This window comes from Sturnus vulgaris, chromosome 1 (genome assembly GCF_052056855.1).
Source record: "Sturnus vulgaris isolate bStuVul1 chromosome 1, bStuVul1.hap1, whole genome shotgun sequence".
Taxonomy (NCBI): domain Eukaryota; kingdom Metazoa; phylum Chordata; class Aves; order Passeriformes; family Sturnidae; genus Sturnus; species Sturnus vulgaris.
The window spans coordinates 16,181,937-16,309,231 of NC_142243.1; the positions used below are offsets into that span (position 1 = coordinate 16,181,937).

At 40.5% G+C, this 127,295-nt stretch overlaps 4 protein-coding genes across 5 annotated transcripts; 2 read left to right on the forward strand and 2 right to left on the reverse strand.

Annotated features, from left to right (window-relative positions):
* The first annotated feature begins 43,149 nt into the window (after positions 1-43,149).
* Positions 43,150-49,925, forward strand: LOC148225089 (patched domain-containing protein 3-like). The gene is made up of 4 exons (XM_088160186.1): positions 43,150-44,043; positions 44,271-44,392; positions 44,795-44,940; positions 46,932-49,925. Exons 1-4 carry the CDS (start codon positions 43,312-43,314, stop codon positions 48,509-48,511), a joined length of 2,580 nt encoding a protein of 859 aa, XP_088016312.1. The 5' UTR covers positions 43,150-43,311; the 3' UTR covers positions 48,512-49,925.
* Positions 49,926-51,902: 1,977 nt separating this feature from the next.
* On the reverse strand, positions 51,903-70,136 carry YME1L1 (YME1 like 1 ATPase). The gene is made up of 19 exons (XM_014882213.2): positions 69,947-70,136; positions 68,319-68,453; positions 67,335-67,500; positions 66,348-66,446; positions 64,825-64,934; positions 63,691-63,841; positions 63,494-63,601; positions 62,608-62,690; positions 61,687-61,777; positions 60,758-60,910; positions 59,289-59,421; positions 58,749-58,811; positions 58,154-58,266; positions 57,652-57,807; positions 56,773-56,924; positions 55,730-55,856; positions 55,552-55,625; positions 54,841-54,927; positions 51,903-53,698 (listed from the first exon to the last, which is right to left on the reverse strand). Exons 1-19 carry the CDS (start codon positions 69,974-69,976, stop codon positions 53,555-53,557), a joined length of 2,175 nt encoding a protein of 724 aa, XP_014737699.1. The 5' UTR covers positions 69,977-70,136; the 3' UTR covers positions 51,903-53,554.
* A 2,729-nt stretch (positions 70,137-72,865) lies between these two features.
* On the forward strand, positions 72,866-90,496 carry MASTL (microtubule associated serine/threonine kinase like). The gene is made up of 12 exons (XM_088160189.1): positions 72,866-73,060; positions 73,742-73,879; positions 75,413-75,552; positions 76,292-76,380; positions 77,696-77,802; positions 78,119-78,254; positions 78,844-79,016; positions 80,163-81,389; positions 82,190-82,328; positions 85,609-85,722; positions 85,813-85,914; positions 87,367-90,496. The coding sequence occupies exons 1-12, from the start codon at positions 72,866-72,868 to the stop codon at positions 87,522-87,524; spliced, it is 2,718 nt and encodes a 905-aa protein (XP_088016315.1). The 3' UTR covers positions 87,525-90,496.
* Positions 90,497-91,484: 988 nt separating this feature from the next.
* Positions 91,485-121,523, reverse strand: ACBD5 (acyl-CoA binding domain containing 5). 2 transcript variants are annotated; one of them, XM_088160198.1, is made up of 13 exons: positions 121,350-121,518; positions 120,095-120,215; positions 118,568-118,640; positions 114,784-114,895; positions 114,623-114,655; positions 104,211-104,348; positions 103,276-103,476; positions 102,450-102,556; positions 100,168-100,444; positions 98,782-98,981; positions 97,220-97,270; positions 96,830-96,939; positions 91,485-93,462 (listed from the first exon to the last, which is right to left on the reverse strand). In XM_088160198.1, exons 1-13 carry the CDS (start codon positions 121,423-121,425, stop codon positions 93,450-93,452), a joined length of 1,512 nt encoding a protein of 503 aa, XP_088016324.1. In that variant the 5' UTR covers positions 121,426-121,518; the 3' UTR covers positions 91,485-93,449. The 2 variants fall into 2 exon arrangements, with proteins under 2 accessions (XP_088016324.1, XP_014737691.1); XM_014882205.2 differs by lacking the exon at positions 114,623-114,655 and having other exon boundaries at positions 121,350-121,523.
* Positions 121,524-127,295: the final 5,772 nt, after the last annotated feature.

Sequence of the window (127,295 nt, forward strand, 5' to 3'; positions counted from 1 at the left end):
TGTTTTGGATTTGTGCTGGAAACTGTTGATAAGTGAGGGATGTTTTAGCTATGGCTGAGCAGTGCTTACACAGTGTCAAGGCCTTTTCTGCTCCTCACCCCACCAGGGAGGAGGCTGGGGGTGCACAAGGAGTTGGGAGGGGACACAGCCAGGACAACCAACCATAGCCAGCCCATGGAATATCATATGGTGTCATACATAGCTAGGGGAGGAAGAAGCAAAGAAGGAAAGGGTGATGGGGTTTGCCTTCCCAAGTCACCCTTACACGTCATAGAGCCCTGTTGTCCTGGAGATGGCTGAACACCTACCTGCAATGGGAAGCAGTGAATTAATTCCTTATTTTGCTTTGCTTGTGCATGCAGCTTATGCCTTTGCCTGTTAAACTGTCTTTATCTCAACACACAAGTTTCCTGACTTTCACCCTTTCAATTCACTCCCTCATCCCCTGGAGAGTGAGTGAGTGGCTGTGTGTGGCTTAGTTGTCAGCTGGGATTAAACCATGACAGATGTTCTGCACTCGACCTTTTTCTTTATTTGACAAATGTAGTAATGGAATTTAAGTTCAGAAAAAATGCCAGGTTTATTCAGTTTTTGTATTTTTGCCCCTGTGTCCTCTGAGTAGTCCAGACCTGGCAATCAAAGAGCCTTTGACAGTTCCAGGTTCAGAACTTCTCAGCAGCAGAAATATCCAGATAGGCCATGGATTTCATCTGATCGAATGGGTACCATGGAATGGGCACTGGGACACTCAGAGAAATGATTCAAATAAGAGCAAATGAGGCACAGAGGGGCTGCCAGTCTGTCATACATCCCAGATCAAGGTTTGTGATATCCAACGTTAGTATGCCAAGTGTCTGCATATCAGTTAACCTCTCTTTGAGGACATGTTTCTACAAACACTTGGGGTTTTATCCTATTTCTGTGCTACTGCTTGCCTAAAAACAAGGCAGCACCAAAGTTTTTTGTGCATTGCTCAGTGGTCTCCTCTGAAGAAGCAGTAATCCCAGAGAGTATTGAGTCCACTTCTGTTGGTTTAAATTCAATACTACTTTTTCCTTGGTTTCTAGTAGGATATTCAAGCTGTGAAGCACAACTGGGACATCTAAAAGATAAGAAAAAATATTTTTTCTTTTGCATGCTTGTTCTGGTTTCAGCCGAGATAGTTCATTTTCTTCCTGCTAGCTAGTACAGTGCTGTGTTTTGGATGTAGTATGAGAATAAAGTTGATAACAATCTGATGGTTTCTTTGTTGCTTCTAGTTCTTACTCTAAATCAAGGACTTTTCAATTTTCCATGCTCTGCCAGCGAGCAGGTGCACAAGAATCTGGGAGGGAGCATGGCCAGAAGAGCTGATATGAAATAATCAAAGGGTTGTTCCATAGCCTAGAACATCATGCTCCATATATAAAATGGGGGGATTGGTCTGGAGCCACCAATAGGTGCTTGGGGCTGGGATGGGTCAGTGGGTGGGGAAGAATTGTATTTATTAAGTGTGGCTGGTTTTGCTTGGGTTTTATTCTTTTCTCTCTCTCCCATTTTCATTACTATTACTATTACTATTACATTACTATTAAGTATATTGTACTACTACTATTATTATTATTATTACTACTACTACTATACTTTATTTCAATCACTAAACTGTTCTTATCTCTACCCACAAAGTTTACTTTTTTCTGCTTCTTATCCTTATCCCACCGGGGAAGGAGGGGGAGGGATTTAGAGAGTGGCTACCTGGTAGTTTGTGGCCAGCTGGAGTTAAAGCATGACAGTGCTAAAACCAAGTGTTTCTGAAAAGCACCAGCAAACCTGACATTTCTATGGGCAGGTAACCTGGCAAGTCCAGAGAGAGCAATTGATTTCTCGCTTTCAGCTGCTCATACTATGAGCTGTAAGTAGAAATCTTTTCACTTCAGCAGGTCTATATCAGTTTAATAAAAGGCCTTATATTTGCTGTAATGCAACTTCAGACAGCAAACTTTAAACAGATTTTTGTCTAAATAACATTTAAGGCAATTTGAGTCCTTATTTATTAAAATTATTTGGAATAAGAATTTTTAGCAAAAGAATATTTCACATACACATAAATCCTATCTTGAAAACTCTTTTCTCAAACAGATCTCCCTGAAAGCCATGCTAGCACAGCAACTGTGGTGCTCCTTAGAGGGTGGTTGCTTGATTTGTTAAAATATTGCAGCATCAGCAAGTAAGATACATGTGGATTTAAGCAGTTTCCAAAGAAGCAGATACATTCTGCTGAGTTTGCACAGTGCCATCCTGGCCATCCTGGCCACAAACTAGATTCCACATTATCCCCACAGGCACATCTAGGCACAGCAGACATCCCAGGAGGTGAAGTTACAAGCAACGTTGCCCTGTGCCCATCTGCCCTTGTAGCAAAAGGTTTTATCAAATAACAGCTGAGAGGTGAAGAGCTGTTAATCCAGAAATTGTAGTAAAAATACATGAGGAAACATGCCAACTGGCCAGGTAATTAAATGGGAGATAAAATCCAGTCATCACCACTGTTTCCCATGGTACTTCCAGGATGTAAAGCCAAGACTTACAAGACAAAACAAAGGTTACATTCCTGGAAGTCTAAGGAATGATTGTCTGTATGGTCTGTATGCTCACTGGGGCAGGCCTCCACAGCTCATGAAAAACAATGTTATTTACTTCATGGAGAACAGTATTAGAGTCTCCATGCTAAACATCTGATTTGAAGTTTCAGATGGCAGTAACGTACCTACTCAACAGGAAGACAGCTCACACCATTCATAACACAATGTTATTAAATCTTTCCAAGAGTTTTTCCATCATATTAGTTGTCTGTTCCCAGAAATTATCAGTTCCATCACCTAGTTTATTTTTAAATAAATATTATTTAAAATATTTATTACTTAAAAAGCAGAATAACCAACTTCTTTTCTCTTCAGTTCACCTATGGAAGTAAAGAGACATTATGTCAATGTGAAACATTGCATTCTCTGAATTTCTTAATGGTTTGGCAATAAATGGTATCATGACAAGAAATTGCATTTCTACCCAGAAGCCTGTTATTCCTGTTCTGAGTATTGGAAAGAAACCCATCATCTGAATGAAATCTTCCATTACTCTTACATGAAAGATGTGTGTCTTTCTGAGCCAGTGCTGTGCCTCGAGCGGTTCCATCAGCTGTCATCTGTGTCACAAGCATGGACAAGGCTACTCCTCTGCTGGGGGCTGATACTTTTAGCCTGGAATAACATCATACTGAATTTTGTCTGACATTTTCCATACTCAACCCCCTGTCCAGTTGCACAGACTTCTACCAAACACAGGCCAGAAGTCTACAGATTTTACATCCGTGCTTATGAAGGTTGAATTTCTGTGAATATTCAACAAAATCAGTTTGGCTATCTCCAAGAGAGCACTATGTGAGCCAGCTGCCCTGGGTTCCTCCTGCTGCCCGTGCTTAAGCAGGTATGTTAGAGAGGGGAGTCATTAGGCCTCATTCAAATCTATTGAATGATTTTATCTTGGAAAAGATTTCTTTTGTGTGTGTGTTTATGTGCATGGAGTGTCTGTGACTAACCTTGCATTGCAGATGTCACTCTGCTAAATCCATCCATGGAAATAACAGAAGGATGGGTTCAGCTTCCTTCTTGCAGGGTCACAGGCTGTTGTCCGAGTAGTCTAAACTAACACTGCAGCTGAAATAAGCAGCCTGTCTGCTCTGTGAGGTGTGTCAGCTATTCTCAAAGTTTGTTCTCACCCTTGACTAATCTAGAATGATTTAGTCTGACCTGAAGAGACTAACTGAAGAGGGTCTTTGCATGAAACAATAGATAAGACTGTCATCTCTTGAATTTCAGGTAGCATCTGAAGTCACAGATAATGACAGCATGCATGGAAATTGTATTCTGTGTTGTACTGATGCATGGCATTTGCTTTTAAGTTTGCAATAGAAAATGCTTTATTGAAAGTACAAAGATTATGTCTTAGATGTCAAACTGAATATGATGGTCTGATTTTTACAAAAATACTTTTAAAAATACTCTGAAATTTGTGGAATTGTCTTACTAATACATAAATATCATTAAATTCGTCTCTCTGGGCACTTCTTTCAAAAGTGGGGGGTTGTTCTTCCCTTAGAGCATGAAGCGTGGTCCAAAGGGATACAAAGGGGGAAGAGGGAGAACAGTCACAGGCTGCAGAATTATTTGGGGTTTTTTTTCCACAAGGCTCTATTTAATGTGGTAGTGTCACACATTACCCAAGATCTGATGGAGATGATCAAATCCATCTGACAACGGATTTCAGAGAATCATAGCAGCTTGGGAGAGATCTCCAGAAGCCATCTGGACTAACTCCCTGCTCAAACCAGAACACATAAAACCTGTTTCCAGGACCGTGTCTAAAGGGCTTTTGAATACCTTCAAGGATGGCGACTCCATAACCTCCCCAGGTAACCTGTGCCAGTGCTTGCTATTCCTCACAATAAAAAGGCATTTTCTAGTGTTCAGAGGGAACCTCTCATGTTTCAGTCTGTGCCTGCTACCTCTGGTTTTGTCACTGGGCACCAGTGGAACCTAGCTCTACCCCCTTTGCACCCTCCCCTCATGTATTTATATACACTAATAAGATCTCCCTGAGCTGCCTTCTCTCCTGAGCAATCCCACCTGCCTCAGCTTTCCTCATATGTGAGGTGATCCAGTCCCTTCATCATCCAAACAGCCTCACGTGTCTGAGTAATTTTGCTGTAGCTTTCCAAGGATCCTGCAAAATATATGTCTGTTTTGTTAATAATGTCACCATTTCTTATAACTGGCTCTGAGATCACAGGCGGAAACACTAAATAGCAGAGTCAGTGCTGTGGTGTGTTTAGGTTAAATGGTTCGGTCTTTAACCTCCCTGTGTTGTTGCTTCATCCCTGGTTTGTATCCTCCTATTCTCTTGCCAATCTTACCTTGAATTCATCCCTTGTTCTTGAATGTTCTCTGTCATTTACCCAGCTGTCAATCTGCCCTTATGCCAGCCTCTTGCCTGGATCACCTCTTTGGAAATCCCCTAATCTTTGATGCCCCCTTGGCCCATCTGACCTGTTCTCCTATTTCTCCCCATTGGATTGTGAAATGTTAACCCTGCCTTTCACTCTTGCCCTACCCTCTCCTGGTTAGTTAAAAATTGGTACCCACACCTTGGACCTCACTAGCTTAAAAGCCAGTGCACAGCTCTCTTCTGTGTCTTCAGTGCCTGGGCCCTTCAGAGAATAAACCTTTCCCTGGAACCTAAACTGAAGATCTCCCTCTCTTCCTTCACCTGTACCATGCACCTTGCAGTCACCTAGTGCCATAGAGCTTTAGCTCTAGCTGATCCTTGGGTCATCCTGCTCCCAAGGGCCGTCCCACTCCTGGCGTGGTGCCATGGAAGAGCTGATAGCATAGAGTTAAAATGTTTCTAAAATCATGGGAATTGCATACAATAGATTCAGGGGATAGAAAGAAAGGTTGGGTCTTGTAGGCCTGGGAAAGGGATCTAGGCCCTGGGAATGAATATTGAGCTTTGTCTTTTCTAGATCATGTGAAGCTACACTTACATAATCATCATATGATAAATGATATGATTGTTAAATGTAACGATTGTTTGGTAATTGAATATGATTGTTGTTTAATTGTAATAAGAATCATGAGAAACGATGGAATCGTAACAAGAATCGTGAGAAAGGATATCTGGGGGGCCTAATGAAAATTACAAGAATTCATACTTGGATAAAATCAATGTATACAATAGAACAATATGGGTTTAATAATTAATATATAGTTATATAACGAAAAGAGTATAAAAACATGTTCATCTTGGGTCCATGTTGGAGTCAGATTTGGGTCTGCACTCCTGATTCCCAGAACTCTTCAATAAAAGCACCTGCACATAGTCATTCTGTGATTATGTGTTTCAATGCTAACAGAGCTAGCTGGCTCCAGCACCACATCAAGTCAGGATTACATTCCACCAGCACCATAGGAACAGCCTGTTGAGTAAGACATGTCTTAATCTGTTGACTGCATTAACTAAAACATTTACATGGGTCCATTTAGGATACAGCATTTTACTTTACAGTGATAATCAATGCTTGATGCTCTTGTAAGGTATGGCTGAAAGAAACCATAATCAGTAACATTCCCACTATCAATGAATGCCTACTTCTCTGGAGTGTTATCTGAAGAAGAAAACACATGTTGGCTCATGAGATCCTGGAGTTTGGCTGCCTGGGCCTGCCAAGGAAGTTCAGCTAGGACCATGGGGAAGAGGCTCCCAGAGGCACAGTGGGGAGGTCATGGCCACAGCCAGCCCTGGTCTTGGGCCCTGGCAGAGCTTTGGCCACTGCTGTGTCATAGTCCTGCCTCAGGCTGGTTGTGGCCCCTGATCCAGGTGCAGAACACGCCTCTGGGCCAGCATGGATGCTATCAGGTGTTTTATGATCCAGGCAAAACCAGAAACAGACACTGGTGTACTTGCAGGATAATGCATTTATTAGTTCAGCCTGAAAGGTCCTGTTATGGAGGATGTTTTGATGAAGTGCCTAAGCAAAATGTCTGTCCACGAGCACATTTGCCAAAGAAACATTAGGGCTTTGTGCCATTAATTCTGTATTTATGTTGCTTCTGTTTAGAACATATCTGACTAATTGTATTTATGGTTGTACTCGGAGAAGGGGAGTCAGGTGTTTTAGCAGTTTGTCCAAATGTTGTATCACTTCAGGCTCTGCCTGAAAAAATTAATACTTTTTCAATTATCATCCCAGAGTCACATTTATCTGATTACTGAATATGTATCCTGTTAATGGGATCCTTCCTCTGATAATAGTATTGAGAGTTCAGAGACTGAGGGCACAGAATGATTAAAAATACCCCTGTGTCGTTAACGGTCTGAGATTAATTGCAAACACCAAAGAACATTGTTGCTAAAAGCCTTCTGTTAAAGACAGATACTTTTTTTTTGTTTCCACAAGTAATTTATCTAAGTACAATTTAGGTTTTGAGAAGAACATCAGTTTTTCGGGAGGAAGTGGCAGTACAGGTCTCTGCAATCATGTTTGACAGCAGCTGATGAAGGAAAAAAACCTTTTAAACCTATTTAAACTAAACTGGCTGAACTCCAGATCCCAGAGGGTGATAATCAGTGGCACAGGCCTGTCACTAGTGGGGTCCCCCAGGGTTCAATACCAGGCCCAGTATTGTTTAGTTCATTCACCAACGCCTTGGATGAAGGGGCAGAGGCTCCTCAGCAAGGTCACTGTCAACACAAAGCTGGGAGGAGTGGCTGATACCCCAGAGGGCTGTGCAGCCCTTCAGAGGGACCCTGACAGGCTGGAGAGATGGACAGAGAGGAGCTGACTGAAATTCAACAAGGGCAAGTGCAGGGTCCTGCACCAGGGGAGGAAAAACCCCCTGCACCAGGACAAGTTGGGGGTCAACCTGCTGCAAAGCAGCTCTGTGGAGAAGGACCTGGGGGTCCTGGAGGACAACAAGTTGTCCATGAGCCAGCAGTGTGCCCTGGGGTCCAAGAAGGCTGATGGGATCCTTGGCTGTATTAGGAAAAGCATTGCCAACTGCAAAGGCCTGTTTATCTGTTCCATTTATGATTTTTGGTAGGACAGAACAGGACTCAGTACCTTCTCCCTGCTCTTACAGTACTGAAGGTTGTTTCTATGTTTTTGCAGTCCATTCAGTTTCTTGTAAATATCTTTGCTTTCTCCTCCTACTGGTTGCTGTCTTCAGGACATCAAACATATTTCTGAGCTATTGTGTCATCTGTGTGAATTTTCCAGGCTGTTTTTCTGGTTATATGTTCTATGTATTTCTCAGACACAAATGAAAGAGTAGTCAGTGCTCTGCCATTGCTGCCTTACCCTGTGTTATAAACTGCTAATTCTAATTGCCCTGGCTGCAGCTGAAAATCCCTTTGCCAGACTTTGTTTTTTGAGATTAGTTTCTCACTGTATTTCTGGAGGCTGCAATGATGTTGTTTCAAATATTCTGACCTTTGGGACATTTATGGCAGATTCACAGAAGCAGTCAAAAGCAGAACACATAGAAGAGATAAGAGAGAGATTTCACAGTACTGACAGAGCAGTGATTGCTTTGGTGAGAGAAAACCAAAGAGCTGCAGCCAGCCAAAGTTGGTTCTTCAGTCTTTCAGAATCAGAGTTGTCTGTATAAAGGCTGAAATCAATAGGTTCAGTCACAACTGTGCAACGTGGAGATCTGTGAGAGATTGTCCTGCACCTAACATCTGTCTAACATACCTTTATCTACTCCTGCTGTGCAAAGTTGCCCTGTTAGATTACTGCTTTGACCTTGACATCAGTGCTGCAAGGCTCTTGTGTTTGTGCACAGGGAACAGCACAGACAACTAGTACAACAAATGTGTGTTTCTCTGCTTTGTAATTTGCCTAGCTTTTGATCAGGTTATGCTACACCAGAACCACTCTGGATTTGAAATCCTCCCTGTTCCTTTCCTTGTATATGTGTATGTATACAGTTAACTGTTCCTTACTTCATTACCATATTTCCCTCCAAAATATTTGGGCAAGGTCACAAGGATCTCTGCCCGCACAGAACCATAAGCTCAGAATGACTCAGGTAATAAGGGACATGAACAAAGAAGTGGTTAGGAACAATCATCGAGGATTTTCCACAGATATATGGTGGATGACTAGCCTGATTACCTTGAAGAATGAAAACACTGAGGAGAGAGAGTTTTATGCACCTTGATTCCATAAAGACTTTCAGCAGTGTCCCAATGCATCCTTGTGGCCAAACTGATGCTATATAGATTGAAAAAGATGAATAAGGTGCGTGGAGTATTCATTGGACTGCCAGGCTAAAGGATGATGTCAGCTGTTCCAAGTCCATGTGAGTCAGTAGCAGCACTCTGCAGGCTCTTTATTAACAGCCTAGCCAACATCAACTTAGGTGAGAGCATGTGGGACATGGAAAGGAAGGGCAATAGATCTGCAAGGGACAAGTCATCATAATTGGGAAGAAAAGGGAAAAATAAGAGATAAAACAATAAATAAAATAATTTATAGAGTATATTTAGATTTTAGATGTGTATATTTAGAGTTTAGAGGAGCAAATATACAATATTCATCAAACCTTGAATACAGTTAAAAAAATGCAATGTGCAACAAAATGTATAGGAATTTACCTACTTATTTCCAGTAAAAACCATTGGAAATTAAGGTAAAAGACATTGAAAGTAAAAAGTCAAACAACTGACTGAAATAAAAACAGTTAGCAGAATAATGTCTGAAGAACCTGGTGAAGAGTTTTCTGGGTCAATGCAGAAGAGTACATTCAGAATCACCAGATATTCTACCCTGTCTGCAATGACAGACATATGAAAAGATGTTAGATGCTGGAAAGGGTTTGAATATTGTCAAAGTTTCACAATTCCTGAATGAGAAAACTCCTCTAGCAAGGTATCATTTTCTGCACTTTCAACCACAGCATTCTTCTTTTCAACTGTTCCATTTGCATTGCTTGTTTCTTCTAAAACTACCACTAAACTTGACAGAGTTGTGTGAGGATCAAGCAGTTTCACAAGGGGTATGTCCACCTTTCTCTCCTTAAAGGCACGGTTCTGAATTGTCATAGCTAACATGGAGTCGATGCCCAAAGACGAGAGTGGTGTGTTCATGGTTAGTTCATCTGTGTCCACGCCTGTGAGGTCACTCACCAGTGAGGTGATGTAGTCTTCAGATTTGAGAAAGGCAGTCTCTGAGACTTCTGTTTCCTCAGACATTTCAATCTTGTTCTTAAAATCTTCTAAAATAATTGATACGAAACGATTTTTGAGAGAAATAATCTGTTTAAAAACATGATGATACAAAGTTTGAAAGTTCAATTTGACAACAGCTTGCTGCGGGTTGTTTATAAGTAAGGTCTTCCTGAGATAGTCATGAATTTCATGCACTTGCAGAATATCTATGCCCTTGGATCCCAGAATGCTCTGAATGTGGTCTTGATTGAGCAGAATGCCAAGGTTCAGAGCACCCCAATTAATGGCCTGGCCTGAAAGCCCACAGTTCCTCCTGTAGAGGCAGAAGAAATCCAAGAAAGAGTTTGCAGCTGCATAGTTTGTCTGGGTGGCATTGCCCAGAAAGGAAGTAACAGAGGAGTAGCACACAAAGTAGTCAAGCTCCTGGCCTCTGGTAGCCCGGTGAAGATTTAGGGTCCCTGCTACTTTTGGGCTCAGCACTTTGTGAAAGTCAGCCAGCTTCAGGACTTCAAGGTGGCCATCGTGTAAAGCAACAGCACTTTGGAATATCCCTTTGATTGGACTCCCCACAAAGGTGTTGGCAATGGACTGGAAAGCTTTCTCAACATCACTGGTCGAAACCACATCACACTGCACAGACATGACTTTGCTCCATTTGTACTGCTGCTGCAAAACCCTCATCTCTTCCTGCTTCTCCCTGCTGGGAATTCTCCTGGAGAGTATTGCAATGCACCCTCCTCCATTCTTAGCTATGAATTTCACCGTTTCAAAGCCAAGTCCAGTGAGCCCCCCAACTACTACATAAACAGCGTTCTGCTTAAACAGCTGCTTCTGGGGCTCGTACAAGGGGATGTCTGAAAGCACACCCACATCCTTCTGCCTTCTCAGAACAGCAAGGGGGACAGAAGTGCAGGTGAAATAGGACGTCACAGAGTTTAGCCCTTCAAAGTTCTCAGGCTGCTGAAAGACAGAACCTGAGAGATTTCTAAACTGTTTCATATCCATGGAACTGATCCAGGCATGCACGGTCTTCTGCAATTCCTTTAGAGGGGCTTTCCGGAAAAGGCTGGCAACAGAGAGGATATGAAAGCTGATGTTTTCATGATCAATTTCACTGACATTCTGGATACATTCAGACTGTTGATTGCTACACACAATTACCACATCTTTAAGAAAGTGCATGTGGGCCAGATCCTCCTGAGACAGTCTGTTGACTGGAGGAAGAATAACAAGGGCATTGCACAGGTTGATATACTGCAAAACATTAGGAGTGGGCTTTGCAAGGACTGTTCTCCAACCCATCTCTTCTGCTGCTGCAGAAAGAACGTGGCACAAAACTGATGATGGCTCTGTAGTAATAATACCCAATGTTCTGCCATGTTTCCCCTTGGGTAACCTCTGAGTGAAGATTTCCCATGCAATGATGAAGTATGACACACAAGGGACATTCTGGAGGAATGGGAATTTCCTTGCATTGAAACAAGCTGTTCCTGGAATCTGAACTCTGGATGATGCAGCAGTGGGGTAACATGAAACCACATGATCTCCCACTTTCACTTTTTTCACATCAATGCCTGTTGCAGTGACTGTGCCACTGAAATCAAGACCTAGAAGCCTGTGTTTGTCTCCTGCCTGTGAGTTCCAATACAGTGTATTCCCAAAGTTGCAGCTAGAAACACTAATGGGAAAATAATCTTCCGAGTGCAGACAGATTTTATCCACTTGAATTTCAACACTCTGTTTGTCAAGTTGAGTAGCAGCACTGGTGCATAAATCCCCAGACAAGTCTTTGGCTGCATATGGATCAGAAGTGTACAAAGTGAATGACTGTGATTTCTGGAGAGATCGTACAGGTTGGATGTATTCTGCATCTACATAAGGTGTGCGTCTGATTTCAGACACAAAAATTCTTCCCTGGCTGATGCAAACTTCTGGATAGTCCCCACCTTTGTATTTGACAAGAACATCTGCTAACAATGAGATGTCCAGGGAAGTGGAGGAACTGACATCAATCAACTGAAATGTGATTTCTGGAACCTCAACAATACAAGTTCTGGTCATGCCATACAATGCAAACCCACAGTTAATGTGGTCCACATATCTCTCTGTTGTTCTGTAGGTGATCACTTTGATGGAGCAGTGGGACGTCTTCTCTCTTAGTGCCACCACTACCTGGCGATAGGCTTCACAGCACTTTGCCAACTGATCTACTGCTTTCCCTGGGAGATCTTCATTTAACTTTTGGATTCCCCACAGGAAGAGGATTTCATCATAATCCTCAACCTCTGCTCTCATTTTATTCTGTGCATCACCTTCCATGAGGCTTTCCCAGCTTTCATACGTAACATATCTTGAAGCAGGATGCAAGTGTTTTTTGAGCTGCTCAGCTATCCCAAATTTGTCTGCAAACACAAGGACTCTAGGCTTAAACCCCAGATGTCCAATTGTCTGTGAAAGAGAGACTTCTTTCCATCTGTTTTCAAACAGGAACTCATTGTCTCTGGAAGACGATTCCTTCATGAAAGTGATGGCAACACGCTTGAGCTCCGCCAAAACAGAGCCGTGTTTGTCCACAAAGCATCCACAGACCTCAAGGCAGTTCCCAGTGGATTTGCTCATTCTCATGTATATCATCATGTCTTCCTCCAGTGGGCGGAGCACCACCAGGCTGCCTATCCCTGAAGGAAAGCCTGCTCTGGACTGCAGTGTCCTTGAGCTCAAGACAGCCGTCATCTGCAGAAAACAGTCGAGCAGCACTGGATGGATGCAGTGGCTGTGCATGTCTCTGATGGTCTCCTCATTCACCTTTATGCTTGTTATAGCTTCCTTTAGCTCCTGGCAATAATGAACATCACCAAGCTGCCTGAATATGGAGCCATACTGAAAGCCCACATGAGACAGTGCTTCATAAACCTCCTCTCTGCTAATCACTGACTTGCATCTTTGATAGATGGCTTGGAAGGAGATGCTGCTTTCTTCCACCACACCTTCAAGCCCCTTTGCCACCTGGCCAGCAGCATAAACTGCATTGGAGGAAGAGACAACCTCAAAGGTTGTCATGGCTTTTTCCGGACTCAGCTTGATATTCAGCACTTGGGAATTGTGTGTGAGAACGCACGGCGCAGAAAAGCTGATACTCAGCTGGCAAGTGCTCAGAGGCACTTTAGGTCTTGAGCTGCTCATCACACAGGCCAGACCAAGCTCCACATAGAAAGCACCAGGGACTAAGGCCACCCCATTGTTCTTGTGCTCATATAAGTACGGTGTCGTGTCCTGGGACACCAGGCAGCCAAACTCCACATTGTCACTGTTTATGCCATAAATCAAAGGATGACTGGCACTGACACCTCTTTGGTTTGCTTGTTGATGGATATCCAGACAGGCCATGAGTTTTTGGCGATCAAATTGATATAGTGGAATGGTCACAGGAACACTTTGGTACCCGTTATAAAAGTGCTGCCAGTTGGGATTAAATCCCAGTTCAAACAGATTTCCTACGAGGTTGAAGAGTGTCTGATATTCTGCATCTGTCTGCAAAGAGGACAACACCTTTGTGCCTTTTCCTAGTGTTTCTTTTATGCTTCGCTGCAATGCTCGGTGAGGACTTATTTCCACAAACACCACGTTTTCCCTGCCTCTGGCTGCAGTTTGGATGGCTTGTGTGAAAGCAACGGGCTCACGAGTATGCTGCGCCCAGAATTTGCCCTGAGCAAAGTCATTTTCAGATGCAGCCACCCCAGTCAGTGTTGAAATCACTTCCACTTCCCCTTTCTGCTTTTCTAAAGGCTCTATCTGATCCTCCAACTCCCCGAGTATCACGTCCATGCTGGGGCTGTGGTACGCAAGTGGAACATTTAAAACATGAAGAAAGATATTTCTCTGTCTGAAAGCTTCAGCTAACTCTCTCTGGGCAGCTTCCACAGCGTCTACACTCCCAGACAAGGTGCAGGAAACGGGGCTGTTGAAAGCAGCAATGCACACCTTTCCTGAGTAGCCATGCAGGCGTTCAGCAATCTCTTCAACAGGGATGTTTCCAACCACCAGCATTCTGCCGCTGGCAGTCTTTGCCTGCAGCCTGCTCCGGTGATAAATCACTTTGACCGCATCTGCCAGGGAAAGGTACCCAGCAATATGTGCAGCAGCAACTTCCCCCAATGAGTGGCCAACAACAGCAACGGGCTTAATACCCCAGTGCTTCAGGAGGGAAGCTACAGCAACCTGCAGGGCAAACAGCAAGGGCTGGGAAAGCTCTGGATTCAACAAGTCCTTTGGGCTATGATTTCTTGCTGGCAGGAGGCTGATGGCAGCGTGCTGCTGGAAAAGGTCTTCTATTTCCTTACACTTGTCTCTGAACACCGGCTCTGAGCTCAGCAGTGCCTCGCTGAACTCCTTCAGTGTCACGCCGTTGCCGCAGAACACAAACACCAGCTGTGGTTCCACTTTGGACATGGCAGGTTCCGTGCTCGCCGCTGACTTAAGCTCTTGCTGCAAGTGTCGGAGGGAATTTGTGACAAACGCTTTTCGGTACCTGTAGTTGGCATGGCTTCTTCTGCAGGCAGATGTGTAGGCCAGGCTTGGGAGAGTTACAGAGTTCCTTGTGCTCAGCTGCTCAGCTGTATCAGCCAGTGTCATCTGAAGGGACTTAGGGGATGCTGCTGACAGCACAACTAATTCCAGGGGCTTCTTAAAGGCAGGAAGAGGCTCTGGCTGCTTCACCTGCCTGACTACAACATGAGCATTGGTTCCTCCAAATCCAAAGCAGTTGATGCCAGCTACTCTCCCATACTCACTGGATTCTTCCCAGGGCTCTACAGCTGTGGCAACAGCAAGGTTTAATTTTTCTGTATCGATGCTGCTCGTCTCCTTCGAGTAATGCAAGGATGGAACAATCTTTCCATGATGCATCATCAGGAGCACTTTGATTAACCCAGCTGCTCCAGCAGCTGATTCAGTGTGTCCAATATTTCCTTTCACTGAACCGATTTTCAGAATGGAACCTCGAGATGACCTGTTTTTGCTAATGGCACTACCCAGGCTCTCAGCTTCAATAGGATCTCCAGCAGGAGTTCCTGTGCCATGGGCTTCAATGTACTGCACAACTGAGGGATCCACACGACTTCCATAAATGCTGCGCAGTAACTTCTCTTGCTCTATTTGAGATGGTCTGGTGATTGGAGTTGTGGACCTTCCGTTCTGATTGACTGCACTGACGTTTATCACACCCCAGATTTTGCTGTAGTCTTCCCTTGCCTGTTCCATGAAAAGTTAAATTCTCTTTAATAAACTCATGCTTTCTCCGCAAAGAAGACAACAGAATACCACAGCATGGCCAAGACCAACAAGAATATGATGTTAACTTTTACATGTGGGATCCTTTCATATGCAAGGGAAAGTGCATAAATTCTTAATAAATGCTTCATTAATCTTAAACATGAATTGGAAAAACTTTGCTGGAAAAGTCATTATTAGTGCTGAAGATAAAAAAAGCTCAGGCAAGCAACCAGTCTTATTTCAGGCTGCTTCACAAGCAATCTTACCTTTTTCAGTGGTTTGAGGAAAACAACACCACAGCCTTCTCCCCTTCCATAGCCATCTGCATTTTTGGAGAAGGGTTTGCTTATGCCCTCCGGTGAGATCATTTTGGCTTTACTGAGAGATACAAAGGTGCGGGGATCAATGATGCAGTTCACCCCACCACAGATTGCTGCCTCACAGTCTCCTGGAGTCAAACAAAAACATACTCATGTTGAGATGGCCCAGGTGATAGACAGAAACAGGAGCAATCCTGATGTCATTGTCCAGCATCTCTTCAGTCCCATTACCTGATTTAATGGCTCGCAAGGCATAGTGCAGAGCAAAAAGGAACGATGAACATGCAGTATCAACAGTCAGAGATGGTCCAGTCAGATTAAATGTGAAAGAGACCCGGTTGGCAGCAATGCTCATTGCTGTTCCAGTACCATCATAATGATTTATTTCACTCACTGCTCTGCTGGTTATGATTTCATAGTCTCGATTCATGAGACCTGGAAAACATCAGATATGTGTCAAGTTAAGCCAAGCCAACAATAGGCACATAAAGCTCAAAACCTGATGGTGTGGTTTGGTTTTCAGTGTTAAGACAAAACCATGTGGCATCAGGGCTTCTGTCATGAAGCTTTGCTCCAACAAGTCAAAGGCAAAGTCACAGCAATTTCCCCCAGACCCAACTCACACAAACATACCAAATATTTGAAAATCCTACCTGCCCAGGAAATAACAGGAAATTCTGACCTGCCCAGGAAATGGCCTTTCCTGATAGCTTAGCTCACCGTATGATGCAGCTAAGATCTCTGTAGTCTGCTTAGATCCCTGTATCTCAGTTTGAGACTGAGATACGGTTTGGAGACTCAGGCTGTTTTAGTTTAGCTGAGAATATTTCACCAACAAGGTACAAGGAGGGTAGTTCAGACACAAACGTCCAAGACATTAGCTTCAGTTCCTCAGATGTACCAAGTTAAAGGTCACAGCACAAACTACATCCAATACTTTGTATTTGTCATCAACTTGCACACTTGCAACCAGAAAGAAATAGTAAAGAAGAACAGGGCCTGTGAGAGCACTTGTGTCCTCTTTCTGGGAATACTACGCTTGAAATACCGTGGATTCCCAAGTCCATGAGCACATATGGAAAATGCAGTAGCTCTATTCAGGGAGCAAGGAATAGTGCCCTCAGTGAAAGAAGAGCATCTCTCAGACTAAAAGGTAATCTAAACCATTGCCCCTATAGGTACATCAGCCAAACTCCTCCAGAAAACTCCTTTTTAAAGGGACACAGATTACACCAGCAATAATGTGTTGTTATTCTAGTATTGTCCTTTAAATATCTTTCAATTGGTATCATCTCCTCCATAACTTTTCTGGCACTGACAAAGGCAGTTAGACAAGTGCACTGTGGTACCATTCTAATGTCCACAGGAGGATTTCTGCTGCTTTAAAAGGATATTAACCCCCAGAACACCTTAACCAACTTATATTGGAAAACAATATACTGGGGAAAAAGTGTAGGCCTGTGTAGAAGCCCAGAAGATGAGGGGCTAATGTGTACATGTCAAACACCAATTGTCAGACAGCCGTGGAGCCAACCAAGGATTTCAGTAATAAGCAAGAATTGTTGGGAGAACAAGAGGAGGAGGGGTCCATGAAGAGGTACAGTAGCACTCACTATTGGCCACACCAACACTGGAACCAGGACTGATCTCTTCTTCTCTCTTTCTTTCATTCTTTCTCTCTACCTTCTTTAAGTAGTCACTTCCTTTCTCTCTTTTCTTCCACCCTGCCTCTTTATGCACAACCCACTGCCATGTGCTGATGCAGCAGGTCAGAGACTAACATTCCAATTTCTATGCCAAGTGTGTAATTTCCTTTTAAAACTTCGTGATTTTTTTTGCAGAGCCAAGCTATTACGCATTTTGGGCGTTCCCTTCCCATTAAGGCTGGAACGTCACAGCCTTGCTTGGAAGTGTCTTTCCTAAGAAGGGCTGGGCTGGGGAGGCAGTTTTAACTGTTTTCTGATTCACTTCAGTGCCTGAACACAGGAAGAAGAGCACCAAAAAGAGATACAGGAATTGTACCATGAACTTCTAGAGTAGCCTGGTAATGCTTACCAAAAGTAATCAGTAGTGCCATAGCACGGTAGCCCTACATTTCCAGTCTAGATCCAGCATAGATCCAGTGCTAGATAACATATTGAAAGGTTATGAAGGATTGCTCCAACCTTTATGAGCTTCAAACACACTTTCTTTGCCGTGAAATTCTCATCTTACCAATAAAAACACCTGTTCTGGTGCCACTGACAGATTCTACAGGAACTCCTGCATCCTCCAGGGCTTTGTATGTGCACTCTATCAGCAATTTCTGTTGTGGATCCATGCGTTCTGCTTCAATATTATTAATCCCAAACAGGTGGTTGTCAAATGTATTAAATCTGAAATACACAGACCAGACTAGTATATGACATATGTATATAAGATGCATTTCCTTCTAGACTCACAGTAAACATTCTTTGCAATTTCATGGAAAGCAGAGCAGTAACTGGTGTTTAGACCACAGTTCCCATTATGAAATTCAGAAGAAAATATTTATGAGCCAAAGATGTTTCATGTCCCACCACAAACTATGTCATTTTATCAATGATTCTGCATTTCAGAGGTAAGAGCATACTCCTACTCAGTTTTATTCTCATGGTTATTGCACTATTACCATCTGGATTCCTCAAAATATGAAATGTGCAAAATGAGACTCCCTCTGCTGTTATATGGTCACAGACAACAAGTTACAAACAAATATTGATTTCTACATGATCTTTAGCCAATGCATACCAATACTTAACAATCTATAACCAAAAGGATCAGCTCAGGTGTTTTCAGCGGATACCCATGCATACAATAGGACATTCATAAATATTCTCTGTTTGTTTCTGTGTGTATTTATCTTTAAAAACATCTTCAAAATAGGCCCACGCTTACAAAAGACCAAGTCCAAGTTTAATCTGTGTTCCAACATCAGATTTATATGCCCTTCTATCATTTCTTGATTCCAGAGCAAGATTCAATATCTAACATGGCACTAAGCACTAGATTAATTCTGGGTCCTATGGTTCAACCCTGCCAGGTATAAATTTCAGGAGACAATGAGATTTCTTCTGTGCAGGTCAATTTCTCCTTGGAATGAAGCTCTACAGTCTGAGGGTTCTAAGTGAATGTGGAATTGTAAACAGAAAACACTCAGGTTGACACTACTGTAATTTGCTATTCTTCACACTATCACAGCCCCTGAGCAGCACTACCCATAGTCTAAGCACTACAAAAATCAGTGGTGCAGCAGGGTAACAGACTCACTCATCAAGAAGAGCAGCTCGTGTTGTGCACATTTTTCCTGGCTTGTTATCATCTGCATCATACCACTCCTTGGCATTGAATCTCTCAGGGGGGATTTCTATGGTGCAGTTTTTGCCTTCCTCCAGGACTTTCCAGAAACTGTCAATTCCATCTCCTGTTGTACAAAGTTTTCAAAACAGATTAAAGGATGCGCTCCCCTCCCCATGCAGACTCAGAAATGCACAATCACCTACAAGGACCTCCCACATGGAAATCTAGGCTCTTTAAATAGACTTGACACAGAAAGATGTGATCCTTCTTTGGTGAGAGAAAAAAGGAAAAAGCATGACTGATCCCCTCACTGCTTGTGTAAAAGCAAAGGAACCCCATAAAATCCTTAACCACCTTCTCTCCCCATTTCCTTACTATCTCACTCCATCTACTCTAAGTGCTGTAATAAATCAAACAAATTGTCTGTCTGCAAAATTCAAGCCAAGTAGTTTCCAGCACCGCACTACATTTCAGAAAGATCCCACAAGCAGCAAAGCAACAAATTTTAATAAGGGACAAACATGTTGCTTTCTTCCATTTCAACATTAATAAAAGACTCTGCTTTTCAATGTTCACTCACAGCTTGCTTTGCTTTTACCCCAAACTTACCTCCAGGAAAGTTGCATCCTATTCCAACAATAGCAACTTCATCTGCACTCTCGATCTCCATCTCTCGGGCTGCACAAGACAGGAGTGGTGTCAGCCCAGTCCAGTCCAACAACTATGCTTTTACCATTGAATAAATATTAGGTTAAAAGGTGAACTTCTCACAAAGACCCAAACTTGTTCAGAAGTTAGTTAATTTGAAATTATCTACTGTTAATTGTGATGACAAATGACACTGCCCACAAGTGACCAGAGCTGTTCTATATTTTTCTTCTTGTCTCTACTTTTGGAGGAAATTCCACACTTAATTCCCCAAACCCTCTCATGCACCAACACTTCCTTTTTACTGTTTAAACTCTGCTAATAAAAGGAGAATCTTTTCAACAAATTAGATGGCAAAGACAAGAATTCCCTTTGGGGTCAAATTAAATAGCCCACCACAGAGTTGACAGATGATTTGTTTTTCCTTGATACTCAGGAACTTGTCAGATGAAAATCAGTCCAACAGAACTAATAAGAATTCACTAGGATGCCCAACTCTAAGCTCTTCCTCAGTCCTCCTGGTTTTCTTTGAATCCACAAAGAGGAGAGGATTCCTCTAGAAAGGTTTTGTGGGGAATTCTTGGCAGTGGGGAGAGTTTCCCATCCCAGGGATAGCACAGCAGGTCCCAAAGAGCCTTTCTCTGTCACTGACTGGCAGTAGGGAGGCACAGATGAGGCTGTTTCACAGCCCCACACATCACTCAGAGTTATCATTTCTTGCAGGTTTGCTTTGAAAGGTGAAATTAGGAACAACTGCTCAGATTCACACTTTGTACAACTTACTTCTATGTTCCATTAAGAACAGAAAAAGACAGAAAATGTTAAAAGGCCACCGAGCAAAAATATGGAGAGCAGAATCTGATTTTCTAGGAGTAAATTCTGTTTTACCAATAATGTAAATTCAATATTGAGACAAGAATTGTTTCCTTTCAATTCTTTCAGAATTGTCTATGATTCCTGTGATTTTATGATTTCTTACTTTAATGTAACTTCTAAACTAAAGCTGCAAAGCCCAACAAAATACTTACATCACAAACATTTTCCATAAGTTAGCACTTAAATAGCAAATAATAGAAAATTAAGGACCTTCCAATCATAGCATAAAACATATCTTTGGCATCTCTAGCGCTATCCAGTGAGCTATGTAACTCTTACCTTATATCATCCAAATGAAGGAGTGTAATAGGCTGAATGTGTGGAAGTCCTTTATATAGGATTCTCTGTGGTTTTTTTTTTCAAATGGGGATGCTATATTGTTAACGCCTCTCAAAGGAAAATGAAAATGAGTCATGTGATTAGTCAGTAAACCTGACTAAAGTTCAAAACTAATTCCCTGAAGCAGTAAATTCTTGATGTCATAAGTTTTCACACCAAAACAGTAGTAAAACCTCTCTTATCTAACTTTTTACAGTTAGCAAAACAGATAATTTATCTTGCCATGAAATAGCCCATAAAATCTTTATGATCCTTAGGCTATAATTTAAAATACTGTCTTTAAAATAACAACTCAATTTGATTTGCTCTTAATATCAATAAATATGAACTAGTGTCAAAGCCCTATCTATTTGTTGGAGGCATCATTTGTGAAAATGAAGAACAAATTCTCTATAAACTTAAAACCCAAGTCTCATGTTTGATTCCACAGCTGCTTCCTTTTACCAAGCATGACCATTTAAATGTACAAGCACAAAAACCTTCTCAAAAGACAAAAGGTCCCAAAATATTTCTGAGTTTATCACAATATTAAAGGCAATATTGAGCTTTCTTTCTAAAAACTGCCATCTGCTTAAAAGCCAAATAGCAGTGGAATATCCAGAAGGAAATTCTGAAGGGATCAATTTCAGTAGTCACTGCTCAATGCCTTTTTCAGTCTCCCTCATCTGATTTCACCCCAACCACCCAAACTAATTTTCTCCTCTTCTGACTTTGTAATGGAAACACAAGGTTACATTCACTTGTGGTTAAAGTTTTCCTTGATGGTGGGACCCAACTCTTTCTACAAAGGCAGCAAAAAAGCATTGTGCTGAGAATAAACAGTTTATTCTGTGACCAAGTAGCTTCATAACCTGCTCTGAAAAGTGTTAAATTTTGCTGTCCATTTCATAGATCACTCACTTTTCTGAATTCTGAGGCTGTTGGGAGTTATTTAATTATTTTTTAACTTAATTAACCCACTCTCCTGATATCATTATGAGGCTTATTAACAACATGGCTAGTCTGAAAGTGACTTGAGAATCTCCACAGTTTACACATCTCTAAAGAGCACTCTTGTAAGTGCTGGTAACATTAACATTCCCTGGCAGAATAGAATGTGGATTCATCAAGTGAACTAGGAATGCAGTATGGAACCTCTGTTAGAGTATCACAATCAGCACATGAAGGCAATGGTTTTTAAGCCATATTTTGAGGTATTGGTTAGGTATTGGTAGAATATAAAAATGAATCCTGCACATGTGTGGCCATTAATTTCAATGCAAGTTAAACCAATGTGAGCCCCAGTGATCCAAACACAATATGAACAATGTGAACACTAGGGCAGGACTAAGAAAGAGCTGTTCATATCATTGGTTCTGAACATTTTTGTTTACAGTTTAGTTGTGTGTTTGTTGCCTGAGTGCTGATGACTTGCACTAGTCTTATCATAGTTGGAAAATATTAATAAACCCAAGTGCTTGCCCAATACTTTTGAGCAATGACAGAACCAGAAATAGGAACTAAGTATGGAAGTACATGTAGCAATAATAGATTGAGTCTGTTACTAACATAGGCAGTCTATTTATAATTGAATTACATGTTGGTCTGTCATCAAGCTACATGATGTTTTGTCATCCATTTCATCTAAATTTAAAAGTAAAAAGTTGAAAAGGAATATAAAGACCTTTCATATGGGAGGCACTGCATTTGTTTTGTCTCCCATGCCATGGTTTCGGTTCACCGAAACCTTTGCTTTCTTCTATCCAGACCTATGTCTGCGGCTTTTTCTGGCCCTTAATGGGGTCCTCACCCTTTCCTCCAGTCTAGCTCAGCTGTCAGGGTGAAGCCTCCCGGGCCCTTGCCACATGGATGTAAATAAGATAACAAAAGAGGCTCTTTCCCCTGATGAAGTTGCAGGGTTTATTTCTTGTGGGTAGCGAGGAAAAGAGAGAGAAAGAGGAAGAGGGCAGGGGACACAGGTCTTTTCTAGGGTCTGAAAAGGGGAGAAATTGGATCTCGGCCAGCCAGGTATGGCCAGGAGGGGAGAGGGACCAAGCTACAGGGCATAACAGGGGTCACTGAATGTACCATTCACAATGCATCTCGGAAATGCAACATATGTCTATAATTCCAAAAAGAAAAATAAAATACATGTGTATTTCCCAAAACAATTACATCCAACTGAGACTTGAATATAGAAAAATAGCTATTTATTTGTCTTGTCTTCATTATTTCAATTAGGTTTTTACCATCTTCTGGTGGGAAAATATGCATGAGTGAACTATCTGTGGGACTGCATGTCTTTCAAAGAAACACAGACAAAAAAGTTTTGAATGCTTTTTAAATCCAAGCAGATATTAAGACTAAAATACTTGTGGGTTCCCCATTTCCATCAGGACACAAGAAGGATTACTACACAAATTGCTAGATATTATTTCTTCACTGAAGCAGTGCTCTGACAAGATAGAAGTTTGTGACACAAATGTGTCATTCTGCATTATCATGAAAACCCAATAAGAAAAGGTACTGGCTCTTGGGCAAAACAATTTCCAGTCAGTCAAATCTCAAAAATTATCTTTGTAGATAATTATAATTAATAATAATTAATTCATGTGTCATTGAATAAGGGAACAGTTTTTACCTTTTTCATTCTACAGCTGTGAAGTTTCCCAGTACACTTATTATCACTGTTGTTGTTACTGTTATAGAAGTTTTAATAACACCAAGCACAGCAGGGTTCTGCCGTGCCAGCAGCTATACTAATCCATAGGGAGAACAAGGACCCCAGCACCAAGAGTAATATGTGTGACAGCCCCCAGTTCTTTTTGTTAGCTCTGCATTATGGGGCTACTTAGGAGGAACAGAAGTAAAAGGAAGACCAGCTTCTGGCCTCTACGTTATTTTTCTTGGATTTTTTTTTCCACTTTAATAGTAATCTCATGTGTGACTGCAAAACCAAGCTTTTTATATGACAGTAAATGATGCAAAACTGGATGCATGCATTTGCTGAAAGCCTGAAACAATATCCAGGCCCTGCCTCTTTCAGAGCAGCTGTGGGTAGTTGTGGTGCCATTGCTAATAGCTCGAGCATGGACAGAAGCAACCATTTTCCTGATGATCAATAAGTAGAAGACATGACATCATAGTATGAATATGTCTGCAAATTTTTCCTAAAATTTGAATGATAAGGAAAGGATGGAGTACAAGAGGATTTTTCTTAACTTCCTAGAGCTGGAATCTGGAAGCTGCATGCCTTGTGTAAACTCTGAATATTGCTGGGACATGGATAGGGTTCACCCCATCTAACCTGAGCTACACAAGTGTTATGCACAGTCTGTGGTAACCATCCAGCTTCCTTCACTGAAGACAACAGAGAAAAGCCTGCAGTGGGAAAATCAGATCAATTTAGAGAGTTAAAGTTATATAAAACCACTTTCACTCGCAAATGCAGTAGAACAATAATTTCCCTCTATCTATTCAATATTCTTTTTCATGTATGCAGGGATAACATTAATTCTTTTCTCCATACACTTAATCTGAGATGGGAAATAAGATTATTATCTAGGACTCTCAGTTTCCTTTTCAGAATTGCAGCTTCTCAGAAAGAAACACCACATCCTGTCAAAACCCCATTTTCTCTGCTCCTGATACACGACATTGCATTCAGCTATCTCAAAAAGTTCCCCTGACAATTCCACTATTAAGCAACTGCATCTGGCATCAAGGCTTATATTTAGATGTTTAAGATGTTATTTTTTAAAAAAAGATGGAACATAACTGGGCATAGTTATACCAAAAAAAAGGGAGGGAAAAAAAAAAGTGGAACTATCTTTGAGTCTGGTGTAGCCTTTATAGCAAATACAAACAAGCATTTTCATAGTATCATAGAATACCAGGTTGGAAAGGACCTCAAAGATCATCTGCTGCAATCTTTGCTAGAAAAAGCATCAGATGATCCAGCACCCTATCCCCCTGAATCTTAAAAGTGTCAGAATTTGGGAATCCCACTTCCCTGCTGAGATTATTCCAATGACTGATTGTCCCTGTTGTGAAAAATGTTCATCTTCTGTCCAACTAGAATCTCAATTGCTGTAGTTGACTTCTACATATTCTGGTTTTCCTTATCATACAGCATGAGTCATTTTCTTCTTCCTCCCTGCCTGTCTTTACAAAACAATCTACTGCAATCCATTGTAATTCTTCATGTGAGTTGTCCCACCATGGTTCAGTTATTCCTGTGACATCGTAACTTTCTGACTGATGCACGAAGTGACAGTTCCTCCTGTTTGTTCCCAGACATTGTGCATTGATCAACCCACACTTGAGGTGTCAGGTGGCTGCCTTCTGTTTCTATCAGGCCAGGCAAATAGCAAAAATTCATCACTACTCTGTTGGCCTGACTTACTCCACAGTTGGTGGAGTTGCAATGGTCTAAGTGTTGCCACTTTGTACCCCAGCCCCAGAGTCCTCCTGTTTAAAGCCAAGTTCACCAAGTTGTCCAGCCTGCTACCAAAGATTGCTCTTCTGCTTCCAGAGAGATGGATTCCATCCCTCCTGAATAGGCTACAGTCATCAAAGAATGTCCTGTTCTCAGATGAGTGCCTCAATACCCCTTAACTGTGCATCACCCACAAGCATTTGTCATTTCCTTCTGTGGCACCCACTGCATGCTGCTGGTAAAGTTTTCCCTTGCAGACCTTGTTCATGGGTGTCTATAGCAGTTAAAGCTTCCTATCTGGTTTTGGAATACTGGAGGGTGGGGAATGAAGCAGAGCCAGGCTTTTGTGGGTCACCAGGGTCAAAGGTGTCACATTCTCTGTGTTGTCTGCTAGGAGTGTAAGATTCTGAAGCCACTTATCTCCATCTCAGCCTCTCTAGTACTGCACAGCCTTTTAACTGTTTCCTGCAACTCAGCCAGCTGATGCAATACTCTGTGCACATCTTTTGCAGACATTTACTTTTCTCCAGAAGAAGAGTGTGGTCACTCATTGCAACCTACTGCTTCTACTGAAGTCTCCTTTCTTACCAGTCCCATCTGCATGGAAGCCTCAAACATCTCAGAGGCTTTCTCTGTAGAAACACTGGGTTTGATGTATGAGGCATGTGCCCACCATTATGACAGAGACTTCAAGCACTTTCCTCATCTGTGGGCCACAGGCAGGGTGCACAGCCCTTCTCATGTGCCCTTCTGAGCAAACTGCTGTGCTCTCTCAATCCCTGTTTGCCCTCTCAATCCCCATCTGCCCACCCTGGTCACATTGCTCCCCAGGGCCATTTCAGTCTCCCACAGTTGTTCCTGGCAAGGCTTGAATTGCAGAAGCCTCTCTCACAAGAGCTGTTGGCTGCAGGCAGGAGCTCCCTGCCTGCCTTGGGTGTCCCTGGCACCAGGAACCCCCTGGACCCTTTAATCTACACTCTACCGTGCACCTTACCATTGCCACCCCTACATGCCTCACTGGCTTCCCTTAATATTCAAGAGAAGATCGTTTATACTTTTCTCCAGTATTAAATTACTGAACAATTAAGAAATTTAATGCAAAAATAAATTGTGTGCATTTTAGTCTAGCCTGCAACCAAAACAATTATAAGTAAGGCAGAAGCTCTCTATTTGAAGCTGATAAATTGCAGCCTGAGGCCTTGAACAATAGTTCAATTAACTCGGAACTGCTCCTTTAAGAAAAGCTGGTTTTCTTCCTGGTCCCTACAAACCTGTCAGCAGCCCTCAACTTGAGAGCATGTATCAGCCTTTGCAGATTGGCAGGCTGTTAGAGGATTACAGACAGCAAACATGTTTTCACAGAAATTGCGTCTTCTGGCAATTCACAAGGGTCTTATGCAAGTGGTGAGACAACCATATAACTTTGTTTAAATATACATAGGTATTACTGAAGGGAGCCTCTAGCTGGCCAAATGTACAGGTTGCTTTGTCAGTCTCGTAGGCAGCAATAACATATTTAACTATTTTAATAAACTTCGCATACTTTGACACACAAGACACGCACAAATCCCAAACACATACCAGGCCATAAAATGCAAATGGCTAATGTTAGCCGACAGAGAGATAAATAAAGTTAAAGGAATTAAATAATCCTTGCTAAAAACAAAGGCATATAAAAATCCTTGCAGGATCTCAGATATACAAATTGCACACATTCATATTCACAGTGGAAAAAAGCAGTCAACATACACCTGGTCATGCAGAAAAGCACTGCACTCTAGAGATACCTCTGGGACTAAGAAGTGGACAGACTAAGAAACAGAGCTTCTCACTAACAAACGTATTCCTAAGATGTAATATGTGTTCTAAGCTCCTAGCAAAGTAAACTCAGATCCACCTCACGTGTTTACAGTTCAGGGTACAGTTCCAGTATTTATTAATAATTCTTTACAGCACAATCACCAACACAGAGAACAACAGGTGAACAACAGCCCAGGAGAAAGACTGAAAGACAGAGGTGACTCTTGTGTCCGCCTGTGTGCTTGCTTCCCTGCAGGCATGACTACTTGGCATGTCAACAAAAGTTGTGGGAAATGCAAGTTTTTGTAGAATCACAGAATGGTTTGAGTTGGAAGAGACCTATGGCAATCATCTGATTCAACTTCCCTATTCAAGCAGGAGTTTAAAACTTGTACAGAGTTTTCTGAAAACAGGAAAGTTGAAGTGAGTCTCCAAAACACATTAGTAATGGAAATAGAAAAAAATTACTAAAGAAGTGAAACTGGTGTAGATACCAGCATGCAATGACCCTTTTATTTTCTGTACTCCATGCTGCACTCCAACAAAGATTATTTTTGTTCTTCACTTAAAAACGTCTTACAAAACATGTTCATCTACCATTGTCAACAGGAAGGCAATATGGACTATATCCAAATAAAGATTTCAAGAGCTACCTCAGGATTTCAGTGAGTGTTTGAGACTTAATGGACAAATTTAATTAAAAACAAAACCGAACCAACAAAAAGACCCCCAAACTCACTCACCCAGCAGACCAGAATGTGAACTGATAAAATACCTACCTCTAACTTCAACTTAGAAGATTCCTGAACTCCTGTTGTTGCCATCCTGTTCACACTCAAAAGTTTTGTGTGCTGAAAAAGTAAACATCCTGTTCTAGCAAGCCTATGAGATTCCAAAGACACACTAGACACTCCTGTGAATTCAATCTGGTCTAACAGGCCCAGAGCACAACCAACACATGTAGATTATAACAAAATATAGCACTGATAACATTCATTTCATATTGCTTTGTTGGCACTGAAGATGGTGACACATTTTCAGTCTTTAGCCAGAGCTAATAAATTCCTCACCATAATGAGGCTCTCTGTCACCTACACACCTAATCAGTAAGGAATCATCAGGAAGACTTTGAACCATCTACACTGAATTATTTTGCTAGTGGCGGCAGTAGCTATTTCAGGTAAAACCCTTAGTCTTGATTCAGAAGCAGAATCAGTCATTTTCAGCTCCCAAATGAGCACCCTTGCTGCTAGGTTGCAGAGCCAAACTCCATTGCACTTGCCCTCTTGGCACCCTCTTTAACATCCTTATGCAGCCACTCAGCTAGAAGCACTCATACCCATGCTCAACCCTTCCTGGACAGTGGCTGTAGGCAATAAGAGGCTATTGAAGAAGTTGGCATCTCTTTACCTGTTTGCTATTCACTTCTTTTTAACTCCAGGTACACAAAATTACCCATCTGCAGCCTGTAAAACATGTGATGATCGATTCCACCTGGAGTGGTCAATTCCTTTTTTTTACTGGTAGTAGCGCTTCTTCCCACTCTTCTGCATTTCTTGTTGTTTAGCTTCCCGAGTCTCCCATTTCCTCATCCCACTGAGGGATTACAGCCACCTACCTTTGGCTTCTGTAAAGTCTGTGAGCCTATCAGCTAGGTGAGTGTCCACCATTAAAGTCTTAAAGTCTTACCCACGAAATGAGTTTATCCTTTCTGGCTACAGTCTTCCTTATAAATCCACAGTTGATTTCTTCTGAAGGCTGTAGAAGAGCTTCAAAGTGTCAAGTGAGATGGCATTTCTTGACAATAAGGTTGACAACAACCTATGTCATAGAAAATTTGCCTAAAAAGACTCATGAACTAATCTTCATCTTCCACATATTTTCTCAAATGACAAAAAACCAAATCTGCAATGAACCAAAAGTATTGAACTTCCAAAATCACAGAGAAGATCGCATTCAGAGACAGGTATTGTGCTCCAAATGAAAACATAAAGGAGATGCACACTTGACCCAATTATCCTGTAGCAGATAATTACCCTGCTTATTCCTGAGCAGGGCACTCCCTACCAGGATTATGTTCTCTTGTTTATCTTGCATGAAAAGAACTCTCTGTGAGAGCAATCACAAAACAGAGGAAGGAAGACAGGTAGGTGCCAATTTTGAAGGAGTCTTTGGGAAAGGAACAGCAAAGTTCTGCTGTGCCAAAAATAATTGCTCCTTTGGTCTGCCTCTCTGCAAGAGGTTCTGCTCCACACCAACTAACAGTCCTGCCAATAAGGAAGAATGGGTTGGTTTTTTCGGTCTTTTGTTTATTGGTTTTTTTAACTCAAGCCATTCCCATTAAGCAAGATATTTTAGAGCAATTTTAAATAGAATAGTTTGGGTTGGAAGGAACCTTTAAAGGTCATCTAGTCAAAGCCCCCTGCAATGAGCAGAGATCTCTTCAACTAGACCAGATTGCTGAGAACCCTGTCCAACCTGATCTTGAATGTTTTCTGGGATGGAGCACCTAACACCCCTCTGGGTAACCTGTATTTCTCCTGTATTGCTCCTGTATTTCTCCACTCTCAGTGTAAAAAATTTCTTCTTTATATCTTCTCTGAACCTACCCTCTTTTATTTTAAAACAATGAGACCTTGTCCTATGACTGTAGATCCTATTAAAAAATCTGTCCCAATCTTGTTTATAAGCCTCCTTTAAGTATTGAAAGGACACAAGGTGTTCCTGGAGCCTTTTCTTCTCCAGGCTGAACAGCCATAGCTCTCTCAGAGCTGTTTCATTGCTTTGATCTTTTTTGTGGCCTTCGTCTATACCCCCTCCAACAGGTCCATGTCTCTCTTGTGCTGAGGACTCTGGAGATGAATATAGTATTCCAGGACAGTATCACAGATTAATTGATACACTTCACCCATAAGAGAGAAGTAGCAATATGTTTATTGATATAAAAAAGCAATTTAACAAAGTCTGATAGTAAATGTGACAGCTTTTTAACAAGATTTAATTCAAGGTACACTTGATTTTTTTACTGCATAAAGGTCAAAGTCAGACAAAACTGTCAGGGACACCCTCCTGTTGAGTCATGAGGTTCAGAAAAAACGCACTGCTTTCTAAACTGCTTTCCAGGGGGAATTTAGATGGATGCAGACTTAGTCCCAGACTAAGTCAGTGGTTTATGCCTCAAGGATAACCTGTGCATAATCAATCCTTTATATCACTCAGCTATGATTTCGAAGTTTAGCATGCTATTAATCACTTATCAAGAATCTGTAAGAAGTCTCTCAGCCATGAGTAGACCTGAGAAGTGTTCCTGCTCTAAGGGAGATCCTGGCATGCGATTCACTCCCACACAGGACAGCTCAATCGATACACTGTCCACTCTTCATGGAATAAGAAGATTGATTTACAGTCATACTTACATGCCAGATATATTTTGGGTTGTCGCACACTCAACTAGCCCTGAGCTAAGGGCTAACTGCCCTTAGTTGTTGAGCAAGATTTAGGGCCCTTAGCTATTGTATTGTTATCTGTAAGTCAGACACAGCCATTACAACCCATACTTGTGGCTATTAGTTAAGCAGAAAAAGGCAGGGTAGAGACCACAGTGTCTCAGTGGTGTCCCACAAGAGGAAGGCAGAGGGACAGAATCATCTTTCTCGACCAACTGACCACATATCTTTTGATGTAGCCCAGGATGCAGTTGTCTTTCTGAGCTATGAGTGCATTCCTGGCTAAGTCCAGCTGCTCACCCACCAGTGTATCCCCAAGTTCTCTCAGCAGGGGTAGTTCTCATTCCCTTCATCCCCCAGCCTGTATTGGTATCACAGATTGTCCCAACCAAGGTAGAGAACCTCACACTTGGCCTTGTGGGACCACTTCTCGATCTTGTCCAGCTCCCTCTGGATGGCATCCTGTCCTTTGGGGCTGTCAACCGCACCACTGAACTTGGTGTAATCTACAAATTTGCTGAGGATGCACTCAACCCCACTGTCTATGCCATTGATAAAGGTATTAAATACTACTGATCCCAATTTGGAAGCCTGATGACACCACTGATCACTAATCTTCATTTGAATATTTGAATATTCAGCATTAGTTTCTGGTTGAGGAAATTTGGCTCTTCCTAAAAATTTGTTTTGGTAACCTTGTATCCTTAGAATGAGCCAGAAGAAACTGGACAGAGAAATTTTTGCTTTACTGGTAGAATATTCCTTTAGAAGACATTATTCTTCTAAACAGATCTCATGGAAATGGCAGATAACACGTGAACTGCAGATTTACATACTAATCTGGCACACATAAATTGAAGCCTCTTTACCTAGAACTGCCCACCCACTCTAGATGGTGACAGTATAAGGATCTACTTCCATGGGAGATGAGTGTCTAAGTGCCTTTAACGGTTTATGGAGATCTGGTATGCTGGTTTGGGCTGGGATGTTTACCTACCTTCACAGTGGCTAACATGGGGTTGTGTCATGGATTTGTGCTGAGCAGAGTTGATAATACAGAGATGTGATTGCTGAACAGGGCTTACACAGAGCCTAGGCCTTTTCTGCTTTTTGTACCACCACTGTGGCAAGGAAGTTGGGAGTGTGTGGGAGGCTGGGAAAAGACACAGGTGGGACAGGTGACCCAAACTGACCAAAGGGATATTCCATACCATGTGATATCATGCTCAGTATATCAAGCTGGGGAGAAAAAGGAGGAAGGGGTGGGAGAGACACAACACATTTGGAGTGATGGACTTTGTCTCCCCAAGTAACTATTGCACAGGATGGAGCCCTGCTCTCCTGGAGATGGCTGAACACACCTATCTGCCAATGGCAAGGAGTGAATTAATTCCCTCTGCTTGCTTGCACAGCTTTTGCTTTCCCTATTAAACTGTCTTTCTCTCAGCCCACGAGTTTTCTACCTTCTACCCTTCTAATTCTCTTTCCTAATCCTGCAGCTGAGGGAGTGAGTGAGTGAGTGAGTGAGTGAGTGAGTGAGTGAGTGAGTGAGTGAGTGAGTGAGTGAGTGAGTGAGTGACTGGGGCTTGGCTACTGAGTGGGGTTAAACCACAATAGTCCTTGTTTGGTGTCCAAACAAGCCCCTTGTTTGGGGCTTGAAGGGTTTGAGATAATGAGACATCTGATTGGGATGTGCTAGACTGAATTTATATCTGTTAGTGCTGTTTAGCTGTGTCCTAGTGTGACGTTATGGTGTTTGTATCTCCAGTCGTGTGTTCTGTTTATGCTTGGTATTATGTCCTGTGCTTTCAGGACTGAATCTGAAAGTAAAAGTTTGTTTTGTCTTGTTATCAGCCGGCTCACCTCCCCCATGGTCTGTGTTTAGGAGAGGCTCGCTAGCTTGCTGACTGGCTGGGCTTGGCTTTGCTTTGCTTTTGCTCGCTTGCTTGCTCGCTTTTGGCTCCTGCTTTTCTTGCTTTTGCTTATTAGTTAGTTCAGCTAGGCAGTCCAATTTTTTCCCTGGACTGTTTTTTTCCCCCCTCTCCCTTTCCTGGATACCATCTGAACCTGTTCCGGATGGGGACCTGGGAAACACCAAGAAACACCAGAAGTCTGCATTCTGTGACCTGCAGCAGTCATCCCCAGCGCCGGAGACTGAAAACTGGGTGACCACTCGCTGGAGAGACTTTCTGAGTTTGTCATCTATTCAGAGCGGTGAAGGAGTTTTTTGTCATCTGGTGTTGGGTTTTATGTTCTGAGGAGTGGTTTCACTTGTTAAATAAACAGGTTTTTTTCCACTCCTCTCTGAGGAAATTCTTCCTGAACCCGGTGGTGGGGGGAGGAGTCGTGGGGGATTTGCTTTCTAGGGGCTCCTTCCGGAGGTTTTCCCCCAAATTTGCCCTAAACCAGGACAAGCTGGTAATGAGTGGGCACCATGCTTGCCATGGTGCTTGCTTTCCTGGCTGCATTAGAGCCTAGTGCTAGTTAGTGACTGCTTTTTGCTTTTGCTGCTTGCTGCAGTGCTCTGCTACTTCTCACCTTATTGAATTGTGCCTGGGAACATCTTGATAACAGCGATGTGCTTGGGCTGGCAAGTGGCCAGGGTGCTCCTGCTGTTTTTGTGCTGCTGCACTGGACAGGCTGGAACATGGGTCTGAACCTGAGCTGAAGTTCAGAGGGAGCGAGCAGCTGCATGATGCTTGGTTGCTGGCTGGGGTTAAACCACAACATCTGGTCAGCTAAGGCAATGGAGCACTGAAGAGAGCTGGATATTGGACCAGTGCAAGTGGTCACTGCCCTCCCACTCCAAGTGGATGGACTGAACATAAAGAATGGCTGGGAAAGGAAGGAAAAAGACTCTTTCAGTTAGAGGATAATTCCTATCAGAGAAAAGTAAAGGGAAAGGAAGGCAGGCAGCATTACATTCGTGTTTTACAATTAGTAATCTGAGAGCATTGCGAAGTGAACAGGAGAGATTTCCCTAGACTGTATTCCAGTAGCTGACCAGTGAGGAAAAAGAAAAGGGTGAAGAACCCAGGGGAACACCAAGGTGGGATCAGGATGCACTCTGGTTCATGTATGAGAAGTAATATTTAATGTGGCTGTCAGTACTGAGGGATCAAAAATGTTTTTTTCTAAGGATATGAAGACTCCGTATGACAGGTCAGCATTCCAAGAAATACACTTCCAAGCTGACAGGAATTCAAGAAACTGAAATTCTCTATAGTGTTCTGCTATATTGTATGTAAAGCAGGTACTGACATCTCTGTAAATATTCTGGCTCACAAAATGAAGTTTAAAACCACATGTTGATAAAAATAAATAGGTACTGATAGAGCTAGACAAGCAGACTTTCACCTTTGCACCAGCAACAGAGAAGATATGACCCTGACATGCACACCCATAATAAATAGATAGATGCTAGGAGAGACTAGATTAATCTGACAAGGAGACACCTTCTCTAACATGCAGAAACACTGTGGAGCAGAAGGGCATTAGTTGTGGATTTGGCAGAAAATTTCCATGTCAAGGAAGTATAAAATTTCCTTCCAGTAAATGAAATGGGGAGGTATTTGAAAAGTCATCTCCTCCAGAGATAACAGAATAAATGCTCACATTATGCCCTGCAATATCTTTGTTGTATTTCTGAGCTCTAATAAATCAAGAGTTCAGTTCATGTTCAGTATCAGTATTCTCTGATATATAAATATACAAAATTATGAGGTAGTGTTTAAAATAAAATCTACCAAAAATTTCAAGCAGACATTGCCTGATCAAAGCAGGAGGAAAAGAGAGGCACTGTAGTTTTATTCTGTTTTTCTCCATAATGATATGCACTTATAGTTCCTGAGTGACTGACCATTTTATGAAGAAACTTAGAAACATGTATGCAAAAAAAAGCTGACTACAAATATAACATATTCCCTAGTAATAACAAATAATCAAAGAGGCAAACCTTTTGCAGTTTTCATGGAAGCAAGTTGGGAAATCATTAATGTATATTAAGGAAAGTGAAATGTTATGGACCGTTGATAAGGATATACAAATACAAAAGTTGCTTAGTTTCTTCAGTAGAATGATGTTCACGTTACATCATATCGTCACCTCCCAGGGTTTTATGCAGTCTTCTTGGGAAACCTCATGATTATGAAATCTCTGTGGAGATAGGAATTTTTCTTGTAGTCAGTTTGAAAAGAAATATTCCCCAGAATTAAAGTAATAAAATCTGCCAGTTCACCTTGCCTTTCTGTTATCATACACTGATAAGCTGAAATTCTGTTCATCATGATAATGTTCAGTTGAAACAGACAGTTTCTATCCATAGTATCACCCAGACAGTTAAAACACTCAAGCACCTTCATTCTTCCCAAAAAACAAAAATGAAAAATCAAATGAACGCAGTCTCATCATGCAGCAGAGAAGCCACTCATCCTGCCAGCACCCAGCACGTGGCAATTTCACAGTGTCACTGTGCACTCACAGAGGAAAGGAAAAACAGCTTCTCAACACAAATAAACATCTGTTAGGTGTGGGTCCTGGTGCCAGAATAACTTCTGGGGTTTCTTTGGAATCTTGTATTCTAGACAGACAAGCCACCCTAGAGGAAACCAGGAATTCACCTCCCATTCTGCTGCCCCCATCACCCGGCCACCCCCATCATTCCTTTGTGCGCATTTTCCGGAAGGCCAAGGGAAAGGTGATCCTTTCTTGCACGCTGGCTGGTGAAGGCACAGAGGGCACACATCTGCCACTGGCAGCCCCCAGCTTGACAATTCAATGCTCCCTTTGGACACAGGGCTTTGAGGTTCTGCATTTCCCACATGCATGGAAAGAATAGCATAGCCTAGCATAGCATAATTATGGCATCATTATGTTGCATCATGGTGGAAGAAATGGGATAGAAGACTTCTTGATGTCACTTTGTTTTACTCCAGTGTCCAGTGTGTCTCACATAATTTGCTAAGCACTTTCCAAGGGCAGACTGAATGCAGTTGGAAATGCCTCTCTGTCCTGGCATTCCAAAGAGAGGGTCAGAAATAAGCAATCTATGCTCTGACTGAGAACTTGGAACTACAAGCATCCATCCCTGATGTAAGAGCATAGCTCTTCATTTTGAAATTAAAATATACTGTGCTTTCTGAGACTTGGTTATGTCACATTTCACCACAGTCTACCACTGAGCTCAAAGACTTCATGAAAATATACAAGACTAATTCAGTCCTTAGCTTCTTGAGAGCTGCACTGGTGTTCAAAGTCGATTTTACAACTTTTCTAGACTGCCTCTAAGTAAGAATCAAACCAAGACCTTTTTACAGTGAGGATTCTCAGGTACTAGAACAGGTTGCCCAGACAAGTTGTGGAGGATCCACCACTGAAGATGTTCAAAACTGGACTGGACAATGTCCTGAGCAACCTGCTCTAGTTCACTTTTCAGCAGGGCAGGGTGGATTAGATCTCTAGACAGCTCTCCAAACGGAACTTTTCTGTGAAATTTATTTTGCTTTACAATTAATTATGACATTTTGATTTCCCATTTCTTCATGAAAGCAGACAGATAAGAAATGAAAAGTAGCTAAAGAACAGTATTAACATAACTTGAAATAAAGCACAGAAAAATTGTCATTTCTCCTGTATCAACTAAACATTCCAAACAATAGAACATACAAGCTAGAATTCCTGATGAGGTTTTCAAAAAAACGGGAAAACTTACATGAAATGCTATCTCTTGGCATTGTATTTCAAATAACATGATTGCAAAAGATCTTCACAGTTCTATAAGGAAATTACTTTAGGCTAAAGGGATTTATTGAAAGGACAGAAATCATACAGATATTTTCTACCTATGAAACACAGAGCAGATAGGGATTTTCATTAATGCATGGCTGGAAATAAATACTCATGGAGCTGAGAAACTAAAAAGTGCTTAGTTTGTTGACATCGCTTCCTCCTTAGTTCATAAGAATTTACACGTCACAGTTTTATTGTAAGACTGCATTCACCACCCAGACAACTAAGCAGTGTATGAACATGACTCAACAACACAACCTTGTGGGGGCGACAGCCCAGAGTGCATTAGCAAGAGCGTAGCCAGCACTGCAAGGGAAGTAATGACCTTCCTCCATTCAGCACAAGACCTCATCATCACTATGGTGCTCAGGGCAGGGCTCCCCAGCACAAGAGAGATATCAGCTCTCTGCAGTGAGACCAGTGAGGGGCACCATGATGGTGCCGTCCTGGAGCACTCAATGTACCAGGGCACAGGACCTAGACCTAGGCTGGAGATTACCATGGGTAGGGAGCATCTTCTTGCTGTCTTCAGACATGTGATGGGAAGGTACAGGGAAGACATAGACAGGCTGCTCTCAAAGGTATCTTGGGAAAGAACAGGGACCAACTATCACTAATTGTATCAGAGAAATTTCAGTTCGATATTGTTACGGGCAAAAACTCTTTCCTCCTTCAGGGAATTTCCATGAATTTAATTTATTTTCCAATTAACAATCTATTAATTACAGATTCTCAGATCAAGGGAGACTGAAAATCCAAACAACCCTCAGGAAAAATCCTGCTTTCCTTCATACACTTCTTCCTCCCCCCCTAGAGCTTTTGCTCCTCAGTGCCCTCACGCCAGGCCATGCCCAGCTCCTTTGCTGAGGCAGTGGCCAGAGCAGGAGACTGGGACCAGCACACACGGGGCTGGTTCCTTCACTGGCAGCAGCTTTTCCAGGCTGCACTTTCCAGACCCTGCTCTGGCAAAACCTTGGACCCAACCTCTGCCCAGGAATCCTCGTCTCTCTTCCCTCCTCCTGCTCCATTGACTTCTTTCCTCCTTCTCCTCCCACCCTGGCCTTGTTTCTCCTTCTGCTTAGTGTTTGACACCAAAACTTTATGACACTTTAAGACCCAGAGGTGCCACAGACTCCCCTGAGGATGGGCCCAGCCATGCCTTAGGCTGGGTCTCTTGGATCCTGCTGGCATTAACCATGACCAGCTCAGGGCAGGCCTGGTCTCTCCTCACAGAGGCCAACCTGCAGGCCCTCTACCAAAACCTTGGCATTTATGAGGGGGGAAAATCATGATGAAGTAGTCAAATACTGAAGCAGGTTTCCCAGAGGCTCTGGAATATGCACCCTTGGAGGAAACTCCAAACTCATCTGAGTGGCCTAGCCCAGCACCCACAGCAGCCCTTCTCTGAGCAGGGCATGTGTGAGACGAGTGCCAAAGGATCCTTCCAAACCAAGTTATTCCATGATTCTACAAAACTGTTGGAATCACTTCCAGGCTCAGTAAATGTCCGGGAGACACAAAAATACAGAGACCAAGCAGAAAATGTTTATCTGCATTACTGGAGACAGCTTTACCTTTCAAAATAAGCAAATATTACCACAGAGCTTGTGAGCGGAGACAGCAGGCAGCAGTAGCCAGAGCAGGAGATGAGCCCTGTTCCAAGCAGAAGGAAATGGAGGCCGAAGGGGCAAACTGAAGAAGAGTTTTCAAACAAAATGGCTATGAATCAGAGAGTCTCACCAGCCAAGCACATGTTGATTCTTAATTTCAAATGCTGTGCTGAAAGTTACATAAGCAAGAAACTGCATTTGCTCTCCCTACCCTGGTGTCTCTTGAGCTAGAAGCTGGCCCAGCCCTGGAGCCATTGTGACACTCAGACCACAACCAAAGTCATGTCTGCATTTGTCAGCCTGCCTGGGCTGTGCCTGAAAGTCACCTGGGCTGAATTATTCTCCTTGCTTCTTGCTTCTGTCCCAGAGACAGACAGTGGACCCTCCTGTGGAAGAGAGAAGGTTCTTGTACTGCAGTTTCAGGGTGGGGTTGAACCTGGGTCTCCTGATTCCTGAGGAACAATCTGACCTTGAGTGCTGTGCAACAGGGACACAACTCAGCCACCCAAACGGGATCTGCTTTTTCTATTGCTTTTCAGGTTTTTTCTTATAGCTGGTCTTGACTGGCATATGTGAATTTCAAGTGGACAGTGTCAGGCATATTCTGATACCATCTAGAGATAAGGCCACTGGGGATATTAGAAATTAATTTATTGTATGGCTGGGTCCCCATAGATATTGAAAAGATGCAAATACAACCTGCTTAAATGTGGGGCACCAGCAATCCCTCTCAGCTGTCTTCTTAGGCACGTCAAGTATCTATTTTGTTTGACCATCCAAATAAAATGTCCCACCAATGGACCTCCCCATCTTTCTTCACTTGCACCATCACCCAGTGGATTTCTTCCACATGATGATGAACAGTAATCAAAATCTTTTGTACTTCTTGTGCTTGCTTCAGTAGGAGCTTTCTCAACAAGGTGAGATTGATTCCAATAGGGGTAGGCTGTAGATCTTACATATAATTAAATCATAACAATTGGTAAGTGCATAATTAAATCATAACAATAGATAAGATATAACAGGAGCTGAATACTAAAATCACATCTTATAATTTCAAAAAAGTTACACACCAAAACATAATGGTGATTTATTGAATCTATCATACAAGTCTACAAGTACAAAGTCACAGCAGGTTCTCACACAGGCACCTCTATTCCCTCAGGCCCATACTCTGTTCTCCAGAACATACTCTGTTCTCCAGAGTGCAGCTCTGTTGTGATTTAATTCTGACAAAATGATTGGGTATATAGTATATACCATAGCATTGTGCATTATTAAAACAAAGCCTGTGCCTTTACTGATGGTTGGGTTATAAGTGAAATTAACTAGTAAACACCAAGAGTGGAATTCCCTTTTAAATCTACTTGCATTATCTCAGGTAACCTTTTGAATTTCAGTCGGTAAATTGCTTTCATCTCCTTTATACTTTCTACCACAGTAAATTGCACCCACAGCTGAGAAGCATGCGTGGCACAGAATGTACCAGAGTTGCCACACTGATTAGCACAAATGAAGAAGTGGCGGTGTCATGTTCCAGTGGTGGAAACTGCAAGGAACTCTTTTAAAAATAGATGGCCAGGAACTAAATTAAGCCAAAGGAGGCACACGTATATGAGAACCGTTTATTGGTAACAAAGGAGAAAAATAAAAAGGAGTTATCCTGCTAAATACGACTAGAGAAGACAGAGCAAGAGGAATAAAAATGGGAGGGACAGGGACAGGGACAGGGACAGGGACAGGGACAGGGACAGGGAGGCATTACCACCGGAGGTCTGTGAGTGCTGTGGACATCCACGAGGCGGGGGCTGTGCCCGCTGCCTGCCTGGTGACAACACCTGCGATGGGCAACTGGACACGAGGTGAGGGGGGCCGGGCAGGAGGGCCAGGAGCCTGGACGAGGTCACCACGAGGATCACAGTGGTGGGCAGGCTCGGAGGTGGGGTTGGATGCAGGTGCTCAGGCAGGGACACAGAGACAAAGTAGGCAGGGTTCTGGTCAGGGACACAAGGAGGCAGGACATACGTGAGGGCGAGCAAGAGCCAGCCAGGACTGGAGAGTCAAAAGGCAGGACTCCAAAAGCAAGATCAGATAGCCCCCAGAGACTGTCAGAAGGCAAAAGACAGAACAGCCCCCAAAGAGCCCCCAAGGCTTGTGGTGCAGTTACTTTTTACACCTCCCAAAGTCCACCTGCTCACAGGAGACCACTGGCCCAGTCCAATATCCCACTGCAGTCCATTAGCAGAGACCTTTTGCCATCTGACTGCAGAGTGTCTCTGCACAGCTTCTGCGGTGTTCTCCTGATGACTGCCTGTCCCATGTGAAACCTGATAAAGTTGCCAGCCAAAGTCTCCTCAGACAAGGCTTTGCTCCAGCTTCTCCTCGATGCCTCCTGGACATGGCACACATGCATTCCTCCTCCATGTGCTCCTGACATCCATTGTTGAGGCATAACAAAACTGAATTGGCTCCTCACAGAGGGTCCCCACCTTGTAGGTCAAGCTTGTTTATATGTGAGCCAAATTGAGTTTTCATTACCCAATGTTGGTAATGATTGCTCCTGCAAGAAGTATAAACAATCCTTCAATGGTTAGCTTGATCTTCAGTGTGGGTGTATGGCATCATTCCCAGTATCACTCCTGGGAAGAGAAAGTCCTGGAGGGGTTAAGCCAGACACTGGCTCAAGTAGTTTAACAGCTCGGGCTAGTGACAAAAGTCCTTTCTCCCACTCAGGATATCTCTGTTTTGTCTCTTTAAACGCACCTGAGTTGAATAGTAAAGATCTCTTTGCTCTGTCAGGAACAGTTTGGCCTTGGCATTCCTCAGGTAGAATCTCAACCTCCAATTCATGAAGTGCTTGCCATACAACTGTTACTGCTTCTTCCACCTTTTTGATGGATGGCTCTTGTGATTAGAGTTGCCCTCCGTGAGTTAGATGCTCTCTGAATGTGCCTTACCAGTTTTGCAAAATTTAGCACAGCAGTGGTTAAAGGCATGGAATATCAAAACCCAGAATGTTTTTGTAACAAACGGATAGTGTGATGATGGCTCTTGCAAATGTTAAATGTATGTTATAAGATTGAAAGGAGCTCTGTTAATATCTGGTGCTTTTTTATCTAAGTTTTGTAATGTTAAAAACTGAGCTCCAACCACAGGGAAAGCGGAAGCACGAAGGACTGCCCAGACTCCGAGAGGCGGGACGAAGGAGGGGCTGGGTCGGAAGAGTGACATCCGCACATTGTGGAGCGGTCCGTAGCACGTATAAGGGTTGTTACGGGTGTGGGCGGTGCGCCTATGGCTGCAGCTAAACGACCCGCGCTGCCCCTTTTTCCTTATTCAGTCCCTTGTTGTGGTTCAATAAACCTTTCAAAAATTTAAAAAGTGAGGCGTCGTTTCTCACAGTTTTCAATATGAATTTTAATTACAGAGTGAGAAGCTGACATCCGCTTCTCGTACCTCCTCCTTTTTCCCGATCGCGTTCCGCAAGCTTTGCCTCGGCCTGCAGCTCAGTGTCCCTTTCCCGACCCTGCTGAGCTGCGAGCAGCTCCTGTGTCTGCAGCCTCTTGGAGCGCTCCAAGCGCCCGCCGGCAGCCTCTCTTCCTGCTCCTGCGCTCAGCAGCGAGCAGCCTTTCACTATCGCACTCGGCAGCAAGCATCACTTGCTACAAAGCCTATTTCCTCTCTCATTTAACTGATCCTGCAGTCCTTTCTCCAAACCCTGCAGAGATCCAATCATTTCTCCCCCGGCCTGTTTGTTAGTATACCTCTCCTTTTGGGCAAAAAATGGCAGATAAAACTGCTTTACTTTTGCCCTTCCATACATTTTGTTTGCTTATTACCACATTTATCCATTTAAGCCCTATTATCGGGACAATTCGAATTTCCATGTGCCCAGGAGAGTTGGGCACACCTTATCATCACTACCTGTCTGGAATTCACGGGTGACATCCCAAATGGGCCCCTTTAACCATGACATCCTGTCTGTGATGCCAAAAAAGGGATGTCGCACCCTTAAAGGGAAGGGAGCAGCCAAGATTCATAAATGCTTATAGGTGAAAGAAACGACAAAAGTTAGATGGTCTGCAAAAAATCACAAAGTTTTATTGTACACTTGGCATGGAAATTGGAGTGATAGTCCTTTGACCTACTATACCAGTGCAGGGAAGGAAGGCCAAACAGTAATTCACTGGAATCGCATTTTGAAACTTGCGGGGAATGCAACATAACAACAAAGAGAGAGATTGTGTGTTCATCCAAAAAATACCAGAAACCCTGACTTGCTGAAAGCCCTATGACCAGTTCCTGGCCCTGCCCCAAGGAGTATATTTTATCTTATAAGAACTTAATATAAAGTGCATGAATAGGCCAGGGAACAAGGACAAGCATTCAGATTCTGGGAGAAGACTGGCATGCACTACCTCCTTGACGACTACTTTGAACTGAGAGTTGGTAGAGCCATCTTTCCATGCTGTTAGGCAGATTCCCAAGCCTCAGAGTTAACCTAAAGGCACTGGCCTGTGCCCAGTGGGTACCTGACTGGGTAGCTAGTGCCACCTGGCCAGTTCCTAGGTTCCAACAAATTAGGAGCTTCCGGAAATAGCATCAAAGTGCTTGTCTGACATACCTGTCTCAGAACACCTGTGCAAAGAAAAGGGAATCACCAGGATCCAACCTGCCCTAGGTGCTGAATGCAGCAGGAGATATATAACCTTGCTCAGAGCCTGGCTGGGTATCTTATACTCACAGGTGCCAAGCCTGTCTTCCCTAAATGGGACAGAAGATCTACCTACAATTTTTCTGCAAGTACTGGCAGGAGAGGAGAGAGTTGCTTCTCTCAAAGGCAAGGAGAATTGCTTGCCTGTGACATATTGTTTGGAGGACACCTGTCTACTAGCACTGTCATATCTGAGCTTAATGATCTTCTCAGCCTGAAACCACTCAAGTCACTGTTACCATTCTCAAGAACTCCAGACTGCAGGATAATTTTTTACTTGGAAAGATCCTTTCTATCATTGCTAATGCTTAAAGCTCTGGCATATCACACCAGCGATATTCTTGTGACTTGCCAATTGGAATAGCTAACCCTTGTTTCAAAGTCTTTTATTTCTTCTGCTGTCACCCCCCTTTTGTAAACCTGTACACTGAAAGAGCAAACACTGCAAGGTATACATCACCACTGTCTGTATTTGGCTCTCCGATTGAAGAATAATGCATAGTACTGAAGTAGCGACTGCAGCAGCTTCGGGGAAAGCACGAAAAAATGCGATGACGTCTACAGGACGACATGTAGGCGCGTGGCCGTGCCGGGAAGAGGCAGGGTCAGCCCGGAGCCAAAGCCGGGCTCCGGGCAGCGGCTCAGCACGGCGGGACCCCGCGGAGCCAGAGCCAGACGGGAAACGAAGGGCAGGGGGGACACGAACACGGGCGGGGCGCGGCGGGGGGAGCCTGGTCTACCCGTCCTGGCCCCCACTGCTAGTCCCAGGGAGGCGGTGGAAGACCCGCTGAGTCACGGCGGGGGCGGTTACGTCCGCTAAAACTCGCGGTCCGAGGTCCTGACGGGAAGAGGGCTTCTCGGAAAGCGTCTCCCTCTTTCTCTCCTCTCTCACCCGTCCCTCTCCTCTCCTCCGGCGCCAGCACAGACCGCTCTGTCGGGTCCCGGCGTGGGACGTGTCCGCGGCGAGCAGCCGCCGCTGCAGCCCGTGCCCGCCTCGCCCATGGCGGGGCCGCGAGACGCCGCGGAGCGCTGCTCCTGCCGCAACACCGACTGCGTGGAGCGGCCGCTGCGCCGGCTCTTCCAAGGGCTGGCGAGCGCCGTGGCCGCCTACCCCTGGCCCTTCGTGCTGGTGCCGGTGCTGCTGTCGGGCGGGCTGGGTGCCGGCTTCGCCTTCCTGCCGCAACTGAAGGCGAACGACATCGAGGGGCAGTTCACGCCGACGTGGGGACCCGCCAAGGCCGAGCGCGACTTCGTGCGGCGGCACTTCCCCACCGACGACTCGGAGCGCTTCTCCGCCGCGCGGCTGCCCACCGAGGGCGCCTACGCCGCCCTCATCGCCGTGGCCACCAACGGGACCTCGGTCCTGGAGCCGGCGGCGTGGGCAGAGGTGCTGCGGCTGAACGCGGCCGTGCGCGACGCCGAGTACGAGCGGCTCTGCGCCCGCACCGCCGACGCCTGCGCCAGCCCCAACCCGCTGCTGCCTCGGCAGGGCGGTGAGCAACCGCCCGCCCCGGAGAGCCTCCGCTTCCCCCTCAATGACAGCGTCTTCCTGGGCACCGCGCTGGGCGGCGTGCAGACGGACGGCGGGCTGGTGCGCACGGCGAGGGCCCTGAAGCTGCTCTATTACCTGCGGGAGGACGGCCCCGAGGCGCAGGACAGCCGGCAGTGGCTGGAGAGATTCCTGCGCGACATCTCGTCCAAACTGGCGGAGCTGCGCCTCAGCTCCATTCAGGTAAGGCAGGGGCGGGTGCGGCCGTGCGGAGCCGCCGAGCCCGAAGTGTCCGGGCAGCGCCGTCGCGGAACGGAAAGGAAAGGAGGCGGCGGCGGGAGACGGCGGGCGGCTTGCGCGGGCCAGGACAATGCTCCTCTGCCGACGCGATGGTTGGCCTTGCTGTGCGTGTGTACAAAGAACAAGGAGAAGAGAAGTGTTTTATCGTTTCTTGTTTCTTTTAACGGCAGGTGTCTTACTTTACCTCGCTGTCCAGACAACAGGAGTTTGAAGGAAATACCAAGAGTGTGATCCCGCTCTTCTCCGTAACATATTTCTTGACAATAAGCTTTGCAATCATCTCTTGCCTAAGGTAAAACGTCTCTAAGCTATGGCTCAATGAGCAGTGATCTCTGCTCTTCTTTACCTTCCTCAGTTGTTTCTGCTCTTGCCGAGTGAAAGTGTTCTTCAAGCTGCATTTAATAGTGACATTTCATAATAGGCAAAATATATTTCTTTGCTTTTTCTTGTCTATCTATGCATAATTCCCAGCTGCTTAGATAGGGTTCATGGTAAGTACCAGATAAATACCTGAACAAGTGTTCAGTGTAGACACGACCAAGTTGAATGCTCACCTCCTAGAGAAATTAATCTTGTCCAATGCTGACACCTGGGATCACTCATAACATCATTCATCAGGTGTTCTTTTCAGACAGGGTATTGCCTGTGAAATATTTGACACATAACTAAGATATTCTTTTTAAAATATTTTCAGACTGAGCTGTATAAGAAATAATACCTGGCTTGCGAGCTGTGGAGTGCTTTCCTCTGGCTTAGCTGTATTAAGCAGCTTTGGATTGATGCTCTTCTGTGGAGTGCCGTTTGTGATCACTGTAGCAAATGCACCATTCCTGATTTTGGGTAAGTAGAAAATGTGAGTTGTATTCAGATAAAAAGAGCAGGGTGGAGTAAAAGCAACCTAATGGTGTCAGTCTTTTATGGTGTGAATGTCAGATAATCCAACATTTTCTCCTGAAGTGAGTGGAGGAGATACCCAGAGGTGCAGCCCCCTCAGAGCACCTACAGGCAGGCAAGCCTCTCAACTCAGCTCAGTGTGCCCACAGTGGGACTGGAGATGGGTTCTGGTGCAAGGGCAGCTTTTCCTAGAGGACAAGGTCTGATCTAGATCCACTGCTACAGCAGGAAGACTGTAAATGAGTAATGTGAATGGTAAGGCTAGCACCTCTGGCATTGTTCGAGTGTCCCTGGAAATGTAGCCAGGATGATTAATCCTCTGCAATATAACATCTGTGTACTAACCAGTCTCATTCAGCTACACAACTGAAGTGATGCACCATTTGTGCAAGCAGCTCCCCCCAAAGACCCAAGGAAGTCGATATCATTGCATCCTTGTTACACAGACTGCTTAACAGCCAGTGCTGAACTTTCCAAGTGCTGTTAGATAATGTTGCTGCAATTAGATCATGTTTCCAATTAGATAATGTTGCTGCAAACAAATTACTGCTTTTAAAATCCTTACTGGTCTCCTATATGATACATTCACCTGATGTTTTCTTGTACTTGGTTTCATGCTGAGGAAAACACATGGAGCTCCCAGGTTGATAGAGGCTGTGCATCATCCTAAACTGTCCAATGCTAATGCTCCTTTGGGCAGACATTGTTTCTTTGTTTCCTGCATAATTACGATGCTTTTTTTTTTTAAACTTTGTTTGCTTATCCATTGCAGCAGCCCTGACTATCCAAAAGACCCTTTTGTATCCCTGGGAAAGGGCTTAAGCCGATCTCTTCACATCTTCAGAAATAACACGCAGACTTTTGTCTTCCTTGCATTAAAGCAAACAAATTCTCAGTACATCAGAGGATTTGCTTAGAAGGCTGCTTGCTTTCCAAAGCAGGGTCACTGCCATCCAGTAGTACCTTTTGGCCTGCTGCTTAATTCATTTTTGCCTGTTTACTGGCAATTGCCTGTTCAGGTAGCAGGTAATTATTTCATCTCATCTACTGTGCTTGGCTAAATCTCACTCCACTAGTCATGCAGCCTCGCTTTCCCATTTGTGTGATGAATTTTCAGTGACTAGTAGAGCCCCTGACAACATGGAAAAATGCTGAAAGGTGTGAGATGATAATCTTGAGGGTTAGCAGAGGTGAGAGAAGCCCATAGGCTCTGCATTTTTGAGCTTCAGGTCCCTTACTCTGGCATCATAGCAAAAACCCAAGGCCAGGATCCATTTTTCCTGGCAGGTTTTCCCAGGGACCTGGCAGGTAATACCTGTGAGCGCATCAGTACAAATATGAACAAAAATGAATAATAAATCATGAATAAATGATGGAAGATAAACTGGAGAGAAGTGGAGGGCAGTGAGCATTAAAAAAGCGAGCCACTGACTGGAATCACTCTTCTGCCATGTAGTAACAACTGCTCTTCTTGCCTTCTGAAGGCAGAACAAGAAATTGTTGGTCTAAGTTGCTACAGTGCTGAAGAAGAGATTCCATAGATAATGGAGGATGCTTCCAGTGATGAGAATAGTTGAGCATCAGAATATGTGATGCTTTGAAATCTGTGCCATCTGCATCAGGGGACACCTGGACATCAGCTACAAGACACTTGTCAGAGATGCAGTAGGTGTGCTCAGCCCTTCAGCAGAGTAGGTGAGGGATCAGCACCCCATCAGGTCACCAGGAGGTGCTGAAAGATGATACATTCAGCTACACCCGAAGGATCTGTTTTGCAGATTCTCTTGTAACTTGCTTCAGCCCTCGAGCAGTGTTAGTAGCCCAACTGCCTTTTCAAGATTTCATGCAGAATGAAATGTGATTGATGTTGTAGTTTTGTTGGGTGTTGGTGGAAGCTGCCGTTTGCAGTGCAGCATTAACAGACTCTCCTCTTGCAGGGGTTGGCGTTGATGACATGTTCATCATGATTGCTTCCTGGGAACAAAGTTTAAGGAAAAAAGATAAATCCAATGTTAAGTCCCTGCTGGCTGAGACTTATTCAGAGGCAGCACTTTCTGTGACCATCACCACTCTGACAGATGTTTTGGCCTTCTTCATTGGCACCTGGACTGCTTTTCCATCCGTGAGGTCTTTTTGCCTCTATACGGGCACAGCTTTTGTCTTCTGTTATGTATATACCCTGACCTTCTTTGGGGCAGTTCTGGTATTAAATCACAAAAGGGAGCAAGGGAACCGACACTGGCTGACTTGTATGCGTGTGGATGTAGGTAAAGATCAGGCTGAGAACTCCTGCTTGTACAATGCTTGCTGTATCGACAGCGGCTCTAGGCAGCCATCTGAGCCAGAAGGTGAGCATCCAATGATCATATTCTTTAAGAAGTATTATGGCCCTTTTGTTACAAATAAGTGGCTCAAGCTGCTCATGGTGTTGCTGTACGGAGCATATTTGGGTGGCAGCATTTATGGGTGTACTCAGATCAGGGAAGGCATCGATCTCCGAAATCTGGCAAATGACAACTCCTACGTTATTCCATACTACGACGATGATCAGAAATATTTCTCCACATATGGACCCAGGGTCATGGTTGTCATTACTGAGAGTGTAGATTACTGGAACGAGTCCGTACGTCTTGGCATTGAGAGCTGTGTACAGAATTTAGAGAACATTTCCTATGTAGATAAGAACCTCTCAGAGTCATGGCTGAGAGTATACACAGAACTTGCCAGAAGGGGTTTGATAAATATAAACAATAAGACTGACTTCTTAAACAGATTAACTATACTGTTCAGGAGTCTTCCCAGTTTTGAGTGGGACATAAACAAGACGCAGGATGAAATAGAAGCTTCACGTTTCTTCATCCAGACAGTGAATGTGACATCAGCTGTGGATGAGAAGAATCTCCTCAATGAGTTAAGAGAGGCAGCCAAGCAGTGCAGCATTCCACTGCTGGTGTATCACCCAGCCTTCATCTACTACGACCAGTACCTGGTAATCGTGCAGAACACTATTCAGAACATTGTCGTTGCTGCCGGGGCCATGCTCGTTGTCTCCCTCCTGCTCATTCCCAACCCCTTGTGCTCCTTGTGGGTGACTTTTGCCATAGCCTCTGTTGTAGTTGGTGTTGCTGGTTTCATGACATTCTGGAGCGTCAATCTTGATTCCATATCCATGATCAACTTGGTCATTTGCATTGGGTTTTCAGTAGATTTTTCTGCTCATATTTCCTATGCCTTTGTTACGAGTGTAGAGTCGTCAGCCAATAAAAGGGCAATTGAAGCTCTGTCCCTGCTGGGTTACCCAGTACTACAAGGTGCAGTTTCTACGATACTAGGAGTACTTGTCCTGGCTGCAGCAAACACCTACATCTTTAGGACATTCTTCAAGATCATGTTCCTTGTTATTTTATTTGGGGGTCTTCATGGCCTTGTTTTTATTCCAGTGTTTTTAACATTTTTTGGAAACTTTGGCAGATCACCCAGTACCATATCTAAAAAACTTGGTCTTGAGAACTTATAAAGGTTGTTTGTGACTAAGTTTAGTGTTTTGTAATTTTGAATTCATAATTTAATTTTTCTTATTTTTTATTTATTATATGTAGATTCAATTGTAATGATTCTCAGGGAATATAAGACATGAAGAAAATGAAAGGAAAAAAAAATAAACAGAGCAGGGAAGTAAAGGCTTCAGAAAAGCCAGGCAAGAAAAATAACAGAAGAAATTAAAACTTAGAGATTCGCATTTCTCATTTTTGTGTCAACATCTTAATGTTGTTAAATGTATTTTTTGTGTTTACTGAATGTATTAAAGTTATTATAAACACTAACCACTGCGTCAAAATCTGCTACCATGGAGGGTTTCTTCTGACTGAGCAAGTGTGACAGGGTCTGCCTCTGTTTCCTGTGACTTCTGGCCTGTTCCATGAAATCCAGTAGACAGGGCAGGATCCTTCTGTTTCCTCCAGAACAGTTTTTGAAAGAGTAGTGAAAGAATGAAAGCTCATATTAATCTTAGAAGAAATCTGCTCCTGAGCTGCAAGTCAAAATCCCGTGCTGAATCCCAGAATTACAGCTAGCAGCGTTATGTTTCCAGGACAGGGCATTAACCACAAACCTAGATTTGAGAAAAAACAAATGCACTAAAGTGCACAACCTCAGCACTAGACTCCCCACTTCTCCCATTAAATGTTTCATGGTGCATACTAATGCTCTAATGGCAAATGTTGCAGCCATTTATGCATTGATGATGCTGTGGAAGGAGCAGATGATGATCTCACGTTGCCAACACCAGAGGAAGGCCTCTTAATAAACATGTATGAGTCATGGGTTTGGAAAAAGTGAAATCTACTTCTGAGGGAAGTAGAGAGAGCAGCTGTCCTGGGGTGACTTTATAATGCTTAATTGTATTCCCATTCGTCTGTTTAACCCAGAAATAAGTTTTGTACGTTTAAAACTAGATCTGAGAGTGAAGGGGGGAGAAGGAGAAGCAGTGGACTGTCTGAGGCGGTTGTATATTCAAAAATATATCGATAAGAGCTTCAGCTTTCCTTCTCACATACTGTGTTGTCTGCAGCAGGAGAGGGCTCTCCTTTGCTTTTATTTAGTTTTTTTAGCTAGCTGAGTCAAAGAAGTTCCCCAGACTGTGGCTTTTCTTCTGCTTGGAACTGCTCAGCCTGACTCTGGACTGAAAATGCAGAAAAGCACCAGGAACTCACACTTGTGGCCCACTGGGGCCCAGGATTTGGCATTTTCCAGCACAGGAGGGACTGATGAGAGACTGAGTGACCTAAGCTGCGTTCTACAAAAAGGACCTTCTGAATTTGCCATGTCTTCAGAACAGCAAGAGTTTTATTGTTTAATATTACTAATTTTTTATGTTTGTGAATACTTTGCTTGATAAATAAACAGGTTTTTTCCACTTTTCTCCATGGAAATATTTTCCCAAGTCAGTATGGGAGAGTGGCCACTTGAATCTGCTTTCTAGAGAGACGCCTTTGAAAATTTCCTTCCAAACTCGCCCTTAAACAGGACAGCAGACTGTTTAAAGTGCTTACTCTCACCTCTCATCGTGTTGTTTGACCATGTTTTAGAAGCAAAAATAGCTCTCTTTGCTTCTAGCCCAAGTTTCCAAGAAGATCAATAGAGCAGAAAGTTAGAGCAAGCCATTCCTAACTTCATGGCCAGTTTAAAGGAGTTAAGATTTAAGAAACTCTTCTGACATTTCAGTTGACTCAGGTGTAGACAGTTGACAGAGTAGGAAGCAGCCAAAAGGAGCAGGCCACAACTTTCACTTGAAGTTTGCATTTTCTTTGTATTAAGCTTGCTGGTAGAATTCTGGCACGCCAGCCTCAGGAATACAGAAAATTCAGAATTATGTCCAAGTTTGAATTTCTTATTTTTAAGTGCCACCCTCCTTGTGACCACTTCAGAGGTATTTAATAAACAGACGGTCTATCTAAGCACTTAGCTCTACCCAATTTTCAACATCAGGAGACTAAAAGAAACTGAGGTTATCTCCCCTCTGACTGATTTCTGGAAGCTGCTTTTGTGGTTGTGATGTGTTGACCCTGGCTGGACACCAAGAGCCCACCAAAGCCTTTCTATGTCTCCCCTCCTTAGCTTCCTCCTTAGGACAGGGGAAACATGGCAAAAGGCCTGTGGGTTAAGATGAAGGCAGGGAGAGATCACTCACACTTAGCATCATGGGTAAAACAGTTTTGAGTCAGGAAAATGGGTTTAGTACCAAATCAAATGAGAAATAAAACCAAATCAACGCCTCTTATCTTACCCCTCTTCTTTCCTGTTTTCAACTTCACTTCCACTTTTCTTTCCCTCCTCCCCCTCAAGTGGTAAGAGCAGGGTGGGGGTGGGACAGGAACTGGGGCTGTGCTCAGTTCACAGGTTGGCTCTGCCGCTCCTCCCTCTGCAGGCCAAGGAGGATTCTCACTCTAACCCTGCTCCATCTCCTTCACTGACCTTGGTGTCTGCAGAGTTTCTCTCACGTACTCACTCCTCTCTCTCTGGCTGCGTTGCTCTTGGGCAGAGCTTCTTCCCCTTCACTTTGTTGTCTCAGAGGCTTTGCCACCGGAGCTGATGGGCTCGGCCCTGCACAGGAGCGGGTGCTCCTGGAGCTGCTTGGCAGCGCCCTATTGGATATAGGGAAGCTTCTGGCATCTTCTCCCACATGTCACCCATGTAGCCTCCTCACTATAAAACCCTGTTACACAAACTCAATCCAGTGCTCTCCTGTCTCTGCCCAGTAATTATGACAGGAGAAATTCCAGCTCCTAGGTGCTTCCAAGTGCACCAGCGATCAAATTCCAATGCTTCAACAGACAAGTTTCTTGGAAACCCCATATATGTAACAGGCACAAAAACAACCAGGAATGACAATAAACTGTTCATTAACACTTGTGCTGTTAAGCTGGCCAGAAAGCAAAGATAACCTTTATGCTTTATGGGTAATCTTGTAATAATCTTTAATGACCCAATGATGCATCACTATTTCTTTTCCTTTTTGACACTATCCTATGCATATAGCAAGAAGCTTTTGAATAAGAAAAATAAGTTGACTTCAAGGACTTACCCCCCCAAATGAGATCATTCAATACAGATTTTAGTAACTTCAAACAAGAAGAAGTTTTTTTGCTTCTTTTTCTAAATGCAAATTCACAATATTTAGCTGGAAAAGACCCCTTTCAAGTCCCACTACTGAAATAGCAATTGAAAAAAGGTGTGAATGTCTAGGGAGAATATTCCCTAGAAATCTCATTTAGAGAGAGTGCAATTTTGCCATAATTCTTAAATTTATTTACAATTTTAAATGTTTTATACACCTCAATTTACACACTAGGGAACTTTGCATTATTACATTTTATAGCAATTTACAGTGAATAAGAAGAAAACCAATGTGCATAATTAAAATTAACCTTTATTACTCCAAAAACAGATGCCAAATATGCAGTATATTCCTGTTTCTGTTGGCATATTTCTGAAATACATGTACAACTGTAACTAGTCAGCCTAGACATTTCGTATACTGTTTTATAACATTTGGAAGTTCTCCCATGCTAAATGGGATACCACTAGAGTAAGCTGACAAAAACAGGCAAAAAGAAAGTTGATCTTGTTTTGAAACGGGAAAAAAAAAGCATGTGCTCTTACTAAAAAAACTAGGTTATAATCAAGCATTACACTCAGAAATTCTAAAATACTATGTTACTTCTAGTTTTAGGTGTAGCTACCTGTTTCCATTCACATTTATTGGCACCAGCCCAACTATTTTCATGTCCAAGTATGGTAACCTTCAACATTAATATGCTAATACATGCCCTCTCTGCAACAGAAGCTTGTAATCCCACAACACTACAACTGATTGTGCAGAAGGATTGTAATTAAGATGTGTTATTCCTAAAAACCAGTTCCATGAGATCAGAGGAATACTGGCATATAATTGCTACCCATCACTTCCACTTGATTGGAAACTGCTTGTTTTCAATACCTTTTTTTTGGATTTTCTTGGATTTTCCCAAGGTTTCTGTAAGGGTTGGAAGAAAAGGTTTTATTTCCCTACTTCTACCACAGAACAGAACTGGGAATGTTATTTGAAACAACACATGCTTCAAACACTTTCTGAATTACTCTTGAGTGAGCAATGTTGTCCTCTTCAAAGAGATTATCTGTTGGATTATCAAACACCCGTACATAGTAATAATAGAAACTAGTTCTGTAGAATCTCCAGCAGTGTAAAAGCACTGTCATCAAAACTGTCATCTGTCTACTGTAGTAATAAAAATTTTAAGAAACCTGTTAGCAGCACGTCAGAGGTCTTAGGTATTTCTCTTATCCCTGCTATGCTTCTACCCAAAACATGGTCCAAAGAGGCTTAGACACATTTAGCCTGCTCTTTTTGCATTAAAATTTTTCTCCCAGCCATACAAGCATGTATTTTAACCCCAGGAGTACTGGAAACATGACCACTAACATTTCTGTCTAGCATGGTGTTCCCACAATGTAGCTTGTTAATTCTTTGAGATGTTTTGTTACATTTCCAAATAAGAAGTCTTTAACAGTGGTCTCTAACTTCAAACAGAGTATGAGCAATAGCTGCATGACATACTAGTGCTTTACATCTCAGTCTGTCACCCTCCTTAACACATCCCAAGCACATATTGTGGGGTATCACTTCAAACACACATGTAGCAGCACGGCCCAGGAAGCTGTGCCAACACACACCAGTGGATCTGCATGTTTTTCTTCTCAGCTTCAACACATTTGATTGGATCAAAATGCTGAATGAAACCCTGAGATTTATCCTTCTGAATAACTTCTTGTGCGAAGAGTATAAGGAGCAGAGGATGAGGAACTTGCTTTATTTTGTGTCTTATTCTGATGAGACACAACAGATAGATGAGTAACAGAAGCTCACAAGAGACAGAATAATATTGAAGTGACACTAATGCCATACACACATCAGGAAGAGAAAAAAAGGCTATGCTGCGTAGGACTACTGCATTGCTAGATGTACATTCTTCAAATCATCAGTTACATATTCCAGAAGTTATCATCTTACTTCTAGTTTTTTCCCCTCTAGAACAATTTGGATTTCTTTGGCATCCAAAGTCTCATATTTCAATAAAGCTTCTGCTAAATTCTTGTGTTCTTTTGCATGAGTCTTCAGGATGTTTTTCGCTCGCTCATAGGAGTCCTAATTTGAAGAACAGGTAGAAGGAGATTTTAAGACTTTACAACAAAATCAACAGCAACATTCCACTTTAAGAATTGTTTCCAGGTAAATACAGCTTGAGATAAACATTTAAAGTTGTGCCTTACATTTCTAAACTAGCACAGCTCCTGACTCACAAAGCTTTCAAATATAGCTGGCATAATTAATGAAAAACAACCAAACACTTTATGCCGCCTGTGGATTTTGCACAAGTAAACCTAAAAACAAAATCCTGAGACAAACCTTAGTGTTGTTACATATGACTATGGAAAGACTTACTAGATTTGAAAATTTCTTGATTTTTGTAAAAATTTTTTTTTGCACTATGAGCAAAGCTACAGCATTCACATTGTTCCTCAAAGAAGAGCATTTTTAAACTCAAAATACTATGCAGTTTTAGACAGCTGAAAGCTACCAACTGCTGAAAGTCACCAGTTGCTGCAAGTAGATGCACACTGCCAGCATTACCAGCTTTAATTTTTAGTTCTACCCTGGTAGTTCTCACCAGGCCAAGTCAGCTCAAAAACAATTACAGCAAAAGTTACTCATTTAAATGTTACAATATAAGTAATTTTCCTGTATCTGTAATTGCCTGTACCAAACTAAGTCAGATTACCAGAACAGTAATCAGGAAGTTCAGTAATTATCAAATGTTACAAATTTCCCTAAGCATCTGACACTGATCACTGTGAGGAACAGGATACTGAAGGCAACTCTGATCTGATACAGCTATTCCTGTGATTTTATGCAAAATTACTTATCTTGGGAGTTATGAAATATGAAAGTAACATAAAACATCCATATCTGTTCTTAAACAATTTGTAGCCATACATTTCCTGTGAATCGAATAGGAAAAATACAAATCTTGACCAAATATAAAGGAAGTGTTAAAGAGTATATTAAAGATCCCAAAGCCACCAACTTGATTGACACTATTTGTGCATGACAATCACCAGCAAGTTTTGATATGCAGAGATTCAAAGTTGCAGATACACTAAAGACTTGGGAACACTTGCATCCACTTGTGTATTTTCACCAGTATACATTAATTCATTTAAGTAAGCAAGCAAGCAGCTGCTCAATTCATCTCAAAAGTGTGAGAGTGGAGGGGGAGAGGCTCTTACCCGGAGAAGTGTCCTCACTTCCTGTTCAATTGCAGACTGGGTTTCAGGGCTGACTTTCCCCGTATCACTGTAGGTCATAACACCAAGCTAAACAACAAAAATACCTTTATCTTGCCACTGTTGCAGTCATACACATAAAACTCTCTAAGAGTTTCAGCACCTATTGCTTCAAAATCACGAGTCAAATGCCTGGTGAAGTGCTTTAAGCAGAAGCAAAATGAGAAGCCTATTCATCAGCTAGGTAGTTACTGCAGAATTCTGTTTCAATAGGTTACAGCACAGATCCTAATTAGGCGCTTACTTAAAAACCAAAACAAAATGTCTAGACTACTGATGGACAATCAACATGACTGAAGAAGCTTCTGAAGAAAATCTAGAAAACTCACTGTTGTGAGTGTGCCCCTTTGCCCTCCTAGACTAAGAGTCATCCTCAATCCCAAAATATCTGGCTTTATTATAACTATTTCCTAAAGATACTAGTAATTTTCAAGGCAATTTTGAAGTGAAAATCCTGCAAGGTAATTTTTTAAAACTGTCAAATACACAGATTTTCTAGTTGAGCTCTCTATAGCAGACCAGGTCATAAAACTTACTCTTTTCATGAAAACTACTTACCCTAATCTCAGAGATCACTGACAGACAAATAGGCTTTAGCTATAGAACAGAACTTGGTTTTGCTCCATATAAATATGAAAGGATCGATTATACTACCTTCTCACTCATTCCAAATCGAGTCACCATCAGTTTTGCAATTTTAGTAGCATTGTCAAAATCACTGGAAGCACCTAGAGAGCAAACAGATCTAAGTTACATTACTGAAACCATTACTGTTAACCATGCCAGTCCACAGCCTTGATCAAAAACTCTTTTTAACTACCAATCAGCTGACCTGTTGTGATGTGATCACTTCCAAATATGAGCTCTTCTGCTACTCTTCCTCCCATACAGACATCCATCTGTGCGAGCAACTGGGATCTAGTTTCACTCCATCTGTCATTTTCTGGGAGCAAAGATACCTGTAACAAACAGAACTGTGGTCAGGTAACAAAAACTGAAGAAGTACTGAAGTAATCTCAAAAATATTCTTGTTTATATCTGAAGGAGATATAAAGATTTTATTTATCTGGCCTGCCTCTAGTATATGCATTCATCAGGATTGCTTGGAGGTGCTCAGCTGAACCACTGAAACAGCCTCCTCAGACCCTGAGCACTCCATCAACGTGAGCAACTTACACCTACTGCCAGATGAAACAGAACAACCTGTTCCATCAGTTTCTCCTTATTTCTTACACTTGGACTGAATACAAATCAACTTGCCCAGAGAATTCTGACCAATGGTTTTCAGTAACTGAATACATTAACTTGAAAAAGGTCAGCAGGAAGAGACATAATAGAAATATTTTTCTGTTCAAATGCTTGGTAAATAAAGGCAAAATAGAAAAACTTATGGATATCTATGCAAAAAACAAGACAGGTAACCAATGAAGTTTAAAAAAGCCAAACCAGACAAAGAACAAATGATAAAGGATGTCTGTGCTAAAAGTACAGTTGATCTTCTACTTACCAGTCCTTTAGATGGTCTTCAAAATTTTGCTATTGGGTGCTATTTCAAATGCAGCAGAATCAAACTTACTTATATTTCCTTCCTGTACATGTGAGCTGTTATACCAGTGCATGGTAATTTATTACAAAATGAAAAAAGAAAGCTTTTTATCACACAGAAAACACATTACCTTGAGTTTTCCAAGAGACTGCTCATAACTGAGTATTTCAACAAACTACAGTATTTATTAACATAATCACAGCAAATAGCATCGTTACAAATTCCTCTATACCACCAAACCAACATAAAAATAAAACTAACTAAATAAATACTAATAAACTAAGTAAAATTTTAAAAATACTAAAAAAGCTGGCTGAAGAAACACTCACATGTCCCAGTGTTGTTCCTCGTGTCATGATTGTGGCCTTGTTGATTGGCATTGCATCCTTGGTGTAATAGGCAATGATTGCATGTCCAGACTCATGGTAAGCTGTGATGGTTTTGTTCTTCTCATCAATTTCTACACTTCTACGCTCAGGTCCTTAAACAGAGGAACATCAAATTAACCACAATCCACACATTACATACACTCAAACAGAGCACAAAGCAGCCAAGGAACAGCATGTGATCAAAGGGAACTAAAACTTAAGTGCAAAATGTTTACGAGTCAGATTTTAATGTCTAAAAATGGACTCAAACACATCCTACAAAAAACCTGCTTTTAAAGTAAGAGATTTAAAATGTAGTCTAAGTATCTGAGAAAATTCCATTTCCTCTTTCAAGCATCAACAGACCAGATTTACAGTGGTTATGTCTAAGATGTTTAGGATTTGTGCTACCACATGAGAAGTTAAACAGAAGTTCCAAGTTTCATAGGTAGGGGAAGGATAAGAAATCAAGCCTGTGTCTCCCTCCAGCCTGAAGTATGACATGCAGCATTTTTAACTTCAAAAATGGTATGAAACTTTAAAGAATGTATTCCACACTAGATTTTACATACTACTCTCTGGTCTCAAAAGGTTCTATTCAGAAATAACTAATAGGAAACTTTATTTGATTTAAAAAAAAAATCCATGCAAACAAAAGAATCCCCCCCAACCCCACGATAAAAAAAAACAAACCAAACAAAAACAAAACAAAAAAAGCCACAGTGCAACAATCCAAAAAATACCACCATAAAAACTTGCAAACACCTGCAAAAGTCTTCATCACACAAGAAAAGCTCTGTGTATTTAATATACATGTATGTCTTTTGTATAAAATCCTACCCATCAGAATTTTGTCCTTGGAGAATTCTAGTTCTTTCATGGTTACCATATCTTTTCCATCAACAGCTGCCTTTAAGGCAGCTTGATTGACAAGATTTTCAAGCTCTGCTCCAGAAAATCCTACTGTGCCTCGTGCAATTATTTCTGGATCAACAGCTGTAGGGGAAGGAAAAAAAACAAAACAAAACCATTTTGTTTATTAGAGTGCATATTGCTCCTGAAATTTTAAGCAAGAATCACATTCTATTGAAAATTATGCATTAAACAAAACAAATAAGCAAAAAACAAGAAACAAATCAGCTTTAAAAGAAATTAACCCTAATTCTCAAGACATTATGAACTCTTAAGAACTAGAGAGAAACACTACATATGAAATAATTTTTGTGCTCCTTATCGACACAGTAAAGCCACAATTGCCAATGGAATAAAGGACTAATATGAGGGGCTGATCCAGTATAAAAACTGTTACATAAAAAGACACTACAGTAAAATATTTACTTACATGGGTCATACTTGATTTTATTAAGATACCACTTCAGAATTTCTGTGCGACCTCTTACATCAGGCTTGGGAACAGTCACTTGCATATCAAAGCGACCAGGACGTATTAGAGCACTAAAGAAAATGACAATTTAGTACACTGACTCAAAAATGCTGCAGTAAACTTACTAACATATATCAAGAAAGAAAAATCCATTGCTGTTTGTAAAAGTATCTACACAGATTACGTCTCATGCACACAGGCGAAGAATATGTTTTTCTTATCTGCTTGTAAAAAGACAGATGAAAGATATTTATTGTCAACTAATTTTAAAGGTTTTTTTGCATTTGAAAATTTTGCATTGTGAACAAGGAATGCAGCTTATCAATTTAGCTGAAAAACTTCCAGAAATTTCAAATGCTTAGAAACATATTATTTCTCCATATTTAACTCTGCAACCTATTTAATGCTAAAAGCTGGTCAATACACATCCTTTCCAAGCTGGAAAGCTCCAGCTATGACACCGTAATACTTAAAGATTATCACAAGCAACTTTGGTTTAGTTGCAGGGTTTTTTACTACATGGTCTGTAAAACAAGCAATGCATTATACTCACTTGTCTAATGCTTCTGGGAAGTTTGTTGCACCAATAATAACAACACCTTCGTTTGGTTTAAAGCTGTGTGGAAAACATGGTGTGAATTATTTTTTTTCTGGACGCAGAATTTACAATTTTGTCAATAACTGTTATTGACCTCACTGGCCAGTAAAAAACATGCTTTCACAGTACAACATGTGATCCAAGAATGACCAAGTTTAACCCAGCAACAGGTTAAAAACGTGGTCTAATCCGTGTTGAGCTTCTTCCTTTAGACATATAACCAGGGTAAAAAAGCCTGAAAAATTACTTAAAATAAACGGCAGCTGTTGTGCAAATACAACTCAAAAGCTTCTATATTCTTTACAACAAGTCCATTAATGCTACTGTTGACAGTACTAGAAAAATAACCATAAAAGCATATTAAATATATATCCTTAAAAGCATTACAAAACATTACACAAGATTTCAAAGCTGTCAAGAAGAAAAAGTTCACCCACACATTCAAAATACCAGTCAGTCAAGCACCTTCTGTGCCCTCAGAATCCATATATTTACCCATCCATTTCAGCAAGGAGTTGATTAATGGTCTGTCTTGAATAGGGGTGCATTGGAGATTCAATTCTCTTCCCACCAACGGAGTCCAATTCATCAATGAAAATAACACAAGGTGCATTTGCTTTTGCTTCCCCTGACAAAAGGAAAATAGCAGGAGCCTTGAACCACACAAAGGAACAGACAGTGAGTGTATCAGGTAGTTTAGGATTCTACTCTTTCTGTTGTTCTTGGATTATAAAATATTCTATTAGACATCACCAAAACTGTCTTGCTTGTAGCCTAAAAAAGGAAATAGAATCTTGATTCTCTTTATCTTGTCATTTCAAAAATTTATCTCCTCATCAGCTTATTCTTATCATGCTACAAGGAATCACTAGTAAAATAAACTGTGGAATTGTCGTATTTTGTATGAACTCCCTAAGAGAGTTTATTTTACAGGCGTGGGTAGAGAATATTTGCCTATTAAATAAAAACAATATGAAATGTGATGGGCCTCAACACTAACTTACTTTAATAGAACTTGCTTGTTATTTTACCGTGAAGGGTTCACACTCAAGTTTACAGATATCAAAACACAAAATAAAAATGCAGTAATAAACATGAGGACTACCAATTGGTACATGCATACCAAGCGTACAAGACACAATTCATCTCACCCCCCCAGACATATCTGTAACATTAACATTAATGTAAAAGTCAGGCATCTACACTTCTGTAGTCAACAGAAAGAAATGCATTCTTAAGGTACTATATGTATTAGATTTTGCATCCCATCCATGTGAAGTCACATTTTTTTCTACAAATGCAAACTATTTTGTACATTGTATATATTTGACCCTATCAATCTTCCATTTAAGAGGGAAGCTGAATTTTCTTCTCCCCAATATTTTCACACTTAAAACAGGATGTCTTTTCTGTGAAAGTCATAAATCTTAACATTAGTTTTGAAAGTTTTGTTATCATGCCCTTTATTCTGAGCTTGTTGATGGGTCTGAGAAAGGAAATCTCAGCTTATTATCATGCCATGATGCCATAAAGCTTTAATTCAGAGGAAAAAAAAAATCTTAATATGAGGGCAGTAACTGAGAAGGTTAACACAAGTTTTTTATCTTAAATTTACAATTCAAATTTACAACAATTTATGTATGACTAAGTAAGTTACAACTTCAAATACTCAATTTAATTTATGGAACATTATATTTCTAATTAAATTACTAGTTCTCTCTGGGACCATTGTAAAACCAGTTACAAGTTTAGCAATAATTTCATGCAATGGTTATGAAGATTCTACAGTTAACTGAGATTCACAGAATTGTGACATTTACCTACACAATTAAAGCTTGATTTATTAGCCTCATACACCATTACTTTGCAGTAACCAGAACTGTAACTAATCAAGCTGTACAAACAACACTGAGTACCTAATCTTTCAAGTGAAAAGATTTCAAACCCAGGAATATTTAACTTACTGAACAGGCTTCGGATGCGACTGGCTCCCACTCCAACAAACATCTCATCAAACTCTGACCCGGACGCGTAATAAAATGGAACATCAGCTTCACCAGCCACGGCCCGTGCAAGAAGTGTCTTGCCAGTACCAGGTGGTCCAACTAACAAAATGCCTAAAAGACAAATAAAAAAGCCCAACAAAACCACCACATCCACACAGTCTTCTTATATGAGTAGTTTCTTCCATGCATTAGAAGAAATAATGTACACTTGGCTCCAAAAAGCTGCTAAGATCCCATTTCAGGAACTGCTCATTACTGCCAGTCTGAAGGAGTTTCCATGCAACAAGTCTAGATACAATCTGATTCATACTTAAACAAATACTTGTAAGACCATCAAGACAGAAGCCTGAAGTATTCTGCAGATTTACTACTGAGTTTAGCAGCTGAACCCCCTACCAGTGCTTGCTTCAAACTGACATTTTCCTGGCTGTTTCTATGGAACCTTGTAAAATTAAATCCTTCCAAGTAACTGTCTTTAAACAGTGTAGAGCACTAACAGGAAACAGAATTCTCCCATCTATGCATTTCAGATTCAAGTGAATTTCCACTATGATCTAAATCATCCTTTTGTATGAAAACATTTGTTTCTGAACTATCTAAAGTAGTTAGGAAGCACTAAAGGCGCTAAAAGCCGTAAGGAAGAAATAAAGGCCTTTTAAGAGTTCAGTTAATAAACCTTCCTGCTTTACAGGATAAACTACTATTGTTTATTAGTTCAATATTTGAAGAAAGCACACTAAATTTTGTCTAACCTCAAGATTTTCCTTTGCGTAATACATGAAGAACTTACAAGAAGTAAGAAACTAAGCTGTAATCACTCAGTACAGAACATGCCTCACAGCCATGGCTACACAGGTTTTTCACTTCTGCTGAGCAACAATTCTTACCTTTTGGAAGTTTACCTCCTAATACAGTAAATTTGTGAGGGTTTTTCAGAAATTCCACAACTTCTTGTAATTCCTGCTTAGCTTCTTCAACCTGTACATGAAAAGCATGCCACAAATATAACTAACCATTTATAAAATACTGCACATTTTTCTAAGTTTTGCATCAGAGATTAAGTCCCTAATTGTGTATTGATCAAAAATACAAACAGAAAAAGATCAAAGTGTACCATAGAATTTGTGTCTTGGCAAGAATTTGTGTGTATACCAGTATTTAATTCAACCTATCCTACAACTGTTTGCAGGTCTAAGCAAACAATAAACTTACTAACAGTGAAGGAACAACCAAACAGTTCAAGACCAGATCTGACCAAAGAAATAAATAAAAAAATCAAAACTTCTACATCAAAACATTAGTCTTATTAATTAAAAAGAGATTAATTCTATTTGTCCAAGGTGAAGGAAAAGGGGAGGTCCTCATTTTGCCAATAACAGTCAAAGAACAATTGAACAGGAAAAAATAGAAGTATCCCATCAGCAGTGGCACACCCACTTCTTTCTGGGCATCCTAATAACACTACTTGCAAAATATGGTACTAAGGGGGAAACAATCAACTGGCATTATCATCTTGTGCCAATTAACTTCTGCAAAAGGTAGGTTAATATTCAGATTTATAGCCTGCCATTGGCTATTGTAGTCTTTAAAAATGTTATTCAACAAGTGGAGAGTGCATCTTTTATAAGATATTAAATGCCACAAAAACGAAGTACAAAAAGAGTGGTTAAAACTTTCCTTCATCTTGGAGTGGCCAGTGCATATAAAGCTTCAGTTCATACAAAGAAATTTCTTGAACAGAGTAAGATATTCATAATGATTAGTTAAACTAAAACAAGAACTTGCACAAATTTCACTTTTGATCTTACCCCTTTAACATGTTCAAAGGTGACATTTTTCAACTGGATTGGATCAACTGCTGCATCAAAGATACTTGATGTTCGAAAGCGTACTAAGAGCAAACAGCAGATGACGAACAACAAATTTACATACAATGTCATTTCACTGCAAGACTGAGTGCTGCACCTGACTGCATGCCAGTAAGACACTGACCTTACACCTGCCCTTTTGACAGGGCATGTATTCATTTACAAGTGTCCAGCAGGAATAAGATATGCTTAAAAAAAAAAATCTTTAAAATATTTGCAATTAATTCAGTGATATGCTTTTTAGTCACGTGTAGCACAGAAAGCTCTTCGTCCACAAGCATATACACAAAGGCAGAACTTCTCCCAGTGTTTCCATACATATCCTAACTTTCCTGAGACCCAGGTGATAACCTAGCATCAAGCTGTGTCCAGTTACAGTAGCTCAGTCTTTTGATTGTTCCACTATTTCCAACAGGTTTCTTAAGACGGCAATTTAGCAATGCAAGTTCCTAGTTGCTATAAACTAGGCTGTGATTACAGATTGAATATTCAAACCATCTTGCCTACAGCTGATCTAGAGAACACATCATCTAAATTGAAAACTCAAATACATAACTGGTGACCAGTTTGACTTCTCTTGTTCCATGTGACTGCTTCACCAAAAGAAATAAAGTAATTATACTGACACAGAACATTTTTGTCTTCATAAACGTTTTGTCATACTGTCATCTGAAAGGCTGTAGCCAGAAGCAGTAAATAACTCTTAGGATAACTTTTCAGTGTACTAATAAAAACCAATCATAATGTCAAAACATATTTAATTTATGCTAAATCTGATGGAACAAACAACACAAGTGAAATAGTATGGAAAAAAAAGTTAACTTACCAGCGTCAGAAAAGGAACCTTTCCCAGGTAAAAATGACGAATATATAGCAAGATAAAAACAAAGAACGAAGAGAAAGAAAGAAAGCAAACGTGATCTTCTTAAAGAATCTGTAAAAGAAAAAAAATATATTTAACATGGGCTAAAATAAACTACTTTCTGATTGCAAAGACAAGATATGTGAATTAAAACAACTTACCAAGTGTTTTTTGCAGGAATACCTGTGCTTTCAAAAAGCCTTCTGCAAAACCAGTTTTAAAAGCATCCTGGTGTGCTTCCGGGATGTTTTTTGTTTTCATTAGCGTGTCTAAGTTTTCAACATCAATTCGTCGCTTTCTCAGGATAAAACCCTGCAATGTTTTCCAAAGCAGTGTTAGTATACTCTTAGTCTTCATAAACAGTTAACTTACCACCTGGCTAACATGGGTGATAGGAAAAAAAAAAATTACAACAGCATATAATTCATGTGCCATTGGATTAGTTAGAGAATACAGGCCAGTAGCTCGAGTGTAGAGTACCTGTGGTTGGAGCACAGGCATTCCCATTTTTCTGAGCAAATCAGTTTTGGAGCCCTCCTGGATCCCAGTTCCAAACTGAAAACACAGCCTAAGACAGATCCGTACACAGCCAGCTTTGTTCACTGGATTCAGTGGGACTTATTAAGTTTCTTGCTTTATTTCCAATTGCAAAATATCTTTGCAAGTATCATCCTGATAGAGCTTAAGCAAATACATCTCATGCACTGCATGGAACTAGCTCTGGTTTATCTTCATCCACAGTACACCTAGTCCACAGATTAAATAAACCACATATGTCTAGAAGAAGGGAAGAATTCAAAGACAATTTACACACACAGTAAAATGAAAAGCCTTAATTAGCCTGACTTCTGTACAACCAACTAGAAGCAAAGAATACCCAGGTTAACTTGGTTTCCTTAGTGCTTTGGATAATTACCTGCTGACTTGAAAACACACATTCTTATATGCTAAACTCACTGTATTTCTGCTTAAAGAAATAAATCCTTTGACTTGAAGCTATTTTTAGTTTATATTCAGTTTTAGAAACAGAATATAAAGAATTTTATTTCTAGAGTTAAAACCATAGTTATAAGCTGAAACTGCTCTTCTAAAAATTCAAATAATCTCATTATTGGTGACATGAAGCAAATATATGCATTAAAAATAAGAAAAAATAATACATTGCCATTAGCTCAAGTTTTAGATTTTTTTTCATGCTAGTGAAAGAAAACACCCCTGGTGAATTTTAAAGGTTTATTCAAGAGAAATAGATGGTCTGAGTAAGCCCAAAACAACTTCATGTTACTCGTATGTACCTTCAAAATTGAAGAAAGTGAACTTTTGGTTTCTGTTAATTGTTCAGATGTTGACTGCAGACGTCTTGCTCTTGATCTCAGAGTCTTAAAGTTCCGTGTCTGTATGTAAACTTTACATAGTAAGAATAAATAGAAGTTAAAACCTAATCATTACTATCACTACAAAAAAAAGATCTTAAGAAATTTCAGAAACTATTATATGAAAAAATATGGAATACAATCTTCCCAACATATCCACTCTACTGTAAATGGATAGTTGTGATCACAAGCCCTATTTGTAGTCTGACCTTGCAAGCAAATTTCTAACTGTTTCAGATAAAATTTCATGTTAAAATAATCTAGTTGTAATAGTCATGTTGTAAATTATAGCTAATTGGCCAACGCAGGGAAGAGGAGACATTCAGACAATTAAATCCAGGCAGGCTGACAAGCATGAAACATTCAGAAGCAAATTCAGGAGGAATAATGCTTTGTGAGCTTTGCTGATAGAGTGCCCTGAGGAGATCTGGAATGGCTTCAGTGTGCTATTACCTTCAGAAGTGACAAAAGAAATGAGACCATTTAATGACAGTGAGATTATGGCACTCTAAGTCTCCTACCACATCAGAAACCTTGCAATGGACATTTTACCACAAGCCAAGAATATTTTTCTTCTTTCACTACTATGTTTCAAAATAAATACCAATGCCGGTCAATTAGATTGGTTTCACTAAGCTGTTTGTTATTCTAGAACAGTGCTGGATAAAAAGAACTTCTGCAGCTGACCCTTGAGCCCTGCTCAAAAAAGGTCTAACATTTGATCAGGTAGCTCTGGACCTTGTCCAGCCTCAGTTGTGAAAATCTCCAAGGATTAAGATAATCAAACTTCTCCAGACAATCTGTTTCAGAGCTTAGCCGTTCTTATTGTGAAAATTTTCAAACAGGTTTTATTTGCTTTTATTTGGAATTGTTGCCTCTTCTTTGAGGGGTATGAGAGACGGGTGACAGACATGGCACCAATAGCAATTGGATCACTCCTTGCCTTCTATTCTGCTGACTAAAACCTCAGACCCTTCAGCTTCCCCCCGATATAAAATGCTTAAAATCTGCACCATTCCTTGTGACCCATCACTGGGCTATCTCTATGTTGCCACAAACATAGATATACCTAGAACTTCCTGAACTATTGATTATATTTTCACTAATGCTGCCGGTCACCAAACCCCTCAGAAAATTCAACTGGATGAGTACTGAATTCAACATATTCATTGATTCAAAAATAGTCAGTTCACCAGTGGTCTTTCAAGATTATGATCCACAAATACTGACAACTTGGAACAACATGGTGTTTACTAAATTCTGGAAACACACTACTCAAGTGCACAAAATAACTTCATGATTTAAATCGTTAATATCAACATAGGTTTCTCCTGGAAGCTTCCTGGTATTTCCTGAGTGATGCCTCTACAACAAATGCAAAAGTATTTTTCCAGAATAAACAGATTCTATAGAGATTAAAACCAGTGTAGTTTAATGCTTTATACCTGGCCAACACCGAACATCTGAACAGAAATTTTGGAGGGGATTAGGATGTTGTCCATACAAACAAGATGAGCGTAAAGCACTGAAAACATCCACAAAACCTGCAAAAAGATACAACAAAGCGTAAATACACCTTATCTTAAATGGCAACTCAACATTACTTCTAAAAAAACAAAACTTTGTTTTTTTAGTTTTTTTAAGTACTAATTCTATTTTACTACAGTACTTCTGGCATCTTTAATTAAACAAATTACCAGAAAAAACATCAAAGCTTTGAAGTATTTCCAACTATTTGTTTGCTTTCACACAATTGTCACTGAGCTATTTTAATATCTCACAACACAATTAAGTATTTTTTCTCTAATAGCAGCCCTGGAGTATTAGTCTTACCATTCCTTCTCTCTACTGCAGTACTATATAAGCAGTATCCCAAATGCCAGTTATATACTTCTTTTTATAACACATTCTTAAGCATCTGCAATGGTGTTCCTTCATTTTAGACTAATTCCAACAAAACATCTTCACTTGCAAGGAACTACTCGTTTATTTCAGCAATGAAACAATCTGCATGGAGTATTAACAGTTTGCCACCTTGAATTCCTTTCTAATTAATAACTTTGTGTAACATTGCTTCAAGGAAAAAATTGATAAAAATGTAAACTGGATATGTCTGTGACATAAGTAGATTAGCAAAATCTAATGTCCTGGTGAAACAAACTTCACAGCTCAGGCTCATCATTAAGATGCACTTGTACTAAAGCTGAGTTCAGAAAAGTTTAACAACAACCACCTTGAAATACAAAGACACAATTTGTTGAATTTTCCAAATTTTCCAAGTTTACAGAGACAAGCTTTATACAACAAAAAATACATTAATGCTCTTTTTAATAAATATGTTTAACTACAAATTTTCTACAGCACAAGAGATTAAATTAAAAAATAACTGTATTCACCTTTATAATTTAACACTCATAAACACTCAAACATACCATGTTTATTTTCAAAGAAGGACTGAGCAGAGACGTATGACGTGTGCCACTGCGAGGAGACTTTGTTTTCTGTATAGTAGCCAGGAAGTAGCCTGTTCACCAACTCTCTAAACTGGTTAGCTTTCAAATCAGACAATCCCAGATCTCTTAAATTTTTAAATACAGACTGAAAAACAGAAATAAATGTTCAAAATTTACGTAAGATTACCCTAGGGAAAAAACTTCCCAATAGCACCAGAAGCAAATACAGACTGAAAAAAACCAAATCAATCAAACCAAGAAACCCCACAAAAACCCAACAACAGAATCACAACGCAGTGGTGAGCAGTGCAACTCATGTTGATTTCCATGGTTCTGCAGTTACTGAGAGATTCCATGGTTTTCCTCCCAAAAAAGTGCTTAGTTACAAAACTTGTAAGAAATAAGTTGAAAGAGAAGTGGTAATATCTAATACTACTTCACACTGTGTTTTAATTTTCAATGTCAAAAGCAAGAATTACCCAATGATAATGAAAGATATTTTAACAGAAAAATAAAACTGAACATGAAAATATGCCATTTCATCTCTCAAAAACCTTCAACACATCTTAAGTTACAGTCCCCATTTTCTCACAAGCAATAATGACACAAACTTTGCTAAAACTCAGAATGAAAAGATAATATAGGGTTTATTAACAGAAAACTTTTTACTTCTCTACAGAAAGAACCATTAAAGTGGAAATTAAAACAAATCTCTCCCTCATTTACAAAGTACTACTGAGACATCTCCTTTTTTTAATGAAATACTGTATTTTTGCAGAATCCTGACAGAACACTGAATGACTGCAGTTCTGCCAAAAAGATACATTCTACACGTTAACACTCTGTTTCGTTTACTAACATGACATAATTTTATAGACCAATCAAATATTACATTCACTTAAAATGTTATTATTCAGATCTATTATCAGTTAAATCATCACTTTTTCAAAAGGTTTTTTGTACCTCAGTCTTCTTCTGAGGATCATGCTCTGGGGAGGTGTCCCTCTGGACAGGCTGTATGGACGCTTTGCTGGCAGAAGTTGTGGAGCTTTTTGGTGAATGAAAGGCATTGATAAGGTGACTCAGAGGAACAGTAGCCTGGAAAAAATTAGATAAAGACTCAGCCTTGTTTAAACTATTTAAACATACCTCTGTTCCAAACTCTAACTTATAACTGCATATCTTGTACACTGCCTTTAAACTGAGGACTTAATTATAAACCACACGATCTTCAGCACCAGAGTGTTACCTGATCCCTCTTTTTAAAGAGCAAAAAAAGAAAGCTTAACCATGTATGACAGATTAAAGCTCATATTTTCATCTCTGAAGCAATACTTTTATAACTTGAATTATCTGTACTTTTTCCTGCATCATTATAAGCTATTCCCAAATGTTGCCTTTATGTTTTCTTCCTTGGGATCACACTTTCAGCTTAAGGATCAAAGAAGCCCAGGTGCACCACCTATCATAGCTCCTCCTCTTAACACATGACCACATCTCTTGGGAACATATGGGACAAATAACCCCAGCAGTTCTGAACCTCCTGAGACTCAGCACACGTCACTAGGAAGGAGCTGGGACACAGCCATGGCAGCTGGAATATCCCTGACTGCAATACCCGGTTGAAGCATAATCAGGTATGTCTGTGAACGTCCTACGACAAGGACTACCATCTTCGTGTTGACTAGACAGAAGATCAAAAAAGACAATGCTGTGAGACATGAAAACTGCCTCATAATTAATTGTCCAAAGTCGTAATTAGACTCAAGAGTTTGTGGCAAAACAATAAAGCCTCTAGAGGTCAAAGCCAACATCCCAAGCACTAACCCAACTTTCTGTCTGCATTTCCCACTTTGGTGAAATGACACATTCCTAGAAACGTACAAATTCTTCCATTTCTCTAATGAAAGCTTTAAACACATTCTCCACATATGGAAAGAACAATCAAATCCCATTGTGGAATCAAACTATCATACACTAATACAAAACTCAAAAATAAAACCAAAACCACCGGTTCAGATCGAAGTCCATAAATCTCACCAGTCCCATCAGACTCACTATCTAATTAGCAATGTCTTCCCGATTGCGTTCGGACTGTTCTGTGTAACAAATTACCGACGGCTTTCCGTCTTCTAAGTCATTTCCTTTTGGCTTTCACAACAACCCGTTAAAATTAACAGCATAGTTTAACTGTAGTAACACACGTCACCACCCCTTGCTTCTGCTACAAAAACAGACACTAAAAAGCACCATCTAAGGTTATTTCGTCGTTTTAGAATGCTTGTACTCTTCACAAGTTTTTACTGTTCCTTCCTGTCTCCTCCATTTATATATCTTTTTTCTCGATGCGGACCCCGCACCGCCGTAGCCCCCACCCGCTCACCCGTTCCTCTGCCCGCTGCGGCCCCGCTGACGCCCCAAGCCCCGGGAACGTGGCACGCAGGAACTCGGCTCCTCCCGCCGCAACCCGCGATCCCCGGGCCCTCCGAGCGCCTCCGCCCGGACACGGAGCGAGTCCCCACCGGACAGCGGGCCCGGGACTCGGCGAACCGCGCACCGCAGCGGGCCGGAGCGCCCCGCCAGCTCCTCACCTGGGGCTGCACGGTGGAGAAGGAAAACATCGTCCCGGCGGGGCCGGCAGGCGCCTCTTCCGCCTCCCAGCCCAGCCGCAGGAGCCCGCCCGCTGTGGCCGCCGGCGGCTGAGGAGGCCCCGCGGCTCCGCTCCGGGAAATGTCCGCCCCGCGGCCGCGCCGACCGGGCCGAGCCGCCCCGGAAGCGGCGGGAGCCCAAAGAGCTTCCGGGCCGCCGCCGCCCCGCGCAGCCGCCGCCTGGAGGCGGAGAAGGAAGAGCGGAGCGGGCGCAGCCGGGGACGGGGATGCCCGGGCAGGGGGGCGGGCAGGGCCCCGCGGGGCAGCCGCTCTCACCCGGCGGTGGTGGAGCTGCCAGAGGGCCCTGCCCCTGCTCGGTGTCATCGCCCCCGGGTGTTGTCCGGAACGCGGGCTCGTTAACCGGCGCGCAGCGCCAATTCACACACCCAGGCGAGGTATTTGTAATTTTTATTCTAGTTTGCACACAGTAGGGACATAGGTAGTGAGCCACGAAAGGCTGGCTTCCCAATTATAAAACTTGACACTATACATTTTAGCAAAGACATCAACACTCAGTGGTTACAAATGACATAAGTCTTTTGTTAATTAGACTTCAACCCCGTATTTGCCAGCTATAGATCTCGCTTCTCATGTTAATCAGTCTGTAGGTGCAGTTTTTCCTTCCATTTGATTCTGGGGTCCGTTTGGAGTAGGTGGTCAATGTCTCCCACTGCCAGAATTACCTTTCCCCAGTTATTGCTCAGTCCTGACTTCACTCCTGGTGGCTCGTCCAGACAGCCCATTTGTCTTGGGATTGTCTCTGCTTTTCCTTAAAACAAAAGATTAGCCAAGTGTATGATGTTTCTAAAGCAAAGGAGGACAGGGAGGTGATTTGAGACAGCCAACAGAACTTCACTGAGGCAAAATCCTCTCGGACCAGCCTAGTGGCCTTCTATGATGGAGCACCTATACCAGTGGATAAAGGAAGGGCTACAAACGTCATTTATCTAGACTTCGATAAAGCCGATTTTTGGGGGATTTATTAGCATTTTCTTTTTTTCACCTGACCACTGCTGTTCACTGAAAGTGCTACCCTACACCAACTACACTGCTGTGGATGAGCACAGCTCCACTGCTTCCTCCCGTTGCCTTTGTGTACATCTCTTCTGTTTTCCACTAGCACTCTCATGATCAAAGTCACGTAGCTCAGCTTGCTGATTTGGCAGAAACCTCACCTGACAACAGCAAAAAAACCTAAAAGGTGATGAACATCTACCTAAATCCACTCCATTAAGCAGTTTTCTATGTAGCTGTACAATGGCTCATGCTGCCTCAAGGGAAGGGAGAGAAGGTGTTACCCTCTCTCCAGTGAGCTCATGCTGTAGTGGAATGCATGTTTCTGATGCACTATAATTGCTGGCATTACCTGATGTCTGCCCAGCTGCCAGCACAACAAGCAACCCCCCTTCTCTCAGCTGGATTTTTCCACTAGCATTGCAGCCGGTGAAAACACACCTAAACTAACATTGCAGAATTAAATGACAAACGCAGACAAGGATAAATTGTATGTAATACTATTACAAAAAACTAATTTAAAACATGTTTTCTGAATTTGCTTATTAAACTGCACATATTGCTGAGATCTGTGGGAGAGCAGCTCTTCACAAGTCACAAGCAAGGCCTCTGTGAGCAGGGTCAGATTGTAAGTGATGTATCTTGGAGGAAAAAAAAGAGCCTAATGACTAATCTGCAGTGTGAAAGTGCACTGTTGTGCACTGACCTCTGCAGCGATAGCTCTTTGCTGATGCACAGACTGGAACAGAACAATTATCACTGTGAATGAAACATGAGCAGCAATGCATATGTGAAACCAACATAAAAGCAGTAAGGCAAGGATTAAAAAAGTGACCTAAAACACAGCTGAGAGCAGTAGAACTGGTAAACACTGAGGGCTGTGCAGTGTAAACAGAGCAGAACAGGAGGGAATTCCTGTTCTCTGCTCTGGGAACAGAATGGCAGCTAGGTCAGAGTACACTGTAAATGCCATCCCTGCCCTTGCTGTCACAAGAGGGAGGCAGAATGTAGCCATGGAGATACCCAAAATAAGGAAACAAATTGTGGAACAACCCTGCCTAAGATAAATAGCAGATGAAGTAATCAAGAATTGGTGGGAAGCAACCGATTACATTAATCGAACTCCTGATCATGACAGACCCGCCCAGGGAGCGGTTTGCCAGAGAATGCCAAGAGACAGCGAGGGATGAGCAGCAGCAGTGAGAACTGAACAGGGCGTGTTCTCTGGCACACAAACCCTCCTGACTGGGCCATTTGGACACAGGTCTTGGAGCTATCAAGTATGCAAGTGTGAGAAAATGATAGAAAAATAGAATATCCTTGAGTTGGAAGGGACCTATCAGAACCATCGAGTCCAACTCCTGTCCCTGCAAAGGACACGACAATCACACCATGTGCCCCAGAGTGTTCTCCAAATGCACCTTGAACTTAGATGTAAATGAAGCATATGAGAAAATGACAATGTGGACGCAAAGTCGTTATTTCTAAACAAACATTATCTTCCATTTCCTTGACGCCTCACAGCAAGCTCTGTTGAATTCCTACACCTTCAAGCCTCGCATGGGGGGACAGTACTTGCTCACAGCAAGTTACAACCTAGAGCCAAGCAGGAAAACCTAGATGCCCACCCAAGCAGCGATCAGCCAGCCCGGAGGAGCGGGGGTTTGTCGCGGACACGTTCTGAGGGTGGCACAGGACGGGACCAGAGGGACCCCCGACCATCCCCGCCATGGCCGGCGCCTCCCGCGGCCGCCGCGCGGGCTCTCGCGAGAGCTCGCGCTGCCGTTGGTGACGGCGCAGGCGGGCGGGGCCGCTTTGAATCGCGGCGGGCCCGGGGCCGGGCGCGTCATGGCACCCGAGCGGCCCGCGGGGGAGCGGGGCGATGCTGCTGGCCCCAGCGCCGACACAGCCACCGGCCCGACGCGTGTCGAGGTTCCTCGGCCCCCCTCCATCGAGGAGTTCACCATCGTGAAGCCCATCAGCCGCGGCGCCTTCGGGAAGGTGTACCTGGGCCGCAAGGCGGGCCGGCTCTATGCCGTGAAGGTGAGGCGTCGCAGGTGTCGCGGCGCTGCCGCCTCCGCTGCCGCGCAGCCCCGTGCGGGACAGGGGCGTCCTGAGGGGACGGGGAGGTGTGACCCTGGTACGAGCCCTGGGCCTCGGGGGCGGCCGCTGCTCGTGCATCCCCGGTGTCCTGGGACAAGATGTCCACAGGGCCGTGCCCCGCTCTCACCTCGCTGAAGTCCTGGAGGGTTTGGTCAGGGGACCTCTGATAACGACAGCTGCTTTTATAAGTACTTTAAATAAGGGGAAATATTCACAAAAGCCTTGCCAAGCGCCAGAGCGCTATTGGCTTCTCGCATGTAAACAGTTGCTGTAACTGAGCCCCCTCAGCTGCTGCGCCTGCAGGGGGCTAAAGCACCGCCTCTGAGAGACAAGACGAGAATAAATTATGAAAAACCCAACAAAAACCTGTTGCGTTTTCTGTGTTGTTAGACAAAGGACTAAAATCTAGGCTTGTCGTTAGTAAGAACCTTACCAATTATTTGGGCAAAGTTGACTTTGTGATTAAAAGGATTATAACATGCTACGTAGTACGCAAAGAATAGGAAGCATAAAAACGGTCACGCAAAATAGGCGTCGCTCTGTGGACCTGTGTGTCTCTACGTGGTTTTATTATGAGCATTGTGAGGCTACATCATTCATATGCTCTGTTTTGTTTTTCAGGTGATGAAAAAAGCAGATATGATCAACAAAAATATGGTTCACCAGGTGCAGGCAGAGAGGGATGCATTGGCTCTCAGTAAAAGTCCTTTCATTGTGCACTTATACTACTCACTTCAGTCAGCAAACAACGTCTATTTAGTGAGTAAAAAAATGGCTGCGGCGTTTTATGGTAGTCTTGAAAATTGGGTGTAAACTATAGTAATATCTCAAAACATTTTTGTAATGGTATTCCTTAGTCACTTTTACATCTTTCTTAGAATGACTAAACAAGTAAAATATTTCTCTTCCTCTGGTGTCTATAGGCTCTTTCTGCCTGTTTTCCCCTCTATTACAGGAGAAACTTTTCTAATAGCTACTCTGTCTTAGAAACATGTAGAAATCTTAGGGAAAACAAGAAATCATTCTATTCAAGCAAAAGCCAAGTGACTGGAGGATACTCCATGGCTCACTTAAAGAAAATATATTTTACTTATTGCTGGTGCTCAAATTTTGTTACGGTTGTTGGCCTACATGACAAGATGATAACTGAGTGGCAAAACAAAATGCTGGTCCACACAGAGCGCTGTGGAGCACAGCAGGACTTGTGTATGGGTTTAAATACTGCCTCCACATGAGGATTCTGACTGTCTGCAGAGGGGCTGGCACAATTTGTGTGGATTGCTGTAAGCACACACAAGGAACAGCTTGATGAAATTCTGACACGAGGTTGCTATGCACTCTTACAATGCATTTTGAGTCTAAGTAAAGTCTTCTTTTTCTGGAATCTCTGAACTGCTGAATGGAGTAGAGGACTTCGTGGAGTAGAGTGAAGGATTTGTAAAGGAGATGCTAGAATCATGTCTTAGTGTGTGTGTATGTATGTATATATGTGTTTGTGGGAGAATACTGTGTATTGGAATATAAGTACTGGTGAGGTTTCCTGACCAAAACCTCATAAATGCATTCTTGACATCAAAGAGTGAGTTTCAGAAGCCCTGCTGACTTCTATTTTATTTTGAATAAGACATGAACCATCATAATGTGTCTGTATAATGGTTTATTGTTTGTGTGTATTTTTTTCCACTCTTTTTCATGTGTCTTAAATGCACAGTAACTTGCATTGTTTGCATTTTTGACAATTTTACTTATTTCACAAAACGAAGGTCTGAATTTATTATCGTGTATACATGATTGCAAGATAAAGTATTGAGATACTTTTGATTTGTATAGAACAGGTGGTCTTTGGCTTCAGGCCTCGAGTTTCACAGGAATACTTTGTACTTCATTTTCTATACTAGGGAAATATACACTGTTAAGCTAAATATAGGAATAAAAATATAGGTTAAAATATATACTATTCGGTATAGAAATATATATTTATAATATAGAAATTTTTCTGTAGTTAACTCTCAAAAGCTGTAGTCAGCTTTTTAATTAGCTTCTAAAAGTAATCTAGACAAATAAAATAAGCAAATGGTCTAGACTAAGAAAATGTTTCATGTCTGCTCTTACATGAAACTTGATTTTATCCAAGTGAAAAGTATTGTGTGGGAAATAAGATTTGCACAAAGGCACGTCTATCTGCTTCTGCTCCTTGAAATCATATTTTTCTAGGAGTGAAAGTTATTTTGTATTTTACTTGCAATCTTGAAATGTGTTTTAACTTTAAAATTTACAATGCTTGAATGACAGGTGATGGAGTACCTTATTGGTGGAGATGTCAAATCTCTTCTCCATATTTATGGATATTTTGATGAAGAAATGGCTGTTAAGTATATTTCTGAAGCAGCATTGGCTCTTGACTATCTTCATAGGCATGGAATAATCCACAGGTGAAATTTCTTTTTTTTTACAAATAAGTATTTGATAGTTTGGGTTTTTTATTTTTTCACTCTAACACATAACTGTCACCATTTCATTGTGGCAGCTACCACAGGCACTTCATTTGCTGGAGCTCTTGGAAGCTCTTTTTTGCACTTGTGCACTGCAACAATGTTGTGAAATAATGGCTAAATTTGTCCTCGTGTGCTGAGCACACGAACCCACACTGCTTTCCCCTGCCAGCTCTTTCCCAGTCCAGTGCTGTATTAGCAGCTGTGATGGTTCAGGAACCCCCTGGGTACTGCATACATGGGCCTGTAGGACAAAGGGACACTGACTACCCGGATGCTCCCCCATAGTGAGAGTTCTTTTTGCATTCAGCAGTGCTACAGAGAACCACGTGAAAACTCCTTCTGGAGGTTTGCTTGTCACCTGTAGGAGCTGCACATTAGTGAGTGTTATGATGGTGCTGCTTGGGAAGGACACTTGTTGAGCCTGCTGAATGCAGAATATGCAACTCTTGACATGCCTGCTGATTTTTACAAAGCCTGAGATGTTTGTGCTGTATTTATTGCTAAGTAAATTTAATTATTTTGGTGTATTCCTCAAACTGGAATCTTCTGCTGGCTAAGAGATGTTACTGTTAAATAGCTCTAACCAATGTTTTGTATTGAGTGTTTCTGGGAAGTTAGCTTTCTTTGTATTGCTCAGTGCTCTTTTTGCTGACTTCAGCTATATTCATATTTTCAGGGATTTGAAGCCAGACAATATGCTCATTTCTAATCAGGGACATATAAAGTTGACAGACTTTGGGCTTTCAAGAGTTACTCTGAATAGAGGTAAGAGTTGTTTCTATCCTTTTGGTTGTATTAAAATGTATTTTTGTATCACATTTCCATATTCTTGAATACTTCATGTTCCTGTAAAGGGCACCTTTCAATTAAATAAGTGCAAATGTTACAATAATACCTGATTTCTGGTAGGTAAGTACTAGCCACATGCTAGTAAGGGGTCTGCTCTTTGCATAGCACTTCAGAAGGTAAAATATTTATTCTTTGAAACAAGGGTGTATGAAATATAATCTAGAGCCCTTTCTTTGGAAGGATATGAATTTCAAAGTTTTCTGAAGTCCGCTAGATTTCAATGGGTGAATGAATAATTCTGGCTTGTTCCTGTTTCTCTGACTACTTCTGCCCTTCAGTTCATATCTCCCAGTCCTGTATAAATTAATTTCCGATAAATTAACTGGGACATTCCAGACATTAATTTGAGGAATAAGGGGAAGTGGTAAGTCCATAACAGAAGATTTGATCAGTGCTTTGGCTTGTGAATATTCTCTTATCAAGCAGAAAATACAGCTGAATAGTCATGACTTCTGACACAGGCTGCAGATCTTAAGGTGAATAGCCAATTTCTGAACTGGTTTGTGCCTTCTTTGCCAGATCATCCAAACTTATGCTGCACAGCACCAGTTCATGTTTTTTGAGACAGTTGCTGGAGGATACATCCTTTTTATATAGTTAAAGGAATGTAGAGATTCCGAGTTGTCTATGGAATTTGATATATGATTTTGAGAAAATAAAATCGTAGGTATTCTGTATTTTTTATGATATACTGCTTTAACTGATGTTCTAATGGGACAGGTTATTGTGTCTAGTTGAACATTATACGGAAGCTTTAAAGCTACTTACTGCTAGTGAGCAAAATAAAACGGTATCTAAGGTTGAATTTTCACCTATGAAAAATTCTTGTGTAGCTTTTTTGAGATGTTTTTTGGAGTGATTCCAGGTTTGGAATCAAATTTAGTATCCTATCCCACAAGCCATAAGCTGGAACTGCTGCCTAAAAACCAAAGCTGATATCAAGTGAGAAAATGTAGTGTTTTAGCATAGTATGCTGGAAAAGAAATTTGACTTCTACAACTTCTGTATGTATAAATGTACAGATGTATAAGGAAAAACACATTGTGTTAAATAAGAATGTACAGGTAAGTCTTCGATTGATCTTGGTGGCTTCATTTGTATATTTGTTGAGTATGTAACTGAATCTTTTCTTTCTCTTCATGAAACTTAAGTAAATGTCTGCAACTTTGCCTTTGTTTAATATCAAAATGAAAACCTGACCTACTTGATTTTGGTTTTTTTTCTTATGTAGAAATAAATATGATAGATATCCTTACTACCCCATCAATGGCAAAGCCAAGACAGGACTACTCACGTACTCCAGGACAATTGTTGTCTCTTATCAGTTCTCTGGGCTTTGTAAGTAATTTTCACTGTCTTTGAAGTCCTTCATCCTTTTAGTTTATTTACTATCTTAAAATCAATAGTTGGCATGATAAGGCTATTCTTGCATCTCTTCTGCCAGCTGGTAGAATGATTTATGATGTGTTTAGAATACTTTGAAATTCTGATGTGATTACTTTGAACTGTATTTTGAATTACTGACTTTTTAATGGGCATGGCCAAGCTCCAATGCAAACATCATAAAGAATGGGTGAAGTTACGCTCTCAGTCCTGGATTGAGAATTTGTTTGGACTCCATTAACTTTTAACTATGCTTCTTTCTGCTTCTTAGTATACACCTCCTGTAGGAATGAAAGTGCCAGGGCACAAATCAAGTCAGTCATCTGACAGTCTGCATGGAGTGGTTTCTCCTGTACCTATGGCCCAAAAGGAAAATACCCCTCTTTCAACTAAATTATTCAAAACACGTGAGTATACCAGGCCTTGTGCTGAGGAATACTCTGGCTGTAAGGTTATGGTCTTTTAATTTTATATGAGTAATTTGGACCCACTTCATAAAAGGTGTGATTCTGTTGGTGTCTTGCTCTGCACCGTTACTTCAGTGCTTTGCATCTGACATGTTTTCATCTACACTGCTTATGTCATCTTCTAAAGTGGTTTTGTGTGATTGGGTTTTTTCAAATCACGACCCTGGAATTCAAAATCACCCTTTAACGTTTTATGGAAATAGTGTCAGTTCTTGACATACTTTCACTGAAAATTATTAAATACAGCATTATATGTCTTCATTTAAATTGTCTCATCTTGCTGCATTCTCATTTCTAACCAGAAATGGGTAAGAAGGCAACTATGCTGCTGATGTACTGCTTTTACATTCCTGGCAAGTCCCTAATTCAAAAAATCTATGAATTGACTATGCAGGGAAGATAAGAGAAATTGGTGTCACACTTAGCTTTCCTTAGCTTCCTTTCATGTGAAAGCTTAACATACTATGAAGTCAGTCACTATATGTTGCCTATTTGTATCAACAAATGAATTTTTTTTTTTTCTCTTAAGATCTGGATAATTCTCAATTAACACCTGTAATGCCAGCAAGGAGTTTAACTCCTACTCTGCTTCAGTCAAGAACCAGGTTTGGTTCCTCCAGTGCCAGTACTCAGTCTCACACACACATGTCCAGTCTGGAATCAGAAAACCGGAGCAGCCCCAGGTGGGGGAAGGATGTAGAGGTCAGGACTGTTTCATCTTCCCACTCTGAATTAGAATTCATTTGTACTTGTGTATGCAGTGTTGCAAGTGTCTTCTACTTACTTACTTGCCTGTTATTTCAAGTGCTGAGCAACTTTCCTGCAGTAGAAGGAGCAGGGGTTGTAATTTGTGTTAAGTAGCCAATATAACCTTTTTCTTCGAACAGCTATTAGTCCTGTGCAATATAACAGGAGAAGTAAATGCTATTGAGCCTGCAGCACAATAAAAGAGAAGGCTTTGCTGGCCATCACTGGTTTAGCCCTGTCCTGCACAAGGTGGGCACTGCTGGGAGCAGTGGCTTTTTGGAAGCAGACTATATCCCTATAGCTATATTTGCTCAGCATTGCGGGCAAAATAATTTCTTTAAAAGAAAGAACGTGGGAAAACAATAAAATCCACTTCAAACTTCTATTAACTGTTAAACTGAAGAGTTTAAGGCTTTTATTACTGAAGGGTTTTATATCAACTAACCTAACACCAATAATTATAGCTGATATTATTTTATCCTATTATAATGTGTTAATAAAATTCTGCACAAGCACAAACCTAAAAGAAAAAACTGCTGTGCTGTGTAGTTCCTTGCCATGATTCCTCTTTAGAGCATATAGAACAACTCACATTTAAAACAATTTGTTATTCTGTATCTATCTGTTTCTTAGGCCTTGGTTTTAGTATTGTGTTATCAAAACAGTAATACCAGATTTTCCTTTTGTCATCTCTGAAGTGCAATATACCAGAGGGTACCATTATGATGGGGTTCTTTCCTTTGAACTTTCTTGGAAATTGAAAACTTCTGTAGCTTAACTTCTTGAAATAAAATCAGAAACACGGCTTCAATTGCTCTATTTTTTCAGCCTTTGGCATTTAAAAACATAGCATTTTCTATTGTATTCTAGCAAGCTTATTTTATGTTCTTAAAAGAAGTCAAATTATCAAGTTATCCTTAATTTAGTTTTGAATTTTTTTGTATTTTGAAGTACGGTTTTTTGCTAGTAGTAGTTAGAATGAATAATGCTTGCAAACCTACATTTCATTATGGAGGTTGTAATAAAGTATTTCAAATCAAACATTTCTACAATGCTGTAATCACATTTTTGATAGTCAAAACTTAATGTGCTTTTTTGCAGCAAAGTGAAGATGAATCTCGTTCTACAACATGCAAAACCAGTAATAGTGGGTCAGATGTCCTTTCAAATGTTTTGTTGCCAAATAGCAATGGTATTGAAGTTGTAAAGAGAAAAGAGCTTGAGTCTGCCATTTCTCCCATTTCCAGCAACGATTCTGGCAGTAGGCAGAAATTGGGAAGTGAACGTTTGGCTATAACAGATACTCCCGTGAGCACTCTGGATGTGAAAGGTGTAGTAAGAAAGTGTATTTCTGAAAATAAGATTTGGAAAGAAAAATTCTTTGTAAATAAAAGAGATATGACTTATGAAACACCAGAGACTTCCAGACTACGACAGTCACTTTCAATGCAAAATGATCCTGTCAAAGAGGAAGAAATGTTTGAAAAGCCAGGTGTAAAAAGAAGCTTTGAATCAGTTGACACTAGTCCTTGTCAGGAACTTAATTATGTTAAAAAAAGCAATGCAGAATATAAACGTGGCTGTCAGATCTCAGAATTTCCAGCAAACAAAGGGACAGGTTTGACAACAGAAATTCAATCCTTAATGCTTTGTAAAGATGGATGCCTATGTGACACCTGCAAAAGCAAGGAAGAAATAAAGAGTTTTATTAGTAACCAGGAAACAGTAGAAAGATCACTTACTCCAACTGTAGCTAAAAATCTTATGTGTGATCTGGATGCAGACTGTGGAAATGATGATGAAAAGGAGTACATGAACTCAAGTTTTTTATGCACTGATGATGAAAAACCTTCAGATGTCTTCAATGCAGATTCTGACGTACTTCCTGAAGTGTCTGTTACAGAAAGCCATCTAGAAAAACAGCTTTTAGATTTGGACAGAAGTGTTAAAGACCTCTCCTTTGAGGAACCAAAGCCTGAGGGTGTGCTAATAACATCACCAGAGTCCCGAGATGCCTCACAGAATGGAGAGGAGGCACATACAGTCCAGGACTGCAATCAGAAAAAGGATAATGACCAGAAACACATGGAAGAAACTTACCTTGACACAGTATCTTCTCCTCCAGAAAAGATGATGGAAGCACTGAGTCTCTTTAAAAAAAATGCTGTTGTTTTTCGGAGTTATAATAGTCCAATCAATGTATCCAATATATCTGAGCCATGCAGCATGACTTCCTTGGATATAATGGATCTTTCACCTGCTTGCAGTGGCTCTTACCCAACAGCTATCACTCCATTACAGAAAGGAAGAGCATATCAGATCTATCAGGTAGGTAAGGAGGCAGGTAGAAACTTCGTGCATGCACTGGACATTAGGGACCTGAAATTATTTCAATGGTAAATTTAGGGAAAACTCAAGTGGTTTGAGATAGTCTGTGAAAATGACCTTTGCTGACAGGGTTTCACCTGCTGCACTTGTGTAGCCAAAATTATAATTTCTGTAAGAATTTAGCAGTAGCTTTATGTTCACTGGTTTTCCTTTGGTTCAACATGCATTGACTATCCATCTCTGAGAAATCTATGCTATTACAGTGAACTGATTTAAAAAAGCCTGTGCTATTTTGTCTCATTCTGCTCCTAGTGCAGTGTTGTATTTTCTGTGAGCAGTCATAGGTTTCCTAATGTAATGGGAAGTCTTTGCTTTTTGTTTTTTTTTGTTATCCTGCACTTCCCAAGACAGTTTGTGAATGCTGTTCAGCTGCAGGTAACTGCTGTTGTACCTGCTACTTTCTTTTTTTTATCCTGGTAAAAGTGATGGTGTAATGTATTCTGTCAAGTGCCAGTTACAAGCCTATTACAAAGATTGATGTAAACAGTGATAGCTGCTGGATGTGACACTGGAGGAAGAACTTGGGGAAAAGTTTCTCAAAAAGTAGGCATTTTTATGCTTCAAGACTGTTGAGATAAAGCAGTGCAAGCACATTTCACACATGCTTTTCAGGGAATGTTTTGTGACTCGTTCTTGACTTGAACTTAAGTATCAATTATTATATCTGTGGCTAAACCTGGAGATGGGTGTTTGTGAGCTGGTTTTGTGTGACATTTGAAATCCTTGTCCCATCTTTTCAGACCCCTCTTCGAGGGGATGCTGGCACACCATACAGGACTCCAAAGAGTGTTCGAAGAGGAGCTGCCCCCGTGGAAGGTGAACGCATCCTGGGGACCCCAGACTACCTGGCACCTGAGCTGCTTTTGACACAGCCTCATGGTAGGACAAGCCAGCCATCTGTCAGTACTTTAAAAGTGACATCTTTACATTTCTAAGTGTCTGTTGAACTGTAAACGCTTCAAGCAATAAGATTGGGAATTCTTCAAAAATAGGTAGTGCTAAGCATTTGCCATCATGGATGGCTGTGTTTGCTTCAGCTGCTCCTTCCATTCATTTACTGCTTTCTCATAACCAGGGGTTTTGGTTGTCCATCACAGTCTTGCTTGCTGCCAGTCAGCATTGGAAGCTGCTTTGGCAGCCTGAGACTTGTATGTGACTTAGGAGTAACAACTTAGTCATCCTGAGTGCCCTTAAAAGATTCTTTGGAATGGGAAAGGAGGAATTCAGTGAAATTTTAAGAGTGAAAGGCTTAAGCCTCTGATTATTTTTAGAATGTCTTCTGTGTTTATTGACATTAAAGTGTTATGTGAAGCCAGACAATTCTATGAAGTGGCCTTAAAATCAGTTATTGAATTGAGTGACCTCATGAAACGCTTCAGACATCTGACAGGATCTTCTGTATGTGCAGTAATAGCCATCAAATTTTTGGAGGTTGGTTTTGGGGTTTGTTTTTTTGTTTGTTTTCAAAATACTGTCCTAAAATAGCACAACTTTGAAGGGCATAAGTTTCTTTGTCTCAGATTATGAGATCCACTGAGATTAACAAAAAGTCCGAAATAGTTTTCTGCTAACTTGCAAGAACCATTAACAAAAATTAAATGCAATGTATCCATCTATAACAGTTGTTGAGGTGTAATTGCATTTTATTTCCATCTCAAAAGTATACTACTATTTTGTAGAGCTGCAATTGGGAAAAGTACATGAGAGAGACCTTAATTGAGGGGTAGTGATTACTGTCCTGTGGAACAATAAAATTCTGCTAATATAAATTAACTAAAACTCTGTGAAGAGATTTAACAATTTAACGGTAAAAACTCAAGATGCTAACTATACGTAGTTAATTGTTTTGCACTTCCATTTAGGATTTTAGGTTATCTGACAGATGTTAAAACTAGATATTTTGGAAGTGTAATCAGTGTTACTTAGATGATGTGAAACTTGGTCACAGGGTGATTTTTCTGTGGTCACTGGGTTTTCAGCACTTCAGTGAAAACGTGCAGAGTCTGGAGTTTATGTCAGGAAATTACAAATCTCCCATTACCTTCAGGGAAGCCAAGGATTTTGGAACTCCAAATTTTCCTTACTTAATATTTCACATGTTGAGCTGCTTGTAAATGTAGTTTTAATCCTAAATCAATAATGTTGCCAAACTATTTTATTTTTGTTTCTAATTTAGATTTTAAATTGCCATTTTTCTTTATTGTGGAATACTGCCTTAGGAAAAAAATCTTTATTCCTAGGCCTTCAGAGAAGAATCATACTTTACATTTAATGTTCGTATTTGTTATGGGTTTTTGGCAATAATTGTAATATTTTTACTTCATTGTCTTTTCATATGCAGGGACTCTGATCTCTGGTGAGTTTTCTATATTCTGTGCAGAACTGAAGTGTTCGGCATAACTGAACAGTCAGAGTATAACGAGATCACAGTTTCTGAGACCATTGTTTAGGTGAACAATGTTTCTATATAGAAAGACACGTCCAATACGCCTTCACATAAAAATGTGAAGAGATGCTCACAGGGTCAGGAAACATCATATCAGTATAACTAAGCTATCAGAAATCACACATGTAAACATGTACTTCAGAAGGAAAGTCAGCATTCTTAAATTGTGTAACAGGAGATAAAGCCAGAGACACTTTTTCTCATTGCTGCCTTTCACTTTATTGCAGTCAGGCTGATTTACTTTGTCTATGGGTGAAGAAGGTTCAGGTGCTCAAAACCTGGTGTTGCTGCTTCTTGCTTCAAATCACAGAAGCACAGAATATGCCAAGTTGGAAGGGACCCACAAGGGTCATTGAGTCTGACTCCTGTCCCTGCACAGGACAGCCCCAAGAGTCACACCTTGTGCCTGAGAGCATTGTCCAAATGCTTCTTGAACCTTTGACAGGCTTTGTGCTGTGACCACTGCCCTGGGGAGCCTATTCTAGTGCCCAACCACCCTTTGGGTGGAAAAGCTTTTCTTAATATCCCACCTAAACCTCCCCAGCACAACTTCATGCTTTCCTTGAGTCCTGTTTAGCTGGGATATGGTAGGAGTTAATCTAATTTTAGGTAGACTTTGTGTGGGAAAAATTGCTGCTAAAACCTGGTTGTTACTTTGTTCAGAGTTGTGATCTTATTAGACTTTGACTGGAGCTGGGAGTATTTTACTGAACATCCAGGTACTCTAACAACAGTGGATATGAACTCACTGCTTTGATGTGCTTAGCTTGGTGGGCCACTCTTACTGCTGTTAGGAGCTGCTAAAAGTGCATTAGATCACTGGTTAAACACTTTGATTTTCAACATTTCTAAACTTAACAGTAGTCTTTGTGAAATGGCTCAAACCCTTTGTTTGCTTGGAGGTGACTGAGGTTTTTTTATATGCCAAGAAGCCAAGAGCTATTAGATTTATTACCTTTAAATTCTTTTTTTTTTTAACAGCAGTTGTGGCATCTATTCTTTATATAGTGGAGTGGGCATGGCTTGAAGATGCAGAAAGCTTAGAATGCATGCAGTGGTGTCTGGGATTGCTTTGCCTGCTGGTTTTGATGTAGATGAACAGGAGACATTGGCAAAAAGACAAAACCCTGGAATGTTGAAAACCAGAACTATTTAATAACAAAGCAGAGATAGCTAATAACTACACATTGCCCCTGTCAATTCAGTGTAATGGAAGGTAATGCCAGCTTCATGTGTGCTGGCTCATTTCTACAAGCTGTCTTCACGGTGTTCACTATAATTTAGACAAACAAAAATTAAGTTCAATAGTTTGAAGTTTTGGAGACTTCTTAAAGAACTGAGAGAAGGGCACAGGCAGAATGTGGAGTACTCATCCAGGCTCTAGTCATGAGGCATCTAATTCTAATCACAAAACAATCTCTGGAAGAAGTCAGCTCCTGGGTTCTCTGTCATGGGAGTTGATAATTAGATTGTTACTAAGAGCCCTCTTGGTTTTATCAGTAAACCCCAGTGTTACCTATAATAAATTAGGGAGCAGAGTAGCTTTAAAAAGCCTTTTAATATATTTTTAATCTGCATGAATATTAAATACAGCTTGTCTCTTCATAATTTTCAAGAAACTTGCAGAATTTAAATACTCTTCAGTTTTGCTAATCTTTAAGTCTTTGCAAGTATCATTTGTGTAAGTGTAATGATGTGGATTTATTTTACCAGGTTCTGCTGTAGACTGGTGGGCACTTGGAGTTTGTCTGTTTGAGTTTCTAACTGGAATTCCACCTTTTAACGATGAAACACCAACACAGGTCTTCCAAAATATTTTGAAAAGAGGTAATCTGTTTTGATAGTCAGGGCAAGTATGTATTCCCAATATTTCTTTTATAGTTTGAGTTACCAACTCCATTGTATCTTTGTCTGTAGATATTCCCTGGCCTGAAGCTGAAGAAAAGCTGTCTGATAATGCCCAGAATGCAATAGATATTCTTCTAACAATTGACACTACTAAGAGAGCTGGACTGAAGGGTTAGTATTAAAATTGTTCTTTGCAACTAATTGCATATTTTTAAGTAGTGATCTCTTCCTCCTGAAACTTAAGAGTAATAAACTTCAGTGCCTCACTAGGTTCCATGTATAGTACCCAGCACTTAACAAGTTGTGGTATTCTCTGTATTTCTTGTGGGGATTTTCCTTTCTGAACAAGGTAGTTTTGGGGCTCGGTTGTTTTGTTAGTTTTTAATTTTTTAATTGAACTTCTGTTTTGCTTTACTGCTGTTCTCCTATGCATTTTTAGTGTTTGATATGTGATATACCAAAGTTCTCTCTTATCTAAGGCGTATTTGGAATCTTTAACCTAAATTACACTGGGAATCTTGGTTAAAAGATGATAGTTTGGGAGAGAAACCTCCTAGAACAAACAGTTCATTTAGAGACAGCAGGTTTTCTTAGGAATCACCCTGTCTTTGCTGAATGCATGGGAGAATACTAAGTTGGACAATACATACTGTATAAAGTCTACTTTTCTTTCCCTTGCAGAAGGGCTTAAACATTTGCTATTGTTAACAGTGACTATGTTTAATTTTAAAAAAAATGATAATGGAAAGAAATTTAGAGTGAGGTATTTCAGAAACAGAGAAAGAAATCTGATGAGAACTGCTCAAGAAATCACTAGAGAAGGAAATCACTATGGAAAGGCTTACACATAAAGAGAATAACTGCTAGAAGCTGAAATCAACCCAAATTAGAATAGAGAAGGCACAAGATTATGAATGAAGATTCTTGTGTCAACAGAATATCCTGTGACTTTGATATTTCCCAGAAAACAATTTGAAAGTGCTTTAGTTAAACACAAGCTCTTGTCTTTATTTCTGGATTTTAGAGTGAAATCTAATTGCCAGTCAAGGGCAGAATTTTAAAATAGATTACATAATGGTTTTTCCTGTCTGACCTTCTTCAAAATCCATTCTTCGTCAAGACTTAGAACTGTACTTGGCCTCTGACCAATTTATAGTCCACTGAAGAAAAGTTGGATGGGTAGTTTCAGGACAGCCATTAAGTTTTTCTTGTTGTACCTAAGTTTCCATCACTGTCATCTTCTCTCCCCTTCCAAAATTTGTGCTCTCCCTTTTATTGCTACAGCATGAAGCCTTTTGTACTGAGAAATCCCATCTATGTTGTTGTAGTGCTGTGCTTCTCTAAATTCAATATTTCTGTGTAAGAACAGGTTTAAAGCCACTTTTGGCTCAGTGGAACTGTGTGGAACAGGTTCCCTGGATAGGGGTGGCAGCTACTTGTCCTGCCAACAGTTTGATCTACTACAGTTGGGGGTAATCAAAGCCCAATTGAAATTTGCGCTTTTATGGACTTCTGAAAAGGAACATAGAATAAATCTACTGACAGTTGTAGATGAGGGAACAAAGTGACCATGGGGCTTGGACATAAGGAAGTTTATAATGCTTATGTAAACTTCTGTTTCAGAACTGAAGCATCACCCCCTCTTTCACGGGGTGGACTGGGATAATCTCCAGAATCAAACGATGCCATTTATACCTCAGCCGGATGATGAAACTGACACCTCTTATTTTGAAGCTAGAAACAATGCTCAGCACCTGACTGTGTCTGGATTTAGCTTATAGCATCAAGATAAGTGAACGTTCTCCATGGTTTTGCACACTTACAGGTGTCTTGTAAACCCTAGTTTGGTCTTGACTAAGTTTCCTTGCTGAATTTAGTGTGTTTCAAGTTACCAGTCTATTTTTATTATAGCCTCCTTTATTCTAAAGTGAAACTACTGTATGAAACCAGTATCAAGTGCCTTCATGCTACTTTTTATTTCACTGCACCTTACTAAGAGGCCAGAGCATTGCGTTTCTTGGAGCTAATAACTCTTGGCAATAATGGGGCTTTTTAGCAATGAATTATTCCAGTTAGGAAGTGTGGCATTATTTCCCAGCTAAACATAATAGGGAAAGGATAAAAACTGCAATTGTATCTAAATAATAACTTACCTATTGGTGGCTTCAGTGTGGTGGCAAGCTGGTTTGGGAGCAGTCCTTTCTGACCAGTGTGAATACCTATTCACTGTGCAAAATGGTCATTTCTATTCAAGGTGGAAAATTGAAATCTCAGTGCAGCATTGAAATGTCTTGTCTTCTGTTTGTCTTATTCCCAAGAAGGGATGAGAAGATACAGTGGTGTTCCAGGTTAATTTGGCTAGAAGTGGCATGTGAGACTGGCAGGAGTTCCTCTGGTTATTATCCTGTTCTAGAGAAATGGGGCAGGGAGAAGATACTTGGGACAAGTCTGTTAAACAGACTGTTAAATGCTCTCCTCGAGTTGTTGTGTTGTAACCACTTGGGCTGTAGGAAGCTGGACTGAACATACATTTTAGCAGTTCCTGGTTTTATATTGAAAATGCGCAGTGTTTGTATGTGCTCACTTGTGTCAGGTGACAGGTGGTTTTTTGTATTCTAGCAAGCAGTATTCATACTGAAGCTGCCAAATATTAAAAACCATAATATATTGTAGGCTAACAGACTGTTTTGTAAACTCACAGCCAGAGCTTGGGATTTTGACTAGAATATGAGATAGAAATGTATATTCTGTATAAACCTGAGTTAGGGGGAAGTAGATTTAAATTTTTCTTTAAATGCAATACAAAATTTGTGGCTGCTAGGTTTTAGAGGTTTATTTGTAGATAATCCTGTTTAAATAATCTTCAATATTTTTCTTGCATAGGTATCTCTAACCTAAAGAAGATTTTAATTTTTCAGGTTAATACATGTTAGATCATTTGTGCTAGATGGTATTGCCAGCCAAGGGCCACATGCCAGAAGCCAAGCATTTTGCCAGTGATTTCTGCCAAGTGCCCTTTGATTTCATGAACTGACTCTTTCTGTAGCGATAGTGAGTTGTCCCTTCATTACCCTGCTTCCTGGAAGACAAGATTTATTGGTGGAATTCTGAGCAAATAGTGTCTGCCAGGCTTCCTGCTGTCCCCTCAGGTTGCTGGGAAAGGAATGGGAATGGTGAAGAAAAAGGAAGTTTCCTAGAAAGACCTAAAGAGAGCTGATGCTTAATAGATCAGAATGACCAATCCCAGCTCTTGGTATGATAACTCAAATTTGGCAAGTTTCAAAACATACAGCGAATTTCATTCCCTTTGCTACAGACTATAGTTTCAGAAAACTTCTAAATTGTTCAGTCTAACTGCAATTGTTACATGATGGAAAAGATGCAAACAAATTAATGCACTACTGAAGCAGTATTCATAGACCACATTCTCTGAAAGTGCTGAGAAGTTCTTTAGTGGTTTTCCTGTGTACAGTTAGAATATATAAACTGGGGTAGGAGGATACCTTAATCACTGGTATTTTATGCAATTTATTCTTCTATTTCTAGTAATCTAGTTTAAGAAAGCAAGTCTTACAAGAATTAACTATGATTACATGTCAAGGAAATAATATAAATTGAACATCACAACAGCTCTTTGTCTTGAGTGCTTTACCTGTTCCCACTTGGCAGTTTAACACATTGCCATCAAGGTGGAAGAAACTTGTTGCACTGGTATAATCTTTTTTTAACCCCTTGAAATAGTTCTTAATCATCTACAAGGGTCAAGTAAGCTTCTATAAATAACTTAGCCTAAAAGAAAATCGTGGGGTTTCTACCAGTTGATTAATGAAACACAAAAACATGGAGTCTGTAGAACAGTAAATAGGCCAATTGACAAATCTGAATGTTCAATATGAAGTTATCACTACACTGCTGTCCAAAATTTGAATTTCGCACAATTAGCCCTGAAAATATTGCAATATCCTGTTCTCTTCATTATCTTGCATTTATTCTGGTTATAGCAAATATGGAGTTGAATGTCAAATGTTGATTTTTGAGATTTGTGATGTGGTTTTGTTAGCTGTGGGATGTTTTGATTGGTGGGGCTTCTATCTTTGTAAAAAGGTAAATCCTAGCTTTATTGTTCAACGTGGAATTCCTTGTCAACTCAATGCCATTGGTTTTGCCCCACTTGTTGCTTGATTTGAAATACTACAGGTAAAAGTTTAAATGTATAATATAAGACGGAAGATATTTAATGTTTCTTATTAGTAATGATCTACAAATAATTGTGCAGGCTGGCAAAGGCTTATGATCCTTTGAAGCTGTGGAATACCACTTGGCAAGTACTCCAGCTGTTACATGGTGCTCCCCGAAGGCCTAAACTTGCTTTATGTATATATAACCTACACATAAACTCTGTAGCTTCCAGGTTATCTTGGGAGTTCAGCCATTAGCACAGTCCATCTGGAAATTACTGGAGAGATCAGTGTTGCACTTTGTTACACAGAAGCAGCAGTCTTGGACAGTTATTCCCAGCCCTTATGTGCTGTTCGGCTCACATACACATGGGGCAGTGTCTTGGGGCCAAGGTGCTGAAGTGCTGCCATGTGTTGTTGAGCTCAGAGGTTCCAGTTTCAGCATGGTTACTCTGGCAATAAAATGCACTTTTCCTCTCTTCTATTCTGTTCCCCAAAAGTTCACTTTGCACTTACTTCAAAATTCACACTTCAAAAATTCACTTTACTTTTGTGTAAATACATAAAATAAAATACTGCAGTTGTGCTGCTGCTTCTGCATATTGTTTTTCTTTTATTGTGTTACTTTTGCTCCTCCCAGGAGTGTGGCAGATGGATTTTTACACAAAGAAACCCTGAGTGCTTCCCACTACCTCAGTAAGTAAGGAAATACCTAATACTTCCAGTACAGGTGCATATGCCCTTCAGTTAGTTCATAACTTGCTAGCCCATGCCTTCAGGCTTTAGTACCAGCTACATTTGTGTCCTGAATGGCAGGACAGTAAAGTCCTGAGCAGGCCTGTAACTCCTGCAAGGTGTCTCCTCCTCTGCATAACTAGAATGAGTCTAGAAAAGGTGGTGGTTCCATCTCCTCAGCACTTGTGCTGCCACGGCACCAGAACAGAAGAAACAGAGCCTTGAGGATGGAACAGCTGCACCATGCACACACTTAGACCTGGCTCTGCTTCTGTGCTTCCAGCTGAGCAGCTCTGAGGGGGTGTAATGTCTAATCTCACTTGATACACAGCAAGCTTTTGCCTTTCAGGTGAAGCTTGATTCACAGCAGGAAACCAGCTTGATGTTTGCTTCACAATTGCAATTTGGGGCTGGGTCTGGCCCTATCCAGTGCTATGTAGAACTGATCCAGCTCCCACTCTCCTGCAGAGAGCACAGGCTGAAGCTAGGTAGCCCAGGTCTGAACTCCAGGAATCTGCTTACACTGCTGCCTCCACATCAAAGCTGTGTTTCTTTGCACCTGGGCAAGTTATAAAAAAACAAAACAACTGGTTTTCCTTACCTTTAAGCTGAAATACCTGCTAACTAGGAACCTGTTCAAATTATGGTGAGTTTGAGATAGGCCCAGTTCTGAGTCACAAGTGAATTTTACTCAAGTGTTGTTGTTTTGTATTACAACTTGGAGGTTGCAACTGATTCTTCATGATACAGCCAGCAGGCTCTTGAGTACACCCACAGCATCTGATGTACAACATTTAGTAAATATTAAGTTCAAGATAAAATACAAAATAGTAAGGGATTGATTTATTGAAATATGAATAAATAACAAGGATAGTACAAGCCTACATTTATTTCAGGGAGAGGTTAACAATTAAGTACCTTTGGGAATGTCTGTCCCATCTCTAAGAGCTCAACCCCTACAGGTGACACGGTTCTGAGCTGTGGGAGGCACTCCAGGGTGGTTTGTCCTGGCAGAAGACATGCTGCTTCAGGAGGCTGGGGTTTTTATGTGACCTTCAAGCTCGAGTGTCCTTCCTCTATGATTTCTATCCCTTATGATAAGAACTCAATCACTTTAGAGATTTTAAGCTCAGGCACAATGGCTTCAGGTCCCAGCAGAACTTCCAGGATAAGCTTTGTTCAAACCTGAGTTTTCAGTACATCTCATGCCAAAGCTCATCTCTGGCACATGAAACCATCTACTTGTTACAGCAGCCTTTGAAGAGGTTACAGCTATTTTATTTTATAATTCAGCTTTACAATAAGAAAATCAGAACAGGGGAAAAGTAACTAAAAAACATCTGCATGTAACTAAAAAACAAGATTAAAATTTCTCTGGTAAAACCAACATTAAATTCTGTGATTACATTTTTTTACAGTATAGCTTATATGAAAAATGTTTTCCAAACTATAAAAGATTTTCACGAAGGACCAAAAAATTATTATAATTAAAAATTATTTGTAGGATGTAGTCCTGGTGGAAAATGAAAGCACATCAATAATGGTGAAATTTTTGAAGAGTCAGAGCTTAACCATGGATTATGTTGTGATATAATTCTTCATAGCAAACTGTAAGTTTTCTGTCAAATCTAATTTTAGTGCATTTGCATTTTCCAGAGATTTAGACAGCTTATATATTAATTTATTTTAAAATTAAATGTAAAGCATGCTTTTGTCAAGCAAACTTCACGAGGTTGTACCTCTATCTGTACATGGGTTAATAAATATTCTGTGCGGAAAAGAAAAATATCAGCTCCAAAATTAGCTGAAAAGGATTTTTTCTGAGAGGAAGTAGAAGGATAAGAGAGACATACCAGAATAGATATGTTTCATGATGTGACTTGGGGAAAATCCACAACAGATTAAATCTTACTTTAATTTAACATTACCTGCCAACAGAAAACTTACAGTGCACTGAGCTTTTTAAAAGCTTAGAGCTAGACTTACTGAGCTAGTTTTCATCTCATTTTAAAGCACCTTGTGCCTAAACTATGCATTTCAGTCCAAATAAGCTGTTGTCAACAAGAATACAGTTATGAAAGTTAAAAAGATAAGGTGCAGCCTCTTTACATGGATCCCGTGTACCACACACTGTTTCCAAACTTGCATTTGACAGTCCCCCTGTTATTAATGGCTCTAACTTTCAGGATATATACAAATTCCCAAATCTTCTTTACAATTTTACAGGATAAGTGAAGGATTCTAACCAATTTATATGGAAATTGCCCCACACTAGTTTAGCAGCAAAAATAACAACTTGAATTCCTCAGAGTTATATTGTATTTTTCCAACAGCTTAAAATGTATTGAATTTATACTTTTTTAGAGCTTTCACCTGGTAATATGTAATGCTGTGGAAAAACAGATGGGGATCTTGAGATTGTAAAATTATTTCAATGTTAAAGTGACAGTTTTACAGATTTTTCACTTATTCTTTTACAGAGATGTTATTCTCTTCATCAACTGACACCAGCAAGGTCAGTAATTACTGAAGGCCCATCCACAAGCACATTCCAAAATAACTATTGTGCATGTAGGCTTGGGGATAGAATTATTAAATTTATTTGTAACCTAGGAGCTGTGAATCATTCAAGTTTCAATATTAGTCCTTAAACGTTTAGCTCAAAGGTAGTACAAAATATTACTGTAACATAAGGAAGATCGTCCCAAATTCTGAGATTCTATGAGAATTCAGACTTCCCTTGCTTTCCAGGGCCGTCTTCTCCTAGAAGTCCTTAAGCATAGTCATGAATTCTCAGTTCAGTTTTCTAGAAGAGGAAACAAATAAATTAGTTTAATGTACCTTCACATATGAGATGATTTTTCATTTATCTAAACAAAGAAATCAATTACATGTGAAAGGTTTTCACTCCAATAAAACACAACAGGGCTTCAAGATACCTGAAAATTTACCCTCTTACACCAAGGAGTAGAAAATACACTAAGAATTTGGAACTGCAGGTGGAATTCCTCAGAAAAATCCCTGACCCCATGTCAGTGGTGTGCTGGCTCAGCAAAGCAACACTTAAGAGCTGCTTTCCCTATGACTCCATAAAACTTACAATCAGAGGGTTGTAAAATCATGAGCTGAATCTAGACAACTTTTATTATGAAAATATATTTCTGTCTGGGTTTAGGGCCCTTAGGATTCAGGTTTTTAAGCCTTCTTGGTGAAGGCTCTAGTATGAGTACCCAGATTTTCAGCATTAAGTTCTCCATGAAGGAACAGAGGACAGGTTAAGAAAGAAGTGCTGGGATGGAGCTGAGCTACCCTTGCCCGGAGACAAGCTAAACACAAAGCTCTTGGTGACAGAAGGCTGTCCCTCCACCAGTTACATAGAATTTGCTACTCTGTGCAGAAGAGTTTGGAAGTCATTGTTCCATAGCTGCAGCATGAGAGAACTTTGCATGGTAGCAGAGACTCATGGTTTCTGCTGCAGGAACAGTTAATGTAACTTAAAACTGAAAGTGCACAGGGTCAATGTGAACACTGTGAACAGCTATTGCCTAAGAGCTCACACACTTCAACAGAGCACAAGCTGAAACTGGCCACAAGACAGGAGAAAAGGACTCGTTTTGCAATTCCGTTTTCTTACCGAGTGTACTTGATCAGCTTCCTACACACTGTTAAAGGAGACAGAACTCCAGATAGAAATGTGCTGCAGAAGCACATAGTCCTTAAATTCTGCCTATGAGTAGACTTCTTCAGACAGAGAGAGAAAAGCTCAAGAAACAGAAAATTCTTCAGTTGTTTCTGCATTGAAGTTCATCTCAAAATAATACATGAATGAGTAAACAAAACATGGCGCTATGCTATCTCTGTGTTTCACACTGACACTAGTATTATCACTGGCACAAATCCTGGTGTCCAAAACTTAAAAAGAATTTTGAAAAACGGAAGCATTTGGCAATGAGTCACAAGAAGCATTCTATATAAGATTGGAAAACAATTTAAAAATAAGATTCCAGTTGCTCCATTTATTTTGTTTAAGCAAGAGATTATGAAGATGACCTGGTGATAGCAAAAAAGTAACCACAGAAAACACATCACAGGCTCTTTGTCAACTGCATAAAGATACAGGAAAATCCAATGGATGCAAACTGAAGCTAGACAAATCCAAGCTAAAAGTAATGTACCATGTGTTTATTCATCAAAACACTGAATCACTAGGACAGGACAATATACTAGAAAAATTGCTGGAAAGGGTGCTTTTCTAAGAACTGATTTCTGTCTGAACCTATGGCTGGATTGAGTTTGCTACACAGGTCAGAATAGATGCAAAAAAGATTTTCAAGAACGGCAAATTGTTCAGAGAGAGGGAGAGAATACAGCCATGCAAGAGCAATTAGCAGAATGCTGAAGTTCATAGAAGCTTCAAGTAAAATACTAAAAAAATAGTTTTGATTTAAAACACCCCAACTTTGTCCTTGCTGACAAGGGGAAATTTCCATTTGCTAGTGCAAAAGAATGAATGAAATGCACATAACTGCCTGAAAGCCTCAGTAGTGCAATCTCTGGTTTCATCAGACAGTGCAGCAACACCAAAGCTGCTGCTGACAGCTCTGAGCCAGGGGAGCTCCCTGGCTCATTTTCAGCCTTTGTGGGCGATGTATTGTTTACAAAGCCATGGGCTGGGCCCAGAGAGTGATGATCAGTGACAGGAGTGTAGTTGAAGACAAGTAATTAGTGGTGAATGCCAAGGGTCCCTACTGGGGCCAATCCTGTTTAACACCTTTAGCAATGGCCTGGATGATGGGGCAGAGTGCACCCTCAGCAAAGCTGCAGATTACACAAAACTGGGAGTGGCTGATGTGCCAGAGGGTGGTGCTGCCATCCAGAGGGACTACAGCTGGCTGGAAAAATGGGCTGACAGGAGCCTTATGAAATACAAGGGGAAGTGCTTAGCCTGGCACTGTTTGGAGAAATGACTCCAGGCATCACTGTGTGCCAGCTGGGAGGCAGCTTGGCAGAAAAGGGTCTGAGCATCCTTATGGACGCCACGTTGAACATGAGCCAGACACGGGCCCTTGCAACAAAGGCCAGTGGTGTTACAGGCTTCCCTTCCTGCATTATCCCTTCCAACAGGGTGAGCAAGGTGATCTTTCCTCTCTACTCAGCACTGGAAAGGCTACACCTGGAGTGTTCTGTCCACTTCTAGCTACATGAGAGACATGGACAAACTGGAGAGAATCCAACAAAGGGTCATGAAGATGATTAAAAGACTGGAGCATTTCTGAGGAGAAACACTGGTACAGGTTGCCCAGGGAGATGGTGGAGTTTCTCTCCTTGCAGATAATCAAAAGCTGCCTGTACAGAGTCCTGTGCAACCGGCTTCTAAGTGTCCCTGGCTGAGCAAAGATGTTGGACCAGATAACTTGCAGAGCCTTCCTTCAACCTCAACCACTCTGTGTTTCTGTGATTTACCAAAGGAGAGAAAACTATACCATGAAAACTAGCAAACATTAAAAAGCTAGAGCAAATTCAGCTAATTCTCCTAAGATCCACACACATGCAAACTCTCTGCAGTCTAACAGAGGAAAAAGAAGTAAAAGCCAAGAGCATAAGCTAACAAGGTGTGAGGCTGAAGTAAGCAGACAGTAACTAGAGAACACTCACTTGATCTTCTGATGCTTAGAGAGCTGAGAAAAGGAAAGATGAGAGTACAACTGTCCTTCAGTTGAAGGAAGTCAAGGCAGATGTTACAAAATACCATAATAAGGTGCTAGTAGATGTTAAATATAGTTGACAGATGGCACCCTACAAAGGATGTGATAGGAAAAAAAAATCCTCATGGTACAATGGGACTAGAAAATCTAGAAGGAGTGAAAATGACTCAAGAGAATACAAGCAGTGAGAGGATCCAAGAATGTTACAGAGACGCTTCCAAGTTATCCAGCCTCACCCAGTTGTGTATGCTCGAAATTATTTATCCTGCATCACATTTCAGAGATTTAACATAAATTGCCACATATAAAGCATACTACATATAAAGTCAAATTAACCAACACTTTCTCACACTGACAAACTTTCAAGGCAAAGAATTTTCTTTCCTGTCTAAATAACATGATAATATTACCTATTGGTTTAAACAGGTGACACACAGTGTATGCGTTCTATTGAATGCACATCTTTACCTTCGCTTTCTTTGGTGGTACACATGTACCAACCACTGGGCAATAAATGGCCAAACAATAGCAAAAGCTAAAATACCAGGAGAAATTTCAAACGGCCACCATGATGGTTTCTAAGGAAAACAGAAAAAAAATTCCAGTCAGTAATCTGTGTACACATATTGAATACCACCTGTATACTTCTCATCACTTCAAATGCTACAGTAGCAAAGAAAATAATAGTAAGATCAGAAGAAAAGATTATCAAGTAATTTCCTCAGATAGATTATTTTTATCTCCTAGTCAAGGAAAAGACAATACAAAAAGCATATACTAAGAGCTAGAGATAAAATATTCAATTTCATCTTTTTTCACAGTTCACACTTTTTACACATCATAAAAACAGTATTTTACCTTCACAGAGGAAGCAGGCTGGTAATTTGACTGTAGTGTTGCAGATTTTGCCTTTAAATACAAACAAAGGCTGGTAAGTATAAAAAAGGAAACCGCAATTAAAATTTTTCTTCTTCACAAAACAAGAATATGAGGTTTTTCATCTTGTGATGGCTTTGCAATCTGCATATATCACAGAACCATCCCCATGTGACCCCACATAACTGCTAACTTACCTCTCATGTTTCCACTACTCCTTGTAGTAATTTTATCACTTCTCTGTCTTAAAAAATGAACCAGTGTCACTTACTGGACCTCTTTACAGTTTTTGAAGGCTCCCCTGCTCAACTTGTCATCACAACTTTCTCAACTCTGTTCTAGTCCCAGTTTCAACCCAGAGCAGAAATCGTAGCAGCTTAATGTGCCTGCTTGCATGTCTCAACATCATCTATACTAAGGTCAAACACGCTGCTTTAGTTTGCCCTGGGCTACAGCTACAGGCATGTCTAACACCATAAAGGAAAGAGAATACTCTGTTCCATGTCTTCCAGGCAATCCTGAAAATGGAAGTACCAAAATCTTTTCAAGACTATTGCCATACACTGTTGTGGTGCTTCCACAAAAACAAAGCAGCTGGTTTTCTAGGTCTTTCTTAATTTATGTAAGCATGAAACAGAAGCTTCCGTTTCTACTTAGGTAAGGACAGCAAGCACAGCATGAACTGCTGAGGAAGAATCCTTTACTACTTCTTGTATTGCTCAGGCAAAGATAGAAAATCAATCTGTATTTAACCAAACATTAGATTCCTGAATATCTGTGATACAGCAAAATTAAGATTTTAATAAATCCTCTTCTATGGCTGCCTTAGATCTGCAATATATGCATCCCATAGGATACTGCTTGTACAGCTTGCTCATTCTCATGCAGATCAAAGTATATATGCAAGTCAAACAAAACCAAACATTTTCAGGTTGCTGGCTCAACTATATTCACAACCTGTTCTATTGAAACAGAAGGAAAAAGAAACACTGTATCAATAATACCTACACTTGCTTAAGAGTTCTATTGGCTGGATGAGAATATGAGGTACAATTCCAATAAAGCTGGATTAGTTCACAAGAAAGCTATGAACAATCAAGTCTTTTGCTATCTGAAAAATGGAAGTTCTGCCCGTGAACATTTACCATCTGAAAGATTAAGATAATTTCTCACTTTCTTTGAAAATGCCTTCAATTCTCTGGGATCATGCACTACTACCATTAACTGTGGAGTCTCCATATAGAGCCAGTGTAATGTGTATCAATAACTATGGCTAAGATCAGTCTGATTAGAAATCAGTGAAATAACATATGGTTAAGTTCTAGGTCAAAAATGCAATGGTTTGCTTACATGTACCGGAATTCTGAACTGTGCTCCTGAGTGTAGGTACCAATAGGAAATTTTAAGTTGGACTCAACTACAGAATGTAACTGAAATGTCTTTGCAGTTTAAGAAAATATTGTATAAAACTTTAATCTGAAAAATCACAACAACATCGAAGGACATTTAATAAAAGGTGATCAAATCACTCCAAAGAATAGTACCTGTGATGCTGCAACAGCCTCCAGCATATGCAGCCTCTGCAGGACATTCTGCATGTCCTCCTGCAGCCGCATCAGCACCACTGCAATCTGCTCATTGAGGTTTCCCTGTGGGCCTCTGTCAGAGCCCCAGCGCTCGCCATCCCCTCCACTGCCCATCTGGCCCCCCTGGGAACCGTCTCCTAAAGGCTGAAGTCTGTGCCCTGTTGTGAGGGAGGAAAAACACAAACACAAAACAGAATGGGCTACAGCTCTACTGAAAGTGTTTAACTGTTCAGTTTTCTCCCTCAGTTTTCACCCAGGAGTGTGGTACTCCTTGTCACAGACAGTTCAGCAGCACTGGGACATCACTGAAATGTCATCTGAAGTGTCTCCCTACAGCCTTAGTGTGACAGTGTCATTCAAATTCCTAGAATTACAAGGACATTTAGGAAAAGCTATTAATACACAACCAGTCAAGTTCAGCAGGCAGAATTTACTGCAAAAAGTAAGGTCTTAGGATGTGTTTTAAGTTTGGCAAGGTCTCCAGCTGGAAAACAAAGATCACTGGAATACAGTGAGGAGAAAAGGTAATTATTTGAATTCTACAATACTCTCTTAAACTAGATACAACTACCACTAGCTTGTCATGTTTCTGCCTGTAAATACTTCAAACTTGCCTGTAAAAGAGAACTATAGTATGTTCCTTATAATAGTTTTCAACATAAATGTTTTATTTGGATTTTCTTTTAAATGTTTCCATTGATTACTTATAGGTGCTATACAAAAAGCATACTATATATAAATAAAATGCTTTCTGCCTTTTTTTGGTTTGTATAAGAAAAACTGATTTTATCCTTGACTTTATAGATCATACCACTGGAATATGGTGCTGCTTGTAGGTGACAGTATTAGAAGCATTATGGAATTAAAAAGCACTGAGGTCCAACATAAACTAAACATCTGGGCTATTACAAGATTAAGAATCATTAAGTTATAAGAATCATAATAGATAGTATCAGAATCACTCTAAGGTGTGGCTAACATTCCAATTATATACAAAACAATATGTCACTGATACTGTTCCATGGCATTCCATGGTTTCAAATAAACCACCACAGAGATATAAATGCAGATGTATTTAACATTAAGTATGCAACTTCTAAAGAAACTCCTCTCAGGCAGAGACTGGTTTTGAGGATTACATTTCTAAAAACCCAAGTGCCATAAGCAGCAGCTGGAGTGTAAGTTACCCACTGTAATAGGCATTTTGTCATCTATTTTTATTGTGAAGAGCAGAATCACTATACAAATGACTGTCCCACTGGACAGTGCTGACAGGTGCTTCTCAGACACCAGCAATTCAGGGCAGTGAGGAGAGTGGGGAACACAAATGCAGGGTTACAGTACCTCTCCCTCTTCTGACACTGTAGAAATCTGCTTTTTCTCCACCTTTTTTCTCCTTGTGAGGACCCCCATTACTGGCTTTGCCATCTTCTCCTCCACATTTGACTTCACCTTGTTCTTCAGCTATTCCCTCTCCAGTATTTCCAGGTTGGAGATTCCCATAAGTCATGCAATTGCGCCTTGGAAAATCCATATTTTCTAACAGAAGACTATGATCTACATCCAAGAAATGGGATGAATGCTTTAAAGATCCTTTAGCTGATGAGATGATCTCCAAGGGCTACAAATTAACATTAGCAAGTAATTAAATTCTGTAAAATGTGACAGTTAAACATTAAAAAGGAAAAAATATCATCTTTACTTTCACATTAAGAAAATACTTGGCCCAGAATTAAGACTTTTCTTTTAAGGGGAGCAGTTGTTTACCTGTAGAATATACTTACTATTGTCTAAATGCCATTTCCAGATAGAAAAGGCATGACAGGCAAATCCTACAACAGTGATACCTCAGGAATTTCTTTAGACATTTCCAACATACACCAATACTCAATAATTACTAAAAGAGAACATTAAGGTCTAAAATAATTCCATTTTCCCCTCCAAAACTGGCTTTGCTTCCTAGGCAGTCAAATGGCCTCTTCCCTTGAATTTGGGAGCCAGGGTCAGGAGGCCCATGCTGTCAACAACCTTGGGTAGGCAGTGTTGGCACTCACAACAAAGAGAGCATGCAGCTTATCACCAGCCTGCTCCAAACAGCTTGGCTGCACCTGCACCTCACAGCAAACAAAGGAAAGGCACAGTATTCTCTCGACTTCTCACTCAAAACTGGTGGTACTGCAGGAAAACAGTAAAAAGGATGACACAGGTGCTGTTCAGGTTCTGCACTGGGACTGTCTTGGTGGGTGGTTCAAGCAGCCCTTGGCACAGGGCAAGGACAGGCCCTTGCACAAGGATATGCTGGAGCAGACTGGGGACCTCAGTTACCTGAAAAAGAACTTAATGGAGAAGCCAAAATAACTAAAAAGAGGGGCAGAGAAATGGAAACTGCTACCCAAGTTTGTAAAATAGCAGCTCTGGATCATCAGAACTGAAGGGCAGAGTGCTGGCTACATCTTTTGCAAGAAACAGTTGTATTTATTTAAGTGAACCTCTTCTAGTTTGAACTGATTCAGTTGTACTTCTACTTGTGTATTTCTTTACATATACCTCAACAGTTGTTATTTTGTGCAAAATTAGAACTTTCCTCATGCAGGCTGGGAAATTCTGACAAATTATCCACCCACTTAAATTAAAGAATCTCAAACAAGCTTGAATGATACACAAGATTGGGAAATCAGCTAGATAAGACAGCTTGCAGCACTTCTATCAAATTACATTTCCCAACATGTTTCATTACTGGGCAGCATTTTGATTTGTTCAAATGGACAAATCAGATACTCAGGAATGAGCCAGACAAGAGAATGATGCAATATTCAAATGCTTACTGGCCTTTCTGATCCCAGGCATCATTCACACATTTCTCTCCAGAATAAAGAAACAAGGTGTCTGAGTACAGCCTACAAAGCCCACACTTAACCTGGGCCTCTGAAGAAAGTCTAGGCTAGAAAGCCAACAAAGACTACAGTTATGAGTAGTCATCAGCAGGAGCACAAATCCAGTCAAAACTATTGGCAGCACAGTTGGTGCTCACCTTTTATAGGGAAGTCAGAGGTGTACATTATGACTAAAGAGAACAGAAGAGAACACTGAAATCCTTGTAATCCCCCACTTCTTTAGACTTAGGTCACTTGCAGGCACTGGCCTACAGGCCACCTGCTAACGCTTGTTCTTCATTTATTCAAAGGAACAAATGAAGAAGTCATCAGGCCGGAAAAAAAAAAAACCAAGCAAAAAGTGAATTGTTACACAGATAATTCTCGTTTCTTAAAAATAGCTGAGTTCTGGTCCCTTCATGTTATCAGACCCTACATTAATTTGTGGACACAGACCTTAGTTTCTTTATACTGTTTTCCCTTTTTTGAAAATTGTTTCTCTGTAGTGTTGTTTTTGAAGCCTTCTCCTCACATAAATTCTCTGAGGGCTTCAAGGCTTTTAGATCAGCAGTAACCAAGTTGTAAGATGCTGACAATGAAAGGAACAAACCCCTGTAGTTCAAACAGAAGGACAGCATGCATGAGCCACATCATTCACCTCTGCATGTCCATGTTTACTTGATTGACAGGAACTTATTAAAAAATGAGCAGCATACCAGCTTCAAAATAGACCCAGGAATACTAAAGCACTACCTCTTCTAGTCCAAGTTGCTCCATAGAGTCACAATAAACTTCACTGTCCGAATCACTGGTCAAGTGCTGAGCTGCTGAGATCTCTTCAGTATTCTCTTCACTTGCACCTGCAGGGAAAGGGGGGAGAGCACACATGCTTTGTAAATATGAGCCAGTTGAGCCAACCCCAGCAAAGACTAGAGCAATGAGTTAAAATGTGTAGGAGAGCTTCAATTCATGACCCTTCTCTCTATAACTGTCATCCTAAACTTAGATTCTGAATAATGATGTTATATTAACTTTGGAATGATAGAAAACCTTTACTAGTGGGAAAACTGTACTTCATATTGACATTTCTGCATTATAAATTTTGCCTTTTTCATTACCCTCTCCTTCTAAGCTCAGTTTAAAACAGTTTTGCCTGAAGTTACATTAGTATTAAAAGTATATATTCAGATCTCAGTTTCAACAAATTGGCATTTATAAAATGCTCAGCTTTTCAGAATGGTAAACCAGATACAAGTGACTTTTGTTTTACTACAAATTCAATTTCAAAGGCAAATAGTATTTGCATAAGTAGCATAATGATACTACAAGAAAACACTTCTACTTCTGTGGGTTTAGGCCTCTCTGTCTCTAAATTCATCTCTCTTTCTGTACGAGATATTAAAAGAAAGCCTTATTTTTAACTGGAATTAATTAATTAGTTTTAGTATTCTGTCTTCAGATTTCTGCAACTGAAAGACACCATCACTAGTCTCTGAATCCTGGGATTAAGCTTTCAAGAAAATAATATTTTTCATTAAAAACATGTTCAAATGAAAACATGGTCTTGGAAGGACAATACCTTGGTGAGCAGCGTTAGGAGCTATTTCTAGGCTTGGCTCCGTTTTATTTGTTTCTTCATCTGGGTTGAAGCCATTCAAGGCAGATTTGGTCTGGATGCCATTCTGCATCTCTGGGATAAAGCTGTCCTTGTAACAGCCATTACTAACAATACCTTCCAAATCCTTAGCAGCTGCTGACTCGGGTTTCGCATTCTTATAATCTGTAAAAGAAAAGAAAACTTAGCAAAGAGAAAGCTCTATATTCAATAGCTCCAGCCATATTTCTTCAAGCAGCTAGCTTGCTAATGGACTGTAGGTATAATGTATCTGCAGAAAAAAATATGTAAATGCTCCTATATTCCCATCTGTGGGGATTGTTCTGTTCTTGTAAAAAGCATGAAGAGCAGATACTTCAAACATAAGTAAGCAAATCTGAAGTAGGTGTCTCTTCTAAACTAAATAATAGTCCTAATGTCCTTGGAGGACATCTGTACAGAATTCTAAATATGTCATTTCATTTGGTTTTCACTAGGTGCTGTTATTTCAGCATCCAGCTCTTTATGGACCCTCTAAATGAATCCCACTGAAAGTTCTATTTCCTCTGAAGAAAAAGAAGTAATTTTCAATTCCACTCTTACAGGCCATGTAGCCATTCACAGCTCTTACAAAAAGCACTGTCAACAAAAGCCAAAACAATGCAGGGTATAGATATTTACATAACCTTTTGACAGAACTTACTAGGCAAGTCAAGATTCATATGGCATAGATTGCAAATTTGTATTAGTTTTAATTCTTACAGCCTAGGTTGAAACACAGACATCTTTCACATATATATGCAAATTATATTTGTATATAATTCCCTTGAAAAAATACAGCATTCATGATACTTGGGTATTTTCTGCCACTTAGACGGCTAAGAACAACTCTGAGAGACGCAATGGTCCAGAAAACTTACCCTTTCCATTTATCTGCAGTTCTTTTTCTTCCTCTTCATGAAGCCCTTCTTCTTCTGATTCTGCTCCACTATCACTGCTTTCAGCTTTTCCATTAACAACTTTTATCTTTGGAGTGGAATTCATAACATTGCTAAGGTCTAAGAAAAAAAGCAAAGAAAATAAGATGTATTTAAAGGAAACAAACATACACCACCACTACCACCCCCAAAACTATCAGTCACAGTTCTACAAAAGTACATAGAGTATGTACTAAATAATGACAGATTATTTCTGTAAGGTCTTTATTAATTGGTTCAATGTTTCTCTTTTGTGGCCCACCACTGAGTGCCTGCCTGTTGCTGCACATATTCTCAGTGACTCTGAGGCAGCTCCCAGGGAAGAGACTGCAGCCACTTTCAGGAGTCTCAGACCAAGCCCACTACTGTATTTAGGTTACAGCTGCAGCTGGGACTGATGTGGCCATGTTCTTTTAAACCCAGAAGTCACTGTTTCAACAAAATTTCCCTTTTGGGCTGAAATGCTTCAATGCTTACAATTCAAAGGCAAATCTTGAAACATTATATTCAATTACGTGAACAACAGAATTCTGAATACAGTAAATACAATATTCCACACATCTGCTGTAATTTAGGCAGATGCAAAATCTGGTAAGAAGACTCATGTTTATATAGATTTTTACCTAACAAGTGACACAGGGAAATAAATTCTCTGATTTCAGTGAAAAAGTTGATGAAATTAATATATATACTTAGCATTTTTTTCATAAATATTTTAAAAAAGAAATATTGAAATAGACAAAGTAACTACCAAATCCTTGTTTTCCACATCTTTGACACTCCAAGGATCACAATTTACTGTAACTGTACAAAAAATTGAAAAGTAAAGATTCTTTAAAAATTCTACCACCTCCTGTAAAAAGAAGTTATGGTCAAATACATCCTGATGATCATTTAAGCCTCCTATGTTAGGACAGAGTACAAAGTACAAAGAGAGGACAGTTTCTGTGAGACACTTGCACAGTTTATATATTGGCTCCAAGGCTGAAATCTGTTTTAATTGTTACCATAGCATTTCATTTGCATAATTTCTATGTTCCCTTGTCAGAACCCTGAAAGATTTATTCTCACATTTAGGCTTAACATTAAACAGCAAAATAATATCCAATTACACTGGAGTTGCCAAACGAGCTTCACTACTTTCTCTGCTGCATGGTAATTTAAAGCTAAGGTTTTTTTCTACTTTAACCTTCCAATTAAGAGCCTTCCCACATTTCTCTAGCTTCCAATCTTATCCACAGCACTTTAAAAAAAGGAAAAAAAGGTAAAATAACTTATTGTATAGTAACGATAAATATGTTAAATATTAATTTCACCTTAGTTTTATTGCAAGGTAATGTTTCTGCGGGCAACCTGCATCACTGCTTTGGATTGATTTAATCCATCTCTTATCTGATGATTAAAAAAACCCTACTTTATTGTAAAATGAGAATTGGAAAAACAATTGTCTGTCTTGTACACTACAAGAATATAAGCACTTGCTCATTGTCTCCTTGTAGAAGGACATTACTTATTTGCACGGAAATTTGCTTCACAGAAGAAAAATCCCAACATAGTTCCATTTTTTTCTCACAAGTGTTCCATGAATTGTGAATCCCAGTTCTCAGATGTTTTTCTGAGAAGCAGCAGCATAAGAAGGATAAGGCAGCAGCTACGTGCTCACAGCATGAGCATTAGGCACAGACACAGCCCCCTTGGCACCGTAGGGCACACATCACCCTTCCCTTTAACGAGGGGGTGGGGACACAACCACCCATGTGTCCTACCCAGCCGTGGGAGTAAACAGGAAAGACAAGACCAGGAGGAACACTGAGCTGTCAAGACGAATTAAAACTGTAAAGCTCCTCATCCCACCAAAGATACTGCAAAAAGTCCCAGCTACACCAAAAGGTTTTTCCTAAGATTAACTTTTCTGTCCTTTCTTCACTTACTTGCAGTAAGAAGATTATTCATTTGGGAAAAATTCTAAGTGATGTATCACATACATTTAAATTAAGAGGAGGAACTGAGAGAATATATCAATAGTTACAGATTTATGGTGTGCATCATACGACACCTGAATAACTGAAATCCATCAGGATAGTATTTCTTCCACAAAGTCATTCTTAGCAACAGTGCTCCCAAAGACAATAAAGAGACACAGCTTTGATGCAGATTCTAAGAACACAATCCTGTAGTCTGTCAGAGTTTGGCCACCTGAAATGCCCACCCTAACTGTGTGCTTTTCCTCAGAACCCTTACACTGCTCTCCTCATCAGGTCCATCCCCAATTGCTTTTACTATATGGTAAATCCACGGTTGGCTGCCATTCTTGTTGATCTGAGTGTCTAATAAGGAACCAGACATGGTCAGGACCAAATGATGGTCAATCATCCATTTAATCCTGGGCGTGGCAGGTTTTAAGACTAAGAAGAACCAACTAGCAGTGACTTCTGCATCCTCTGCTAGCAGGTTAATGGCTGTTCCTTAAGGAATGTATATTCTCAATGTGAATAATTCAAGTTAAGCAAGCTTTTAAAACCTTACTTGATTTATGTTAATGCCACCCAGCCACCCCTCACCCTTTTATTTCATTTACTCACTTCAACTGCATGCAAAATGTAGTAGCTTTTTCTGTTGCCCTACTTTAGATACTATAGAATTCCTCTTGGCTTATTATTTTCATCTCACTACATACAACATCAAACTGTGAGATTTGTGACAAGTTTTTAAATCGAAGCTGTATTGCTTTTTATCTATAGAAGGAGTTCTATTCTGTAAAAGCCTGGGGTAGGGGTTTGGGGGTTTTAGTGCTAGATAGTAGAAGCTGTTTAACAGTAACAACTTGAAACAAAAATAAGGAAGATTTGACAAAAAAAAAGGCAAGGTCGAAAGGATGTGAAGAACAGACATGCAGCTTCTCTACAAGCTTTCACTAGATGTTTATTTTCTAGTGTCAGCTCTATTAAGGGATTTCCTACAAGCCATTCTAAATGTATTTCTTTAAAGGCAACAATACAATTTTCCTCGATGATCTGTATAATGGAGCTAAGTTTCTCAAAAATATATATGATATTTAACTCCACATATTTCGAGGCCGTTTTTGTTACCCAGATGGGAATTCAGAGTTTAAATGCCTCTGTAGATCTGCCCCAGCTTGACAGTCATTTTACAAAGAGAACCTTACCTAGCAGGTTTTCCTCAAATGCTTTGTATTTTTGTTTTATGAACAGGCATGTAATTCTCATACAAAATTAACATGCACTGCTGGAGCTGTACTGATGGTTAGCCCAGTACACTACAGTATCATCCTCACACAAGTTCTACAGTCTCTCACAGGCTCTGAAAATACCAGTGATCAGAAGCCAGTGTACAACAGCACATGGAAGACATAATAAAACATTTTGCTAGCTGTGTACACCCTCACTGTTTAATAAAAATTACGTGTTTTCATAAAATACCATGACTTTAGTATCTGCTCAATAGCAGCAAAGTCTTAACCACTAGATGATTTCCATGACCTACACTTTTATCACTTTGTATAGGGATCTCCCTGCATGCCTGTGTTCATGTTAAGTCTCAAGGAGTCTATATGCTGTGCAAAATTGTTTTCATCATCAGGTAACTGTAATTTTTTTCTAGCCATCAGCCCTTGATGTTTCATGCTTGTTACTGATCCAAGTAGGCTCCCTGCTTCAATCCCAAGTTTGTGCAACCATGTTCTGCTGTTTCCAATACACCTGGTTACACAAATCCCCACCTCATTTTGAAACTGATGTACTGCAAGGAGTGACTGCATGAGACACGAGGAATAAATGCAAGCATCTAGGAGCAGTAAGCTCTTCAGCTAGAACAAGAGTTTATATTCCTTCATTTCCTTGCATTCTTTTCAATACAGGACACTACAAAGAAAATTTCCAAGGACCCAGCCTGCTCTGTAACATCTGTTCTACACAAATAAAAAGAGATTTTAGAAGAGTCTCAGAAAAACTGAAAAAATCTAAAAATCACTACTTTAACTACCATGGTTTTATTTCTTTTAAATTTAAGTGCATTAGGTGCAAGTTGTCTGAAAAATGTACACCCTAAGCACACATACTGGGGAAGCCACATCTTCCTCTATACAGCTTTCCTTTTTTTCTGCAGTTTAGTCTTCCCAAACTTTACTATAATAGAAAAAAACCTCTCCTCATTTTTATTTTTCTTTTAATTTTCTCCAAAAGACTACGGCCTTGTTTTGTCAGTATTCTTCTCTCTGCTTTTGTGCTTTGCAAGCTGTTACACTCCAAGAGATGCCTTTGTATTTAATAAAACAATTTAATCAACAATACCTCTTTATTTACCATTAATAAACATTAAAACAATAGTCTGTGGATAAGAACAAACACAGAAAACAGCATTCAGACTCAGACATTTATATTAACTTGCAAGTACAATATTTAGGATTACTGACTAGTCATCTCACACCTTTACACTTTTCAGTATCTAAGGAGTTTCTCATCTCCATCCATATCGTCAGTACCTTTTCCCAAGGATTTTCAGAATATGTGCCATATAAATACGGATACCAAGTTCTGGGGTTGACTTGGATACATTTCCCTCCTCCCTGATGCTCCTCAGCCTTCTGCAGTAGAGACAACATGCCTGGGATTTCCTGGCAGAGAGAAGCGCAGGCAGAACAGCAGCTGCTCCCCAGGCATTCCCAGCACTGGCAGGTAGTTCCACAAAGGCCCGTGGATGTCCAGGCCACCAAGCACACGCAGCTGGGTTACACGGGGCATGTGCAGCAAGACCAATGGATCCAGGCTCTGCCAGCTTTCTGTCAGCACCTCAGCCAGTATGTGAGAATGAACATGAAGAACAGCTGCTTCTTACGATGCTGTAACTTGAAAGCATAGTTACATCATTCCAGGATCCAGGATGTCCCCAAGCCTGGTACTACTTCCCTCTGGGAGGAGCAAAACTTGCTAAGTCTTTTCTGTGCAGAAGAGATAAAGTCATCATTTGTCACTTTCACTTTGCATGGCAAAGAGGAAGGAGCATTATTACACTCTTGAGTTTTGTCCCAGAAAATTCAAAAAGCGAGCACAGTGAACTCAGAACCCTATAAAGAAAACTGAATTATGTTTGAAAACAACACAAGGCCACATAGCCGAGTCGTACATTGTAGCCTGAAACAAAAATTGTTTTTGTACAGTAAAGATTGTTTCTGTACGAGAAAAAAACCAAAAATGAAGTAACATTAAGGCCATATTCTCCTGCCATCTGCTCCAAACCTATATCTGAACTGCCTTTTACAAAGCCCATATCACACACGGCCTCAGAGGTAAATCAAATGGCTTTTTCATGCGTCTTAAAGGCTATAATTAATTATTTTTGCTATACAGAGTTAAACATGAAACACCAGTCCATGTCCATTGGGCACTTTTCTGACAGCAATCAAGATAAAACTACCTGTATCTGTCCTTCCCCAGCCTCCTACACCTCGATCCACTGCTTCTTTGTAGCTTGTCTTTGTAGAACAGAGCTCTGAGAAATACAGATGCCAGTTCTTTCATCACAAGATATTAATTATAATAAGAGAGATGAAGTTTAAGCTGACAGAATTTTATAGCAAGTGGGTACATCTTCTAAATTATGAAACCTGAAGGGCTTTTGATATTTACTTTCCCTTTTGCAGGAAAATCTTGTCTGGCTAGAAGGGAAAAAATCCAAGTTCAACAACCAATTATGCACCAAAACTGTTATGTTGACTCAACCCAGCATGAATCACAATACAGACAAGGCTTTTCTTTCCATGGAAGAAATCTTCTCATAGCTCCCTCCACTTAGAAAGAAACTATTTTTAATCTTACATTTTCACATTTAGATACTTTGCTGCTCACCCTGTTGCAGTATATTTTCTGATCACTCCTTTCCAAGAGGGGAGCTGTTAAAATACTCAGGCTTAGAGCTATATTAATGCTCTATCCTGATTTCCAGCACTGTTAGACAGCACTGACATAAAGCCATCAGCTTGAAGTTGAATCACAAAGGAGGCTGAGATTTGGTATGTAAAGCCTGAAGCAGGTATAGATTGCAACAGGACAAGACATGGCTTGTTGAGACACGGATTCCACATCTCACTGAGACTCTCCACTGATTGGTACTTGCTGGTCCAGCCCTTAATCTTCTATAATAATCCTATCCTGCAGCAAATGATGGAGAGAATGTTCTAGACACTTCTGAAGGCTAAACTACTGAGATTTTAACAAAAAATACTTGTATAGTAAGTTTCACATTAGCATTTCTGAATATAATTTGTAACCTTGATTATATCTCTTAATTATAATTGGAAACTAGAAGGGGGGAAAAGTTAAAAGGATGGGATTTTAAAAACCTCACTCATCCACAAACCCAGCAGCTTCTCCTGCCTCAGTGCACTCCTCATTGTGGTGCAGCCACTAACAGAACTCAATAAAGTACTGCAGGTCAGAGCAACACGGATTTTAGCTCTTTCCCCCCTTCTTATGAATGACTAAGAAGATTCACTGACATTGAGTTCTGTAAAAATCTTAGTGAAGAAAGGTGGAAGGAAAGGGAAGAAAATCTGTTAAGCACGTATCTTTGAAGTCAAACAGCCATGAAAAAGTGAGCTGATGAAGAAAACAGAGGGTGTGTTAGAACAAAGGCTCACACAGGAGCAGAAAAAGCCAACGAATGCCCCATTAGAAGCAAAGATGTTGAAAACAACCTGAGAAGGTCTTAATTTGAAAAGGTAAATTAGTCATATGCAATCTAAAGAAACACAGTTGGAAAATATATTGTATTTTAGGAGTAAGAAAAGTATTTCTACCTGGAAAATAGTAATTAGGAACAGGCTCACTTTTTTCAAAGCTACTCTATGTCCTGTACTAAAGTACCTTTGAAATACAAATGTTTACATGTATTTGCTTCACAGACCTCAGTGGGTATTGTCTTTTAAACCCAGCTCCCATATGGAATGCAAGAAGACACCAAGCAAATTGTCAAACGTGTCTGCCTGTGAGCAGGGCCAGCTTCTGCCATTCACACAAACCGTGCCCTGCAGGGGCTGCCATCAGCACTGCCCCAAACCAGCACATGCAGCACTGCACAGCACCTTGCTTCAACAGACCTTCTTCTGGTGCTACTGCAACACAGCTGGGACAAGAGCTTTTGGGAGAGAAACACTCCTTAGGAAGCCAAGGTTTAAGAGTGTTATAACGCTGAAACTTCCTACAGCCTCTGTAGTACCAATTTTCTTGTTACTGGAGGCAACATTTGGTTTTCAAAAAGGTTCACTAACACCACTACTACTCAGCATGCAGGCAAAGGGTCATCTTTATTTGGTAGGATTTTAGAACAGATTAAATGCCTTATCACAAAGCAGAAAGATTACACATAAAAATTCTACTAAACAACTTATAAACAATTTCCAGATACTTTGCTTAGTGGTTCAGATACTTTAGGGTGGGAGTCTGTCAGATAGGGATTTCCTTGCCCCCTCTGGATTTACTCTCATTCTGAAAATAGCAAACATCCACAAACATTCTCAGAGAAACATTCTGAAGGATGAACTGGTTCTGAAACTCTCAGTATTTTTCACCCCATATCAGATCACTAGGGTGCCAATCCTAGCCCATCTTTGGCTTCTTCAGCTATTACACAAGAAAGCTTGAATGCCCATTCTAAAAAAATCACATTTACTGAGCAATGGTTTTTTGATGCTTCTTTGCCTTTTAAACCTTGACTTAGACATCACATTTCTTGTGCATTTACTAGCAAGTGCAAAAAATTTAAAATGCTACTCTTCTAAAGCACCCATCCACCTTATGTGTCCATCTACTCTTCCAGCCCCTACAAACAAGAGTCTTTCTATAAGGCTGCAAGAGTTACCTCATCCCTTCTGCAGTGCTGTCAGCTAAGAGCCCACTTTCTTCTTTGATGTCAAGTATTTCATGTACCCAAAACAATTTGTCAATGACTTTGTCTGTAAAGAAGCACTTCATACTTGTCAGAAAAAGACTACTGACACAGCTTTCCAGAGAAATCAAGCTTCTCACACAGCTGCAGGGTGACCTTTCCAAACACTACCCAGGTTACATGCTTTCAAAATAACTCTTAGATTTGCTCAGCCTATTGGAGTGAATTCTCTATTTTTCTTTCTTTACCAACACATTCAAGTCTGGATATCTGTAACCCACGGATCCAATTAAGTTTGTCCTTGTTTTCTAGCAGGTGTTACAAGTCATTTATTTCAATGCTGGTGTGTCAGACTTCTGTGTTCTTTATTAAGGAGCCCAGGCTCTATTGATTCAGAAAGGCAGTTATTTTCAAGGGTTTGTATTTAACATTTTCAAAGAAACCACAAAAACTAGAAATGCAATGATAAAAAGCTATACTTTTCTGTTGAGTCCAATCTGTTAGAGACAATACACAAGCCATAACTGATGTACACTAAGCTTAGACAATTCTCTTCAACTTATTCAAGAAACTGTTGATTTTGAGGCAGTGGCATATAATTCTCAAACAATTAGATAATGATCTGCATACAGATTAGTATAATGGACGAATGGAAGGCAAACTCAAAACAGAATGGACCAGAAGATGGGGGTACAATATGAAGCAAAGTTGTCAAGAGAAGGGTCCCAGTTTTCAGAACATACTAACTGCCTGCCCCTGAAAAACATACCTTCCACAACAGAATTTGCAGACTGTAGGGGTTTGGGGGTGAGGAACATAACAAGAGTGGATAAACTCACATTATCAAAACATAACCATGTGTCAATTTTTACCAGTACTGTCACCAGTGTCTACATCATCTCAGACAGAGACTTGGGCACATTGGTTCTATTCTTTAGTGTGTATCTGACTGAAGGCAGTGATGCTTCTATACTTCTGTGAAATATTTTGATATCTATACTGTAAACAACAATAATTATTTCCAGCTTCACTTTTAATCAGGGAAGTGGCAAGAGCACCAAAGAAAGGGCTTCAAAACCTTAAATGCAATGGGAATGTTGTAACATACAAGGATTTCGTGAAAATTCTGTCCTAATTTATTGTGGCATAATTAGATGTTGCACCGGTAAGCAGTATGAATGATGTCATATCACCAGAACTATTGCAACAATGACAGAACAAGGTAAAGCTGAAATCTGCTATTCTGTTTAACTAACACTGCCTTATGTTTAAACTGTCTCTTTAAAAAACAAGTATGCTAGATTTGTTATGGAAACAGGTACAGTTTAATTTCCATGATTCTCAGTGTTTCTACACAAGTCATTTTTTAAAGAAGTGGCTTCTGGCACTGTGCCACAGACACCAAGTCTAAGTAAATCCTTATTGTACAGATCACTGACCTGAATCTACTGATACTCTTACCTGCCCATCAATCCAGCTGTCAAGCAAACCTATTGCATCCCACACATGAAGTATACACAACTTCAGCTGAGAAAAAAGTCACACCCACTTTCAAAACGGCCATGTAAAAACTTCTACCACTACTTTTCCCCCAAAACAATGAAAAATTATTTGTTTCTCTAAGGCTTGATAATAAAACCACATTCCTTTAAGGTAGGGGGAAAAAAGCCACATACAAAAAGTAACTTAACCAGTTGACTCATAAATTGTTTAATGTCTTTAAGAAGTATGTGTGCAATGGATTTAGTTTTTAAAAACAGTTTCAAGTTTTGCCCTGTTGCATTTCAGTTTTTAAATGTCATTTTAAGCCAGATTTAAACAACTGTAACACTTATACATCAGCCTTATGAACACATTACCTGTAACATAATAACTGGTATGATCAAAACATTTTCACGATGGTATTGCTAAATAAAAATCAACACATTGATTTTTATGCAACTGTGACACCACTAGGTTTGCCACCTGTCAGTAATTTAAAATGTTTAAATATTCCCTTCAGAACTTGAGCTTCAGAAAACTTGTATGTATCAGAGAAGACATGATTTTAAAATCATGAGATTTGATTGTTATTTTTTTTTTTTAATTTTAGATTAGACGACAGAGCTGGATTACCAGAACTTATTTAGTTTGACAGTCCACAACTACATCAGAATGTACACATTGTTCATTTTCAGTACAGTTGTTCATTTTCTTAATAGAAAGGGACAAACTAGATTCGGTTGGGAGAGTTGTTTTGTTTTAAATGCTCTTTTCTTCAGGCTTCCTTCAGCAGCTCAAAAAGCCTGGTGACAAGGAATGCAGCTTCCTGGACGTAATCAGTTCAAAAGTAAAATAAAACAAAACCCAGCCTAATGAGGTGGCAAGCCCAGAAGTCACAAGTGTTAGCAGGAAGTTCCTATAGCACCAAAACAATGGAAACGATGGATTTACACATAACTTATTATTCCTACCTTCCAAATACTTAGAGACTTTCTCCATTCGAACTGCCATATGGTAAAGAGAATGAACAGAAAGATGCAACATTTAGCTTGTAAATAATTTACAGAAAACAAGCCCCCAAAAACACTTAGTTATGATTATTAGTAGTACAAAGAAAGTTATTTGTCCGAACCTGATGTTAGGTCAGATCCTCTGTTCTTTTTATCTTCTACTATTTCATAGAATGGGCCTATTACTTGCAGTAACTCTTCAACTTTGTCCGTCATTGGCATACTCTCAAGAATCTGCACAAGTCCAAAACATGAAGCATCTTATGAAACAGCATTTCAATGATTCATTCATTCATTTCAACTGATTTTAGAAACTGCTGGTCATTGTAAAACTCAGTAACATTTCACTAAGTCACTAAAATTGTTATCCTGATTTTTTAAAAGTTTTTTTTAAATTACAGGGAAACAACATAAAAATAAGTTCTTCAACAAGAAACTTATAATTACATTAATTTTTTTCAGGTATAGATGAGATTAGAGAGCTAATGCATTTACCAACACTAAAACACAGCCTTGACACAGTATTTATTAGTAGACCTTTATATAGAATCCATTATTTCTGCAATTTTGAACTAAATCATCTCAAAGTTAAGCAGGCTGCTGTTAGCCGATATAATTATTTTATAGACAAGTCTTTCTACCAAGAAAATAAAATGGAAATACTTTTTTAGTCTTAGAAGATTCTTCATACTGTCAAACCCTGCCACCTTCAATGGAAGGTAAGGAGCAGATCAAAAATGCTCTACTAGGTCCTTCTAAGCCTAAACAAACACAATATAACAAAACTGAGACAGCACAAAGACCCACTTAGAAGAAGAATAAATTAGAACCAAGTTCTGCTCTTGAAGTAATTTGGATCATTTCTTCATTTTAAGTTACAAAAACAATACCTTTGATCATATGATAGGAATGCAAAACCTTAAATCTAAAATAAATTAAACAGAAGAGATTCAATAGTTGGATACTATTTTAAAAGCACATGGTATTATTGTCCCGTTCTAGTTTAAGTCCTTTCAAACAAGTTTTTTGCCATTAGCTTTGTTCCTCTTTCATCCTCTACTATTTCAGTTACCATAATTTAAAAGTAGCAGTAGTTATATGTAAGAACACAGGCTGAAGCAAACTAACAGCTCCAGTACACCTCATCCTCCTGAAGGGCACAAAGAAGGCAACAGATGAAGGTCCTTGATGCCACACAACATGCTGCTCAAAGGCACCAAGCACATCAGCAGGCAGCAGGAGCAAAAGCTGCAGCATTACTGCACAGAACAGGAGCTCCAGGCAGGCTCATACCTAGCAAGTCAACACTTGAAAACCAGTCAAGGATACCAGGAGACAACAATTCCATTGACCTGCAGTTTCATTGCCACTTCTCTGATCTGCTCAGTGTACATAATTCATTCTGTCTTTGTTAGGGAGAAATACTCAGATACACAGAGCTGGATATGAAACGGAGATTGAACAGTTTTGTGATTGCTGATTTTTTTTACTTCAATAACATTGAGAGAAACAGGAAGTCTATTCTAGAATAAGGCATGTATTTGTTATGTATTTTTTTCTATAGTCATCTCTGTAAACTGTTTCATACATGCATTTCTATGAGGTATGCACATTACTGCTCTTCATGTATTCTAGACAGACCTCAATATATTCTGTTCTACTTATAGCAATTCTTAGAATTTTTCTAACTGCTAGCTTTAAGGTGAGCACAAAAAGAGAAAGTACTTCCACTAGCAAAAGTAACTGCTTGCTTATTATATCCACCAGGCTTAATAAGCAATCTCAAAATTTGAAAGTGAAAAATAAGTTATTATGTATCCTGATTTACTGTTTTCCTTGGATGTCACATGATTCATATATACTCATGCTTTAAATTAGAAACATCACATAGTGTTAACACTTCATGCTAAGATATCACTTATTTGTACTACAAATAACAAAACAATATATCTGTAAATAAATGTAAACAATGTAAACAAATTCGTTTAAACAGCATTGCAAAATAAATTTCAGAAATTCTACCTGAAACAGATTAACATTGAATCTGAGCTCAGGTGCATTTTGTTTATTTTGGCTAAAAATAAGACATTTGGTCATCTCTCATCAGCATACCAAAACTTCACCCAGACACATTCCTCAACTGTGATTTTCAAGGTTACCATGTTAAAGAGGGAAAAAAACAAAAAAAACCCCAAAGCAATTATGGAATTTTGTGACAGGGTCACCTGATGCATGTATAGCCTAAACAAAACATGCAAAAGCCAGGGAATGCCCCAGGGCTGGGAAATATGGCAAAATACACCCTTAAACACAGTCCTGGGATATGTATACCAGTGGGTTTTTGCCCCCTCAGACATAGATATATCTATGCAGCAGCAGCAGACTGCCCACAGTAAGTCCACAAGGATTAGTGCAGTATGTGCTGATAGAACAACCCAGTGGATCCATCTGAAATGCACTTCTATTGACACTGCAAGTAGAATTAATTGGGATGGAAAAGCTGAAGCTAGTATTCCAAATGTGGGAGCTGAAACAGCACCAAAGCAGGGTAAACAGATTCCCCAGCTTCAAAGCTGAGCAAGGCAGAAAGTCATTTGCTCTCCAATCCCTACATGTAATCTGCAAAGAAGTGGAATATTTGTGGTTCATTAGTGTCAAGGAAGCAGATGACTTCACAGGAGGCTTACTAGAGTTTTCTTAGAACATTGCAGTTTCACTTGGTTTTAGTGTCCTGACCAAACCAGTTACTGCACTGAAAAAAACCTATAAAGTAATCTACTGAAATATCAACCCCTATTGAATCCAAGATTTGAAATGAAGCACTAAATCTTGCGGCACAGATTCAAAGGATTTATTAAAATTTAGTGTGAATTTTAATCGAACAAACAGTATTTGGCCTTCCTTGTTTTCTGGAGCTGCTTATTTTTCATTTTAGAGCAGATACAGTCATAGCAGCAGGAACTAAATCATCAAAACTACAGACAGGAAAAAAAGTAAATCAGACTCCCACTCCTTGCCTAGTAAAAATTTTTGTTGTATCACCCATTAAACAGATTCAGAGTTTGATGTCAAGATAGTGGCCTAGGAAAAAAGCAAGTGTATTTGGAATAGAATTTTTTCCTCTTGACTCAAACCTCATTACAATAACAGATTTCAAATATTCTTTTATTCAGATTGACAGCAAATAATCTTTAAACTGGAAAAGTCATCTCTATAAGTTTCAGTGCAAAGGGTTAGTTAAGAAAAGACATGAAACTTTCAACTTTGTTTACTTTAGTTAATGCTGCAATTACTATGGTAACTCTGTTTACAAATTACACATCTATTTGAAAACAGAGCACATTACTCAATGCTAATAGTTTCACTGTAACTATAATATTCATGGAATATATATTCATAAAAAGTACAGAAAATTCAGGTTGCAGAGTTCTTCCTGAAAAATCGAAAATTATTAAGTTTACATATTTGATTATATTCATGTCTCCAGTTATGAGAGTGAGACCTTTTCTCCTAAAGTCCTTCTAGAAAGTTGTTTTAGTCTCTTTTCCAGGATAAGGATCACTTACCTCTCTCAGCTCTAAGAACTGAGGCAGCGTGTTATACAGTTTCTTCTCCTTAATGGGCCCCTTTACCATGATTTCAATACTTCACTTTCTATAGCTCTGTCATTTAAGCATCATATCAGCTAGAGCTCTCATGTTTCTCTGAAAATAACACAAATTCTGTAGCTTTTGAAGGAACTTTGTAATTTTCTTCTTCTCACAGGCCAAGCAGCATAGTACTGAAAGGTAACAGCTCACATGGAGGATTAAATTTGAGCTTCGGCAGGAGTAGTCAGCAAGAGCCCCTCATATTCCTCAGTTTCTGGACGTTTGTTCTAGAAAATCCCTTCATGAGTAAACATACCTTTTTCATTTCATCAACATAGGCTATCATGGCTTCTTCTTTGGACATGTTTCCCAAGGCACTCCAAGCATCCCTAGGAAAGAAAGTCACATACACCTTCAGTATCTTCAGGGCGTACTGGATTTTTTTCAACTTGGCCTTAACTAGGTCAGTTATGTAATGTCCTAAGTTTCTCTGATACAGTAAAATGCAAGAATAATGCATGTTATTTTTTGAGTACAAATATATAATTTGCTAGCATAATACACAGTGGAAGAAGAAGCAACAAACTGAACAGACTGGGGACTGAAGAGCTCCTCACTGACTACCTATGATTTTGTACCCAGTAAATTGTAAATAAGTCCAGATACAAGAAACACACATTCCGCTTTCTACTAAGCTGAGTTTAAGAGCCTCTGCTGTATAAAACCAACAGGCCCAGACACTTCAGCCAGCACTTACAAACAGCTGCCACTGAGGCAGAACAAGCCACAAGGAAAAATCTGTCCTTTTCCAGTTTAGCAACTGGGGAAAGACACGAGTCTTGAAGGCAAATAGTTACCACAGCAGCTACTTATGACCTAAATAAAATCTTCCCTTCTCCAACTCTGCAATGACAGAAAACTCTAACCAAATTTATTGGTATTGCACAAAGAATCTGTCAGAACACGGACTGCAATAAAACACTTCCTCAGTCTTGCACATGATTTGTCATTTCAGAGTATTTGTCCCACTCACAAAAAACCACCAAGGTTCTTGGCTCACATTCCAGCTACTACCAACCAGGTGGATGAAAGCTCACTGCCCTAGTCACCTGCACTCTGGCTTGGGGAGGCTGAAGAGGAAGGACGGAAGGAAGGAAAGAGGAAAAAAAGAGTCCTAGGAATCATTCCACAAATTCTCAAGACCACCATGACCACAAAGACAGCAATAATATTTGTCCTTCAGGACAAGTAATCATTAAAATATTATAAGCAAAACATTCACATTGGCTCTTCAAAGAGAACTTAGCAATTTGGTGAATCAGAAGTCTTCCCAGGCCAAGGCAAACACAGATAGTGGGAAGCCCTGCCACTGAGCAGACAAACCAGAAAGACATAACTCAACCTACACACCAAGAGCTCAAAGCAGTATTAGTGGTTGCCAGTGAGCACTTATTTACTTCAGGCTCACATCACACAAGAAAACTCAAGAAGGAAGAACTTCACACATTCACCCACATCACTCACTTCAGAGCACCTAAGACTTCATTTTACAACATGGGATAAACACTACAGAGGTACCATGATGGTGGTTGCCCAAGAAAAACCTGCCCACCTGCATAATCCAAGGAAATGTTTCCACTTGAAACTCTGAGAAGTGATAAATTACCCGAGTTAGAAAGTTGGAATACAACAGAAAACTAATTCAAGCATGAAAGGTTGTAAATATTCTTTTTATTTAAAAAGAGAAAGAGCTTAGAGTTTCTTCCTCCAAGTGCTATTCTTCTAAACCTCTCCACTCCAAGCATAAAAAAAATGCCACAAACAACAATTCATGAAAAGTTACCATTTGTATCTACCAATTGGATCCCAAAATCCAGGTCGAGGAATGTTACAAGGCCCTTGGGTTGCTTGCTTATAAAAGCTATAGAACTTGAGCATCATTTCATTCGTTGGCTGGAATGAACCTAGTGAAAACATTTTAAAATACAATTAAATTGTCATCAAGAATATTAGTGAGTATTTTACAAGCTTAGTGGTTCTCTGAGAAAGCAGCCTGCAGCCTGTTATAGCCCGATTCACAGAAGTACAATATAAGTCAACAGAGAACATCTTCACCTCATCTACGGAGAACCAGCACCACTGAAAATATTCACTGTACAAACAGCAAGTTTCAGATGGAGTTTAAAGGACTATAACCTTTACTAGTGCTAAGGTCAAACTCCACAATTAGAATAAAAAAAGGTAATAAGTAACATAAAGCCAATGTCCTTTCACTCAGTTTAAAGGGACAGGTTTAGCTCTCCGTAAACAAAGTATCTTGCAAGTCACTTCACTGTTAACAAATGACAACTTACCGAGAGTCTCCAGAACTCAAAAATCTAACCAAACCAAACAAACACAATTAACCCAAAACACAGCCTTCTGCAGTGTTTTTGTTTACTTTAGGTATTTGACAACACTTTCCGTAACATTTTCACCATACCTCCCAATTTGGTTTTCTCTTCTTCCTTTGCGGAACACACTTTTGTAAAGATAAAAAACGTAAATATAAAACTCTAACAGCTGACAGGGAAGATTCGTAACCAATCCATTAAATCAAGTAGCTTGAGGAGGATTCTAATCATTAGAAGTTTATAGTGACCTTTACCTCAGAACCTCCAAAACATACGATTTTACTTTATACCAGAATTAATGATGTATGTAACAAACATATTTTTTTTAAATTATCATAAATCTTGTCAAAAAGATAAATTCTGAGGTTTTTTTCTTTTCCATTTTGTTAACTCTTTCAGCAGAGGAGAACTCACGGTGACAGCTCTGTTGAAACAACTTCAGGATTTCAGGGAGGCTGAAGTCGCGGGGAGCTGACAGATTCCCTGCTCCAGGCGCCCGACCGAGGAGCTGCTGGCAGGGCTCGGAAGGCCCCGAGAGGCAGGAGCAGCACTAAGGCAGAGCTTTCCAGGCTTCCCCAGCCGCTGCCGGGGCGGCCCCGCTGCCCTGATCCCGCCGCGGCCTCGCCCCGCCGGGCCCTGCCCGCTCCCGGTGCCCGCCCGGTGCCGATGGCGCCGCTGCCGCCTGACCCCCCCCGCCGCACTCACCATTTTTGGGCAGGCTCTGGATCACCTTCACGGCCGCCTCGAACCTGGTGGCGTGCAGAGAGCCCGTCTCGGCCATGGCCCCGGCGCCTCACCGCCTCCTGCTCAGCTGCCGGGGCAGGCTCGGCACAGCTCAGCGCCCCGCTGCAGCCGCCTGCACGGGAGCGGTGCCGGGAGGTGCCGGGCCGTACCCAGCCCCGTTCCTGTTGCCGGGCTCGGCCCCCGCCCCCGCGCCTCCCCTCCGGCGGGGCCGGGTCAGCCCAGCACCTCGGCCCGGCCTCGCCCTCACCCCCGCCCGGCCCCGCGCTCAGCCCACCCCGACCTCCGCCCCGGCCTCAGGCGCCCATGTTACGTCTCCCACAGCGGCTCCCTGCCCTTCCCTCCGCCCGCACCGCCCCGAGGCCGCGGGGGCACGCCGGGAAACGTAGTTTCTGTCTCTCTCCTTCCTCTTCCTATCCTCTCTCTCCCCTGCTTGTGTTGCTGCAATACCGGAAAATGAAAATTTCAAAACCTGCCATAATCCACCCGTTTTACGGGCCTCAGTTGTCTTCAGGACATCTATCACCTGACAGCCTGCTGTGCTGCTCCCTCCCCTCCTCAGTCATCCTCATACCCGCAACTAGTCCCACAAAATTCACCTGAATTACCAATGTAGACACATTTTTCGAAATAGTTTTAATGATTCCTACTTACATTAAAATTTTAGGCATGCCTAGAACCCAGGGAGCAACTATTTCCATGGTATCCAGAGATGTGGGTGAATACCAGCACAGTACTACCAGTTCGCTCAGTAGCTAAATAAATGAATGGCCTTATTCAAAAGTGCAGTGCATCCAGCACTCTGCAAAGTCAAACAAAAGTATGCTAAACCAACTGCTTTTGTAGCAAATGGAATAATTTACCCAGTGAGCAACTGGCTCAATTAACAGCCCCATTGAATGGAATCGAGTACAAAAACTTGGCATTCAAGTCAGTTCATTTATCTAGTACACAATATGTATTTTAAATTCCTCTGAAGGCAGTAGTGTGCTCACAGTATATGCCCTCTGGTGGGAAAGAAAAGCTCCAGAGAGAGGGAATTAGAGCAGATCAGCCCCAGCTCTGCTGAGCTAGTATATTCTACAAGGTCAGCAGCCAGCTGGCCTGGGGAGAGCTTTGCTGGAGAGAAGCTGACACTTCCAGAGGTGTTCAGATAGGATTCCCCACACTGAGCAAACGCTGAACCCGTGTTATGAGCACTGCTCCACTCCTGAATGCTACAGAATAATTTCTCTGTATTTTTCATTTTTTCATTTTGAGTGCTAGATTTCTAAAGCACTTGTGAACTTCATACTAAGATCTATCATCTTTTTTTATCCATGAAGGTAGAAATGACAGAAGCTCAGATCAAAGGGGAGAGCTTTTTGAAGATAAATGGGTCTCTGTATTCTTTGAGCATGCAAGGAGTTAATTTCAAAAGTAATACAAAAATTAGGAGCCTTTTGTGAGGCTAGCTGATGTGTAAACTCTGTTTATCCGAGACAATCTATAATGATGTTTGCCTTTTAATTGATTTAAGACAAATGCAGTCTGCATTTTTATAATGAATGTTCCCTGACTTTCACTGGAAGTAGGCTTTAGAAGAGATGCAAATGACAACCTATTTAATGGCTATGTGCAGAAACAGAAGCTGCCCTCTTTGAACTGAAGATGTGTGAGGGTGTAAGATCTGCAGATCCAGAATGAGGTAATTGAAGTAACCCAAAATAATCGGTACCATCATGCTCTCACACAAGCATGAAATAGTAAATGACAGGGAAATTTTTAAGCATTGATGAACATTTTGTGAGAACATATCACAAATTACTAGTTTATTTAATACTGATTAGCATTGTTAATAGATGTCTTTATGTATATTTTGCATTCTCAATGCTGTGACTTCCATGAAGAGTTAATAATAATTAAATATGGAGTACAGCTAATAAAGGAGACCCTCTCATCTCTAACAGACAGCCAGGAATGGATCTGCAGCTTTATCTCAAGGAGGACCTAGGCTCCATTCTTTAGGGAACAAAATTATATTACATGCTCACAAAATCTAATTACGATGTATGTGCTAAACTCGGCTGTGTTTCTATTGTTGCACAAGAGTAATTTCCAAAGTAATCGTAAGTATGACTTGCTCTTATTTTTTTTATCATCCAATGTATGAGAAGCCAAACTTTGGGAACTGTGACAGAGTGACCAGTGATGCCCATCAGTGATGCAAGAGAGGAGAGTCCATGGCGCTCTGCTACCAGCGTGATTTGGCAGCGAGTGCAGAGTGTGGCACTTGACATGTCTGAGTGATTTGCAGTCCTTGCTCTCCTCTTCACTTGGTGTTTCACGAACTACTTAGGGAGAGCCTCTGAATCAGTAATGTGAGGCATTCCTAGCAGCATTGACACACATAAACTCTTGCATGGAAGCATGCTGTTGTAGCTGCTGAAGGAATACATTTAGGGGATCTCTGAAAAAAAGGCAGACAAGCATGATTTTGAGAGTAACCTTGGACATATCCTTCACAGGTGCATTAGGGATGGTTATCGAGTTCATTGCTGCCATGCCACAGGATAGTTGTTAAAGTCTGATTTTGTGCCGTTTGTGAGCTGCCCCTGTCCCTTCGTATCATTTTCATTTGTATCCTACTGCATTAGTTTTCTAGCAGTTGCTTCCAGAGCTGAGCTATACCCCAGCCCAGCTTGAAGAGCACCTTCATTTTACTTGAGGGACAAAGAAGCCAGTTAAATTATGCAAGTGAAAAGCTGAAACTGGAACCAATTATGCCTATTGCTCCCTCAAGGGTCTGAATCACAGCAGTGCATTTTACAGAATACTTTAAAAATGGTTCTCAAGAAAGTGGACCATAGTCTCATATGCATTATGAGCAAGTTCTGTAAGCTACCAGATCTAAGAGCATGTAATTTTAGCAAGGCTTACTTTTTGAAGTATGTAATCCAGCAGGGAGGAAAAATGAATTATTTAAAACCTAATAGTCATAATTATGAAGAACGAAATTAGCATTACAATTTGTCAAATCCACATGCTGATGAAGAATGGAAAGATGTTGTCTAAGAAGGGTTTTTTGTAAGGAGCAACTTTCTCCACTGTTTATAGTAGAAAGGCTAATGTTTCAAATAACATTTACTTAGAGGATTTTAAATGAAATAATGAAGAATATTTGTGTCAAAACCAATAGCTCTGGATAAAGAGAACTATTTGCTTACCATGAATATGGCAAAAACAGCAGCTGAAATTTGTTCACTTATGTAGGGCAATCCCTGTCCCTCAGCAAAAGCCCTTTGGGTGAAGGACTGGTTTGACACAAACGAGAATGCTTTTGGGGATAGAAGTTTCCTTGTGAGGTTCAGTACACCCCTTAATGACTCGACTAGAAATACCCATTCATTTCACAGTTGGGGATTAAGTAATGGAATTATTTTTAACTATTATTAACGGCAGCTTCTTTGCCTAAGGATTAGCCTTCTCCTTGTCAAAGGCATTGAAGGTAACAGATCCCATTTCAAATCTCTTTTGAGCTATTCAATTCAGGTATCTCAGGTCTTTCAGTGATCAATATTTCAACCTGTGTTTTTGTTGTCTGCCATGTTTCCCCATTTCACACCTATTTCAAAACAGTAGATGGAGTAACAAGAGTATAAACTTCGATCTGTTTCATAAAATGCTCTTTGAAGAACAAAATATGATCATACTTCCAAAGACATTCAGCAGCATTTGACTTTGCATTGAAGTATACAGCACTTGTGAAGTGAAAACCCTTTACAGGTTTGTAGGTTCTAAAACATAAAGCAGTGCCACATTGTGTCTTAATCCCCTCTTTTTTTTTCTTTCTCCAAGCCTACTATTCATCTCTTTGATGAAATTTTTAATAAAGTTCAGTTTTCCTTACTGCCTCAAGGTATTATTCTTGTAGAGCCGGCAGATAGTTATAAGAGAATTGTTCAGATTTTGCATATTCTAGAAAGAACATTCTAAAAATCCCATTCCCTTACAGAGCCATAAACTGAGCTTTGAAAAGTATGTAGTTTCATCTTGCAGTAATGACAAACCGTGTCTTATTATAAACATCAGAAGACAGTTCATAATAAATACTTAATCCTTTCCCTTCAGTAGAATATGCAATTTCTGGAGGTCGAATTGTGCTGTCATTTACAGTGATATAAATTTGGAATTGATTGATTTGGGAATATTTATGGTGTTACACATTTTCATAATGCAAATGAATAAGAATTTGACTCTGAAAAATTGAACTGTGTCTGGTACATTTTTCCTGTTTTGACATTTGTGCTTCTTGTCTTCTCAGCTACTGCTGCTAAAGTTTTAGCAGACTATCCCTGTGTAATTTGCCTCTTGGGAATGGCAAACAAAATCTGTGACTGTATCATATTAATGTGCTTATGCAATGGCATATTTATAGCCAGACAGCTCTTGTGATATTTTCTTTTCAGTATCTGGAAAGGGGAAAAAATGAAACACCCTTACTTTATTCATGTTCTTTTTAAGTTCTAGCAAAATAATTTTATTATTCTTTCTAGCAAGTCTGAAAAATGACTTTGTGAAAATTTGATGATTTTCATGACATTTTTTATGAAACACATTTACCAGTGTGCAGAGCCTGGAATACAACTGACAAACATCTTAAGTATTTCCAGGCTTGCGTTTATCATTGTGGCTATTTATCCAGGCAGAAAATATACCACCGTGGTTTTGGTCGATGGATTTCAACAACCTAATTCAACAGATTGGTGAATTACTGGGGTAAGTCCTCCAACAAGCTCTCAGAAGGATTTAAGACTGAGTTTAATTGGGTGTCTCAGCACAGGACCCCCACTTCATTGCAATCCCCATAAGCACCCATCCTACATCTTTTGCTGTACCAGTCATAGTAATAAAGATCAGACTTCTGTAGAAATCAGTGCCAGCTAGACATTTTCAGTTATGAACCATGGATTTTTCACTCTCATATTCAGATCACGTTTGCAGCGAGACATTTCTAACAAAATTTATCTGGGAAGCTTTATTGAGAAAGAAGTTTGACATTCAGGAGCTATTTCAGTTTATACTGTTAGATCATTTCTGCTCAATTGAAATAAAGGCATTGTCTTTGCTTCACAGTTTTGGGGTGATAAGGCCTGTCCAGTTCACTTAGATGGGGTAGATGGGGTGAACTACAACAATGTACAACATCTCAACATCAGAACCTCATGGGTTTTGCCATTTAAAACAAAAAAATAATTATTATACTGAGTATTCTAAAGCAGAAAAATACTGTATGAATAAATAGGATGGGTGAAATGTGAGGAAATCAATTGTCTTAAGTTTTTTTTACTTTTCTTTGCACTAAAGTATTCTGATCACTATAACATGTTCAGCATGAGAAATTATATCAAAGCTTCTGTAAATGATAGGTTAATGGGGAAAGAGAGCTGTCAGTTTTTGTTTTCCAAAAACTAGAAAAAATCAAGAACTTGCTAAATAGATTTCTAACTAAATTACTGTTGGTTTTTAAAAATAACCAAAGAAATAGAGACAATTTAGCTATACAAAATGAAAATTATCTTTGAATCCACAGAAGTCTTTGAATGCACCTAAAGAGAGGTGTTTAAAGATCTGCTGCAGATAAAGGGAGCTAGGTGGCTACGTCACTGTGACAAAAATTACACTGGAATTTGTCCCACTGGGTTATCTAACAGAGGGCAGAGGGCAGTTTTGGGAGGCATTATAAGTCTCCAGCTGAAGATGTACCTGTTAAGAGTCCAAGTCCTCAGTGTCACAGAGCTTACTTTAACACATCCTGAAATCAAATATTAATACTACATTTTGCCATGCAAAAGAAACAGAACAGTAAAATATGCCCTGCAAAATATTAAAATGCCATGCAAAATACTAAAAAAAACAGTTTTTAATCCT

Bases quoted from the DNA above. Each gene is read 5' to 3' on its own strand.
- LOC148225089 (XM_088160186.1), top strand. From the start codon at position 43,312: ATGGCGGGGCCGCGAGACGCCGCGGAGCGCTGCTCCTGCCGCAACACC. The intron at 44,044-44,270 runs GTAAGGCAGGGG...TTTTAACGGCAG, and splicing joins TGCGCCTCAGCTCCATTCAG to GTGTCTTACTTTACCTCGCT. The intron at 44,393-44,794 runs GTAAAACGTCTC...AAATATTTTCAG, and splicing joins GCAATCATCTCTTGCCTAAG to ACTGAGCTGTATAAGAAATA.
- YME1L1 (XM_014882213.2), bottom strand. From the start codon at position 69,976: ATGTTTTCCTTCTCCACCGTGCAGCCCCAG. The intron at 63,842-64,824 runs GTACATACGAGT...AAAACATTGCAG, and splicing joins CACTTTCTTCAATTTTGAAG to GGTTTTATCCTGAGAAAGCG. The intron at 54,928-55,551 runs GTAGTATAATCG...TTTGTTGTTTAG, and splicing joins GATTTGGAATGAGTGAGAAG to CTTGGTGTTATGACCTACAG.
- MASTL (XM_088160189.1), top strand. From the start codon at position 72,866: ATGGCACCCGAGCGGCCCGCGGGGGAGCGGGGCGATGCTGCTGGCCCC. The intron at 75,553-76,291 runs GTGAAATTTCTT...TCATATTTTCAG, and splicing joins AGGCATGGAATAATCCACAG to GGATTTGAAGCCAGACAATA. The intron at 85,723-85,812 runs GTAATCTGTTTT...CTTTGTCTGTAG, and splicing joins CCAAAATATTTTGAAAAGAG to ATATTCCCTGGCCTGAAGCT.
- ACBD5 (XM_088160198.1), bottom strand. From the start codon at position 121,425: ATGGCCGAGACGGGCTCTCTGCACGCCACCAGGTTCGAGGCGGCCGTG. The intron at 103,477-104,210 runs GTAAGTTTTCTG...TTTCTTTTACAG, and splicing joins ACTGCAGATAAATGGAAAGG to ATTATAAGAATGCGAAACCC. The intron at 98,982-100,167 runs GTACTGTAACCC...CCCTCACAACAG, and splicing joins CAGTGTCAGAAGAGGGAGAG to GGCACAGACTTCAGCCTTTA.